At 36.2% G+C, this 119,332-nt stretch overlaps 2 protein-coding genes, 1 long non-coding RNA gene and 1 pseudogene across 13 annotated transcripts; 3 read left to right on the top strand and 1 right to left on the bottom strand.

Moving 5' to 3' along the window:
- Positions 1-848: 848 nt before the first annotated feature.
- Positions 849-54,001, bottom strand: RARS2 (arginyl-tRNA synthetase 2, mitochondrial). 7 transcript variants are annotated; one of them, XM_077903128.1, is made up of 20 exons: positions 53,884-54,001; positions 43,945-44,018; positions 39,657-39,759; positions 38,228-38,311; positions 31,740-31,837; positions 28,865-28,920; positions 26,153-26,236; positions 23,220-23,296; positions 13,408-13,566; positions 11,742-11,848; positions 10,478-10,573; positions 7,581-7,641; positions 5,895-5,971; positions 5,304-5,428; positions 4,653-4,720; positions 4,458-4,567; positions 3,993-4,088; positions 2,816-2,890; positions 1,429-1,492; positions 849-965 (listed from the first exon to the last, which is right to left on the bottom strand). In XM_077903128.1, exons 1-20 carry the CDS (start codon positions 53,917-53,919, stop codon positions 879-881), a joined length of 1,737 nt encoding a protein of 578 aa, XP_077759254.1. In that variant the 5' UTR covers positions 53,920-54,001; the 3' UTR covers positions 849-878. The 7 variants fall into 7 exon arrangements, with proteins under 7 accessions (XP_077759254.1, XP_077759251.1, XP_077759249.1 ...); XM_077903125.1 differs by lacking the exon at positions 13,408-13,566 and having other exon boundaries at positions 53,884-53,980; XM_077903123.1 differs by lacking the exon at positions 26,153-26,236 and having other exon boundaries at positions 53,884-53,980.
- LOC144317155 (uncharacterized) lies at positions 8,885-31,095 on the top strand. Its single transcript, XR_013383048.1, has 4 exons — positions 8,885-11,869; positions 20,402-20,570; positions 21,511-21,576; positions 30,548-31,095. It is a non-coding gene; the product is annotated as an uncharacterized LOC144317155 (long non-coding RNA).
- A 25-nt stretch (positions 54,002-54,026) lies between the features above and the next one.
- On the top strand, positions 54,027-115,060 carry ORC3 (origin recognition complex subunit 3). Of its 5 annotated transcripts, none has more exons than XM_077903119.1 (20): positions 54,027-54,155; positions 58,141-58,195; positions 63,817-63,914; positions 65,629-65,773; positions 68,371-68,475; positions 69,708-69,859; positions 71,133-71,263; positions 72,937-73,096; positions 75,212-75,325; positions 79,034-79,167; positions 79,641-79,704; positions 88,779-88,895; positions 89,749-89,828; positions 102,711-102,844; positions 105,423-105,499; positions 106,763-106,863; positions 111,261-111,402; positions 113,147-113,263; positions 114,016-114,095; positions 114,633-115,060. In XM_077903119.1, exons 1-20 carry the CDS (start codon positions 54,132-54,134, stop codon positions 114,736-114,738), a joined length of 2,136 nt encoding a protein of 711 aa, XP_077759245.1. In that variant the 5' UTR covers positions 54,027-54,131; the 3' UTR covers positions 114,739-115,060. The 5 variants fall into 5 exon arrangements, with proteins under 5 accessions (XP_077759245.1, XP_077759244.1, XP_077759246.1 ...); XM_077903118.1 differs by having other exon boundaries at positions 71,130-71,263; XM_077903120.1 differs by having other exon boundaries at positions 71,130-71,263; positions 114,626-115,060.
- LOC144316793 (high mobility group protein B1 pseudogene) lies at positions 59,761-61,515 on the top strand (annotated as a pseudogene).
- Positions 115,061-119,332: the final 4,272 nt, after the last annotated feature.

The following is a 119,332-nucleotide window of genomic DNA, read 5'->3' as shown; positions in this document are numbered from 1 at the left end:
AACATGGATGAATCTTTTCCAGGACTAAGAAGGTATACCATACTTGCCAATATAAAAGTATGTTCATTCAACTGGAGAAGCTTTGGTTCATGCTAATTTGTTTCTCTGTTTGTAAAAGTAAATTGTCACTAGTATTCAAAAGACTTCTAGTAGCAACATTTAGGATAAATGATAGCATCCCACTTTTGTTACCTAAACAAATTACACAAAACATCCTTGACCAATATGCAGGTATATGGAAGAAATGGTTTAAGAAACTCCATTTCAAATTATGGTTTAACTAATAGACTAATTTTTACAAAAAGATCCTAGTACAATATGCATACAAGTAATTCTTTATTACTCAACTCTATTTAGTTCCCAAGTTCATGCAGTAAGAGTTACCTGTACAGATCAATGGAGAATAAGCATGAGATCTGTTCTCTGGGAGTGGTTGTCAGCTGTATTGGCAAAAAGGCTTTAAAAGGCTTAATTCTGGTCTCCCTAAATTGATTCAGAACTATCCGTTATTGTAAGAAATCGAAATTGCTTTTATCAATTTGATCTGATGCAAACATGAGATAATCTCAGTTATAAGAACACTTTCTAGAAGAATGATGCTGTGAAAATGTAGCCCTGGAGCTTAAGGTCTAGTCTTTTATCTCCAGTAGACCACAGTGAATTTTAGATCTTAGTTTTACAAAACTCTGTGTAGTACCTATTGACCAGGAGGGAACTAAAATGATTTTTCTTAGATAATGATTTAATAAGTTGATAAATCACTTAGGCTTACTAAAATACAGATTCTGATACAGAATAACAGTTTAAATTCTAAACAAGGCATATAAGAATAGATAACTAGAATTCACTTAGTATTTAGAAGCTATTTTAATTAGAAATTACATCCTACATACAGGTGTTATTCCAAGAAGTTTCATTCCATTGGCTAGGACAGAACGCACAGCTCTGAAAAGATGAAGTCTGGCCTACAAAATAAAACAAAGAATGAATGTTCAATTTAACAACAGGCTAACTCTAAGTGAATAAAGAACATTTTTAAAAGTAATTCTTCCTTCTAATTTAAAGTAGGAACAGTATCTCAGAGTCCTAGGGTTTGCTGTCTGTAAGGGAAGACAAATTCCTTATGGTATGACTGGTATCCAAGAGCTGGGGAGTGGGAGTGAACAGTATCATTATATTATCTGAAGTACAGCTTCAGATAAGGGAAACTCCTCACTTTAACACTTGAGGTAGGAAGATGCATTTCATAATTCAATGTTGGAAAGTATATAAACACTGATTGTTATAGCCCAATTCTAATTACTACCTGAGTCTAAAGTACACTGCTGTAGCTGAACCACAAGATGCTATGTTAGAAACATTTACAAGACTGACTCAATAATATTAATCGGAGGATGCTAGAGATTACATAGAAACCACTTAACATACCCCAGCCACTTCGGGAGGACCGTCTTTCACATACAATGTCTTGTGTGCCATACCTGCAAGATGACTGAAATGGGAAGAAAGAAGTCGTGATGAAGACCAGTAGATATTTCCTTTTGTAACATAGAAGGTTGGTATCTTATAGCCTCAACTTAAATCAAAGCATAGAACCATTAAAAGTTGTGTCCAATACTAGAAGTTAAGACTTGAATTCACTGCTTTTCTGTAGCAGGGTAGGTAAAACACATTAAACTAAAACTTTAGATTTCGGTTGTTAACATGTCAAGTTCTTAAAGTTACAATCTCACTGCTTCATAGAGATAGGGGATTCCTTTCTAAAAATTAGTTTTGCTCATTTAGACACCTTTTAGCATGAAAAGTTTCACATCATCTGGACTCTCCCCCTCTGTACAGTGAAAAGGTGAGGTAAAAACTAGTAATCCACTGCATGCATACTGGCCACTCTCCGCTAAAGTATCTTTTCTGTTTAGGTATAGCAGCAAATAGAATATGCCAGAGAAATGCTTATGAAATTCATTTCAATGATTAACTTTAATAAGACTTTCTCGCTTCTTTTTCTCTAGGTAGAATTTAAAGGAAAAAAAATTATTTAAATCTGGGGAAGAGATAAAAAAGGATAATCAAGAAAACTACCAATCTGATTTCAGTAAATCTTGAGTAAAAGCAAGTAGTTCTTTTCTTAAATAGATTTTAACATACAGGAAAGATATAGGTGTTGCTCTAGAAGATACTCAACCTCTATTCAGAATTTCTGAAACAGTTACCATGTAATTCCTGTTAAAGTGTCACTGATTTGCCTTCCAATTCATTTTCTACCCTCTAGCTGACTGATTTTTTTCTGTGTGTCTGTTTAAAATCTTTTTATGGGCTCCACTGCCCTGAAAATAAGCTGAAATGCCTTAATACATGCAAAAAGGAATTTATACAATCATTTCTCACCCTGGGACTATGCTTATAGTTCCTTTAATGTATGATGTTCTTTTTCTTCCTTTTCTGCCACCTTGCTTCTCCCAATTAATATCGACTCCTCTCCAAGAAGCTCTCTATTATCCATCAAGGCTGGGCTGAGTGCCCTAACATTGTCTCTTATGTCCACTCTGTCCTAACACATATGCACTCTTACATTACTACCTGTGACGAAGCTGTTGGTTCCTGTCACTAGACTGTAGTGACTGTACCTTTTATCACTTAATGAATAAATGAACATTAACTGCTGATTTGAAAAAATGAAGCAAGAATTCCTGTAATTTAAGGCATCTCACTTTTTAGGCCAAGGGGTGTGTTTATAGGAAAATTTTAGAAAAAGGTCCTTTGTTAGATCAGGTCTCCGTTGTCTTTAATAACTGAAAACAGCAAGGTTATAAAATACCTTAGAGTTAGAAGGTAACTGACAATGTGCCTGGGTTGAAGGTCCTGAGATGATCTATAAAGTACCTCGTCGAACCTAAAAGAAACATGACAGGAGCAGTTGGCTGAGGAGGACTGTAATAATGTAAGGATGTAATAATGTACATCATTAAGACTAGAAGGTATAGGGATGCCTGGGTGGACCCTTGATTTTGGCTCAGGTCATGATCTTGGGGTTGTGAGACTGAGCCCCATGTGAGACTCTGCTTAAATTTCTCTCTCGCTCTCCTCCCTCTGCCCCTAGGTACGCTCTTGCTCTCAAAAAAGAGTAGAAGGTATATGAAAAAAGACCTTGTGTGCATTTAAATGTAAAGGCACATTTTTCTTTCTTACAAATTCCTTGATGGCAAGGAATCATTTTGATATCCCTTAGGCCTACACCAGAACAAGGACTCAAACCATGGCTGTTAATTGAATGTAAAAAGCCTACAGCCATGTTTAGGAACATAATCTAGCAAAAACTACTACCTTTAATGCCAAGAAAACCAAGTTATTTTTTCTAACAAATTAGCCAAATGTGAGAAAACTGACTCCTCTGATCCCAGGAAGGAGCCACTGACCACTGTGTGACAATCAGAGAAAACTGCCTTATTAATTACCTACATCCTCTCCAGAGACTAATATCTCTTGACAAGTCTGGCTTCACCAACAATGCTTGTGAGAGCTCAGAGGTGTGGTCTCTTGCCCAGTGTTGGGGCATCAAGTAGATATTTATTTGAGACTGTGAATTGAAACCCTGAGGCAAATGAAGGACTTATAGTTTCACAGAAGCTGCACACAGGCAGAAGTTTTTCTTCACTTATAAAGGAGGGTGAGGAGAAGACGATCTCTTCCCAAACACAAGTTTATGCTTTTACCAGGCTTTCTATTCTCATATCATGACATAGAGGGTGTCAGGCTCCTGAACTGATTCAGCGGTGGTATTTTTAAGTCCCAAGGACTGATTTTGACTGTGTCCTCTTTTGTCTGCCCTCAAGGGCAGGTAATCAATCACTTTTCAGCCATACCTTCAGGAAACTGCTGTCTGGTGGCAGGGAGGCAGTACCTAGTTACTGGATTATTTACTCCAGTGGTCAGCAAACCACCAAAAGTCATTTTACTAAGTGTGTGCAGACTTCATAATACTAGAAAAATCATACCTGAGAAGATGCTGGAGAATGGAAACAGACTGTGGCTCTTGTAAACAAGCAGTGTTGAAATCATTTAGATAACCACATCCAAAAGTCTCTTCCAAACTGTTATCAAAAGTTTAAAAACAACAAAGGATTAAACAAGTCGCCTAAGGACATAAAATTGCAAGTTTGTCAAAATGCTTCAATTTTTCCTAATCTATTTCTTCCTCTAAAAATGGGAGTATATTCTTTGGAAGCATTGTTCTGAGTTCTAAATAAGGTAATAAACATAAAAGCAACTCTTACAGATGTGCTCAAGAAATATCTTAAAAACCAAACCTAACAGGTGGTTCCCTGAACTTCTAACTAATTTTGGGTAGGAGATACTAGAGAAGCCCAGTAAACAGGACCTTTGATCTTAGGAGCATGCCAGCCAGCCCCACCCTGGGGAGGACTGGAGGGGCTCAGCGTTGCGCTACAGATGGCTTTCACCTGTGGAGGCGGGCATGTGTGTACTGCAGGAAGACTCCTGTGTCCCCACGACTCTGGAAAACACGATCCCAGCTGAACTGATAATCAGATAAGAGTAAACCTTTGAAGTCCTAGAATGACAAGAGTAAATTTTTAGTGCTGGGGTTTGTTCTAGTGCCAAACAAGAGGGTCTCACAGGAGGCAGTCTTAACAGACCTGAATAATGAGTGCAGCAAGTCCGACCCTCTCTGCAGTTTCCTGTGGGTTCTCCAGTACTTTGGTAGCTGGAACGGACAAAGGCAGCTATCTTTAACTTGCACGAAACTGTACAGAATCAGGGATTCTGATACAATCTTCCAAAAATGTCTGCTGCCAGTAAAAAGAACAAATGGGTTCACGGTGGCAATTTACTTTCCTAATTTGGACTAATTTACCTTGGATAAAGACATTACCTTCCTACATTAAAAGGAAAGAAACATGAATTCACTTTTCTCACAAATATCCCTCAGGAGATATTAGATAATGCTAGCACTTCCTTTTCTAAGGTTAAACAGAACCATATGTATTTGTGACCTGTTTCCTATTACATAACATGAGAATTCTGCGTAACCACTCCAACAGTGGGATGACAAAGCGGAGGCTGTCCTTGAAGAGGCCTAGGGTCATCAATTCAGATTACTGAACTGAATGAATGGTGTCATTCAGTTTAAGTCTAAAACCCTCACATCTCTCATTAGTGCAGGCTATTTTGACAAGGTTGGTGAAAATGAACAGAGGAATGGTCAAAATAAATCATACTGCACAAAAGTCCCACAAAACATACAAGTGACATGTTAAGTTATGACTGTAACAATAAAGTGAATTCACTCTTAAGAGAAGCCATGTTCTGCAGCATCCTTAATCGAATCTCATTTAGAACATCTTCCAGAAAAGTAACATCTCCTTTTCGAGTCTTCATTCCCTGCACCACTCCAAAGGGCACGTGCTGGCACCTGACATGGAAGAGAAAAGACCTGAGATCAGTATATAATCACAGCCTTTCAGGGACTAGTCTGAACTTGAACTCTCAGAGAGGAGCTTTTCAAATTGATAAACTGAAATGCGATGTGATTTGTTATATGTCACAAAAGATGTTAAACACACAGCTTCATTTTACAGAGCTCTGAGATGGGATTAAGTTACCAGTTGCCTTTGTGAGAAAAAGGAGGAATTGAGAATTTTGGAAAGCCACTGAGAGGCAGATGTCTAATAAAGACACTTTTATTAAATATTTATAACTTAGAAACATAACCAGGACATAAATGTAAAAAAAAAAATCTGCTTTTCTACCCTTATACCTTGAAATAAAGTGAAATCTGAACGATGACCTTTAACAACTTGGTATATTTTTGGGATTTGGCTGACCTAACAAACCCTTAATGATCTTGAGCAGACAGTTATGAACCGTGCAGACATTACCTTTCTGCCCAGTCATATCCCATGATCTGAAGCATTTGGAACACTTGCTGAAAATGCTTTTTTTGCCCTTTATCTGTCTTGGGAAAAAAAAATATTATTTATTTTAAAAAGATTTTATTTATTTGACAGAGAGAGCGAGCGAGCACAAGCAGGGGGAGCGGCAGGCAGAGGGAGAGGGAGAAGCAGGCTTCCTGCCGAGTAAGTGGCCCAATATGGGACTTGATCCCAGGACCCTGGAATCATAAGTTAACAGAAAGTAGACACTTAACCAACTGAGCCACCCAGGCGTACCCCTAAAAATATTAAAGTAACAGTGATAAGTTAACCCACAAAAATAGGTGGGGCATAAATCCAAATATTTGAGTTCTGACACACTATAGTCATTGTCAACTGATGTATTTTAAATAAGTACACAAAGAATATATCAGTAGAAGAGGGTCTAAGCTGAGTGCTCTACAAGTGAAGAACTGCAGCACTCTACCGAGTCAGGAGGAAAGATGAACTTTCATCTTCTGAGTATTCTATTTAAATTCTTTCTCCTTCAGCTATCATGACCTTTATCTCCAAGAAGGAGGATAAAGCTCAGTTCTAATAAGATATTTAATGACAACTTTTTTTCTTAGGGGAAAGGGAGATTGTGCATGGAGAGGAAGGAAAGGGAAGAAGAGACCAGAATAACTCTCAGCAATAAAAGGAACAAACTACTGATGCACATAACAGCTTGGGTGGATCTCAAGGGAGATCTCAACATGCTGGATTAAAAAAGCCAATCTCAAAACATTACCTGCTGTGATTCCATTTATATAACATTTTCAAAGTGACAACACTATAGTGATGGAGAAGAGAGCAATGGTTGGGTAGGGGATTAGGGCAGGGTGTAAGGGGTAATTATTAAGTGGTTGCCAAGAAGGAGTTTCTTTCATAATGGAATTGTTGTCTATTCTGAATGTTATGATGGTTACATGATCTAGAAATGATACAATTTCACAACCTGCCCCTCCAACGTATCTAGGCCCACACACAAAAGTTGGTGGAATTTTTGTTTTTTAAAGATTTTATTTATTTATTTTAGAGAGTTAGAGAACAGACACTGTTAAGTGGTGGGAAGGGCAAAGGGAGAGAGTGTGGGAGAGAATTGGCAGAGCCTGATGCAGGGCTCAATCTCAGGACCTTGAGATCGTGACCTGAGCCAAAATCAAGAGTCAGACACTTAACTGAGCCACCCACGTGCCCCAAATGAGTAGAATTTAACTAAGACCTTTACCAATGTCAGTTTCCTGGTATAGATAAAGTACTATGGTTATTTAAGATATTATCTTTGGTGAGGGCTGGGTGAAGGGTCCACGGAAACTCTGTACTATTTTACGACTTGTGAGTCTTAATTATTTAAAATAAAAAGTTATTTTTAAAAAAAGTACATTATGGTAACCTCTACATATTCATTTCACATAACCATTTTCCTGATTTGGGTTTATTTTTTTTTTTATAAAGCAATATAAATGTTTTCACTTTTAAGTTTTTTTTTTAACATAGTGGTTGCCACTTTAAATAAACTTAACACTGAATTCCTTTTAAATTTTGACAAAATTATTTTTCCAGTTTTTCAACATGGCATATAATTTCTATGTTTGCAGTTTTCATGAGGTAGAGATCATAAGCCTTTGTTTTTTTATCGTGACTACTTACCACATAAATCATTGTATCAAAATTATACTTGTCCATTCGATCTATAGCAGCTGCAAGGTCTCTGAAAAAAAAAAAAAAAAAAAAAAAAAGGCCATAAATTAAGAGTTACTAAGCAGATCTGGGTAAAAATTTGTTTTACCTATTTCATAGTAATGAGGCATTTCTAATTAAAAAGTCTGATTATGGGATCCCTGGGTGGCGCAGTGGTTTGGCGCCTGCCTTTGGCCCGGGGCGCGATCCTGGAGACCAGGGATCGAATCCCACGTCGGGCTCCCAGTGCATGGAGCCTGCTTCTCCCTCTGCCTATGTCTCTGCCTCTCTCTCTCACTGTGTGCCTATCATAAATAAAAAATAAAAAAAAAATTTAAAAAAAAGTCTGATTATCCCACAGTCTAGGGTATACTACCCATGATTATATAATCCTAATATCATACTTTGATATAAAGTAAAAAAAATAGCCTTGGGAAAAGCAATAATAATTAATGTACTGTGAAAGATAAAAAAAGCCAAAATAAATAAATATAAGCTCTGGAAAAAGTAGTAATAGTATTAACTAAAATAAGTCTAGGCAAAGTGTCTGTAGATATAAATGCTGTATGATTTGTTAATTAAGCCTTTCATGGAAAGAATCACCTAAGTGCCACTTTTCTGCAGTACACTTTCTTAAAGAACATATTCAAAATACAGGTGATGTGGCAACTACATTGGTATCTTTTAGCCACTTTTCTATTAGTACTATCAAGGACTTTCAAAGCCTTCAATCAGTCATAAGCAATACTTCCTAAAGCACCGTAAAAGATCATACAGTGCTTTGGCAAAAACTCAACTTTTCTTTCTCTGATTAAGTACAAAAGATTTAGTTTGCATCTAGTAAGAAAATGAAAAACCATAAACTATGAAATTTCAATCAAAATTATGAAAATATTGAAATTTAAAATTAAAGCTATTTTGGTTAACAATATAGGACACTGGGAAGATTTTTTAAAAATTCTGAGGTCTGGGGCAGCTCAGGTAGCTCAGCAGTTTAGCGCCGCCTTCAGCCCAGGGTGTGATCCTGGAGACCCAGTATCTAGTCCCACATGGGGCTCCCTGCATGGAGCCTGCTTCTCCCTCTGCCTGTGTCTCTGCCTCTCTCTCTCTGTGTCTCTCATGAATAAATAAATAAAATCTTAAATAAAATTCTTAAAATAAAATAAAATTCTGAAATCTTTTGAAATGTTGGGAGCATTAAAATGTCATTAGTTCCCATCTCATGATCCTGATATAACATAGAGCATGCACTTGCCATAGAGGCAAAAACTGGCTCTTGAAGAACAATAAAATCTTTTTTAAGATTTATTTATTTTGAGAGAGAGGAGAGGGGTGGGCAGAAAGAGAGGGAGAAAGAGTCTTAAGCAGACTCCATACTGAGCTCAGAGCCATTGTAGGGCTCGATCTCCTGACCCTTGAGATCATGACCTGAGCCAATACCAAGAGTTGCATGCTTAACTGTGCTACCCAGGCTTCTTATTTCAAAGTACGGACTACATGGACCAGAGAGGGCAGGTGGTAGTTCTGGTCTCAGAAAAAATTCTAGGTCTCCAGCCTCACCCTGTGCTCTTGTAAGTATTCTCTTGCACTTTTGTCTGTTCTAACAACTTTTAAAATTTATATCCATATATATAGATGTATTCTATAAGGAACCTACTGAAAGGGCAGAAACTCAAGTTAAAGTTAAATGAAATATCAAACATTCCAATAAGTGGCAAAAACACAACTATTTTCCCAAAGAGAAAAGACAGAGTATAGGTAGAAAAATCTAGACCTAATGAATGTTAACCCAAGAAAGCTAAACAAATCAGTACAGCTATAATCATTATGACATGGAGCCTCTGATCTGAGTGGATACATTTCTTATAGCCACTGCTCAAGGATTTCTTTATGTAATCTGTCCATCAATAATTGGGTGGCACAAACTATTTTTCTAGTATTTTTTTAAAATTCTAGGTAAAGAAATGTACTTCTTACTTTCTAACTCCAATTGTATGGAATTGATAAAGGGAAATGCCAAAAAGTAACAGAAAGTAAAGGATCAATTTTCTAAGGTACAGTAAGAGAATCTGATGGTTGTATAAAGCTGTTTAGAACAAATGACTGTAGTTAACAAGAATAATAAATATCATTTCTTTAACTATCCTATAAAGTGGGTTTATGATCCAATATAAAATTCTAGCCTGGAAGACACTAGAGCCTTTTGCCAATAGTGCCTGACTATAGCCATGCTGGCTTGTGTGCCTTTTATATGGTCTTATCTTCTCCTTCCTATTGGTTTGTCCCAGACATAAGTGTGCTTGATAAATTGAGTTCTAACTGATTAACAGAAACTGTTCCTCTCCACAGGGATCAGCCATGGAAACAGATGGGGAAAAAAAAAAAAAAAAAAAGGCAACATGGCCTACTTCTCCCTTGGCCTATTTTACCAGTCTGAATGAGGACTGATACTTATGTGTACATAACATGGTCTTTACAGAGTGAGGACACCACTGAGCCACTATGACCACCTTCTAAGTACATTTCCTGCCAATATGCAGTCAGAAAAAATTTATAGTTGATTATGAGGTACCTCGGTTTTACAGTTTGTAGACCAATGTATTCACTGTGGAAATCCTATAATGTTTAACTAACTGTAAATAGTTTTTTTCAGTCACTTTCCTGATGATATTAAACCTTTCTAGGAACTATGATTGGCAATAAATAGAAACCCAATAAATATATTTCAAAGTGATGATAACAACAGATTTAGAAGCTAGGATTTGATAACAGCTTTGAGGATAAAATGATCACTTTAGCACTGGTCCTACAATAAAGAACATGAAATCATATACATTCTGATGTTGACCTTCACATTAGATACAAACCTGGTTGCATAGAGAGAAGTCCCATCGCTTCGCATTAGGGTACAAATTGAGGAGGGGTCACCATTGCCAGAAAGATCCACTATAGCTGTTCCTTTTCTAAAAATGCAAAAAGTTAACTCTGAAGAAACAAATTAAGACCTTTAAAAGTATACTGTAACATTATCTTTGGCAAACCAGAGGCTACTTTTTATTAAAGCAGCAATAAGCAGTATAACCATCAATGACGAAAAACAAGAAGGAATCTAACCATGAATCTAAGAGTGGGTACGATGTAACTAATATTTGGTTATCCTACCTTTTTAAACTCTGTACCTCTGGATAAAGGTACTTAGATAAATTTTTAACATACCCAGTTTAAATGAGATTTCTACTGCAGTTTAACCAATATGATGTTTATCATAGTTTTCTACTTCAAATGATAGCACTCAATATTGGGCTAATTTTTAACATGCCAAAAAATACTCTTGAGTAATAAGCCATATAATTTTATCATCTTTCTTGCCTTATAAAAAATTAGAATCTATATACAGCGATCTAAAAATTTGCCTTACAGACATTACTAAGGATGTTACAAACCACATTCTCCATGTCTTTCTCATAAAGATGATGAAGGAAAGTGCTCTTTGGTACTATGAAATCTGGCACTTTTAAGTGACTGGTTTGCTTCTATATTACAGATGCGTGGGCTCCTGTGACTGGTACTATTTCTGTTTTTTTGGCTGACAGAAAGCTCAAAGCTAAATTAGAAATCTACTTGAAGTTAGGAAACAGTTTCCCAGTATATGATCTTCCATTTTTATTCCTAATTCCATATTAGTTTTTCTGCCCCTGCTTCCTGATATCCTCATTTTACTCTTTTAAAAGTTTAAATTATACCTATTTACATAAAGTGCCTTAAATCCATTCTGAACAGGATACAGTTTTTAAAAAAGGCAGGGTTGAGTAAGAAGATGCAAGTTCTATCTCCTTTTTCCAGTTATATCATTATCAGCTTGTGTGACAATAGGCTGGTCACTTTACTTTCTGTGCTTCAGTTTCTGCACATGTGAAGAGCAGATGATAACTTTTCTTCCAGCCTTACCAGGATCTTGTAATGGCAGCAAAAGATTGTATGTAGAAAAGCACTTTGAACAGCAAAAAACACTATAAAAAAATGCTGAGAAGGCTGCACGCCACATTCTATTATCCTTACTGGGAGACTAATCAATACCAATTTTTTCAAAGAAGAAGTAACTTTACTAAAAGAATAGTAATCTGACCATACATTGTTTTCTGTAGGAGTCCTTTACTGTCCAGCAACTTTAAGACTTCTTGAGATTTTTCACGATAAAATGATTCTCCGGAGTATTCATCAAAGTGTACTCCTAGACGCTAAAAGGGTTCAGAAAAAAAGTAAGTTACTTAAATATCCTGTTATCTTGCCCCCAGACAAAAGAGGATGCTCTACAGTCTGTCACACAGATGGGGAAGATAAGAACTAGATCAAGATCACGTCACTCCTCTGTTCAACCGTTTTTTTTTTTTTTAAGATTTTATTTATCTATTAGACACACACACACACACACACACACACACACACACACACACAGAGGCAGAGACACAGGCAGAGGGAGAGGGAGAGGGAGAAGCAGACTCCATGCAGGGAGCTCGACGCAGGACTCGATCCTGGGTCTCCAGAATCCTGCCCTGGACTGAAAGCGGCGCTAAACTGCAGAGCCACCCAGGCTGCCCCTGTTCAACCTTCTAACTTCTCCCACATAGGAGTCCTCACAATAGTACAGCGCTGTCCCATTCAGCAGTTGCTAGGCCCACGTGGCTATTCACATTAAATAAAATTGAAAATTTAGTTTCTCAGTAACACTACTCATGCTTCAAGTACTCGATAGCCACCTGTGGCTAGTGGCTACCATGCTGAGCAGCATATCACAGAACATCTCTGTCACAGCAAGAATCTCAGCTGGACAGCCCTGAACAACATCCTATATCTTGCTCCACTCTACATCCTCTTCAAGTTTCCTGCTTCCTTACTCCAGACACATGGGTTTAACGAAACTCTTTTCATTCCACCCACAGACAGCATACTCTGTCTCCCCTTGCTTGCTTCACTTTTCTCCATAGCATTGTCACCACCTAACATACTGCGTATGTTGTTTAATTCCCATTGTCTTTAATTTGGTTAATTTGCTGTCTGTCTCCATGCTGGAATGTAAAGTCCACAACAAAAGGACTTATTCACTGTTGTATTTCTCCTATCCTCTAAAATATCAAATGAACAGATTTATATGCCTCACATACAGGCCTGAGGAAGCGAAGGAAAAAAAAAATGATTAAGAAAAAGGAATGAACAGTAGAGAGAAAAGAGAAACCAGACTGAAACAAAGTACCAGAATGCCACCTGGTATTTGTCTGTGAAGTTCACAGGATGTTTTTGAAGCTCCACTTTCAGCCCAAAGAATAGTATTTCAAGAGTCCTAATTTTCAACTGAGTGACAAATCTAGTTTTAAAACATGAGCTTAGGGATCCCTGGGTGGCGCAGCGGTTTGGTGCCTGCCTTTGGCCCAGGGCGTGATCCTGGAGACCCGGGATCGAATCCCACGTCGGGCTCCCAGTGCAGGGAGCCTGCTTCTCCCTCTGCCTATGTCTCTGCCTCTCTCTCTCTGTGTGTGTGACTATCATAAATAAATAAAAAAATTAAAAAAAATAAAATAAAAAAATAAAACATGAGCTTATTAAGAAGCAAGTTCAAGGGGCAACTGGCTGGCTAAGTCAGTAGAGCATATGGCTCTTGATTTCAGGTTCATGAATTCAAGCCCCATGTTGGGTACAGAGCTTATTTAAAAAAAAAAAAAAAAAGAAGCAACTTCACTACTCAGTAGTACCAGTCAAGAGCTGCACCGCATCGCAGGAAAGCAGGAGAGTAGGTGGGCACCTTGTAAACCCGCACGTATTCTTCTATGCTCAGGTCCCGAAATTTCTGCCACAGTGCAAGTGCTTGTGTATCACCCAGTTCTAATCGCTGGAAGAACTCATGTGCTGATTTTGCTACATTTTTATCATCCGCTGCTTCTTTATTAACTTGTACATAAACCTAAAAGCACAACAGTACATTAAATGAAGTATGTTAGTCACTTAAGTTACCTTCAGGGGAAGAAAAAAGAACCACAATCCTGAAAATTTTTTTTCTTTTTTTTTTTAAGCTTTTACATTTGTTTTTATTTTATTTTTTATAAATTTATTTTTTATTGGTGTTCAATTTGCCAACATATGGAATAACACCCAGTGCTCATCCCATCAAATGCCCCCCTCAGTGCCCGTCACCCAGTCACCCCCACGTCCCGCCCACCTCCCTTTCTACCACCCCTAGTTCGTTTCCCAGAGTTAGGAGTTTCTCATGTTCTGTCTCCCTTTCTGATATTTCCCACTCATTTTTTCTCCTTTCCCCTTTATTCCCTTTCACTATTTTTTATTTCATTTAAAGGACAGCCAACTGCCCTCATCAGAGTGTAACCTTTTTTTTTCTCTTTTTTTTGCCATGAGCCCTTACTAAACCCTATAGACCCCTTCTTAAAACGTTTCTAAGTGCATAAAGTAAAATACATATGCTTATAAAGGGGGTAATACATTGGAATAGTTATCCAGCTATTGTTTTTTTTAAAGTGTGATGTAGTTAGTGGAAGAAAATGCCAAATTTCTGACAGCGGTTAGGGAAAATAAAATGCGTAATTTTTTTTCCTTCCTTCCCAAGTTCACAGACTCTTAGGTTAAGAATGCTTAGGTTAGATTAAGCTAGCATTTCTTTCTTTCCTTCTTTTTTTAAACAAAAAGGGAAATTATTATTGCTGCAACTTCTCTGAGAAAAGGTCAAAGAAAGTAGAATGGTTCAATCTGGCTAAGAAAAGCCAAAGATTGATCAAGCAGTTGTTTTAAAAAAGATTTTTAAAACTGTTTTCTAATCTGCAAAAGATCAATAAAATAGGTGATCCAGTAAGGCCTTTGCATAGTTAGCTTACTTACACTCTGACTTGGGCTCCTGAAAACTGTGTGGACCATTTACTTCTAGAGTGTTTTTGCATCATCTGTCTTGGCTGGTTTAGTTCTGTCCCTACTTAATGACAGTAATGGAGTTGGATGGCTTATTAAGGACTCTTCCAGTTCATAACTTCGTTAATAGTTTTTCAGTCTCCAAAATGCAAGGTTAATAAATGATGTTAAAACACTAACTTTGCACCTCAAGTAGTACTGAAGTTATTCATATAGGCTTTAAAGATTTTACTTCTAGTAGTGGACAATTAAGTGTCCAATTCTTGATTTCATGGTCTCAGGGTTGTGAAATCAAGCCCTACCTCGGGCTCTGCCCTGGGTGTAGAGCCTGCTCAAGATTCCCTCTCTCCCTCTTTTTCCTCCTGCACCCTCTGCCCCCCCTCCCCACCAAAGACTTCTAAGTTGTAACTCACTTACAGGACAAAACATGAATGATAAACTTACTCTCCCCTATTTTTTTCCAGATAGCTATGAAGGTAGGATAAAAGTAATAAAAACTGGCAAATAAATTACCAGAGAAATATGAAGTATCTAAACTATTAAAGTAATATCAAAATATCAGTGGCAGATAAAGTGATTTTATTGCTGGAGAGTACACTGGAATAACTGTAATATGGCTTATACCCAGTAGATACTACCAGCAAAAAAATAGGGCATTAAACATCTACGTCATGGTCAAAATGTCTCACCTGTCATAAATGGCTTGTGCTAATTAGTGGAATGGCAGAATTTAATGAATAAATATTCCCCCCAAAGTTAAAACTATTTTTCCCCCTCTTTTAAAGCACATTGTGCAGAAGAGTTAATATAGTAGGCCTGAGATTGCTATTCTTAAAAATGTCCTGTTTGCAAGATTAGCCCTTGGCTGGCATCTGGGAACTTGGATTTGGGAAATGTTCCCACCAACGTGATAGCAATGTGTCACTGTGCTTAAACTATGAAAACAATACAGTTTATGCTAAATACTTGCTTTCCTTTTTGGAGTTTGGCATTTTAGTACAGAGGGTGCCCACACGATCAAACTCTAATAGAAACTTTGAGCATGAGCATCTGACGAACTTCCCTGGTGGACAACGTTTCGTGCATGTTGTCCCAGTTTGTTGCAGGAGGAACTACGTGTATCCTGTATGACTCCACGAGGAAAAGACTCTTGGAAGCTTGGACCCGGTTTTGACAAACTTTACCATATGTGCCTTTCCCTTTACTAAGGTTGCTTTGCATCCTTTTGCTTTAATAAATCATAGCTCTGAGTACAACTATATGTGGAATCCTATGAGTCCTCTTAATGAGTTACCAAACCTGATGGTGGTCTCAGGAGACCCGACACACATATCACAGAAAATTAATTTCCATGTATTCCTATGAAGTAAGTCCAGAATAAGTCAGAAACAAGATGATGATTTTGGTAAGGTGTAGGAAAACAGTCACTGTAAGATAGTAGACAGACTTCTTAACTTTTGAATGACCTATCTCTCTCTATCCATTGACAAATGCTCAACAGACAGCCTATAGGAGTAAATGCATACATAGGTCTCTAAATGTTTTGTGGTTCAAAATCTCTCTCTCTCACACACCCACACCCACCCACCACACATGCACATTCACACACCATTTATAAGCCAACATACACAAAATATCCTTATTTTCAGAAAAGGCTTTAAAAAAAAAAATCTAGGACTCTAAACTCAAATAGCTAACATTTAAAAATCTAATATGCCTGTGAACTACTGATAAGAATATTTTTAGAAAAAATTTTACCAGAACTTTTTCCCTTTCTTAAAACCTACAATAAAAATAATTAAAACAAAATAAAACCAAACGCTTCCTAATATTTGAAGAATCTCAGCATTTCTGCAATTTATAGTTATAAATCAAACATTACTGAAAATCATCAACTGACACTATCAAGCAGAATACAAGAGCCTTAATTAGTACTTAACAATCTGCCTGTAAGCACTAAATATAAAAACTGTAATTATTAACATTTATGACCATTTTAGGAAGGAAATGCATTTTCTTTCACAAAATAAATGTAATACTATGTATTATAGACAATTTTAAATTTAGTTACCACAAACTTCTTATGTCTAGAAAATATGCATTTTGAAGACTTCCTTTTGAGGCTAGATCTAGACACAAAAGGAATAAAAAGGAAATTTTAAATTTAGATTTAATAATAAGAATGTGTCTTAAGCAAAATATTCTTGAGGATGGAAATAATTTTTCTTTTAGTTATCATAATGCAAAAGTGAGCTATATTTGTTACGGAATAAACTAAATGTTTAAGACTCCTTTAAGGGAGGGCAGCCCCAATGGTGCAGCGGTTTAGTGCTGCCTGCAGCCCAGGGCGTGATCCTGGAGACCCTGGATCGAGTCCCACGTCAGGCTCTTTGTATGATGCCTGCTTTTCCCTCTGCCTGTGTCTCTGCCTCTGTCTCTGTCTATCATGAATAAATAAATAAAATCTTAAAAAAAAAAAAAGACTTCTTTAAGGGAATATTAACCCTTTCGTTATTTCTAGATGCTATTCCCAAAAAGCATATGACATTGTTTCTAATTTAATCAGGATAATTACAGTTAGCTCTTGAGATGATCTGTCTATATGTAAAGAAATAAGTGCAAAAAGTAAAAGCAGTATATAATGCCCTCTTACTCTCTCTTAATCTCTAAATTTGATTCTAGAATATCATTAGCAAGATAGACACACTTTAATTCTTTGGTACAGGACTCTAACCCCAACCCTGGTTATTTTTGTCTTAAAATTGAGAATAACTGCTAAGAATGTTTAGCATAACTTAAAAGACACTATTAACTGTATATTTGTCTTCTATCTTAAAATCCATTTAATTTTGATCTCATTTTTCAGACAAAACATAATGAATTCATGATTATAACTCAAACAAACTCCTGGTTAGTTTAATGTTTCAAGTCTTGATCAGAAATTTCTTACAGAACTGGTTGAGATGGATTTCTAATGATAAATATTAAAGAAATTTAAACAAATTAACAGTTATAATTTAAAAAATCAATATATCAGTTAAGAATAAAATCAAAACTTGTTAGATAAAAAAATAACTTGAATTATCAAGTTTCTCCTCATTAGTATATAATTACCAGCATATAGTTAGTATTTTTCTGTCTACTCATCTTCTTTCAATATTGGAATCTCCTATTCTTATTCTTTATAATAATATCCATATCTCTTTATTCAAGGGTGATAATGATTAACTTCCTGAATAAATTAGTAATAGTACATAGTAATATACATTTTTCATACTGAAAAAAAGGTTTTGCACATCTTAATGGGATGTGATAATCACTGAGCTATTAACGTGTACTCTGGCCCTGATCAGTATTCCCATCCTTGTTCTAAGAATACTCAGAGGACAATGGAGTGTCCCTTTTAGTTATCATAATGCAAAAGTGAGCTATATTTAGTAACCCTCAAAAGAGTAAGAGTTAGGGAGAAAGACTAGTGGCTTTGGGGAAGATGGTCAAGAACAATGGTAAAACAGAAAAGCTGCCAGGAGAGAGGGAAGGAGAATTGCCTAATTTGAGGAGGAGATGGAAACATTCCCAGAAAAAACAAAAGCTGGGTAGTCGCTAGTATGGCAGAGGGCCCTCTGAGGGAAATGGTTTGCGGTATCTCCACATAGGGAGACTGATTCCTAGGCCTATGGAACTGGGCCACAGCAAAGATCTCCCAGGTGAAGTTGATCATACAAGCAGAGCTGGGTTGCCCCCAGGTCATTATGTAGGCTTAGATACTGGGCACATCAGTCAAGACCAACGTGGACTGATGCTAAGAAGAAGACTCCATGCCCCATCCTGAGATGCACATAAAAGTCTGGAGAACTCTGTGTGATTTAGGAGATGAGAAATCTTTAACAATGACTTAAGATGACCCTTAAAATCACCCTCAAGGGGCACCTGGGTGGCTCAGCAGGTTAAGCATGTGCCTCCGGCTTAGGTCATGATCTCAGCATTCTAGGATCGAGCACCACGTCAGGCTCAGAGGGGAACCTGGTTCTACTCCTCCCTGCTCATGCTATCTCTGTAGCTATCTCTCAAATAAATGAAATCTTAAAAAACAACCAAAAACCACTCTCGAAAGTATGCCTGAGTTCAGATTTAATTAGGCTTATAATTTAACAGCTATTTCTTGCATATATATTATGCATATATATTATAAAGAGTAAAAAAAAAATAAAGAGTAAAATAATAAACTAAGGCTCACAGTCCCTTCGTCTGAAGAAAAGTAATGTGATCTAACCAATAAAGAACTCTTGAATTCAAGTCTTTATAAAATAAAAATTTCTTTTTTTTAAAATAAAAATTTCTAACTGCAATAATAATCCCATATATGTCTAGAACTGATTTAGTCTTGAATTATTTTCCTAAGTTTGAGAAATTTTTTGAGATTTTAAAAACATTTTAAAAAACGAGAGCAGGTAAATATTATCACTCATGAATCTGGTGCTTTGATCTTGTTCTATATTCTACTTGCCTTTTTTTGTTTGTTTTTTGTTTTTTGCTACTGTTCTAAGGAAACTCAGAGTCAAATCTCTAATATACTGTTACCTAGTTGGTTAACCTAGGTAACAAGGTATTCTCTAATTTCCTATGTCTTTTTATAAATTCCTATCACTGTAATGATCTCAAATCATTTTAGAAAGGGCAAAAATAATAAATACTTTTGAGGTCATTATGAACTTAAGAGAAAATTTATATTATTTGTGTCAATATATCACATTACCTTTATAAATGCCAGTGTTAGGGTATAATGCTAATGCATACTTTATTGGCATAATATTTATCTCTGTGAGAGACTGCTCATATTTCAGAGGTATTTCTATGATTATCAAAATTCATCACTAAGCAACATGCAATGAGCCAAGTTCTAAATCTCTAAAAAAAAAAAAAAAAAAAAAGACTGGATTATACATTCTTAAAACAGTGTTAGATGTTATCAAGGTCCACTCAAGTACCTTTATTTTATTTTATTTTTCTTTAAAGAGAGAGAGGGAGAGAGAAGCAGAGGGAGAAATCTTAAGCAGGCTCCACACCCAGTGGAACCTAATGCAGGGCTCGATCTCACAACCCTGAGATCATGACCTGAGCTGAAATCAAGAGTTGTATGCTTAACCAACTGAGCTACCCAGGCCCCGAGGTCCATTTAAGTAGTTTAAACCTAGGAGAAACTCAAATTACTTTTAAAAATTATCATTAAAACAAGTAAAAAAGTAAATGATGACGACACCCATATATTCGGGATTTAGATTTATTTATTTTATTTATTTTTTTAATTTTTATTTATTTATGATAGTCACAGAGAGAGAGAGAGAGGCAGAGACATAGGCAGAGGGAGAAGCAGGCTCCATGCACCGGGAGCCCGACGTGGGATTCGATCCCGGGTCTCTAGGATCGCGCCCTGGGCCAAAGGCAGGCGCCAAACCGCTGCGCCACCCAGGGATCCCGGGATTTAGATTTAAAACTTAAGTTTTTACCATAAGAAATTTCTTTTTGATATAAGTGAAAAGGCTTTCTGATACATGTTCCAAAGGTTACTACATATGTTTTCTTTGAACCAATACTGTGAATTCTAAACAGCAAATATATTAGTTATTTAACTCATTAGCTAATTCAGGGCGATGAACCATTCATTATAAAACCATGTTCTCCGTTTTATGAAAACAAATTAAAGCAACTTAATAAAAGGTTTTAAAGGATGACCAACAAAAGCTCCAAGTCCACACACAACACACCCAAACATCATGGGAAAAGAATGACTATAGGTACATAGAAAAACCAGTAATAAAGCAAAGCACAAAAATGGAATGCAGTAGAGAAATGACTGTAGTGTCAAATATTTTTTATCACAGAAAAGAAATACTAAAACTATCCTATATCTTCCATATACAAAAACTGAGAAACTGAAATGGGGGATGCTGATTGTGGTGCCATTCAGAAGGAGGCAGGCCACAAACTGCTACTGAATGGCCAGAGCCAAATTCAAAACAGATACCCTGGAAAGTTGAAACTGCGACAAAGGTAAACTACCAATTGTGTTCCTGGTATAGCAATTTGAGGGTGAAAAAAGGGGAAAATGTTACATAAGTAATTACACAACCAATGGCAATGAATGGTCAGAAAGGCATTCTGCAATGCCAGTGGAGGGCAGGGAAGTGCAGTGAACACTTGGCAGCCAGACTACCTGTGCTGGAATCCTGGGTCTGGCCCTTGGGTTCTTCATCAGTAGACTGCATGATGAAGTTTGGCTCTAAGAAATGGTAACTTGTGTATCCTACAATAGTTAAGTTCTTCCCTGGAGCTATACGATAGGTTTTATATCACACAACTTAAACGGAAGGTATAGAAAGGGACAAAAACAACTATAAGATCAAATTCATTAAAAATTTAAGACAAGGCATGGTGTTTGGGGCTGGCAATAAAAGATTAGGAAAATATGGTCCTGCCTCTCAAAAAGCTTACAACTACAATTTGACAAGGGGAAAACCAGGGTTCCAACCAAAGTACAGGTTTTCTTTCAGGAACAGGATAAAATAATTTATTAATACATGCCTAAAGTTAAAAAAAAGGAAAAACATTTCTCATTTATGCTTTCAACACATTTTTTGTTAAAAGTAATCCACAATGTCAACTATAATTTTATCTTATTATTTTTTAAAGATTTTATTTATTCATTCATTAGAGACAGAGAGAGAGAGAGAGAGAAAGAGAGAGAGGCAGAGACAAAGGCAGAGGGAGAAGCAGGCTCCACACAGGAAGCCTGATGTGAGACTCAATCCCTGAACTCCAGGATCACGCCCTGAGACAAAAGCAGAGCTTAACTGCTGAGCCATCCAGGTGTTCCGAAAACTATAATTTTAAAATGTTGAACTAGATCTGTAAAAATTAGCAGAAAGATTAAAAAAACCTGGAGACTGCCACTTTAGATTCTGTTTTGTTTTTTTTTTTCTGTCTTGCAAAGGAAGTTCTGTGGAGGAGAGCCAGTGAGCGCCCTACTAGATTTCTAACTTTTATTACAAACAGCAAGGTGGGTATATTTGACTTGTTCTATTTTGTTTATAAATGCTACTTCCCTATGAAGCTTTTAGGCAAAAAGAACACTCAATGAAAGCAATGCCATTGTTCCTTGAGGTTTCAGTTATTCATAGAACTACCCTAGCCCTTGTTCCTTCCTTATGTGCATCCATCAATTAACAACCTCTATATAGATATGCAATCTCCCACTTTTTATGAGTCTCAAAAGCCTGAAGACTTATATTACATTGAATAGAAAGAAACATACATTTACATTTCTGTGAAGTTTGAAAACAGACCTTATTAAAATATTTAAAATATTACGAGCAACAAAAAGTATTTTCAGGATTAAATAAAATATTTGAGGAGGGGTGGGAGAAAGGGGAGAATAGGAACTTTTATATAAAGTTCTAAAAATTTAGATCTCTAAATTCTTAAAAATGGGTCTCCCAATGACACAAGGTCTCCAAGCAGGTATTTGTATTTGTATTTTTCTGTGCCATGTATTGTCTCTGTGGGCCTGGAACTGAAGAAAGGTGCACTAAACTTGTAGTAAAAAATACTTGCCATTATTCCAAGTTTTAAAAAGATAATAACATAAAAATTCCAGGCACTAAGGTGGCATGCTTTACCTATAGACAACTATAAAGAATTATTAATTCTGAAACTCTTGCCTATCAATAAAACTTGATGGAAAAGAGAAAAAAAAATCCTTTGGTTAATATTCTAAATCAAAATGTAGGCATTAAAAGTGCAGTGCAGGCCTAGACTCTGGAGGAAATTACAAACCCTTAAAGATCTTTAAGAATTACAATGTGATTTTTGTCAAACTTAACTAAGATGCTGATGCCGTAGGAGAAAAATCATTTAACAGAAAGAAAAATGATGAAGCATTCTTGGTAGTGTTGGCTGGAGAAGTAAAGCACTATTTTGCTACGTGTTCTTCCCCACACATAGATCTAATAGCTTTAGTTGATCCCAGATAAGTCACCATTAGGGCTGATGTCGTATTGGTGTTTCTTCTTGTGAAGCCCAGAAACAGCAAAGATAACAACTTAGGACAATGAAAAGGAAACACATACCTGGAGATTAGTTGGACAGGAAGACCTTTACTAATGAACTCCAGGAAAAACTGAGGACAGAGAATCAAAAACCTAAGGACTAAATGAGGGAGAATAGGAAGGAGTTCACACTAAGCAAAAGCCAGGAAAAGGAGCCAAAAGACAGAAATGGAAAAAAGCACACACAAATTCACAGAAACACATGTACCTTCCCCCACATTAGAACAAGAGCAAAAAAAAAAATGTTTTTCAAGTCTAAATGAATTACTGCCATGAAGACAGCTGCAGTAACGTAGCAAATGACAAAAAAATTTGGGAATTTGTGTTGAATCAGTTATCTTATGTGTTTATTCTAAGACAACTCTACCTAGAGAAATACTGTCCCACATCAACTAAAACAGAAATAAAAGAAACACTTGGTTATGAAAACCAAAAGAACTCCCTAGTAAACTAAAAGCAACATTTTAAATTGTTTTAGTTCCTTGTTTTAAGATCATTTTTTAAAACCTCCGGGATTAAGAATTAATCCAAGCTGCATAGTCCTATGAAAAAAATAAATTGAAGCATTTTCTACTATTGTTTCTTGCCAACTTACTTCAAAGAGATGTTGTAAAGGACTGGATTGAAGTTTTTCTTCATAGCCAAACAGTTGGAAGCCAGTTCCCAGAAGACCTACCATAATAATCAATAAATGAAAAAATTATAAAATGAAACAGCAGAGAACAGTCATGGCAAGGGAACAGGTATAGTTGTATCAAAGATCAAGCTCTCATAATTATGTGTCCTGAGAGCACTGCAAGCACATGCTATATATCATCTGCTATCCCATAAACTCAAGTAAGTTAGTTCAGTGTACTGAATCACAGGGATGCCTGGGTGGCCCAGAGGTTGAGCATCTGCCTTTGGCTCAGGGCATGACCCTGGAGTCCCAGGATGGAGTTCCACATCGGGCTCCCAGCATGGAGCCTGCTTCTCCTCCCTCTGTCTGTGTCTCTGCCCTTCTCTCGCTGTGTCTCTCATGAATAAATAAATAAATCTTTAAAAAAATGTACTGAATCACAAATTCACTATATTGAATAGACTACAATTAACTTCACAGACACCAACAGACTATGAACTCATAAAAGGCAGGGTCTAGGACCAACTTGGTCTTGGTACTAACAGTGCCCAACACTTCCCTGGCAGACATAATAAAACAAGCATAATAAAACAGCTATCCTGGGGAAGGAAATCATAATGCCGCACACTGGATGCTTAAAACTTGTGAAAACAAACTGATGGGAGGTAATTTCAAAACTTTCTTTTTAAACTTGTAGATGTTAAAATAAAACAAAGGTAGAAATCAGCTTGGTGTTATAATACTAGTTCTAAACAAATAACTGAAGGAAAACAATAAAAGATAAAACTCAAAAATACCTGATTACCTTTCCCATTCAAGGTGACCAAGTAACAAAATTCTTTTATCTGGCTCACATATTTGTTTTTTATTTGTCAATGACTTTTTTTTTTTTTTTTTGTCTTTGGTGATAAGTTCAGCATTCAGGAGATATTGTTAATTTGAACCTTAATTTAAAAAAAAATAATTGAGGTAATAGACTGTATTTATATTCTTAAGATACTCTTGCTAAAAGATGATCACAATTTCAGTTTGAAAGGATATATGCAGCCTGGGGCCAAGAGCAATAAAAGGTGGTTTAACTATTTTAAAAATCAATCTGTTTCTGTAACTGTATCAATTACTAAGCTTCAGATTTAAAGGAGCTATTGTCAGGGGGCCTTGCACAGGTATATTTTTCTATAGAGGCTCAGCAAAAAGTGGGATGCTACTGAACATGAAGATATAAAATATTTTGGAGCTTTAGATAGAACTAAGGATGACTGAAAAATGTATCAGATCTATTTACTTTAAGCAAAAGCAAATGTGATTATGATTCAGGGTCTCAGGAGCAGGATGTGGAAAGATGCCCAAAGTGTCTAAAAAATGGAAATAGGAAAAGTAAAGGCTATTTGAATGTCCATTTAAAATTCAACCTAATATATTTTCAAAAACTAATTTTGTGCTTGGAAACTATCTGCCAACTTTCAATAGGAGATAGCAGAAACAGCCAAAATTAAAACTCTTCAACAATGATGGTTGTAATGGAAATGGTGACAGTTCATTAACCATAGCAGTCCTTTAGAGAAAACACTGCAATAATAAAATCCTGTAGCTGTAATTAAAGAATACCATAATCACCATATTTGCTAATGCCTGTGAAATGCACAAATCGGTTAAACTAATGTAAAGTGGATGCCATCCATTAAATCTGACTGTTGAGCCTATGGCCTAAACCTCTGACTACCAGCAGTCATGTACTGCAGGTGGATCTTTAAAATTCAGGGCATGTTTTCTGATTCCTCCACAGTGAATGGTAATGGCACTGATAATTGGTTCAAGTTCTACCTTTTTCGGAGTCTAAAAGAGATTTTTATTAAATGAAATGAAAGAAGTCATGATAAATCTGTCTTTTGGAAACTGATTTCATTTCAGTAGATATGATAGAACATAATAGCATCAGTGAATTTTAGAACTGGCAGTGCATGCTGTACTTTATTGAAGCTTTAAAATACTAACTAGCCTTTCTTTTGGATTAGTACTGTAAAGTACTTCCCAGGACAGATTCATTTATCACTCCCGTGCTTCTTTGGTGCCAAGCACTATGGACACAAAAATAATTAAGACACAATCCATGCCTTTAAGGAACATATCACCTAGCAGGGGAGAGAAGCAAACAAATAAGAACAGATTTACAACAAGCCTATTTGAGTAGAGTTGGAAACTAGGAACATAGTAATGTGAGATGTGGGCAAGGGTCTGTCTGTGTGACACTAGGCTGGATCTTAACATACACACTGTAGTTGCCAGAGATTTTTAAAAGCTTGCATTTCACAAGCTAACAGGACTTCACTACCTTAGCAACTTTATTTTATCTTGCCCTTCCTTGATTTCTGGTGTATTGTGAAGTAGTTATGGTTCTGAGTTTATGGCACTCAACTGTTTGAATCTTACTCTTCTCTTCCTCTCTTTTCTTTCTGATCCCCTGCTACTGTACAATTTTAGAGGGAGCCAAAGTATTCCACTTTCTTTTTCCTCTATGCCACTGGCTCAGGGTATAACAAATCATCCTCCATGTATTATGGCCCAGGGAGGCTGGACTTCACCTGTTTTAAAGATAGCAGGGCTGTAGTTGAGAAGGGTATATATAGCTAGACTCATTTCTTCCCTCGTATACTCACTTCTGCATTTGACAAATATAAGCTACTTTTCTTTAATAAAACCACTAAAGCCTGTATTTATCAGGTATTGCTCTGAATTTTGTGGTGAGAATTACTCTAACAAACAGAATACAAGATTTGTGCAAAAGACCATTGGGGGAACAAAAGATAGGAGGCACTACTGTATCCACTGGATTCTGCAATATCAAATGACATATTAAAAGAAACTAAACTTAAAAGTGAAATGAAAGATCAAATCTCAAACTTACTTACCAAACTGCATGCCCCAATCTCCAAGGTAATTTATTCTGGTTACTTGATGTCCTAAAGCTTCTTTGAGATTTGCTATAAAATTTCCTAGTAATCAATAAAATAAACCGTTTCTCACTCTTGTTATCCATTTTGGCATAAAAACCATGTGCTTCTCTATTACCAAAGCATTACACAGAAATTTTTTTTTTCACAAAATTTACCAACTCAATTATTTTTTACTAAAATATTCATTATTGTGTTTTCATCTACATTATGGAAAGGGAGTAGAGGATTATTTGGGGTCAGTTATTCCAAAGAATCTCACAATTTTCACAAGAACAGAATTTTCAGCAACATCAATGGGAATTGGGAACACGTTAGAATAACTGCAATTCCAAAGATAGAAAATAACAGAATCTCAGTAATTAACAAGAAATAACTTGATTATCCCCTAAAGAACCTGAGCCATACTGGTGTTTTTTTCTTAATAGTCCACTCTCCCTTCTTTCAGTCACTGAAGTCCATCTCCTCATGCCTGCTCTCAAAGAGCACATGGTAGTCCAAGAACCTCATCTTCCTCTACTGCTGACACTGGTTTTATAGTCACCATCTACTCCACTCTCTTAAGTGTGCTCTTGCCTGTTGCAGAGGCTGGAAATCTAAAAATTACATTTCTCAGAATCTCCTGCAGTTAAGGTTTCAGAAGTATTTATGTTTTGGCATTCAGATACACTTTGCATGAGACTTAGAAGGTAGAAATGAGGTGAAAAGGGAGCTACTTCTATTTTTTTTCTGACAAGCACAGCTGTGGAGGCTTTTTTTTTTTTTTTTTGGTGGCATCAATAGCAGTGTCCTGTCATGTGACCTCCAAGGGAACTGAAAGGGTATGGGGCTGCCTCTTTTGCTAATATGAATTCTAGAAGGCATGGAAGGACTAGTGGTAGCTTCCTACAACAGTGGTAGCATGGTTGTTATTGGAAGGGACTGCAGAAACGGCAGAAATCCCTTGATGACCAACCTCTGTGGCATAAATTTGAGAGTGACTTATGTTACTTAATCTAAAACTTCTTTAGCACTTCCAACAATTTTGCAAACTCTTCAATATCCTGTAATAAATCCTTGCCTGCTTTCACAACAATGGATTTACTATTCTGCAAATAATCCTTCATCAATACCGCATGTCTTAAATTACTGTGGCTACTCCTCTTCCAGCTTCTCTACTTCTAGACTTTCCCAGTCTACATGGTTCTAACAGCAACCTTCAACTGCTATTCAGACTGTATTCCTATTTTTAATTAGCACTTTATTATCTTGCAAATCAACCAAATGACACAATTGTAGACTTTTGGAATTATTTTGGAAAAGTTACTTTTGGTATATGAATTTCCACAGACTACAGTTAACACTGTTTACCAAATACGGCTGTTGTGAAATTAATTGAGCTAATTAATACAAGAAAACGTTGAACACGGTAAATAAACTCTCAAAAAATATTATATCTTCCTGGTCCAAAATTTTCCTTAACAACTTTCAAACAATTTTATCATGCTCTGTCCATCATTTACTCACTCCTACAGTTTTGACCTACTCGTGTAGATTTTCATTTACAGAATATTTTTAATTTTCTTTTTTAAATCAAGTTCAGTCATTTCCTCTCTTAAAATGCTCCATGAGATCTTTCAACAATGACAGGTGACTCCAGTTCAAAAATGATCTATGCCACAAAGTACAGATTGTTCCAATTCTTAAAAGTATTAAAATGACAGATTAAATGACTCTCCTTTAAGCATGCAATAGACATGTGCATACCAGAAGACAGATTAGATGAGATAAACTTCAGAGTCTCTTCCAATTCTAACTGCAGTTTTTTTTTTTTTTTTAATTTTTTTTTATTTATTTATGATAGTCACTAACTGCAGTTTTTAAATTGGGCTACATCATATCATGTTTTAAATAAATGAAAGTATTAGCATATACATACACACTGAAGCATTACACCTATGAAGTACAATAGCAATCTTTCTTAGAATAGTATGATTTCAATTTCCAGTTGTGAATTAGTACTCAAATGATTGAGATTGAGCTTTTTTTAAAAATTGAGACATAGGGACACCTGGGTGACTCAGTGGTTGAGCATCTGCCTTTGGCTCAGGGCATGATCGCAGAGTCGCAGGACTGAGTCCCACATCAGGCTGCCTGCATGGAGCCTGCTTCTCCCTCTGCCTGTGTTTCTGTCTCTCTCTCTCTCTCTCTCTGTGTGTGTGTCTCTCATGAATAAATAAATAAAATCTTAAGAAAAAACTTATTAAAGTGTAAAGATTGTTAACAAAAATAATAAAAATAAAAATTGAGATATAATTAATACATAACACCATTTAAAAAAAATAGAGTATATGAACAAAAAACCTGGGGAGATTATCATTCTCACATAACTATTTTCATTTTTGCATCTTTTAGATCTTCTCTATACATATATATATTTTTAAAAAGTTAAAATTATTAACAAACCTAACAGTTAAAATTGGTTTCTGAGTTAATCCTTTGCTTTTGAAACAAATTTTTTTACTTCTAAACTAATTTTTCCCATTTTATATAGTATTTAATTAGCATCAAGCTCATATAAATTTGAACTTTTCATCTTATTGTTATTTAAGCATTAAACCATTTGAATGCATTATCAAATACTGCCCCAAAGTCATGTTTAGTATTTTCTATAAAACTAATGACACTTACCAATGATGGTAGAACGCAAATGTCCAACGTGAAATTTTTTGGCAATGTTAGGTGAACTGCAAATAATTGCAAAAGTTATACTTCTGTTCTAGGAACAAGAGTTCTAAAATGAACTAGGTCATGCCTCCATAGTTTAACACAATTGGGGATTAAGGCCTTTGGTAATTTAGGGCAAAGATAAGTGAAAAATTAGAAATTTAGAGCAAAGATAAATTGGAACTCAGAAAGAATCATCCTTAGTGAAACTGATCCTGTGACTCTTGAGGTAGTACCATACACAGAAATGGCACAGTTAGGAAGCAGATACATTTAAGGATTGATAAAAAGGATGAAGAAATTCAGAGATATTGTTTAAATACAAAAACAATGCAGGTTGTTGGGAATTAAGTTTCATGTACTAATTGTAAACCTTTATCCTCTTAAAAATTACTGACCCCAAAGAAATTCTATTTATATGTGGATATTATCTATCAAAAGTTGTAATCAAGAATTTAATGATAGCAAATGCTTCTAGAGCACTCACTACCTGACAGGCACAGTTTCATGCACGTTACATGCATGAATCCACTTAATACTCATTAGAGTTGTGTGGTAGGGTATTCTCATCTCTTACTTTACAGATGAGGGAACTGAGGCAACAAGGAAAAAGGATAATGAAGCAAATTTGGCAATATCTTCATGACTCTTGAATCTGAGTGAGAAGGATATGGGACTTAATTATACTGTTGTGTTTTGTGTATATCTGAAAATTTCACAAGTTTCTCAATATTAGAAAAATATAATAAATTAACTTGAACAGTTGGATAAATGGTAAAACGAGAACTTAATTTTGACCCATCTCTAAAGACTTATATAAAGGGTATTACAACTTAAGTGCTTGATTCTACATTAATATGCATATAATTGTGAAATTATGACACTAGAAGAATGTTTGTTTAATTATTTAGAAAGAAAGTACAGGTCCTTCCATAGGTTAAAAAATAAGGAATCTTCCACTTCCCACCAAAATAGAGTAACAAGGACTGGATTTATCTTTTGCCTTAAACAACCAGAAAACCAGAAAAATATATGAAACACTGGTTTTACAAACCAGACAGTGAAGGACTGTGATCCCTGAGATAATGAGAGCAAATAAGTTGACCCCTAGCAAATTTGTGAGCTAAAGCAGAGAAACGTACAGCATGGAATGTTTGTATTAGAAAAGAAGAAAGGTTTCAAACCAGTATGTAATCTAAGGTTCTCCCTTAAGAAACTAGAAAAGGAGGACCAAAGTAAGCAGAATAAAGTCAATTTTAAAAAATTACAATAGAAAAATAAATAAATAAATAAATAAATAAATAAATAAATAATTACAATAGAATACAATGAAACAATAAAATAATAAGCCAGCCTTGGATGTACTCCAAATGTCAAAGGGATACAAGTTATATTGTTTAGTGAAAAAAGGAGGAGCAGAACAATGTGTAGAGCATGTTATGAACACAGAGTATCTCTAGGTGGGTAAATTAGGAACCTGTATTGGTGAATGCCTTACATAAGGAGAGAGCTAAGAAACTGTAATGGGGAAGAAAATTCCTTTCAATGAATATTCTTTTATGACCTTTGAATTTTTTCAAGCTAGTTATTTATATTACTATTATTTTTTAAAAAAGTTTTCACAGCGCTTTTGCATTTTTTCTCTAGGACTAGAAGAATTGAATCTACCTAGGTTTTCAGCATGGACAAAATGGCTCTTCAAATATCAATTTGACATTTTGTTAAGATTCATATCTGTCTACTCCATGGGAGTGTTTACTCACCAATCATTCCTTATAAAATTTTACTGAATCTTAGAGTCTGTTGACTCTAAGAGTAGCAGACAGTACAAATGTGGAATCCATAAAACCCACTCTCGCCTCTGGTTATCCAGGTGCTAATCATAACTAAGTTTGTTACCATAAAAAATTATAATAAAGAATCAGGAAACCTGAAATAATTTCCTCATCATCCATTAAAAAAAAATCTCCACAGAAATATATAGTTAAGAAAACAAAAGGCTAGGGATGCCTGGGTGGCTCAGCGTTGAGCGTCTGCATTCGGTTCAGGGCGTGAACCTGGAGTTCCAGGATTGAGACCCACACTGGGCTCCCTGCATACAGCCTGCTTCTCCCTCTGCCTATGTCTCTGCCTCTCTCTGTGTCTCTCATGAATAAATAAAATCTTAAAAAAAAAAGAAAAGAAAAGAAAAGGAAAACAAATGGCTATAGCAAGTTCTAACTTTCCAAGTGGGAAAAGAGTTCATCAAGACTCTTCTGCGTTTAGGAAGGCAAATACAATAAAATACAACATCTCTGATCATTTTCATGAGGTGCCAACTGATCAACTGTATTCTGAAAGTGTTCCCTTCCTGTTTTGGTTATTTAAAAACAGTTCAAATATTATAAGGATGTACTGACAGCACATCAGAAAGTTATGAGGATTATTTAGAGGTGTATTAAGACTTCAAACTATTTTTTTCTGGCAATTAAAAAAATCCATTACAAATACTAATAAGGCTTTGTTCTCTGGTAACCACATTACTTTAAAGTTCTTAATATGGTAGTAACCATTACCTTGGCTTTAAGAGTCTACTAAAATAGAAGAACTAGTTCTTCCAAAAAAGTTAATTATTAAATATTTAATTAAAGAGAATATATAATCACCAGATTTTTGTTTATTGGAGTCCAAAAATTTTATTCATGGTGCAGTGATAAAGTCACCATATTATTAAGAAAATAATAGAAGTTCACTGGTTTTCTATATTCCCATGTGTAATTTCCTGAGGCCTAGATGATAATGGTAAAACACCTGCCCAGACACCTTGATTAACCAACACATAAGATGAGCAGGCACTCACCTGAATTCAACCACGATCTTCTTCTGGGGAAGACCAGAGAAAAGCTCACTTTTTAATCCGTATTTTGAGCCATCTTTGATTACTTGTTGCAGCACTGTCTGAAAAGTAAAAGGCATGGGATTTAATGACACAGAAAACATGCAATTTTCTTAATTACTTCATTTACTCATTCTAATTTACAGAACTGAGAATTTTACAGCATTGTCAGCACCACCACCTTCTCCTGTTGCTAATGCTAGTCAGAACAGTAATAATAAGAACTAACATCTATGGGGGCTCTGTGCCTTTTTTATATATCACATGTATGCATTCTTATGAATGATATAGATATTTTCCAGATAAAGAAACAGAAGTTTAGAGGTTAAGTAACCACCGCAAGTTCCATGGCAAATAGTAACACCAAAACCAGAAGGAGGATCTAGTACTTACTGAATGCACTCTATGCCGGGCACTGTTCTGAGCATTTCTACGTATTAACTCATTTAATCCTCACAACAAACCTTAGGAGACAAGTATTATTTTTACAAATGAGGAAAGAGAAGCACAGAGAAGTTAAATTGTCTGGTCATACTGCTAGTAAGTCATGTGGCAAAACCTTTTTCACTCCATAGCTAATGTGTTAATGATTGCATGCTGCCGCTACTTTTGTAATACTAAGGATCACAAGAAATGGTAGAAAACAAATACAAAACTGCAATTCAAATGCGAACTGGCTATGTAAATAAAAAACAAGGAAACCTAACAGAAGCAACCAGAACAAATCCAGGTTCACTTTTAGAAATGCACACAGTACTACTACATAGTTGACAAAATTCATCCTTCATTTTTTGCTAATGATGTGATGTGTTTATTTATAAATATATTTATTTTTTGGTGGAGGGGTTTGAATTTACTGTCCTAGGCTATTTACTCTTATATTGGTTTTGCTTCACAAACTGGATTCTGAGTCCTAAGAATGTAGTTTATGATGTGAAGAATTTTACTATCTTAAGAGTTGGTTAAGAGGGTCACTTAATGGAGAAGGCAGAGAACGTAGCAGAAGGCAGCAAAACAATACTTTTAACAAGCATCTACAAAGTGCTAGGTTAAAGTCCAGATGCTTTAATGTTATCTTTAAGCCTCACAACGTTAAAAAATGTGCAACATTTCCCATTTAATAGATGTAAAAAACTAAGGTTCAGAAACAGTATGTACTTGCACAAGGACACTGAGGAAGTAATACTCCTTTCACTCACACTATATATAGTAGGACACAGAGAGAAAGGATTAATATATAGAGCCATTAAAGAAAATAGTGCCTGTCATACACTAGGAACCCATTAAATGTTAATTATGTTAATTATTTACTCCAAGACAATGGCTGACAAGACTCCTTTGGGTAGGGAGGTAAATATTACTGAGGAGGAATTCAGAGTCAGATTATTCTAAAGTTAACATCTACCCATCTATTTCACCTTCTATCCCTTTTTATGTAATGGATAGTAGACTCCACAAAAGGCAATCACAGGAAGTTAAACTCTCCTTTAACAAATAACCCTCAGATCATTGAAATCTCTGGCACAAATAAAAAAATAACTTTAATAAAGGACTATCTCACATGCCTCACTTCCAAACCTTCCATTGACAATCTGATCCATCTGCTACCTAGAGCTTCTTTCTCTATTTCACTCTAAGTGTTCTCAAAATCAAAATTTTAAATGCCACACGACACTGAATGCTTAAATTGTTTAATACATTATTTTGTGAGTTTTTTTTGTAAAATAAAAAAATTAAACAAGATAAAGTAAAAGTCTAAAGTCCCTTTTGATCATCTGTCCTAACCCGTCTTCCCCAGGGGTGACTACTTTTAAAACATCATCTTATCTAATGACTACTCTTCTTGCAATCACCCTCCCTCCTTGGTTGTAATGATAGCATTCTACTGATTTTTGCCTCTTCGTTTCTTTTGCAGGCTCCTCTTCCACTGCCTGCCACCTGACTCCCCATACTGTGCTCCTTTCTTGCTTCTAGCTCCTTACTTTATACTTCTTCTAGGCATAAAGTCCTAAGACTTCAACTACTACTTACCTAATAAAATTTCTCCTGTGCTATAGCCTGGTATGTCAACTCAAGACTGGACATCTCAGTTCAAATGGAATATACTTCTCTTCCTTTTGCATTCTCCATTTACATAGACTTTACCCCCTCACCACTGGACTAACCAGGTCAAAGACCTAAGAGTTCCTAAAATTTACCCTTTTCCTTCAACCTATATAATCAATCACCTATTAATCACCAAATGCTGCACATGCCATCTCCTAAGTGTCATTCACGTTATTCCTTCTGCTTCAGAAGGGATAGACCCTCATCATCTGCTAGCCATACCACTATAAAAACCACAAAACATTAATACATAACCATCTCCTTATATAATGTACAGATTTTTTCAAAAAGATTTATTTATTTATTTATTTATTCATTCATTCATTCATTCATTCATTCATTCATGAGAGACAGAGTCAGAAACATAGGCAGAAGGAGAAGCAGGCTCCCAGAAGGTGGCCTGATGTGGAATTTGATCCTAGGATTCCAGGATCACAACCTGAGCCAGAGGCAAACGCTCAACCACTAAGCCACCATAACGTACATGAAGTCTATGTTCTATTTAAATCCTTCAATGAGGGCAGCCCCAGTGGCTCAGTGGTTTAGCGCTGCCTTCAGCCAGGGCTGGATCCTGGAAGACCTGGGATCGAGTCCCACGTCGGGCACCCTACATGTAGCCTGCTTCTCCCTCTGCCTGTGTCTCTGCCTCTCTCTCTCTCCCTGTGTATCTCTCTTGAATAAATAAATAAAATCTTTAAAAAAGAGAGAGAGAGAGAAAGGCAGAAACACAGGCAGATGGAGAAGCAGGCTCCATGCAGGGAGCCCGATGTGGGACTCGATCCTGGGTCTCCAGGATTAGGTCCTGGGCCGAAGGCGGCGCTAAACCACTGAGCCACCCAGGCTGCCCTGTGTACCTCTTTACACTGGATTGCAACTTATACATTCTTCCATTATATCATTCATCTCATTATCACATTGAATACACATTACACTGATACTGTTTTTTTTTTATGCTTTTCTTTTAGATCATAAGCTCCTTGAGGGCAGAATCCATGCCACTTTATCCTTAAATTTCAGTAATATATTCTTTGGCAGATACTCAACAGAAAGTTTATCACATTAGTAAGAACACAAAACTATAGAATGCCAGTAAACTAGTAAAGTTCCTTGATATTCCAATAGATGAATAAGCTAGAGGCTCATCTATTCATCAACAAGTATGTTAAAATGTAAGATGTTTTTATAAGGACTTCTAAGGAAGCTACTACTACCTATTTGTTCTTTGGTCAATAGTTGAAAAGTGTTTAATCATTCCTTCCTTCCATATGTTCAACCAATTAGCATTACATGTGACTTGAATGCATCTAGTGCCTTCTGGCCTAAGCTCAGTTAGTAAAATAATTAGCATTTGGCAGTTTCTACGGTTTTTAATTTCACATTCTAGTCTCCTACCATTGAGGATGATTTACATTAAGACATTATACTGCCACAGTTAGTGATCCTAATTAAGCTTATATTTATTTTGTATATATATATAAAAAAAGCTTACATTTAATCATTCCTGGTGCTGCCAATGTTAATAATTCAATTGCAATGAATGAACAGATAACGTTTCATGCAAGGCTAAGTTTGTACATGTGTAAGCAATGACAAATTCATAATTCTCTGCTTGAAAAGTAAGTTTTGGACACAGGTCATTGGCTACGTGTCAATCTTGATGACTTTACTATGTAAAAATACGATTAATAATGGTCCCAAAGGGTTGAACTTTTTTGTTGATATAATCTGAAAAATTCAATAGACATGTAAATAACTGTTGTTCAAGGCCGGAAAATAATGGAGCCAGACCTAGAAGTTATCATTAAAAAACCATAACTTATAACATAGGCATATTCAATACCCCTTTTTCTGACTATGGGTGTTCACTAGTTTAGGATGTATCTTTACTGTGACATTGAGCAGGGATACTGTCAGCAATCTGCTTGTTACCTTAAAATCAACTAACATCCTGACCCTCAAGGCTACAATGAAGGGAAGATTTCTAGGTGACAAAGAGAAGCTGGACCTCAAAGCCCTAAATCTTGTCCCTCTATCGCCAATTGAGAAGGATTTGGGAATATTTTTAATAAGCAAGCTAGTGTGCATTCTTAAATCAGAGAAAATCTCATAGTTTGTTCACTGTAATAAAGCATGCAAATTCATGGCCATTGAAATTTTAAATTATTAAGTAAACACATACTTTACTTGATACATAAACCACATTTCTTTCAGTTAAGTTGGCTGTAAAGGCAAACTCCATCTAACAACGCATTTTCCGATCTCAGGGAAAATAAAAGAAGTAAAATACTGTTGCCTATGAAGCAGTTTCCAACTCTGGCGAGTTGCATTTCTGCTTATAAATATTGAGACCATTGGGGCACCTGGGTGACTCCATTGGGTAAGTGCCTGATTTCAGCTCAGGTCATGTACTCAGGATCCTGAGATCAAGCCCAGAGTCAAGCCCCCTGCTCAGTGAGGAGTCTGCTTCTCTGTCTCCCTTGGCCCCTCTCCCTCACTTGTATACATGCATGCAATCTCTGTCTAATAAAAATTTTTTTAAGGATTGTATTTATTTGAGAGAGAGACAGAGAGGACAAGCAGGGGGAGCAGGAGAGGGAGAAGCAGACTTCCTGCTAAGTCAGGGAGCCCCCATGTAGGGGTCAATCTCAGGACCCTGGGATTATGACCTGAGCTGAAGCAGACACTTAACCAACTGAGCCACCCAGGTGCCCTATATAAATAAAGCCATTTTATTTTATTTTAAAAATATATTTTTTTTATTCATGAGAGACACAGACAGAGAGGCAGACACATAGGCAGAGGGAGAAGCAGTTTCCATACAACGAGCCTGATGGGGGACTTAAACCCGGGAATCAGGGATCAAGCCTGAGCCAAAGGCAGATGCTCAACCACTGAGCTACCCAGGCATCCCAAAAAAAGTCTTTTTTAAAAAATTGAGACTGTAAAAAAAAAAAAAAAAATTGAGACTGTAATTGGAAGAAGAGTACTGATTTAGAAATAGTAAATTAGAGTCACTGGTTTACTAAATTGGCATGAAATGTTATCAAGAACCCAACAGGTTATAGACACCCTTTAACAAGCTCAAAAGATTCTTCTTGTTCTGTGGCTGATTCTGGTTAACTAATTTACCTTGAAGTAAGAGTGGAAAAAAGATAAAAGAAAAAGTTCAAGGATCTAGAGAGACAAACATGTAACACTAACTCTCCTTTGGAAGAATTATAGAGCTGATGGGTAAATGCCTATAAACTACATAACCTTGGCAAGAAATTATATTATTAAAAATTTTGGTTTTATAGTTATTTTCAATTTAAGACTGCAGCATTACTAAGCCTGAGCAACTCAATACCGGTATATATTTCTTAAAAACAAAACAAAACAAAAAAAACAAAACAAAACAAAACAAAACCACAGGCACACCTGGGTGGCTCAGAGGTTTAGCGCCTGCCTTCAGCCCAGGGCATGATCCTGGAGTCCTGGGATTGAGTCCCACATTGGGTTCCCTGCATGGAGCTTGCTTCTGCCTGTGTCTCTGCCTCTCTCTCTGGGTCTCTCATGAATAAATAAACAAACTCTTTAAAAAAAAACAAAATATACTGACTAAAGCATAAATCTTAAAGTCCGATTGAGATGAAACTCTCAACAAAAGATCTCATACCATTGCCTACCCAGGATTACCTTTCCTCTGCAATCTTCAATGAGACCCAATTCAATTATGTCATTTCCCCAACTCCTTCAGGCCATCCTGAGTCTTCTGATCTTTCTTATGCTTATTGTATCAATCTACTTTTTTTAAAAAAAATATTTATTGTTTTATTAAGAGAATATGCTATCTTATGATGGTTTCTTCTGTATAAATCTCATGCTTTCAACAGATTACAGCCTCCCAGAGAGCTGAAACCTGCAGTACTTTCTAATATTCAATACAGAGTCCATTAACTCACTCAACAAATTATCTTACACCTACTGCATGCCAGGCACAGTGCTAGGAACTGGGGATCCAAGAGTGAGAAAAAGAGATGCTATAAGCCATAAAGGAAGTTAGAGTTTAAAGGGCAAAAGGCATTAATCAAATAAGAATGTAAAATAGTAACTATGGTGAGTTCTCTGAAGGAGAGATACCCACTGCTAGTAAAGCACATAAATGAAGGGGACAGAAAGGCACAGCCCAGAAAATATCAAGAACTGATGGTAAGGAGGAGTTAACTTGGGGTGGTACTCCAGGAAGGGCGGTCAGAGTATGCAAGGTTTTGAGGAAAGAGGAGGTGAAGTTTAAGAACTAGAGGAAAATCACTGTCACTAAATCAGAGTGAGTAAAGGAACTGAGCTGGAACATAACCCATTCTTACCTTTGTTAATAGTTCTCTGTTAATTTTGAAATTTACAGTCCCTTGACCAGTGCTGATTTCACTTACCACTGAATCACATTTCAGCTGAAAAGATATAAATCAAGTAAAATAGTAGGTTATAAAATAAGCATAATGAAATTTGTAATTTTAATACTATCAAATTGGAGTTCAAAGGTAGCAGGTGCATCATGTCTCTTAGTCATCATATCTGGACGTGGGCCTTAGCCAATCTGTTCAATTCTATCATTCTATTTGGGTAAACGGCAGATTTCCTTCTTTTCTGGACTAGAACACTAATCTATATTCAGAATCTTTTCCTTTTTCCCATTCCCTCACTTCAAATTCTCCATCTAACATGGAAGGAAGCCAACATCACTTCACCCCCACCTTATGTGCCCTGACATGCAGTGAATTGTTTTTTTCTCATCCACCTTGCACAAGAGCCACAGAACATGTCATTTTGTCAGGCCCTATGCAGAAGCACTTGTACCAACACATAAAATGGAAATCATTTAAATACTTTCACTTCAGTGAATATACCTCAAAATTTTAACCAACTAGATTTCTAAGCACCTGATATACCCATGAAACTTGAAAAGATAGCTGTTGTCACCGAAGAGCCTCTAGTCTGTATTTTTGAGAACTCATAGGAGATGGAAGAAAGAGACTAAATACTGTAATTAGAAAAATTCTACTCCTGGTATACTTCCTGATAAAAATCTGGGTTGATTTTCTGATCAAATATTTACTAAGCTACCAAAGCTCTTTGATACTTTTCACCCATCTTTTTCTATAACAATGACTTTCATTGTTTCAATCCTTCAGTGTGCCCAGAAGCCTCCATGCCACATGTAATAACCCTGTTTAAAAAACTAGTTTTTAATGGTATTATGCTAATAATTTAGATTTTGTCATTCTCTACAATCCTTTCAACTCTTCTTTTAGATACCAAACCCATCAGAGAAATTAAAAATGAAAGAGGTTTATTAAATCATCTAGCCACTTCTCTGCAATCATGATTCTATTTACATCTAATCATTTTTTCCTCATATTTTAATGCTCATCTTCTCAGAAACTCATTTTAAAAATTGCAACCCAGTGCTCTAATTTATCAAGCTTGTGCTCTTAAATTCAGAAGTCCATCCAGCTTCAATCTGTAAATTTAATTAACACTTCAGTCCTCCTGTGAGTAGTTAATCAAAAAATTGAACAATGTCAGCTCAAGAGGAATGCTTTATACTAATTTGAAAAATCATCTTGACCTTATAGTACATGGCTAAAATGAATTTAAATTGTATTTTCCAAGGTGCCTTGAACAAAAAAACACTATTAAATTCATTATTATGTCTAAGATAATCTGTGGAGTTTTTTCTTCTTTAAAATAGTAAATTTGTTATAATGTCTAAAAAACATAATAGTGCTGAAGTACCTTCTCTGCCAGTTTCCTGGCTTGAACTTGAGTATCTGGTCTTGAATGGTCATTGTTGTTTTCCAATAGAGAATCCACAGAAAGCTGAAAATCAGCAACTTCTCTATAGATAGAAATTGAAATAGGAAAAAGCTATTGTACCTTGAAATATTACTAGTGTAACAACAACAACATAGGCTCACCACTATGCATTCTCCACATCGATACAATTTTATCAGCAAAATATAAAGCAAAGAAACTAGAAATATCACCTTGTATTTATTTAGAACTGTCTTCTAAAGTTCTTCCTCTTCTATTACCTAATTGTAGATTTATAATCTCTCTGTGAGATAGGTAGTTCAAAGTATACTACAAATTTTATTTTATGTATTTATTTTTTTAAATTTTTATTTATTTATGATAGTCACACAGAGAGAGAGAGAGGCAGAGACACAGGCAGAGGGAGAAGCAGGCTCCATGCACTGGGAGCCGGACGTGGGATTCGATCCGGGGTCTCCAGGATCGCGCCCTGGGCCAAAGACAGGCGCTAAACCGCTGCGCCACCCAGGGATGGTCAAACATCTATATAATTACCCATACTGGGACATCTTCTAACATTTTATAAGGACTAGAGAATGACATTCTATAGGCACAATAAGTGGACTAAACCACTGTCTTTTCATACCAGTGTCACTGGCACATAAGGATATATTTTAGAATGATCTCATACTTATCACTCTTGAAATTCAGGGACATGCCTAAAATACCCTGTGATACCTGTTTCATATCACATTAATCCACCTAGTCAACAAAGACCACTAGGAATTTTCTTGAGCCTTGGGGCACCTAGGTGAGTCAGTTGGCAGGGTATTGGACTCTTGATTTTGGCTCAGGTCATGATCTCAGGGTCCTGGGATTGAGCGCCAAGTTGGTCTCTGAGCTGAGCATGAAGCCTGCTTGAGATTCTCTTCTGCTCCTTCTGTGCCCTCCCTTACCGCTGCCACCCTGCTCTTGTGCTCGCTCTCAGAAAAAAATATTAAAGAAAAATTATTTTCTTGAGCCTTAATATATTATCTATTAGCCTACTGTGGATTATATTTACCAATTCAAAGTCATCTACTGACCCAAGTACATCTATTAATCAGTGTCTGTGTGATCTTGGATATTTTGCTTAACCTCTCTTGTACCTTAGTAAAATGGTGATGGTAATGGCACTCACTTCATAGTATTGCTGGGAAATTAAGTCCTGGTTAAATAATACTAATCCTAGTTCCGATGTTAAATAAAAATGTTAAATAGGCCCGAGTCCCAGGGGCATGACAATTCAATTTTTACATGACAATTCAATTTCTTAAAGATTAACTTTAATTATGGAAATTTACATAAGGTTTTAATGTATTTATTATATTACTCTTAACAAAGGACTTTGGTAGTATATCCAAGTACTTGTGCCAATAATGTTGGAAGCTGAAGAAATTAGTTTAACAAAGTGGGAATAAGATATGAACACACAAAGATTTTTTTAAATTAAATTAAAAATAAGAGCAATAACAATATTAATTGAAATAATACAGATTTGAATATACCAAAGATTAAATTTTTGACAGCTCGAATACCTTACACAAAGTATAATATGGTCATAACCCTACAGGATGGCTCTCAAACATCCAGGAAACACAAGGAAGTCACATGATTTTCTATAGATAAATAAAAAATATATATCATAGGAGGCATCTGTGATTTTATTATAGACATGAATAATAAACGAATGCATTTCAATTAAAAAATTTTATCTCTATAGAATCACAAATATTTCTAATTTGTTCAGTGGAAGAAGGACAAATCTAAAAAAAAAATCACCCTTTTAGTCTATTAACAATTAACACCAATTTATTAAATTAGGAATATTTCAAAAATGAATTCTGAAATTATAATGCAGAGTTATCTGTCAGCAAGAAAGGACCAAAAGAAATAAATGCTTCAGGAAGGTGGATCAATCAGACTTGACCTACTTTCCATTTTTTCCTTTTAAGAAGCTTTAGTTATATATCTACAAAGAACTTTTGCTTTGTCTATTTAAAGAAGTAATTGCTGAACGTAAATTATATAAAAAGTCAAACAAATCAATCTAAATGTCTATTAAGAGAGGACCATGATAGTATTATTTAGCCATTGTTAAAAGTGATATTTACCAAAAAAGAATGATGTCAAGGGGTAAAGGGTTCAAAAATCATGCATATGGTAGTTTTATAGGTATGTTTATTCGTTTATTTTTTTAGAAAGGCGGGGGGGAGGGGAAAGGGAGAGAGCAAGAATCACAAGTAGGCTTCACACTCAGCCTGGAGCCCGACATGGGGCCTGACCTTAGCATTCCAAGATCACAACCTGAGCTGAAATCGAGTGGGACGCTCAATCGACTGAGACACTCAGGTGCCCCTAGTGTTAGTTACATGTTTTTAAAAGCTGTAAGACACATTCAAAAAGAAATATGGAAAGTACACCAACTTGCTAACATATTGGAGATTTTTTCCTTATTCTTCTATATTTTCCTGAATTTCCTTAAGATTATGTTTTGCTTTTGTGATAGAAAAATTAATATAGCTGTCAAAATAATCCACTGTGAAGAAAGACAGTAGGTAGGGGTACAGATGAAAAACTGGCTATGTGCCAATGACAGTGAGTGATGGCACATAGGGGTTCCATAAACTATTCCCTCTACTATTGTTCAGAAAAAAAAAAAAAGTTGAAAAAACAATAGCTACTTTTCCACTACTTTTGAGGAATTGTTGTGATGTTAGAGTGAAATCCATAGACTTGAGTATTACTGGCTAATAAAGTCATTGATCCTGTCTACTATGACCAGTATTAAATAGGAATTCCACCATAGTTGAAAATATTATTGAGAATTAGGAAACCTAAACTGATTCATAGGACATTAAGTAAACCATATTGACAACAACAAAAAAATTCTCCTGGCACTTAATAGCACTTTAGAATAAAGTGAGAAATACAGAACAGTTAGGTGTCATTTTTATACTGTAAAGGATGTCTGAGTTTATTATGCCAAGGCACTAGAGATTCTTTTTATTTTAAATCAATTTAATAAGCAGAATTTTAGACTTGTAGCCTAGAAAAGTTTTGAGATCCTCCTCAATATTTATATTCTATAAACCAAAGATATAGTGAAGTATAGTATCATTAAAGTAGAATTGCCCAAAGGAGCTCCTGGCAGGTAAAGAACATTTTTTTCAAAATAGGGTCCTAGATTGTTCAGCTTATTAAAGGCCTCTGAAACATAAAATAAACAATCAGTTTCATCATTATTCAAAATGCCATTTACAGATTTCATGAAATAGGTAACTGGCTTGGAATATTACATTAAGAGTGTGTAATGATAAGATCCCCTTGGTCTGTGGTTGCCTTTATTCTTAGAACTCAACATAAAGTAAGTAGTAGGTCACTTTAAAGATACTTTCTTTCAACAAGGCCACACATGTAGCCTTTCTCTTCCACTTACCTCTTTGTCCTATTCTGAGAACAGTAATATTCATCCTACCCTATCTTAAAATCTTGACAAGAATTAAGGAGACAAAATATTAGGACATAATGGTACTGATAATTATATCTTTCCAAAGCTTAGGGCTTAAATGCATACTATGCAGCTAATTTCTTGTCATTATTAATTGACCAAGAGGGCATTTTACCCAAGTACTGAAGTTTTTCTAGCCAAATGGTAAAGAAGTATCAATTAGAAGGACCAAACTCATGGAGAGATAGGTATCTTCCTGTAGCCAGGAAAGCAACTATGGGGTGTATGTAACCAACAGTTTTCTATTACTGGGAGTCCTCAAATAGAAACAAACAAACAAACAAAAACCCCAAACCACAAAAAACCTAGCAGGTAAATATAATACTAAGTATTCAAACATCAGATAGGTGTGTAATCTTTAAAATCCTCTCAAAACCCCTGAAATTCTAACTGCACTCTTAGTCCTTTTATTTGCTGTTACAGAATTAAATTTTGATCTCGTTCCTAATTTTTCTTAAAAACTTTCCCATAATTATCATTAACAGCATAAACGTCAAACAACATCAGAGTACTAATTTAATATGCCGTGTCAGAGTAGGTAAAACACAGATTCTAATTTTATTATTTGAGTCAATGGGAATAATATGTTACATCATATTTTACGGCTTTCAAGGTCTATTCTGTAAATTGAAGGTTTTTTTTGTTTGTTTTTGTTGTTTTTTTTTTTTTTTTGCATATTAACAAAGTCAGCAACATTTTAAGTTGTTTCAAATACTTAACTCTTTTCTGGAAATTGGAACTGCAGATATTGACTTGATTAAGTTTTCTGGTGGAAGATCCAACACTCTGGAAAGCTAAACATTAAATAAATAAGAACCAAAACAGAGCAAGATTGTTAATAATTTTACCAGATTCAATACTACTCATCAATAAAAAGAGCATTCAGATACTTAACAACTTAAATGAACCTTGAATGCACTCGAAATCACAAAAACCTGATCCAAAAGGCTATATAGTACATGATTTTATTTACCTGAGATTCTGGAAAACCCAAAACTATAAGGGAGAGAGAATCTTAAGGAGGCTCCAAGCCTGGCACAAAGCTTCGCTGGAGGCTCCATCACCAGGACCCTGAGATCATGACCTAAGCAGAAATCCAGAGTCAGATGCCCAAACAACTAAGCCACCCAGGCACCCCATAATATATTTGATTTTTAAATTTAAATCTCAGATTACAGTCTTTATTTTTAAATTCTAGTCTTAGGGCAGCCCCGGTGGCGCAGCAGTTTAGCGCCACCTGCAGCCCAGGGCGTGATCCTGGAGGCTCTGTCAGGCTCTGCATGGAGGCTGCTTCTCCCTCTGCCTGTGTCTCTGCTTCTCTCTCTCTCTGCATCTCTATGAATAAATAAATAAAATCTTTAAAACAAAAATCTTGGGGATCTCTGGGTGGCTCAGCGGTTTACCGCCTGCCTTTGGCCTAGGGCGCGAGTTCTGGGATCAAGTCCCACGTCGGGCTCCCGGCATGGAGCCTGCTTCTCCCTCCTCCTGTGTCTCTGCCTCTCTCTCTCTCTCTCTCTATGTCTATCATAAATAAATAAATCTTAAAAAAAAAAAATTATAGTCTTAGGAACTACATTACTACAGCCCCTACAAAAAGGTTATTTCCTTAGGCCATTTGCATAGGAGTGGATAAACATTTCCAAACCATTTAAAGAATAAAGGCTGTAATAGTTCATGTTTTTATACCATGAAGTATTCTTGTCAATACAAGTGCAACAATAATAAAGGTTCTATTGTAATTTAGGGGGAAAAAAAAAGATTCAAATTCCAGTTCCATTTTTACTAGCTAGGAGTCCACAGGAAAATCATTTTATATAAATGAGCTTAAGTTTTCACATATGAAAAATGGAGGTATCTATTAAACAAGAAACTAGGGCTCTTGTGAGGATCAAGAAAAATGTGTTACATAATAAGCATGTAATAAATATTATTTCCTTCCTTTAAAATTAAGGTTTTATTTTGAACATAATGTCTCAAAAACTTACCATAACCACTAAGATTTTCTACCTAACTTAAATATAACTACAGTCTGCTGGAAAAAAACAAAAACAAACAAAAACTTAGTTCTATAGGTCAATTTTAAAGCTTTCCAGCTGACAAAGAAGTTTTGAACTTCAGTTATGATTACATTAAACTGAACAACACACAAAAAAAATCTGTTTCTAATATAAAAAGCCACTTAAAAACTGCTTATTTCTGGGGTGCCTAGGTGGTTCAGTTAAGTGTCTGCCTTCAGTTCAGGTCATGATCCTGAGATCAGAGAACTGAGCCCCATGCAAAGATTCCCCGCTTAGCAGGGGAGTCCACTTCTTCCTCTCCCTCTGCACCCTCTGCCCCCACCCCTGCAACTCCTGTGTGTGCTCTCTCTCTCTCATCCTCGTTCTTTCCCTTTCTCAAATAAGTAAAATCTTTTAAAAATTGTTTCTTTTATTATATCTCATTTGCTCCAAAAAAAAAAAAAAAAGGCTCTGAAAAGATTTAACACATAAAAATAAAATGGAAGTATAAAATCATACCAGAGAACCCAAGGTAAAGATAGTTACTGTGTTTTTTGGCAACCAAGTACAAAAGGAAGCTAACTACATAGCACAGCACTGCCTGGCAACAAATTTTTTCCGAAAGTAGATTCTAAGACTAAGTTATATTCACAAAGATTTAAAGACCAAATTAGAAAATATCCTCAATAGCAGTTTTCCAAAGGCACAGAAACATTTTTATATGATGTAAATTAAAAAACCAAAATAGACTGAGGGAAAAGGAGAAATGGAATCACTGTTTATAATGGGCACAGAGTTACAGTTTTACAAATGAAGAGTTATGGATAGGGTTGGTGGTGAATAGTTGCATAACAATGTTAATGGACTTAATGCCATTGAACTGCACATTTAAAAATAGTTAAAATTGTAAATTTCATGTTGTATAATTTTCCCATAATTAAAAACAAATAAAAACCTAGAAAGACTCTGGGATGAAGTAGTGGAATGAAATCTTCTTTACAAAAAAAAAAAAAAAAAATCTTCTTTACATAATCTCCCACCTCCAACCCATTATCAAACTAAAATGAAAAAGGTGGAAGAACAGAGAGGAGAAAGAAAGGAAGATAGGTAATAAACACACAGATTGGTTAATTCTCCAGCAACAAATATACAGGATAGGCATAGTTCAAAGTCAGAAACTTCAAAAGTGATAGCCAAGGACACAAACAGCAGTTTCTAATGAGGAAGGGAGCAGCCCTGTTTGGTAAGGCTCCTAACTTCCTAACTTAACAATTTTTTTTTTTTTAACAATTCTTACCAATACCCCAATCTGGAGAGAAAAAAATGAATCCCATCATTTTTTTATATATGACTGGAGGGAGATGCCTCCGAGCTGTGGGAGAGAAAGAATAAAACAGAGAAGTCCGGATTCCTGGGTGGCTCAGTGGTTGAGTAAAATTAAAAAAAAAAAAAAAAAAAAAGGCAGCGAATTCCAGTATTTTTCAGAAGTGAAGATTCTATGGCAGCACAGTAAAGTTCTCTCCAATGGAAACACAACACATTCCCCAATTTTTTTTTTTAAGATTTTATTTATTTATTCATGAGAGATGCAGAGAGAGAAGCAGAGACATAGGCAGAGGGAGAAGCAGGCTCCCCGCAGGGACCTTGATGTGGGACTCGATCCCAGGACCCGGGGATCACGTCCTGGGCTGAAGGCAGATGCTCAACCACTGAGCCACCCAGGCACCCGACAAATTTTTAAAAACATAAATTGGAAGTAATCAGAGAAAGATAAATAAAATTGGGTACAAGATAATCCAACCTTATGATAATTGGTGTTCCTAAAACATAAAAGGAAAGCAGGAAAGAAGCAAGCAGACAGGAAGATAAGTACAATGGTTCTCTAGTAGCATATACCATAAAGATAAAGAGACAAAACCCAAAGCTATACTCTTCAAAAAGTGATAGCCCAAGGAAAGATGCAAAAGATTCTGAAGCAGAGTGGAACAGTCTTGTGTAGCAGGGCTTCTTGGTCTCTTTTCATCAGAAGCTATAGAGATGAAGCAACAAAACGCAAGAAAAATAAAAAGTATTCATAGAAACAGATCTTGGCTCCCCCAAAAGCAAGGCCTGAGAAACAACTTTGTGCAGGTAGTTTATTTGGGAGGTGGTGATTCCTGAGGGCATAAGTGATAGACTGAGAAGCTTGAGAAGGAAGGAGCAAAAGTTAAGATTGTGCTGTCAAGGTTACCGCTATAAACAATGGGGGCTTAATTTCCATGGTGCCTCCTAAGAAGCACAAATAAGGTCTACCAAAATTGTCTATCCAAATATAGGAGGCAGGAACCCCCATTACCCATTGATTGAGACCTGTCCTTGACAGTGTTAACTGCCACATTTGAGCTGAGTATAGGCTGGAACCAGCAGGCTTTTAGATTAGATGAGGTGTTATTAGCAATAAGTGATTGGAAGCACCTGTGAAACTGGTCATACAAGTGGCAGCTGGAACCAGAGGTGTGACCAATGGGATGGGAGGACATAATAGTCAATAAAAGGGAAAATTTCCCTGAGATAAGGAACCAAATGTAAATTGTGGTATATTGCTGCAATGACACACAACAGTAAAACGAAAGAACTGGATTTCCGTGCATCATTATGGGCATATCTTTTTTAAAAACTTGAAGCTAAGAAATAAAAAACCCAAGTTGCAGAAGGATGATTACAGTTTGACTACCTCTTTTTTTTTTAATACCTCTTACATTAAATAACTTTTTTTTTACATTAAATAACTTGAAAAATAATACTATTTAGGAATATATTCATAGGTAGTTAAGTGACATACACAGATATAATAAACACAAAACCTCACAAGCGAGGAAAGAGTTTGCAGACAGAGATGGGTACCCAAGAGATTTAAATAGTAACAATTTATTTCTTGGGGCACCTGGGTGGCTCAGTTGGTTAAGCATCTGCCTTCCACTGGGGCCGTGATCCCAGGGTCTTGGGATCGGGTCCCATGTCCGGCTCCCTGATCAGCGGGGAGCCTGCTTCTCCCTCTGCCTGCTGCTCCCCCTGTTTGTGCTCTCCCTGTCAAATAAATAAATAAAATCTAAAAAAAATAAATAGTAACAGTTTATTTAAGCTGAGTGATGGCTACATATTAACTATATTTTTCTCCATGGTTAAATATTTTATTAATAAAAGAAAAACCAAGGATGCCTGGGTGGCTCAGCAGTTAAGCGTCTACCTTCAGCTCAGGGCGTGATCCTGGAGACCCGGGATCGAGTCCCACATCGGGTTCCCTGCATGGAGCCTGCTTCTCCCTCTGTCTGTCTCTGCCTCTCTCTCTGTGTCTCTCATGAATAAATAAATAAAATCTTAAAAAAATAAATAAAAAAGAAAAAAATGAGTGGTGCCTGGGTGGCTCAGTCAGTTAAGCATCTGCCTTTGGCCCAGGTCAAGATCCCAGCATCCTGGGAAGGAGCCCTGCATTAGGAGCCCTGCTGAGCAGAGAGCCTGCTTCTTGCTCTCCCCTTGCTTGTGTGCGCACTCACGTGCTCTCTCTCTCAAATAAAATCTTAAAAAACTATATCTACAAGTCAAAATAAATTACTATGTCAGGAAAATATAATTTGGAAAATTCAACACTAAGATATATCCTGCTTAAGTTATAAAATTTCAAAAATAAAGCACTCAATCAAGAAAACTCCAGGGATGAAATAAATGCAGTTTACTTTGTAACCATATTACCTAATTACAAATCATGATCTGGTTAAAGCAAATAATGGAGCAATGACATTACATAGGACTAGATTAATCCACAGGAGAAGTTGTAAACTGGTATGTTTGTTTCACCTGCTCAGCTGTTTTTTTTTTTTTTTTTTTTTTAATTTATTTATGATAGTCACAGAGAGAGAGAGAGAGGCAGAGACTCAGGCAGAGGGAGAAGCAGGCTCCATGCACCGGGAGCCCGATGTGGGATTCGATCCCGGGTCTCCAGGATCGCGCCCTGGGCCAAAGGCAGGCGCCAAACCACTGCGCCACCCAGGGATCCCTCAGCTGTTTTTTAATGTGAACTGTCACATATGAAAATTGATGTATGCACTTGCATCCGTAGTATCCATGTTTGGAAAATTCAAATTCAGAACTCAATAATCTGGTGTTACTGCCTTATTTCTCAAATGAAGACTTTTGATATTACTTCTAAACAGATTTGAGAGAGCGAATCTCAAGCAGCTGAGTGGGGCTCAATCCCAGGACCCATGAGACCATGACCTGGGTGGAAACCAAGAGTCTCACAGTTAATGGACTGAGCTACTCCAGTGCCCCCATAAACATGCTAATTTTCTTTTTTTTTTAACATGCTAATTTTCTAATGATTCAAACCTCCTTTTGATACTACTAGGGTATTTTATCTGAAAAGTCAAAATTTCTTTAAAAAAAAAAAGCACCTTGAGCCCTTCTGAAAAATCTGCTTATAAAGAAACCCAGTCAATTAAGTCATAGCTCAGGTGGTAATGCATAGGTGGTGCTTCTAAGTGGTAAGCGTCTGACTAGTGGGTTTCAGCTCAGGCCACGATCCCAGAGTCCTGGGCTCCACCATGCTCAGTGGGGAGTCTGCTTGAGATGCTTTTCCTCTCCCTCTGTCCTCCCTGCACCCCCGCTCCCCCCTTTCTCTCTCTCTCTAAAAATAAATCTTAGAAAATTAAAATTCATAGGAAACAAGTTGTACAGCTATGCTTAATAAACAGACAATATGTGTTACGCGCTTTTAGTGAGAAAGTTACCCAAATTAGGAAAGGTAGAGGAGGGACGCCTGGGTGGCTCAGCAGTTGAGCATCTGCCTTTGGCTCAGGCGTGATCTGGGAAGAAGTCCCACATCAGGCTCCCTGCATGAAGCCTGCTTCTCCTTCTGCCTGTGTCTGTGTCTCTGCCCCCCCCCCCCCATGAATAAATAAATAAAATATTAAAAAAAAAAAAAGAGGAGCTTGGGGAACTGATACAAGAATATATTGATACTCTGGCTACTATTATTGCTGTGAATAAAAAAAATCCTTTTTTCTCACCCAGGGACCTCATGGTTTCTGCCACCATCCATGGAACTGTGGTAGACTAGTAGGATAAAGTCATAAACCCCTCACAGTTATTGACATTATGCACTTTCTGTTAACATTATGTCATTAGATCTTATCAATGGCCCCATAGAGTTCAGCAAAACTGCATGGTACACGTGAAATATTCCACAAATGGTAATTATTATTGTCTTCATCATCATTAATCCTTGCAACAATCCTGTAAACTTGGAATCAATACCATCATTTTATAGCTGACAGGTTAATTAACCTGCCAAGAGTAAGTTAGTCACACAAATGGAGGGACTACAATTTTAATCCTTTCCATTTTTACTATTTTATCTCACAGTTTAAAAAAATTTTTTTTTAAGGTATTTATTTATTTATTTATGATAGTCACAGAGAGAGAGAGACAGAGACACAGGCAGAGGGAGAAGCAGGCTCCATGCACCGGGAGCCCGATGTGGGATTCGATCCCGGGTCTCCAGGATCGCGCCCTGGGCCAAAGGCAGGCGCCAAACCGCTGCGCCATCCAGGGATCCCTATCTCACAGTTTTAAAACTATAAACTCATTTGGCAAAGCTGCAAACTTTATATTACATTGCAACAACTTACTTATTCTTTAAATATGTATCCAATACCTTCTATGTTTCAGACACTTTGCTAGTGCTAGGGAAATAGTAAATAAAATACGCTGTCTTCATGAAGCTTATAGAGAAAACATGGCAAAACAAGGAAATAAAACAAAATAACAAATTCCCTAATAATTAGCTAATGAAAGAATTATTAACTCTTATAAATGCTATGATAGAAGCAAACAAGGGTGTGAGAAATGGAGCAACTGGAGGACACACTTTTCAAACTACAGGTTGTCAGTTGGGAATAAATTCAGTGAGTCACAACCAGGATCTTTCGAAAAATGTAGTATGGAAAAGAATGGACACACATTATAAGGAAACTATTGTTTTGTGAAACTTCCATCTTGCACAAAGGGTCATGATACAAAATCCTTTCCTTTAGGCACTGGGAATAATCTATGCAATGGGAACGGAAAGACCTTGCTTTGTTAGAAAAACAAAATTTAAATTACAGTGTGGCTAGGATCCTGCAGAAAGGAAGAATGGGATGGTATTAATGGAGGTTGGAAAGAAAGATGTTAAGGTTCTGGTAGAAAGTTTGTGCAATGTAGTTTTAAATAGATAAGTGATAAGATTTGATTTACATGTGAGAAGTCACTTTACTTGCTTTAAAGAGAATGGATTTGAGGGATGGCAAGGATGGCAACCCATTAGAATGCTGTTGTAAGCCAGTGATGTAGGTTGCGTGGTTTGGGATAAGGGGCCAGGAAGGGCAACAGGGATGGAAAAGAATGGATAGATTCAAGATATTATTTTGAAGATAGAATCCAAAGAACTTGCTGAAGTGAGGCCCAAGAGGCATACTCTAAATTTCAGTCATATTCAAATATTGTGGTTCCATGAACATACATATACTATGATCTCCCATGGGTCTGTTGTCCACACATATGATGTTCTTGGAATACCCTACCACTCCCCAAGCTCTCACCCTTTTACCTTGGTACACTCCTATCCATCCTCTCTTCAGGACTGAGGTCCCACGTTACCTTTTCCACAAAACATTCCCTGACATCTGGAAGCTGTCTCCTCCATAATCCCTTAGCACTTCACACATTTCTAATACGCTGGTTACAGACTGTACTTCAATTAGCCGTTTATACATGCGTTTCCCCAAGTTAGTCCAGAGCCCTGTTAGGGCAGAAGCTATATTGTAGCTTCTAGAATTGAATTCTATTCACTTACAACCCTAGGACTGATGATAGTATTCTTAAAAAAATGTAGATTCGTTATCAAAATTTGCTGAATGAATGTGCCATTTCATGTAATACATTCCTTCATTCCTAAACTAGCAAAAGATCCTCATTCATAAATATGTATCGCACATATTTTTATTTAACCTCATCTCCGATCATCCCTCAATGACTCCATGTTTGGAGAAATATGCATTTGCTTAGTTTATGTTGCTATACAAATCTGTTAGATCGTTTAATGATCAGATTGTGCTTCTTGCCTTCATAAACTAGACAGCACAGCATACATGAAAAAGACTGATTTTGAAGTTAGATCCCTGTTCATAATCCAACTCTTCAATTTATTAACCATGTGTAGACCCCGGCCTTGGGTAGGTTTTTAATCTCTCTGAATCTCAGTTTGCTCAACTGGACAAGGTTAATAATTCTCTGTCATAAGGTCATCACGAGGCTTACATGTGAATGTAATTAGCAGAAATACACTACACATTAGTTCCTGTTTCTCCAACTTACCTTCTTTACAAGGAAGAATACAGCCTTTGCAAAACTAAACAGAAAATGTTTCTGGTTGGCCTTATCTTGACCTACCGGTTGAGGATGGAAACCATCTTGAACTTCTCCCTATCCAAACACAGCTTGAACACTGAGGTCCAAAACTACCCACCCTGGATACAGCCTACTGTCTACATCAGTATGACTGTACTGTTGTTTCCTTGTCTTCGTTAGCATCACTTTACTATTCTAGGAGACTCCTGCCCAAATAGCTTGATTATTGATTACAGGAACTTCTTTCTCCCAATCTTATAACTATTAAGATCAGTATCCAATCCTAATCCAGCCATCTCCTCCACTCCTCTGCCCTCTCACCCTCTGACACTGAAAGACTAGCTTTAAACTAATACATCAAATTCTCAAGAAAAATCTGACCTTGCCTTCCCAGACGATACCACCAAAAATTCTGCTTAAGTGTTCTTTCTTACTCCAGTAAACCATAAACTCAGCCTTGTCCTATCAGAAGGTCCCATGGTGGTACCTGAGAAGCCGCCATTGGACAGGGCAGTACATCTTTAAGCATAAAGGCAGAAGAATCTTCTCATAAAAGTCCAGAAATACTATAAAAATGAACTGAGGAAAATTATATGCCAGGCAAAATACGTCCACTGATAAAAAAGGAAATGGGTTTGTCAAGACAATTGAAAGTTTTGCTCCAAGATTTCAAAAGGGGCCGATGAATTCCAAAAATTCTTTTTGCTGAAATCTAATCTGTTAAGGTCTTTTATTCCTTTCCTTATTACAGAGCTGTTCACATAAAGGGCTCTGAATCAAGTAAAACAGCATCTCGCGTTATCTTTGGAGTTACCAAAAGTAATGCCAGGACAGGAGGCCAAAACGACTTTGCAAGACAAACGACCAGTTTTTAAATTAAATCCTTTCAGATGAAAATTTAGATCCATTCTCGAGTTCACTAAGTGTAAGGAGCACTAATTTCATGGCCCAATGACTTTCCACTAGGGTAAAGCATACAAAGCTGTGTGGGGTGCGAAGGAGGGAGGGAAGCAACATACGTTTGCTTTTCAAGGTTTACTTTTCACCCTGGGAAACCGATTTGGGTCGCACGGCCGAGCCACCCCCGAATCTGCTGCAACAACTCGAGCAGCTCCAGAAAGGAGGGAGGAGGCGGCGGAAACGGGGTCTCCGTGGAATCCGCCCTCTCGCTAACCGAGCGCTGGCCCAGGGTGGGGTTCCGCCAAGGCCCTGCTTCTGCGAGTTCCCCGGTCCGTACCTGACAGGCGATGGACCTGCGGAACCCACAAGCCATGTCCGCCTCCACCAAGCGCGCTCCAACCGCCCGGCCCGGATCTTTGCCCCGCCCTCCGCTGTACGCCCCGCCTTGCGCGCCGGAAGCCCGCCCCGAAGGGTCCTGCCAGCCAATCAAGAAGCCGCGTGGCCTTCCTCTAACCTCTGCCCTGCTGCCGCGAGGGAGCGCGGGAAATCCCGAGCGCAGTGGCGATCCCGCGAGCGGCTGGGGCCATGGCCACCTCTTCGGTGTCCAAGGTATGTGAGGGTCGGACGCCCGCTAGACTCAGACGTCGTCTCCTTCTCTTTTGAAGAAGGCATGTCACACAGGTTACGTAGGCTTCAGCGAACCGGCTGGTGGGGAGGGAGTGGCGGGCTGAGCCGGAGCGTCTTACTCCAGGGGCAGTTGAGGTCAATTTTGTTTGGGGGAGCAAAGACACCGACCTGCCTTAGTTGTTTTGGCTGGGAGACTTTACAGTTCTGGTTTGTGGAGGTCGAATTCTCCGAGGATGAGCCCCAGTCTCCCTTTCTCTTTCTTTCTTACAAATATTTATTGTGCGCCAAGCGCTCCCGTTAGGTACCGAGATAAGAGTGGTAAACAAAATAGACTGCGCCGAAGAAAGACCAACACAGATGAACGAAGTTACCAAATTGTCATAAATGTTAGACAGCCCGGGGTCTGCGAAGGCCTCTGAAGAAACTGACATTTTAGCTGAGGCCTGAAAAATAAGTAGAAGTTAGGATTGGGGAGTGTAGGGAGACTGTTCTAGCTTAGAGAGTGACATGTTCTTTGGTCTAGAAGATAGAAATAAAATGACCTATATTAAAGAAATTGAAAAATCAGTATAATCAGAGAGGAAGTATTATGAAAAATGAGAAGAATAACGTAAGTGTGCATGTGTCAGAGGAGATCCGGTAGTCCTCATATGGGCTGTCTAGATGGCCAAGGGATTGTAGGGAGACATGATAGTGTGGTTGGTAAGAAGATAAATCCTTGAGCTCTATTATCCAATTAAGTAGCCAATGGCCACATGTGGCTATTTCAGTTTTAATTAAAATAAAGTAAAATTTGGGGATCCCTGGGTGGCTCAGCGGTTTAGCGCCGCCTTCAGCCCAGGGCGTGACCCTGGGGACCTGGGATCAGTTCCACGTGAGGCTCCCTGCATGGGGCCAGCTTTTCCCTCTGCCTGTGTCTCTCTCTCTCTCTCTCCCCCTGGGTCTCTCATGAATAAATAAATAAAATCTTTAATAAAAATAAAAAAATAAAATTAAATAAAATTAGAAATTCATTTTCTCAGTCCTAACTAGCCACATTTCAACTGCTCAAAAACCACATATGGTGGTGACTGTTGTATTAGTGCAGACATGATAGTTCTCCTTCATTCCCAAAGGTTCAATTGGACAGCACTGCTACAGACCAAGTAAAAGTAAGACCATTAGTAATATGGGTGCAGCCAGATGCCCCTGAAATTAAACTGTGATAAAGTTGAGAATGTAAATGAAAAAACTGCAGTCATTTCTCCCCATGTTAAAACAGTACACTAGAAGGCTCTTTCATGGATCTGATCATTAATTTTGACTAAAATTAAGCTAAAATTATAGGAAAGTGCCTTCTGAGACTATATCAAAGGGAAACTTTAAGCTACAGAGCTTAAGGTTTACAGAAGATTGGCTGTGCTCCTAGGTGCAAATGCTGGAAGAGGTTTAACTGTGCTGGTGTAGCCCGGGCAGTGGGGGCGCAAGAGTATCTGGCTCCAGATATCTGAAACCAACCAGCTTCAGCCAATCACTGCTGTCAAAATCCAAAGTCGGAGAAATGAGTGGTAGTGAAACAAAAAAGGAATTTAATTCAGTGAGGCCAACACTGATAAGACAGCAGCCTAGAGTCTCAAAGACTCTCCGAAGTGCTGCAAATACTTCCAGGTTTAAATGAGGAAAATTTGGGACAAAGGAGGACCGGAAAGGTCCTGTTGATCATTATCTTGGAGTCAATCCTGGGCTAGGTCTTCCTGGCTCTGGGCAATCCTTATTGCTTAAGGGATTAGTTTTGGTTCCCCTCAGGGGATGCTGTGCCCACAGAATGTTTTTCTGGAAAAAAAAAAAAAGAACTTAATCAATTAGAAAGTTTGAGATCAAAATGGAGATAGTTCAAGTTCTCTTACACTAGTATTTTTTATTAGGGTTGGTACTGTTTGGGTTTTGCCCTCGGTTTAAAGATCCATAGATTTTGAGTGGTCTGCCCCCTAATCCTTTTCATTGTTTCAGGCTCTTATTTTTGTGTCTTGCAGAATTGTGATTTTTTTTCAGGAGAGCATTTCTGGCATTATAATAGAAATGCTTGTATTGAAATGATTATGAAGGGGACCTTGCATGAATAAGAGTCTTTAAGGACTATATTAGGTATTCATGGGACTGCTAGCTTTTTTTTTCTTTATCTAAACTTCCTTCTCTTTGTCATATTTTCTACCTGTTAGCTCTCCTGCTAGACTGCTGCTTCTGTCTCAAACATCATTTAATCAGCAGTTCGAAGTGGTTAACCATATTACTTACTACCTGCCATTTATTAGGACCTATTCCGAGCACTGGTCATATCTCACTCCTTCGTAGCTCCTTTTCCCTTACTGAATTGCAGGTAGTTACAGAAAGGAGACCATGGGGGATCCCTGGGTGGCTCAGCGGTTTAGCGCCTGCCTTTGGCCCATGGCACGATCCTGGAGTCCTGGGATCGAGTCCCACGTCGGGCTCCCGGCATGGAGCCTGCTTCTCTCTCCTCCTGTGTCTCTGCCTCTCCCTCTCCCTCTCTCTCTCTCTCTCTCTCTGTCTATCATGAATAAATAAATAAATAAATCTTAAAAAAAAAAGAAGAAAGGAGACAATGACAAGCTTGTCATACGTACAGTACTACAAGATTTTTCTAAATATAAATGCGTATTTCAATAGTTAAGTAGTTGCAGATACAAGAGTATAAGGCACAGTTCTTATTTTGGGTCTTGTAACGCAAACGGCCACTTTATATTTGCACAGCTGTCTTTGGCACTGTCCTGAGATGACTTCTTCTAGGTATAGTTTTTTCATTTTTTCTTTCATTTTCCATATTAATGGCAGTCTTTAAGAAGCTGTACATGGTGCATGGATTGGTAGAATAAACGTAGGACCAGTAGCTTGGGGGCTATATATCACTAGTCAAATAATAACATGAAACTAAAGGTAGCTAGGAAATTACCAGAAAAAGTACTCGGTAAGCATTCATTCATATACTCATTGTCTAATGTATATATTAACACTGTCCTAAACACTGAGGAAACAATTATGAATTATATGCAGTATGTGCTCCAAAGGTACTCACAAACTACTTGTGAGAGAGACCTGTAAATAACCATGATACACAGTGAAAGTGATTTAAAACCAAGCAAAATAAAGGCATTCAAGTATTATGAGATCTTAGGGAAAAGGAATAATTCTAACTAGAGAACTGAGGAAGGTTTCCCAGAACAGATGAATAAGACTCTTATCAGATGAAGAAAAGTGTATAAGGATAAAACAATAGACAAATTATCTATTTCCTGCCCAGGTTATGGATATTTAAAGTTTAATTAAATAATATTTCCTTTAAAATGAGAGAGTGTCACTATTTTTGATCTTCATTTTGATGAATAGAACTAATGTTCTTTCTTTAAATTTTATAAAAATAGAACCTTTCTGGATTTACATTTCATCAGCTTTTTTTTTTTTTTTTTTTTTTTGTCTCTTAGATTAGGTTCCTAGGAGCAAAATCAAAGACGAGCATCCCAAGGGAAGGAGGAGAAAGAAATGGATAGTCTCCTTGTTTAAGAATTTTTCTTCTTAAAAAAAAAAAAAAAAGAAAAAAAAAAGAATTTTTCTTCTAGGGGTGCCTGGGTAGCTCAGTTGTTTAAGCCTTTGACTTGATTAAACTCAAGTCATGATCTCAGGGGTCCTGGATTGAGCCCCCCTGTCGAGTTCTGGGCTCAGCAGGGAGTCTACTTGGGATTCTCTCTCGCTCTCCCACTCTCCCTCGCTCACTCGTGCTCATGCTCTCTCTCTAAAAAATAAATATTTAAAAAAAAGAATTTTCCTGTTACAATTGATTGAAGAAAGGTGATTTCTTAGCACTTTAAAGAAATACCTTTTTAGAAAATCTCATTCATAAGATACTTGGTTAATCAGATTTATCTGTTTCTTGGCTACTTTGACTTTATGCTTTTTTCTTTCTTACTTTTTTTAGGGCTGCTTTGTGTTTAAGCCAAACTTCAAGAAGAGAAAGATCTCTGTACCAGTAGGTAAGAGATACCAAATTGGTTAGTTTTCTTCCCCTAAGTCTTGAACTTACCTAACTAAACCTAGTTGAATTCAATAATTCTTTTGTCTAAGTTTGACTTAATTATCTTCTTGTAGCAATTATGTTCCAATGTATAGTGAAAGGGATAAGTTATATCCCAGAGTTTCAGTCTAAAAGGGAATCCAAATATACCTTCAAAAGGCAAATTGGAAAGTAAATTTCCTTCAAAAGATATGTCCCCATTCTTCAAAAGAGATTGTCTTAGAGTGCTTGCCTGGTCAGATGGTGAAGCATGCAACCTTTGATCTTGGGGTTGTGAGTTCAAGCCCCACATTGGGCGTAGAGCTTACTTAAATATATAAATAATAAGGCTAACTTAGATGGAAGTTTAAAAAAAGAGAGAGCTGGTTTTAAAAATCTCAGTGATTTCCTGGGGTGTGGTAGAGGAAGTTGACTGCAAAAGAGCAAAAGATACTTTTTGGACTAATGGAAATGTTTTCTAGATTGAGGGAACAGATACTTTTTGGACTAATGGAAATGTTTTCTAGATTGAGGGACCAGTTATGAGTGTTTATTTTTATTAGGACATAATAAACTATTAAAATGGGCATATTAAGAAAGAACCTTTTTTTTTTTTTTTTAAATCTCCAGCTATCTGCTTAGTGATCATGTTAGGAAGAATTGACTTTTTCAAGCAAATCATGATAATACTATCAATATCAGTATTTTGTTCCGTAGCTGCAGATTAGAATCACTTGGGGAACTGTTTTAAAAAAAATTGGTTTTTTTTTTTTTAGGACATAGTCGTCAATTCACGTACAGTTGCAAGAAAGTGTAGAGAGTTCCCTTGTGCCCTTTACCTAGTAATCTCAGTGGTAATATTTTGGGTATCTGGTATAGTATCACAATCAGAAAACTCAATATTGGTACCATCTATTGACCTTATTTAGATTTCAACTTGGGGAACTTTTTTTTTTTTTTTAAGATTTAATTTATTTATTCCTGAGAGACAGAGAAGCAGAGACACAGGCAGAGCGAGAAGCAGGCTCCATGCTGGGAGCCCAGTGTGGGACTTGATCCTGGGACTCCAGGATCACACCCTGAGCTGAAGGCAGGTGTTAAACCATTGGGCCACCCAGGGATCCCCAACTTGGGGAACTTTTTAAAGATACTAATGCCCAGATCTCAAAATCAGAATCTCTGGGAATGGTACCTTGCTTCTCACAGGCTTATTATTTATACTTCTTATTCAGTACTGTAAAGATTAATTCTGATGGAAAGATTGTGATATGGAATTAAGCATATTTATGCACTAGTTTTGAGTTAAAAAAGAAAAACTGAACTATACCACTGTTTGACGAAGGAAATAAATAACTTGCATTTATTGACAGGGAGTTTTCTAAATCATTGCATGATTCAGACCTTAGAGTGTTACTACTTCAGTTTGAGACCAACTAGATAATAAACCTGTGGTCAAGGAGCAAATAATAAAATGATGGTCATACTGAGGGGACCAGAGGGTAGAATATATGATTTATAAGAATCTGGTTTCTCATTAACAGAATAAACAGTGATCTCAAGTTCTACACTCTTAGACTTAAAGAAACATGAAACTTTCTGTATTCCCTGCCCCCACCCCCAATAAAAAGTGAGTGATAGACTTGGAAATAGTGAACAAAAAATAGTTACATTATATTGCAGTACATTGAGCTCCATAGAGACAGTGCTGGGGCAAGTGAGAGCCAGACGGGCACTGGGCAACTCTGTGCCTCACTGAGGAAAATAATTAAACATGGGCAAAGGAGATCCTAAGAAGCCAACTGGCAAAATGTCGTCATATGCATTCTTTGTGCAAACTTGCTGAGAGGAGCACAGGAAGAAGCACCCAGATGCCTCAGTCAACTTCTCAGTTTTCTGAGAAGTGCTCAGAAAGGTGGAAGACCATGTCTGCCAGAGAGAAAGGAAAATTTGAAGACATGGCTAAGGCGGACGAGGCCTGTTATGAAAGAGAAATGAAAACTTATATCCCCCCTAAAGGGGAAACAAAAAGGCAGTTCAAGGATCCCAATGCACCTAGGAGACCTCCCTCGGCCTTTTTCTCATTTTATTCTGAGTATTGCCCAAAAATCAAAGGAGAGCATCCCAGCCTATCCTTTGGTGATGTTGGGAAGAAACTGGGAGAGATGTGGAATAACACTGCAGATGAGAAGCAGCCTTATGAAAAAAATACTGCTAAGCTGAAGGAAAAATATGAAAAAGATATTGCTGCATACCGAGCTAAAGGAAAGCCTGATGTGGCAAAAAAGGGAGTTGTCAAGGCTGAAAAGAGCAAGAAAAAGAAGGAAGAGGAGGAAGACGAGGAAGATGAAGAGGATGAGGAGGAAGAAGATGATGAATAAGTTGGTTCTAGCGCAGTTTTTTCTTGTCTATAAAGCATTTAACCCCCCTGTACACAACTCCTTTTAAAGAAAAAAATTGAAATGTAAGGCTGTGTAAGATTTGTTTTTAAACTGCACAGTGTCTTTTTTTGTATAGTTAACACACTACCGAATGTGTCTTTAGATAGCCCTGTCCTGGTGGTATTTTCAATAGCCATTAACCTTGCCTGGCACAGTATGGAGGTTGTAAATTGGCATGGAAATTTAAAGCAGGTTCTTGTTGGTGCACAGCACAAATTAGTTATGTATGGGGATGGTAGATTTTCATCTTCAGTTGTCTCTGATGCAGCTTCTATGAAATAATTGTTCTGTTAACTGAATACCACTCTGTAATTGCAAAAAAAAAAAATGTTGCAGCTGTTTTGTTGACATTCTGAATGCTTCTAAGTAAATACAATTTTTTATTAAAAAAAAAGAATAGTTACATTTTAAATTATTTTTGTGATTGACTTATGAACATATTGCTTTAATGTTGGAGATTGCTAAACTTGAAGTAGTTCTTTTTCAGAGAAAATTCAAGTTTTGTTTCCCATTATGTATGAAAGATACAGAGCATGAAATGACATCTGGTATCGGCAATGTCATTATAACTAATTAAATTGTTAGTGTTTATTGAGGTTTGATTTTATGTTAGATTATTCTAAGCCCTGTATATGTGTTACATAGTTTAATCCTCTCAGCAGACTGTGAGGAATGTATTATAATTATGTCCATTAAAATGTATGAGGAGGATACTTAGAACTTTCTCAATGATAGTGCTAGTAAGTGGCAGAGCTGGGATTTGAACCTAGGCTGTTTGATTCCAGAGCCTTTGGTCTAACCAGTACTTGGTACTGTCTCCATAATATGAGGCAAGTTTTTGCTTAGAACTTTTTCTGTTGAATTTCAGCTATCATTTATTAAGATTTGTTTAAAGTTTTAGTATTACTAAGCCTAATTTGTATAATTTGAAGTTTGCTTTGAAGTATATTAATTTTTTTTTACTGTGCTGACCTAAGACCAATAGATAAGGTTTCAATATGAGAATCTTAGAGGAATTGACAATTGACCCTGATTATAAGACAGATGGTGTAGGAAAAAGGAAAACATATCCAGATTTTACCACTTGCCTTCACTGGCTTCAATTCTTGAAACAGATTGCCTGAAGAAGTAGGAAGATGCCCTGCATTTTGCCCACCATCTGTCCCCTGACTTGAAGACACTTGGATGTGTACTTAAAGAGAAGACTGGTAACTCTCCCTCTTCTCTGTGTTCTCTGAATGACTGTACATCCACAAAAACGACTGGGCAGGAACTGGAGAGAATGAGACAGACAGACAGAGTCCTGTGTAGGAGAGGTTCACATTGAAGTAAAACACTGTGTGTAGGAGCAGGAGGGAACCTGTCTACAGCAAGAGCTTCTATTTCTTAGGTCTTCTCAATGTGTTTTTTACCTTTCTGATCTATAAATGACTGAGAGAAGTCATGGTAACAAGTTAAATTGTCCTACTGCTGTTTTCCAATTTCTGACAGTTTTTTTGTTAATATTTTGATGCCACATTACTCGGCACATAAAAAATTGATGCCTTGATTTGACACTTTAACATTTTATATGGTTTTATTCATTATCAAAGTAAAATGAACTTTTTCATTCTATTTAAGGCTACCTTGTTACTCTGCTTTGTCTATTAATAATGGTGTATTTCCCATTTTTGTTAGCATTTTTATACTATAACCTTGTCTATATCATTTTACCTTATGATGACTTCAGTATATTCTAAGGCTTTTGATAAACTTAAAAAACACTTGCTAAAAACTCTGAGTCAACTATGAACAGAAGCAAAGTTCCTTAACATAAAAGACAATCTGTATTTCAAACTACCAGTTAACATTAAAACTTGGTATTGGCTTCTGAATAAAATCAGGAACAAAATATGTATTTTCACTATTATTGAATCCTTTAAAAGTTCTAGTTGTTATAATAAAATACCTAACAGTAACAATAAGAAATGTGAAGGAAAGTAGAAAACTACAAGGAATGTAGAATATTTGACTAAAGGAAGAGACTTGTAGTGTTTTGGATGTAGATTTTCTAACGTATTACAAATATCATTTCTTCCTAAATCAATCTACATATTTGATTTTACCCAGTCAGAATACCACTTTAATTATTTTTGAGTAATGGCAAAATTTATTTGAAAGAATGGCTTAAAATATTTTGAAGAAGAATGATAATGTTTGGTGGTGGTAGGAGGGAAACCTGGAATTATTCCAATATGGAAATGCACTGCTGAGCTACAGCCATTTAATGATCTTAAATAGTTCAGGACAGCTGTGGGAATAGACTTGGATTTAGTAGAAGTTAAAAATTAGTTCCAAGTGCATTTGTAAGTATCTCGATAGCAAGGGTACTTCAAATCAGTGGGAGAAAGGATGGATTATTTAATAAGTGAATGTTTTCAAACTGAAAGTTAAAATCCAAGTGTGAGTCATGAAATCAACTTAGTCATAATAGTTTTAAAAAACAGAGTAGAAAAGAAAACATTTGCTGTCATATGATAAGTATTGTTTTTGTGGACCTTTGTAGTTTCTGTTAAATATCTGTGTGTTGGATTATATTGTAAAATGTATTCCATAATGTGGATCATGGTTTACAAAGTTTGAAAAGCACTGTATTTTGATAAATGGTGTTTTGATGAATGGCTAACCATTTGGAGGAAAAGATTGAAAAAGCATATAAAATAATACAGACTAAATGAAAGGCTGAACTAACCTATATCAGTTGAATAAAAGAATAAGAATCATGGTAAGAATCAATTCATAAAGGAGAATTCAGAGCAAATATATGAAGCAAAGTATACAAGGCTTTTGAGTAAGAGCAAAGGAAAATATATTAATATTAAATGTTTATGTCTCAAACTGAATCCATTAAATACTGTTAGCAAATCCAAAGTACATGATAGAAATATAATCTAAAAGTTAAAGATTTTTAATCTTTTAGATACTGTTACTATAGTAAAAATATGATATATAAATAAAATTAAAGGCTATTGAATGTTACCTATCTCCAAATATATATATATATATATATATTTTTTTTTAGTACATATGTCAGCCCCATCCCTTACTGTGTGACTTTGCACAGAGATTTTCTAACTTTTATTATATAAAAAAGAAACTGACCTATTTCTTTCTGTGTTTTTAGAGGACTATTTTAATAAAGGGAAAAATGAGTCTGAGGACAGTAAGCTCCGATTTGAAACTTATCAGTTGATATGGCAACAAATGAAATCTGAAACTGAGGTGAATACTTTTTTTAATAATTTAATATTTCTCTAATTCCATAAATCTCATATTTGTTGCTTCCCATCTTCCTTACCATCAATTTTCGAGACTATTAATGAAACTTAGGTAATATTAGGTCAATAAATCTGCATATCCTAAAAAATACACTCATGTTCCAAGTATTAAGCATAGCTTCAGGTACTGGAACATACATTTATAATGATAGCTGCCAAGGCAAGGGGCTTTTTATATATCCTCACAACTTTTAAATGGTGGCACTCTTTAAACTTTTTTTTTTTTTTTTTTTTTTTATTTATGACAGTCACACAGAGAGAGAGAGAGAGGCAGAGACACAGGCAGAGGGAGAAGCAGGCTCCATGCACCGGGAGCCCGATGTGGGATTCGATCCCGGGTCTCCAGGATCGCGCCCTGGGCCAAAGGCAGGCGCCAAACCGCTGCGCCACCCAGGGATCCCTGGTGGCACTCTTTAAATATCCATTTAATTACACAAGAAATTAAGTTACTTTAAAGAGCTTGTCATCCTCATGTCCAATTTCTATGTTCTTCATATTCCAGCTCTGAAATAACTTCTCTGCTGTAGCAGATTCATAGCTCTAGGGCCAACATCTTGAGTGGTCTTCTTTTGTTTGACCAACACAGTGTTGTATTTTTTTGGTTTTTTTTTTTTTTTTTTTTTTTTTTTTTTTTTTTTGGTTTTTAATACCTGTGGGAGAGTTACACACTTTGTTACTGCTTCCTACTACTCTTACTGCTTTCCACCTACGGCTTTGTTCATTTATGTATTCCATGTGACCCTTGAAAGTATTTGAATTTATGGTTTCTAGTTTAGACCTTCATTTTTTAACTTAGATTGTGATGATCCTCCTAACTGATGTCTCTGCCTTTGATGTCAAACCCCTCAGGTCTGTCAGTAGTCCCTACAGCACCATTGGCCAAGTTAAAGTTTTCCCTTCAGGCAGGTATAACCCTGTGCCAGGCTGCAAGGGTTTTCCTGTCCTGTTAGTACAGCTTCTCCCCTCCCCTTCACAGTGCTGCCAGATTAACCCTTCTTAACCCTGATTTAATCATGTTGGTCCTTAACATCCCTGCAGTGGTTCTCCCCACAAGATAAAATCTAAACCTTTTTAACTTCGAGTATCATTTTTTCAGGCCTAGCCTCTTATTTGTCCAGGCTCATTCCCTACCACTTCTCCTGTTCTTGATGCTTGTTCTGTTTGTGGTTCCCTAGCTGGTTGGTGCTTCCTTCCTTGCTTCCTCTACTCACCATTCCTTCTAACTTTCTTCTCCCTATAATTACCTCCCCTCCATCAGCTGCTCTAATGCTTTGGCTCAACTACGTCACCTCAGCATAAGCTGGATAGTCCTATCTTTATATTATCATAGGACTCTACATATGTATTTTAACTGTAAGTGTTCTTCCTCAGTTTTTTTTTCACTTTTTTAGGATAAAGACTACTTTCTATCTTTCATTTTTAAGATGGTTAGTAAATGTTTGTTGTATAAATAAATGAGATTCTTTGATGAGGGAATCCAAAGCACTAATGACTGGAAATTTAAGGAAAAAAAAATTTTTTTATTTCTTCCATCTAATAATCATTTTACATGTAATCTTGGAATCATGGAATTCATGACAGTTTTCTTTCCCAAACTTGGAAAGATTCATTAGATTACTACTGATAATAATTCATGAAGTTTTGTGTTTTCTTTGTAGCGACTACAGGAGGAATTAAATAAAAACTTGTTCGATAGTCTAATTGAATTTCTGCGGAAGTCTTATTCTGGATTCCAGAAGAGCTCAAGAGACTGGGGCTGCCAAATAAAACTCCGAGAAATTCCAACTGCTGCTCTTATTCTAGGTATGTATGGGTGTATGTTTGTTTCTTTAATTAGTGGTTTTGTTGATGAGAAGAGTGGAGAATAACTTGTTTTGATAAACCTGTTTTGTCTCTCATATAGAATGAAGCTAATTATAGTTTGCTTTACATACTTTCAAAACCAATAAATGTTCCTTATACTGATCATACATCTGTAACTTAAATAGAGATTAGCTAGTACCCTCTTCAACTTTTTGTTAGGCAAGTGAAAGAGAAATATATTTGTGTCACTCCTTAGTTCTTTTATGAGAATATATGATATTTGAATTCGGTAATAAAGAAACAACCAGTGGGTTGATAGATTAGATTTATATGCTTTTTTAAAAAATTGTCTTTTCTGTGGCATTATCTATCACTTTAATTTTATATTCCTGTGCTTAGTTTCTCAATCTTAGATTGTTTCATAATACTATATTATTATTGTTTAGAAGGGGGTTTGGATGAATTATATATAAACTTTCAAACTGCAGATTGCAAATTTCTTAGGTACTTAAATACCCATTATTAATGTCCCATTTTAACCAAACTTTTGGTTGTAGGGTAATAAAAAAAATTTATGTGGATTACTGGCAAATTTTCTTATTTCTTTTGGAAAGAAAGTTGCATCTATTTGGATTTCAAATGTACTCTTCATTGCACTTAACTATTTATTCAAGGTTTGTTATACTAGTGTGTACTAAGATAACTTAATTTTGTTGTTTAATACTGCCTTTAATACTGTTCATTACCCAAATCTCATTCCTGATGTTCAAGGCATTACTTATCAAAATTTAATGTATCTACAAATAACCTCCAAGGGATATTAGTAAATGCAGTTTTTGTCAATAGGTCTGAGGTGGGGCCTGAAATTCTACATTTTTAACAGGCCTCCTGCTGGTGTCCATACTGCTGATGTTAGGACCACTCTGAGTAACAAGACACAGGGAGTGATTTTTATAACACTTTTTGTAATAATTTTATGTAATTTTTATAATATGAACAGCTTTTCAGTACAGCCTGCACTTAATTTCAAAACCCTTTCCATTTATGGGTGAGAAACTGAGGCCCAGTGATGACCAGATTATACTGTTTGGTGCTTTGTTTCTATACTGCCAGGTTATAATAATTGGAGGTGGAGTGATGGCTAATCAAGAGTGATGGCTTGATAGATTGCTGAGAGCACTGTTTAAATCCCTTCCCTGCCTACTGCCAAAAGGAGAAAAGAAGCTAATGGAAATGTTATATTCCAAAGTCAGTAGTCTGAGGAGAACATTTTCCCAGTTAAAGATATTGCTAATTTTGTTTCTGATAGACCAGTCCATTGTTTTAAGCAACAGAATGTTAAATAGCTTATAAAGTCAGTGAAAGACAAACCAGTATTTTGCCACCTCCCAAATTTGTTTAAAGATGCAGTATCAGAATCATAGGCCATAATGCATGCTAGGAATATCATTTTGATTCTGTAAAAAAACAACAACAACAAAAAAAAACACAAACTGTAGTCCAAGAATGCTTAAGCACAGTTACACATTTTCTGTTTTCAAAAAAGTGTATGTCCATTTAAAAATAGCCTGCCAACCTTTTTATTTGTTGGCTCTCCTAGAAGAAAATTTTTACTTCTTGTGGCTTGGATTCTGAACCTTTTGTTGTTGTTGTTGTTGTTGTTTTCTAACCAATTGAAGTTTTATAGTAGCAGTTATTAACTAGTTTCAAGATGTTTACTGTTGGCACCTAAGTGCCAAAGCACTTTTTAGAAATCACAGATTGTGACGTCAGGGAAAGTATCAGTAGAATTTTTTTCCAATATAGTGAGGAAGTTACGCTTAACTCTGATAGCCATAGGCACAGCACTACACTCTGATTTGTGGATATGACAACAGGGGGCTTAGTAAATACTTAAAGGACCTAAAGTTTTATTCATTTTTAAGGCTCTTCCCTCAGAAATTAGCTTAATGTATACTTTACCTATTGTATTTACTACAACAGTCATTGATAGTATTAGTGATTGGATTCTCCTCACTTGATGTCAGAGTCACAGTAAGCCTGGAATCCATAGCCTTTATTTTTTGAATGATTATTTTAAAGAGTTCTTTATGAATTTAACAAAGCAATGAAATTACTTGTAAGTTTTCAAGGGTTAACTATACATCCTCAGTAACTTTTTTTAAAGGGAAATAGTAGGGATGCTTAGGTGGCTCTCAGCTGTTGGGCATCTGCCTTCGGCTCAGGTTGTGATCCTGGGATCCAGGATCGAGTCCCACATCGGGCACCCTAGGAGAAGCCTGCTTCTCCTTCTGCCTAGGTCTCTGCCTTTCTCTGTTGTCTCTTATGAGTAAATAAATAAATCTTTAATTAAAAAAAGAAAAGAAAAATAAAGAGACATTGTATAAAATACGCTTTCTGGCAACTAAATATTGTATGCGCCTCCAGATAGCTATTGTTAAAGGAGGTCTCTTCATTTATGCAGTATATTTTCTTGGTATCTGTTATTAATCGTGTTTAAAAATATTTTTATTTAGTAATTCACTAGATATGTTCACCTTGTTGTTATATTGTTAATAATACAAATAATGGTGCAATACTGATGTATTATTCCGTAGGTGTGAATGTGACAGATCATGATTTAACATTCAGAAGTCTAACAGAAGCTCTTCAGAATAATGTCTCTCCATATGTAGTCTCATTACAAGCTAAAGATTGTCCAGGTACAGAATAAATGCCATAATAATCTTGGTGAGAATGTTACAAATCTCTTCTGACAACCCCTCCCCCCCTCAGCTATCTCTATCCCTTTTTATTTGTGGGAAGAGCATGGCACTACATTTTTGGCAGGGTGAGGTTTATTGCCTATCACAGTAGTCTTGACTGTTGCACGACTCTTTGCTACCCTTTGCTTCATTTATTCCTGTTCCACCCCTGCCATATTAGCTTTACAGCCAGTAATAGTCTAGGCATTTTTATGAGATGTGTTCCTTAACCCAGTAGAAGTTTAATAAGTTGGAAAGTTTGGGACAGGGAGCTAAGAATTAAGGATTGGGGATTGGGCAGCTCTTATTTAGCCCAACAGAGAATAGACTATATAGGTTCATATTTACAGCCTCAAATCATCTTGTTGTTCTAGTCTGAAAGACTAGAATGGCAAAAAGTAGTCTATCACCTGAGGTAATCTTCAGTATATGAAGCCATTAAATCACAAAGAATGTGGACACTAAGAGTAAAATGGGCTTAGATTTGAACTGACATAAGGACTTTATGTGCTTATATTACTTTCATATTTATAGACTGATTAAATAAAAGCTCTTAGTACATCTTTTAAAATGACTCTAAGGAAGGTTTGTAATCAGTAAAATAATTTACATAACACTTTTGATCTTTTTTGAGAGGACTTAAAAACCTTTTGCTGACTAGTGTGATTTAAATATATATTGTTTCTTGGGCAGCCCCGGTGGTGCAGCGGTTTAGCGCCGCCTGCAGCCCAGGGCGTGATCTGGAGACCCTGGATCGAGTCCCATGTCAGGCTCTCTGCATGGAGCCTGCTTCTCCCTCTGCCTGTGTCTCTGCCTGTCTCTCTCTCTCTCTCTCTGCATCTCTATGAATAAATAAATAAAATCTTTAAAAAAAATTAAAAAAATAAATAAATATATATATATATTGTTTCTCATATAATTTTTAATTTTCATGTTTACACATTAGCTTAGGTAACACATTTGTAATGGACAATATACATAAGCTTTGACTTAGTCTGAATTCGTGAAATTTAAATATTAAGGAGAAGATACTAACAAACATTAACAGTTAATATGTTAAATATTGTGTAAATGTTAAGTATAGAAAAATACTTTCTACCAAATGTAATCTACTGATCAAGAACTCTCAGATGTTTCATATTTGTTTTACAGGGAGATGAGCTTTCTTATATTTTTTATCTATTTTGCAGATATGAAACATTTTTTGCAAAAGCTGGTCTCACAGTTGATGATGGACTGCTGTGTAGATGAGGAAACCAAAGAGGGAAGTATTCAGGTTGCCCAGAAAAAGACACACTGTTCAATGGATTCTCTTTCCAGTTGGTATACGAATGTCACACGGGTAAGTGTAAACTGACAATTTTCTCTCAGGAAATTGGCATATGATTGAAGAGGCTTAGAATTATATTAAATGTAGTACTGTTTTGTTTTAAAGAATGTTCTTATGTGCTTTAGCTATTAATAGTAGCTACTTCTATTTTGTAAGGCTACTAGAATTTAAAAGTATTTTTTTTCCAGTATGCAGTCTAATTTCTGATAAGTGTTTAATTTCTTAAAAGGCCATTGTATTTGTAGGACAGTATCATCTAGTGACAAAAACAACGCCAGGAATTGGTTCTGTTCTAGATACTATCTTTGTGACGATGGCTATAACTTTAATGTGTTATCTCTTAGGTAGATCCCTCATATTTATTTGCTTTTGTACAGTAGAACCATGCTGCCAGTTCCCACTGTCAACTTAGTCCAATGAGAAGTAGTCATTTTGAAAAAAAATCTAATTTGTTCCGCATTTAGAATTCTTGGGGAATAAATGATCTGTAAGTAAAGTATTTCCAACAAACAGAAAGCTAAAAAGAGGTTCCATTCTACCATGACAGTCTCTAGTGAAAATGAATAACCTTAGTGATTCATGAAGAACTGCAACATAAAACCACAGTTTTAGTTTATGATGCTGTGTAGCCAGATAGTATGGGGAAAAATACTGTGGTGACATTTTCTGATAAAGGTGTTTGCTGAAGTCAGTCATAAGTGAAGTTTCATTTTGCTTTATATAGGGATTAAATTGGGTCTAATGCTTATCATAATATCTTAATTTGATCCACAATTTTAAATCTTCTGGAAATCAAATGCTACATGTAGTTTATGTCAGCTGTCTTTAAAAGATTCAGATTGGATCAGATGATATGAAAGATGCTTTTCAACTTAAAGTTTAACAGTAGCATAGCAGCAAGTAGTGTTGTTTATTGTATTTTATTTAAAAATACTAGTTTTCACCTTAAAGCAAAGCAAAATATATAACATTCTATTTATGGAAAAAAATAATTTATAGAAAATCTTCTCCCCTTTTCTGTTGTTTTCTCAGTAGAAAATATAAGTATTTCATATGAATTATAGATTTTACTGAATCTTTTTCTTCTTGATTATTGTTCCCATGTCAGACACAGAAGGATTCTGCTAATAACTGTTGGAATGAGTTTCTCTTTATTATATGGGAGAAATAAAAGAAAGTGTTACTGTAAAATAATAAAGGGAGATATATAAACATGTGATTGGAGCATTGTTTGGGTGGTAAGGCTTACTTTTAATTCCTTCTTTTCACAATGGCTTAAAAGAAGACAGACCCAAAAATGCCCAGGAAAAAGAGGACTTCTTCTAGCCAATGGCAATCTCCTCCTGTTGTACTTATCTTAAAGGATATGGAAAGCTTCACCACAAAAGTACTCCAGGACTTCATAATTATCAGCAGGTAGATGATATATCACCTGGCTTTTACATAAAATTCTTTTTATTAAGGAAATATACAACTTTTAGCTTGAAGAGCAACCTTTTCCAGAGAAAATGAATGGTAATTTAATCTTCATTTTAATACCAACTGGATAAAAACCAAAGTGATTTCAAATTCCTTATAATTGAATGTTCAAAGACCTCCTATCAGATTTTCATTTGCTTTTTGACCCAAGAATGAGATCAAAAGACTAAAGTTAGCCAATTTTTAATTAGTATGACAGGGCAGTATAAGATGTAGTTTCTTTCATCAAGGTCATCTGTCTCTTACTTTCCCATTAAATGCATAAACTACTCCAGATTGAGATATGTTTGCCAGGTCTTATTTTCTGATACCTATCCACCCTTAGAAGCTCTGACTTGTATTTAGCTCTTCTGAGCAAGTATGTTTGCTAAATAACATTATCTTATACTTGAAGTGAGAAACTACTTTAATGATCTCATTAGATTTTCAAGGCAGTCCTGTGAGATTCAGAATTGAAGTAACTCCCCCTATTTAAAATCCAGTGATAGGTGTGTCCCATCGTACATTTTTTAGGATGTAATTTATCTTGTTTTTTTTTTTTCTATATGTTAACTTGCTTGATAGTTATGGCTACACTTGTCTAAAGCTATATTGTTTTATAATTTACTAATATAATTCCTATTGTGATGGTGTCTTTTTTTTTTCTGTATTGAAACAAAGATTTCTAGATCCTAAGACTTTTCTTAATGGTAAAACTGAACTGCTTTACGTGCTTTAAACATGCAGAATAAAAAGAGTGACAGAAGAGCTGTGCTTTTTTGGAGCTTAAGCTTGTGACTACTTTTGCCATCTAAAGTGAGAAAGATCTCACAACAGTAACAGAATCTAAGCACAGTACGTTTACGAAGGTAGAATTGTGTATTGATAGAGTACTGAACAGCAATAGCCAATAGGAGGGAACAGGCAAAATCCTCAGCCTTGGTACAAAGGGCTCAAACCCACAATAGCTCTCAAAGATAGTGCTGTTTTACTCTGTGGAACTCATTTGTGTTTATATTGGGAATGCTAAGAATAAATTATGGCTAATAAATTTGAATTAAGAATACAAGGAAAGGATGTAACATTTTTAAATGGTATCCATTAAAAATTGGTCTTACGTGTGTGTAAGGAAAGTTTCCTAATTCTTAGCTATTATGTACGGCTGGGTGACGTCGTGTCTGTTAGAAATGTGCATAAATAGAACAAGTTACCTTGAAAGTTTTTGTGTTTCATGTCACTTAACTCTTAAAGCATAGGCTGGATGTCTATTAGGAAGACCGTAGGTAGGGCTCAAACTTTGAGTGAGAAGTTAAATTGAATGATACCTAATTCTTGTAACATTTGAGATTATATAACCTAGAGGGAGGCATTTGATCTCTTTGGACGTTTTTATTCTTATAAAATGAGAGGATCTGTTAATAGAGCAATTTCAGGGCTAGAATGTCTGAGAAATAACTGTATTACTTTAATAGGGGAAACTGTAACCTAGAAAATTTGAGTATTTGAAATGATACTCCTCAGCAGAGTCCTACAGTATGCATTCAAATAAAGGTTACCTTAATTTGAAATTTGATATGTTAAAATATATTCCCGAAAGAAATCCCACTTTTTTATTTTCCTTTGAAAACTAGTCAACATCTACATGAATTTCCACTAATACTCATTTTTGGAATTGCCACATCTCCTATTATCATCCATCGGTTGCTTCCTCATGCAGTATCATCTCTGTTGTGCATAGAACTATTCCAGTCTCTGTCCTGCAAGGAGCACCTGACTACGGTACTTGATAAGGTAAAAAGAAAAAACTATACCAGTGAAATAGTTTGAAAAGACTGCCAAGAATAGATTAGAAATATAAATGTTAGTGATAAATTTCTGCATCTCTCAGAGTATGAAATTGAACGTATTTCCTCACATTTCTTATATTTAGTGATTTTTATAAGGTACAGTATTGCCTCCTCAGAATATAAGCTTTTTTTTTTTTTTTAAAGATTTATTTATTTGAGAGGGTCTGAGAGAGAGCTCGCATACACACACAGAGGCAGAGGGAGTGAGAGAAGCAAACACTACTGAGCAGAGAGCCCAATGTGGGGCTTGATCCCAGGACCCTAAGATCATGACTTGAGCCAAAGACAGACATTCAATTGACTGAGCCACCCAGGCGCCCCAAAATACAAGCTTTATAAAAAGAATGATTGTAACTTCCTGTTTTGTTTTTTTTTAAGATTTTATTTAAAAAAAAACATTTATTTGAGAGAGTGAGAGAGAAAGCAGAAGCAGGGGCAGCGACAGAAGGAGAGGGAGCCCGATATCGGGCTCGATCCCAGGACTCTGGGGTCATGACCTGAGCTGAAGGCAGATACTTAACAGAATGAGCTACCCAGGTGCCCCTGATAATATCTTTCTATATCTGCCCATTGATCAGTCATAATTCAATGGAAAATTTTGGGTTTTTAATCATTTTTAATAGAATTTAATGACTTCTAATAACAGGAATAATATTTTGACTCATATTTTATGTAAAATAATTTGTAATTTTTGGTAGACTCTTTTCTGCCATTGCTGCTCTTGACAGAAAATACATACTAACATTTCCTTAAACCTTTGCTCTATTTTTCTACCTAAATTAGTATTAGTTCTGTGTTTCTACCTAAATTGGTAATGACCTTCTACAAATTGTTGCCTGACTCAACTTTTTTAAGATGTGCCTTATGCTGCTTGTGAAGGTGAACAATGACAACCTTCCATTTATTTACTAACCTCTTCTTCATTTTTTTTCCCATGAAGGTGGTATCCATTGATATACTGATACTTTGGGAAAATTTTCCAGCTACAGTATTTAAAATTGCTTGGTTGGGCCATCTGGGTGGTACAGTTGGGTAAGCATCCAGCTCTTGTTTTTGCTCAGGTGGTGGTCTCAGGGTGATGGGATCTGTCTGCAGCATCAGGCTCTGCGCTCCTCATGGTGTTTGCTTAGGATCTCTCTCCCTCCCCTCTGTCCCTCCTTCCCATGCTCTCACTTGCTCTCTCAAATAAATAAATACATAAAAATAAAATGAAATGAAATTGCTTGTTGTGGCCAAATGCATTTGGTCTTCTATAACTATGTTTCTGCTTTAAAAGCCTAGTATGACTTTTCATTTTCAGATATAAATTCTTCCTATAGGCCATTGAAAATTAGCTGAATAATTCAAATTCAGCTATTTTATATATATATATTTATTTTTAAAGATTTTATTCATGAGAGAGAGAGAGAGGGAGGGAGAGGCAGAGACTTAGGCATAGGCAGAGGGAGAAGCAGGCTCCCTTTGGGGAGCCCGATGTGGGACTCTATCCCAGGATCTCGAGATCATGACCTGAGCTAAAGGCAGATGCTCAACCATTGAGCCATCCAGGCATCCCTACTTTGTTTTTTTTTTAAGTCCTACTTTATGTTTTTTAATAGGCATCTGTTATTACAAGGTTTTTCATTCAACAGCACATAATGTGTTACTCTTCAGTAATGTGTATCAGTAGGGATAAAAAAAAATCTTATAATAAGAACTGCCAAAGCCTATAGCTTCATTGGCTTCTGATGGGAGAAAAGGGATTGTAGTTAATAGATTGTATTTTTTTTAATTGGCAATTGAATGGTAGATGATAGATATCTTTGATTCTGGAGGGGTAGTATGAATGGCTTCTGTTTTGGGTTGTGACTGTTGTATAAATTAAAGTCTTGGTTAAAAAAAGTCTTGGTTGATATCAGACCCCCCCCACACACACAAAAAAAAAAACCCCTTAGCTACTGTTATAGCTTTCATAATTATGTGTCATAGTATCATTCTTTGTTTCGTTATATATACTTGATATTTATGAAGAGTAAAGACCAATAAGGAGTGTATCCTACCCTTCTTTTATCTTTTTCAGCTACTTCTTACAACTCAGTTTCCATTTAAACTAAGTGAAAAAGTGTTACAGATTCTGACCAACATATTTTTGTATCATGATTTCTCAATTCAAAACTTTATAAAAGGACTTCAGGTAAGAAGACAGTAATGGGTATGAAAATTTATAAGCTAATTCTAAATAATTTTAATTTTATTTAATTTTAAATAATAAGCATATTTAAACTATTTAATGTGGTAAGGCATTTTAAATGGCAAAATCTAAAATAAGTAAATTCAAGTTCTATTATTCTAGGTTCTATCAATCCTTTGTTACCTTGCAGCAAAATGTAGAGAGTGTGTTAATTAGGATGTCAAAAATGAAAAAATACACCCCATTGCCCCCTGCATTCCAGTGATTCTTAACTATTTGTGGGTAGGGAGGAAGGGACTTTTTTTTCTGTGAAATTCTGATGAAAGCTTACAGACTTTCTACCTAAGAAATGCTATATAAAAGGGATCATTAAACTTTCTGTAAAGGATCAGATATTAAATGGTTTTGGCTTTGCATGCTACAACTCTGTTGCATAATCTTTTTCTTCTTTTTAAATAACCAGTTAATATGAAAAACATTTGTAGTTCCTGGGCCATATAAAAATAGTCATATATGTATGTTTATTCATTTATATTCATATATATTGGGAATACATTTTTACTAAGGTTTCATGAATTGCCGGAAGAAAATTCATGAACTCAGCTTCATAACATCTGTTCTAATCTAAAAAAAAAAAAATACCCCATTCTCCAGTTATTTAAGTTAACATTATTTCCTCCTCTTGGCAGCTACCTAAAATACTTGAGCAAAGTGTAATCATTGTAAATATACACCAATTGTCAAGTTCCCTAAAACCAATATATTAGTAACCTTTCGTACAAAAGTGTAATATGATAATACCTCACATTTGTGTAGTGACTCAAAGTATATAAATTATTTCTCATATGTATTTTTTCTCAATATAAAACGGGAGTGCTCTCTTATGGCTAATATGTATCTTTTTTTTTCAATTTGGGTTTTTTTGTTTTTTTTAAGGTTTATCTATGAAAGAGAGTGTGTGTGTGCAAGCAGGGGGAGGGGCAAAGGGAGAGAGAGACAAGTAGACTCCTTGCTGAGAAGGGAGCCCGATGACATGGGGCTTAATCCCAGGACCCTGAGATAATGACTTGAGCCAAAATCAAAGGTTGGACACTTAACTCCAGGTGCCCCTCAACCTGACTTTTTAAAAAGAGTATTTTAAAGCAGCAAGATATTTACCTTAACATGTGAAATTAAATGATAATTGATACACATGTCTAATTTGCCTCTCTCCTACATTTTATTTCATTCATTTATTTACTCAAAAGTATTTATCAAGAGCCTACTATAAGCCAAGAACTATGTTGAGTCCTGGAGATAGAGAGACAAGGAAATCTCTGCCTTCAGATTGCTCATTTGTTAAGTGAAGGAGGCAGAATTACTCATAGAGTTCTCAATAGTCAATGCTGTGAAAGAAACATGCCTGGGGATTCCATAGAAGAACAGAAGTGTAGCCTACGGAATAGGGGCTCACCAGGTTAGAATGAAAAGTACATTCTAGGTAAAGGCAACAGTAGAAGGAGAGAGATCTGTTTGAGGACTACTGCAGTTTTCTAGACAAGATATAACAGGAGCTAACCTAAGGTAGTGATAGTGGAACCAGAGAGAAAACAGATTTGAGAATGAGATAGAATCAACAGAACCTGGTGGACTAAGTAAGTGGATGATAGGACGTGTAAGAGAAGAGCATAGGTGACACACTCACAGGTTCTAGCTTGGCAAATGGATTGGAGGCGGTACCGTTTATTAAGTATATGTGTTAATATAAAGGAACCAGTTAGGAAAAGATGAGTTTCTCTTTGTAAATGGTTAATTGCAAGTATGTTGGATATAAAGATTTGGCACTAAGAAAGATCTGGAAAAAAATAGAAATATTTAGGATTTATAATTAAAAGGTGGTAGGTGAAGTCACGTAATGAGGTTGGCATTACCCAGAGGAATGAAGAAAGGACTAGGATTAGAACCTGATGGCAAGCTGTTGACAGCAATACAAAAAGAGACTAAATAAAGAAAACCAATAGAGTAACACTGAAGTCAAGAGAAGAAAGAGTTTGGAAAATACAAACTGTAGTTTGCAAAGAAAAGGACATTAACCAAATTATGTACTCCCTCTGGGTCTCAGTTTTCTCATTTGTAAAATAGGAGATCACATTAGATGATTTTATAGGTTCCTCATAATTTATTTACGGAGCACCTCCTCTATGCTAGGCATGTTACTAAGTATTTACATTGTTTCATTAATAGGTACTATTATCCTCAGTTCCTCAGGTGAAGAAACAGGCTTTGGTACAGTAGGTTGGCCAAGGTCGCACAGCTAATAAACGGTAGAGCCATTAATACCCCCTTTGGCCAGTTTTCTTAATCACGGGTGGGAAATATGTGTAAGTCCTGATTCCTATAGGAGTTAAGTAGGGCATATAATCATTCTGTATATGTTTAAGTGTTTCCTTCATCAGATGAATATGTTAACCAACTTTTAGTTGACCCAGATTTTGAGAACACATTTGGACAAATAAAGTAATACTGGATACTTATTACTTAACAGCTCTACTAATAACTCCTGTGACTTCTTCCCATTCCTCTTTCCAAGCAAGTCTCTTATCCTATTTGTTTTTTTACTTTTCTCATGTATAAAAAGTGATGTTAACACTGGAGTAAATATTGTCACAATATAATTGGAAAATATAAGAAATGAGATTTTTGTTAATACGTGCAAAAATTAGCACTTGGTCTGAACAGTTACTTTCTATTTTGTATTTGTTTCTAAGGCTGGCCCTTTGCCTTACAGCCTTAAACTTCCTCCAGAATGAACTATTTTGGAGGATTTCCTCTAACCTTGGGTATCTGGTCCTCAGTTCTATAGGCTCAGAAATTTATTATAGGTTTACCCAGGAAGCTCAAATCAAGCTCAAATACCTTAATACTGATATATAAGTCAGCATGTTTATTTATTAATTTGTGATGGGAAATTCTATTTTCCATTCCAAGAATGAATTTGTCCAATATTTAGGAAGCCGTCTCTCCAGTATTAGCTTATCTGGAGAAACCAAATTGGTCTTGAGAAAGTTGATTTGAGTTAGTTTTTAACATTTGGATAGTCTTATGAGATACATCTTATGAGTTTTGGTAGAATATGGAAAATCATTCCACTTTATACTGTGGAGACCACAGCATTCTAGTTACGATAACACTTAAAATTTACCAGATACTGTACCATTTTTTTCTCATGAAATAAAACTCAGTTAAAATATATATATTTTCTTTAGCAATCCCTCATTTTTCATTATTATTTTTTATCAGTAGGCAAAGCTTCTACCATTGTAACATTTTTATTTAATCAGCAGACATATTTTTTCACTGATTTTAGATGGGTGCTTTCTTGTTAGTATTTGGGAATCTATTAGACTCTGAGGTCACGTCCCAGTCCCACAATATTTACTGTTATTGTGAGTTGCTTCTGCAGAGACCTAGTCTATCCATTTATATGCTTCGTCTGGTTTATACTTTACAGATTATAATTTTCTGACCTTGTCCACAAAATCAGTCTTAAAATATTAAAGATATAGAACCATTTATGCATTGTTTGCAGTGTTATTGTGATTATTACATACTTTTACTGTTTAAAGAAAAACAAAACCTTAAAATTAGACATAGGGCAGAAAATTTACTGCCAAACTAAAACAAATAAATTTAATCTTCACATTTTTTTTCCTATCTTCCCATTTGTCTCAGCTTTCTCTGTTAGAACATTTCTACTCCCAGCCCCTCAGTGTTCTGTGCTGTAACCTCCCAGAAGCCAAGAGAAGAATAAATTTTTTATCAGATAATCAATGTGAAAACATCCGACGTCTTCCATCTTTTAGAAGGTAAAAAGAGAGGTGCATGTTTAACACATCTTATAATAGAGGTTGTAGTAAAATAAAGGATCTCAGACCTAGCTATTTTTGAAGTGGAGAAAGGAAAAATAACCTATTTATTTAGAGCATAGTAAAATCCTGTTTTCAATCATGAGATTTTGTTGGACTTGAAAATTTAACATAAAAATATTTTTATAAAGGGACATAATTTGCAGATTCTCCAGAATTACTTTTATAAATAACATTTCCTGATTCTGGAGCTTATGGCTTTTGTTTATGATTAGATCCTTAGATTATGAAGTATAGCTGATTTAATGAGTTAAAAATTAGCATTAAACCATAACTATTATCTTGAATTTATTTTTGAGAAGAAGTAAAAGAATGTGAGCACCAATCTAAGTAGTTCTTTTCCTCATATGATATTTAAATCTTTAGAATGTTTAATTTTTTTCTCTTTGTGTATGGGATGGTGAAAATTTTAGGTACGTGGAAAAGCAAGCTTCAGAAAAGCAAGTTGCATTATTGACCAATGAGAGATTTTTGAAGGTAGGAATGTGGATGTATTTGTTTCAGTTTTATTCTTTTTTCTTCATGAGAAACAATATGCACATCGTCTTTATGTTTATTTATATATAAAACATATCTGTCCATCCTAATATGCTTTTCACAGTCCATTAGTGGGTCTTAATAATCATATGGGAATGTGACTTGAAGGTGACACAAAACTTTAGTTCCAAAAGATGACCTTTTTTATTGAGAAAGTGTTAACTATGATTTATCCTGTGGTGTATTTTGAAAATACTTTGGATCTCAACTTCATTTCCACACAGCATTTTTTGAATCTGCAGGCAGTCTCATTTTAATGTTCTTTTAAAGGCTGTCATAAATAAGGGCACAAAGAAGCCATGCAGCTTAAGGACCGACTGCTAAGTGGGTATTGATTTCATTTGAAAAAATATCAGTACATATTGATTATGCAATGCCAGGAAAGAAGTAATGAGCTTAGAAAATTAAGAGTTAGCAATACAACATAGGGAATATCAAAGGAAGGTTGTTTTTTTTTTCTTAAATAAATGATACTTGGACTTGGTATGTAATTCAAAAGGCAAAAATAATATACAGTGAAAACACTCTCACACCTTTACCTTCCACCCACTTCCCCTTTCTAGATACAGTTAGTGTTACTGGTTTCTTATGCATCATTCTAGAAATATTCTTCATGTACACAAGGCATTTCACATAATGTAGGAATTCCCTATCTTAACAGAAGATAGGTATATACGCTGGTCTGCATATTGTTTTGTTTTGCACTTAATCTTGGAAACCATTCCATATCAGTATTGAGAGTGATACTGTGATTTATGGAAAGAATGGACCTTCATTTTACTTAATAAGTCCCTTAATAAGGACCGACAACTAGAAATGCATCGTGTTACACTTGTTTTCAGGCTCTTCATGCCTTTTTTAAGGAAAGAGTTGTTAGAAAATTATAATAAAATTAAGATGAGATTGAAATAGCCTTAGTACTATGTGTAGGTTTTGCTGATACATGCTGTTTTCAAATTTTGAATGAAAGAGTGTTAGTCCCTAGAGGGCATGTGTGCTATATAGCTCTGAATACTAATTTACCTCCTTTTTGTAAACTCAAAAATATTTAGAATGGCTTTTTTATTTTAAAAAAAAGGTATAATTGACAGACAATATGATAGTGAACAATGGCTTTTGTTAAATGGTATTTCTAATGCAGGATCTACACTGGGCCATAATATAAAATCACTTCTAAACTAGGTTTAATAATTACTTTAGTAATCTCTATGACCTTTTTAGAGCAGTATAAAAAGTGTTCAGATCCTAACGCAGGTTGTTTTGGTAGAATGGAACTTTAAGGACCAGTGGAAAGGGATGTGTGCATGTTTACTGAGTTAAGATTAGATGGATTAGCTCTCTGCTGAGCAGCTAGTTGCCAAGTGTATTTCCTGTTAGAGTATTTTTTTTAGAAGCTAGGAATAGCTTTTTAAAAGTACCCTTAACCAGTGAGATGACAAAGAGAATCTCTAGGCTGGTCTGTTATAGAAAGAGCTTGACATTGATCTTTGCTTCTCAGTAACTTTTCATGTATTTTTTGAGCATTTATTTATACTATACTTGTTCCTGTTGCATTTATCAGCCCCATTTATTATTATCTTTGCTGTATTCATTTGAGGAATGCATTCTTTGTTATTTAAAGGCATATTTTCTTGAGACTTTACATAGTGAGAAATGTGAAGGTGCACAAGGATCTATACCCTTACCCTAAAAAAGTTATGTACAGGTTACCTGCTAAATTCAAAGGACAGAAGACGTCTATGAAAAATTAGTCAATATGTGTGTTAATTTTTATTATTTAGAGTGAAAATATCTTGGTATAAATTATTCTTATTATAGTGCTTTTTCTTTTTATAGTTTTTTTAAAACACATAATCAATTTTTATATGTATTTTACCACAGTAAAAGAAATTAGAAAAAACTCACATGATAATATACTACACAATACAAGGGAGATCTTAATTTTGATGTCAAGAATCTTGGATTTCAATTCCAGCTACTCATTAACCAGGTGTACCTTAGACAAATCACTCATCCTATTTAAACCTCAATTTCCTTATCTATAAAATGGGACAGTAATTCCTAGCATGATTTCCTTATAGGGTTAATAATAAAGTCTGTTCAGCAAATGAGTCTACAATAAAACTTTTATATATACAATAAAACTTTTATGAATCTAAATCATAAGTATTCTTATTTTTCACTATGATGAAAGTTAAGATCAATATGAATACATAATTTTATGTATTATATATTCTATGTATAATACTCATGTTGCATAGTTATATGGATTATGTAGTTATATTTATATATACATGCCAACTGGTAGAATTTGTCACTTTGTATCCATTTTCTATACTCAGAGTTTGAAGACCTAGACCTCCAAGTATACTCTAGAGAAATTTATACTGTTTATATCCAGATTCTTTCTGCTCTGAAAATCTACTTTGCTTTCTACCCTGTTGAACTAAACCAGTGGTTCTCAAACTTTAACATATATCAGAATCACCTGGAGGGCTTGTTAAAACATTGATTTCTGACCTCCATTCCCAGAGCTTTTGTATCTCATAGGTGGGGCCTAAGAATTTGTGTTTCCTTCAAGGTCCCAGGTCATGCTGATGCTCCTGGGCTGAAGATCTTTTTTTTTTTTTTAATTCATGAAAGACACAGAATGAAAGACAGAGGCAGAGACACAGGCAGAGGGAGAAGCAGGCTTCATGCAGGGAGCACGATGTGGGACTGAATTCCAGATCCTGGAATCACGACCTGAACCAAAGACAGGTGCCCAACCGCTGAGCCACCCAGGCATCCCTGAAGATCATCTTTGAGAACCACTTCAACTGGATTGATTCCTTGGAGGAAATGTTTATTGTTTCCCCTACCTTCTTTTCTTAAATTTAGAACTAACCTAAATTCTCACTTAAATGACTCATCTCAGTTATTCTGACTGGACTCAAAATGTTAAAAAACAAAACAAAACAAAAACCTGTGACTCCTTTAGAATTATAGATGCTCAGTTTCATAGTTAATAGCTTTTAAACGATAATGGCAGCTTCATATTTCATAAAATTCATGAGTTTTTTGAGAGTGTCTTTAAAATTTAAAAATTCAGCTGACTAACCCATAATACCTTTGTAGAAGATTCTTCAGGAAGTTCAACTAAGGCACAACATTAGAAGGCCATATATAGCTGACAAAAGACTAAAGATTCTGTGCATCCTTTCATTTCTGAGTAGTCTGTCTCATGAATGATTGATTGTGCAGTGCAGCTGGGTACAGTGGCCAAAAAGTATATTCTGACAGTTAACAAGTTTTCCTACATGTAAGCTGAATAGAATAGGCTTGCACAAGCTCCTATTAATGCAAAACTTCTGATGACTCATTAGCTTTTGAATCCTGTGGTAGAAGTTTAACAAGATAGTCTTTAAGTTTCTTTTGGCTCTAAAATATTATGATTTTATTTACTTGTTCATTAAAGAGATTAGTAGTAATTTTTTTCTGCCTAGTTAAATTATTTAGATTCCTCATTAAAATTTTATTTTAGTGCATTTGTTTAATTGAAGATAGGTAAATTATTAACTGGGTTTTAGGTGAAACAGAAGGAGAGGTTACTATATTTTTACCATGTTTGTGCCTCATAGTGTTGCTTTAGTAATCAAGCTGTTTTTTTAACTTAAACCTTTAACTTAAGAAACAACAGTTCATGAGAAATTAAGCTGTCAGAATGCCTTAAACAGAACCTTCAAATTCTTCATAATTACAAAGATATGATATTTATTATTGCTTGTGCCTGAAGTTTTGTTTCAAGTCCAGTATTTAAGGAAAGCTTTGAGGAAGATTGTGGCTTCATATCATATTTGCATAATTATTATCTGATAATAAAAAACACTAGGCCTTGAAATACTGGAACCATTTTTTGAATAGTGAGAAATTCTTTTTCTTTCGATGAACAAATGTTTTGGGGGAATGGAATATTAACAGCTTTTCCCAATTAGTAGATAGTTTTAATGCATTGTTTCATTTTGAATCACAGCCACTGCATATGACAGATGTTTTTATCCCTTTGTATAGATGAGGAGAGTCACAAAAATGAGTAAGTAACTTGCCCATCTAAAGTGTCAAAATTAGCAAATGGAAGATGTGGCTTTAATACCCAGACCTGACATGAAAGCCCACACATTTTCTGTGACGCTTCTTGAAGAATCAGTATAAGTTGGTGAGTTGGTGAGAAGGTGCCTAAGATTCTATATTAGTGTTTGAGAAATTGCAAATGTGCTTTTCAAATACTGTAGCAAATTAACAGTAAGGATAATTTATAGGAGGGTTAGAAAACCACTTGGTGTGAGGCAGCTTTGCCCATTATAGTTTGATAGGTGTCATGCAGCAGTACATTCTGCTGCTCAAATAAAGGGAAACATTCCCCTTCTCCCTACCAAATATGTATAGTTGTATATTTTATACAAGTGTGTATATATATATACCAATATCATTTACATCGACACACACACACACACACACATATATACTCTTTATTTTCAAAAGACTTTTTTTAAAAAGCAAGTCTTCACACCATATCTAGGAATAGATCCATTTTAATCCTGTGCTGTGAACACCAACCACACCCTCTATATTACTAGTAATGATTTGCTATTGATGTTAATCCTGTTTTGTCAAAAAGTTACATTATGCTCAGTATATTTAATAAATGACTAATTCCATGTATTTCACATAAAATCAAGTATATTTTTATTCAGATTTTCCTTAAAGCTATTTGGCTTGACTTCAACCCTTAAAGAGTTCAACTTTATGCTATGTAGAAAACTTAGGTTCAATCCCTTGTCAGTGACAGTTGAAGCTTTATTATTCTGACTCATTAATATTTTATGTCTCTATTCCCTATGTACCCAGCTAGATTTTAAATCAGTTGAGGTAGGAAGCAAGTCTTGGACTTAGAATTGTAATATATACCTATTAGAATGATAACCTTATTCAGTATACTTATTTGACAAGTGAAGAACTGCAGCCAAGAGAGGAAGTAAACTATCTCTAAGGTCACAGAGCAAGTTAGAGGTAGAGCAAGGAGTTCTTTTCACCATTTAGTAAGTTTTTCATGGTGATTCATGATCAAAAGGCACAATTAGATCACGAGTTTGGTAGAAACCTGCTTTTCACTTTTGCCTCCACCTCTTCATTCTGCTTCTTTTGATCTAAAAGCAGGAGGAGGGAAAAATCCATTAGAAAAAAATGATAAAAGGAAAAGAGAAGGAAGAAAATGACTGCAAAACAAATTGCTTCATATAATCAGTTGAGTGAGACATTAGCCCAGTAGTGTGGTGGGAAGTGGCAGCTCAAATCCAAACCCTTCATCAAGTGCTACTGAACAGGGGGAGCAAAGGGCTGAGACAGATGAGAGAACAAGCACTCGTGCCGCACCAAAGCTGGGAGACAGTTGTGGTTTGGCACTCTATTGGGTAGCTGTCACATGATGAGACTGAGAATCAAACACTGTCAGCCAAAATTTCTCTAATGAGAAAAATGCTTAGTTCTAGCAAGATGATAACTGAGAAAATGCTGTGTTCTTGGCCAGCTGATACCTCTTATTCCTAAAATCCAGTATCTATTTTGCCAGCAGTGAATTGATTGAAAGGAACAAATGAAAATTTACAGCCATTTTTACATACTTTCTTTAAGTCTTCTTGGGGTCATTCTTCACCCTATAACTAAAATCTGGACGCAGAAGTGATAAAGACTATGGAAATTAGAAGAGGATTGCAAAAACTAAGCATCATGGCAAATATAATTCTATCTGATCATATTTTCTTAACCTATTTATATTTAAGTTTACATAACCATTGATTTCCTCTCCAAAAAACATAACCAGCTCAGTAACAACAGAGGCTTTGTCATATTAGTAAACAATAATACATGAATGATTTTGATTGAATGGCAGACAGGATTGATGTGTTTGGAGAGGTCTGATTTAAAAGGTTGTTTAGTAATGCATTGTTTTATATATAGATGTAAAACGTATAGAAATACATTGAGTGGCAACCCACAGCCTGATATTAATGTGGGGTTTTTTTAGGTCCATGGTGTTTTTTTAAAAACCCAAGCCAGTGTTTACTAATTGAGACATTTTACATTACAAATTCAAACGTTCATCTTTTGTTGAAAAATTAGTAAATCTGACCCACATCCAGCAAGATGACAAGTGATTGCTCTTATTTAGAAGGGAGACTGAGGGTTGTCCTCCATTCATTAATGCACTTCCTCACTCATCAAAGTTTTTGAGTGTTTTCTGTGTGCCAGGTGTTAATCTAGGTGCTGAGAATACAGGAATGAACAAAAGTGACAAAAACCTCTACCTTCATGGAGCTTACGTGCTATCGAGATAGATGGATAAAATATGTGTTAGTGATCATTGCTAAGGAGCAAACAATGAAGGAGATGGAAGGAATATGAAGTTTAGTGTACATGGGGAGTTGGATTGACATTTTAAAGAAGGACCTTACTAAGCAGGTGGATTTTGAATAAAGAGTAAAGGAAGTTACAGAGCTTGCCATGCAGAAATCTGGAGGAAGGGAATTCCAAAGAGAGAGATGGCAAGTGGAAAGGACCTAAGGATGGAGTGTGTGTGGATGTTTGAGGAGGAGCAATGGGTATTTGAGTATTTGATAGAGAAATCTCTTTCTGTTTGTGTCTCTATATCAAAGATTAGGAAAGATCACGAGGTCTTCATGTTTCAAGAATATAAGAAAGTGTATCTCTTTGGGAAATAATGAATATTACTAGGCAAAATATAGCTCTGTTGAGAAGAATCATCTTAAACACAATTATGAAATGAAACAGTGGCAGCTATGACCAGTGTATAGCAATGATGCCAGAAGAAAAATTTAACAAATGGAAAATAGAATTACTATTTCAAAAGGTTTTGTTTTTACATATGCAGACTGTGATCTGCAGTAATGTATCAAGTAGAGAATTTTCTCTGCGTCAAAACCTATAAATGTATTCATAAAGTGTATCAAGAATTACTGATCTGGATAGGTGGTAGAGAGGCATTTGCAGATACGTATCTCAGTAAGAAAGAATTTAGAGAATAGGTTACATGAAGAAAGTTAATCATTTGTGATGTTTTCTGCTGCAGCTGAGAAGAACACAGATATAAACAACAGTGAAATCTCTTTCCAAAGTCAGCGCATAAGACAAAAGTGTGGGATGTTGAAAAGAACTCTTGAAAATCCCTTAGAAGGATATAACACATCGCCTCTCATGAAGTCCAGTATAGTCGGTTTTATTTCCAATGTTGAAACCAGAACTCCCATTTCCTCAGTTGAGCATCAGATGAAATAGTTTCCTATGCTGTGTGAACAAAGCAAAACATGTTTTAAGCGATACAATTCCACTAGGCACAGGGATATAATCACACAGAAGTATAAAGGGACTGAGACCATCTGGGAGAAGATTATGTGCATAATCCTCATCTCACCCTTACCCAAGGCATAGTTCCTGGAATGTAACATTGCCCACGAAGTGTTATTTCGTTTTTCTCCTTATCTGAGTAAATTCAGTTCTGTTTCACCCATTATTTGTACATGCAGTTACTCTACAAAGCAAAAGTAATAGGTGGTGCAAGAAGTGTGAGGTATGATTATTATTCAATGTTGGATTCCTTTCTCTCCAGAATATTTTCTTTATTTAAAAGCTCTTTAGGCATACATTAAGGCAAACAATTAGTGGCTTTATGCACTTTCTGTGTTATATATAACCTATTGTAAAATTAGAATTAATATTACTTTCCCAGTGGTGGTTAAAGTACCCTTTGTTGTGATAGGAGACCTAGATTTTTGAAATTGCCAACTAAAATACTGGGAGGAAAAACATTTTGATACTAAAAGGTTTTCCTTCATTTGCCCTGTACTTTCAGGTAATAACATATAGATCACTAATGAAGGAACTGATTTCTAAGTGTTTAGGAAAATATATCAGATTTGTTGTTTTGTATAGGTTAGGTTTGCTTGAATTTATTGATATCTAGGTGTTACTTTCTGTATGCTTGACTGCTAAAAATAATGGGTGTCTGCAAGATATTACTGGGGTAAAAAGTCAAGCCCAGCAGTTAAAGTCCTTCATTTGACTTCTTAGAGAAGAAAAAAATATGAAGACCATGCCACAGATCATAATCCTCTTTAGAAAATGTTACAGGATGAAGCAGTTATAAAAGTATTTGAGGTCTGAAAAATACTTGGATGTTGATAGGATGTAGTGTTTTAAAGTCATTTCTAAACTATTTCAGAAGGTTCTAGAAAACAACACCTCTATTCACTACCCCTCCCCCAATTCTTTTGAAACTGATTTATGAGATTAATCATCCCATCAGTTTCTTAAGACACTGTCTCCCATATTTATACTTGTTGGGAGTCTAAATTATAAAGCTTGATGGCTTCAGATTTTTTTCTTAATGGTGAGCTAAATAAAACCAGTATTGGGATTCTCAACAAAAGGCAAGGATTTATCAGTCACCTGTGGTGATTCTTCTATAGTCTTTCTTCCCTTTGAAAAACAGTTCTACTAGTACTTTAAGAGAAGCATAGGCCATAAGTGGAACCTCAGTCACTGTGAATTATGTTTGTAGTGCGCTCCCTGGTGACCTCCTCACCTTTCTTTCTGATGCCAGCGAGGTAGATGGTAGTGGGCCTGCCTTGCTGTGGCATACATCAGGTGACTGGCACAGGGAGGTATCCAGTAAGGTGCGTTTTGGGGAGCCCAGTTATCATGGCAATGGTACAGGTAGAAGGAAACTACAGTATTAACTTTGGTGTGTGTAAGGTATCACCAGACTTGCTACTAAATCAAAGATGCCCAGCTTTTATCCTAGATTTTGTGTGTGGATTACTAATTCTCAAAATTTGAGGAGGTTAATTTATAATTCTGAATCTTATCAGTTTTCCAGGAATTAATAACATGTTAATGAAGTAGACTCTATTCTTTTAATTACTAACTTATGTATTTTTAATGTATTCTCTGATTTTTAGGAGGAAATACAATCATTACTAGAAAACTTACATGTTTACCATTCAAATTACTTCCTGGTTTTGAGATGTCTTCATCAGTTCACTTCTTCTCTTCCCAAGTACCCATTGGGTCGACAGGTAACCAAAACTTCCTCATTTGGAATCTCTGCAGTAGGAAGATTAGTAGTTTCTTGCTTTGATTTCAGCAGCATTCAGGCATCAAAATTTGAAATGGATCCAAATCGTGCACTGAGTGCACAGTCTAAATCCATTCCAGCTGTACACATTACTGGTAATTGAAACCGTATTTTTTGTTCTGATGGCCACAACTAGAAGCAGCCACATGAATCCTGGTGGTATTGCTTCCCCTGCAATGTATTTGTCCTAAGGCATTTTAACTTTTTTTCTTTCACACTTCCTTGTCATGTATGCCGAGAGAGCTGATCCCTCACCTTATCAAAATGGAAAAAAGAATCTATTTGAGAATGCTTAATGGTTAACCTTGCATTACACAAAAAAACTAAAAGGGAGGCAGCATTTCTGTGCTTGCAAAATTATGCCCCACTGGCCTTTGTGTCATACTGGAAACCTGTGAACCATCTGGAGAGTGGATGTTAGTAGAGTAATTCTGTATTCCTAAATCTTTGGGTTCTTAACTCAGAGGTTTAGAGACAAATGTAAATACATGTGAATGATTTGTTTAAAGATGATTTCTACCATTAAGCATTCTTTTTAATAATCACATATCATTTTTATTTTATTACTTATTGCAATGTGATCAGTGGTATCAGCCAATCCCAATATGGTCTCATTTTGCTTTTATGTAAATGGTATTCTGATGCATGCCCAGTCTGTAGTCCTCTAAAGATAATGGTTGCTTTTAATAAGGTTTATTTTTTTGTCTTGACCATTGATGATACTTTGACAAACAAGTAGTGTATAACTTAATACATCACTTTTGGTTTCTCACAAATACACTTTTTACTTACAGATCAGAGAGCTGTACTGCACTTGTTTAGAAAAGAACATATGGGATTCAGAGGAGTATGTGTCAGCCTTGCAGCTGCTGAGGTAGTTTGGTTTGTTTTCTTTTTTGTCCGCTGTAAGCCTGCCAATAAGTAACACCCTCCTCCAGAAGTCTGCCTGCAAGAGTTTTCAGAAGTAGCCATGTTGTGTCTAATATCTGTATATATATTGAATTTATGTTTGTGTTTTTAATATAGCAACCATCCATTTCTTTGCTAGCTTTACCTTGTTTATGAACTTGTGATTTTTTTTTAAGTAAAATAAATGTTTTTAGTCAAATATTGACACTACCTGAGGAGAACTTAGGTTAGGTATGGGTTATTATTATTATTTTTTCATTATTTATTTTAGAGAGTGTGCGGGGGGTGGAGGTGGGTGATATATGAAGGTGAAGAAGGGGTAGAGAGAGAATCTTAAGCAAAGACTCCACACTGAGCATGGAGCCTGACATGGGTCTTGTCTCACAACCTGGAGATTGTTACCTGAGCCGAAACCAAGAGTAGGACGCTTAACCAACTGCACTACCCAGGTGTCCTATGTATGGATGATTTTAATCTTGTCAGCTTGATGTCATGGCAGGGAAAGTAGTCATGGAAAGTGAGCTTGCCATGGCCCCAACCAGGATAGGTGGAGGAGCAGTATCACTTGATAAAATGCATCCTATGAAGGAGGCCACTGCTGAACTTGATGAGGAGCAATGATGAGCAAGCAGTGGCCAGCCCTGTCTGCATGAACACTGGATATCATAAGTTTATTTACTTAATGTTATATGAATAAATAAGTTATCTTGGTGTTATTATCAGATTTCAGAGATTGCTTACCACCCTGACAAATTTGCCTTTAAAGTTATAATCCTTTGTTTTTCTTGGCTTTACCTCTCATATATATGGTGACTTTTTAGTCTAACAAAAATAATGACCACTTGGATAATGGGAAAAGGGAAATCAAATGTGAGTTAAGTTTCTGCACACAGACTTATTTTCCTCCGTGAATATAAATGCGTATATGAAAATATCATTAAAAAAAAGTCTGAGAACTGAATATTTATTAAGTCTTGGCTTCCTCTGGGCCCACAAGAAAAGAACAGATGGGCACAGTAGGAGGAAAATTCACATTGAAAGCACTTTAAGTCCAGAGACTTAATAATTCAAATGTTAGTGATCTAGCAGGTGCAGCTTAAGATAGGAAACTAATTTTATGCTATCTGGAAAAATAACTCCCCATGGAAACTAGATTGCCACTGAAAAGCTATGTTTTATTTCATTTTTTTTTAATGCCAGTAAGAGATTTCTGTGTACTTCTGTATGTCAACTGAGACTTCATTTACTTTCTATTCAAGTCAACCTGACTTGCTTGAACACCCAGTTGATTCTTGCTGAGTGTCCTCTTTAATCTTTGTGATTAGTGATTGTCTTCCTTTTCTGGTTGAGTATTCTCAAATTCATAGATTCCTTTGTCAGAGAGGGCTTATTCTTTTCTTTCTGTATCTTTCTGGCATTGGTAATCTTGGGGTACAGGTCAAGGATCAAGAATGCCAAATGCCAGTTCCAAACTAGGGTAAGAAAACACGAGCAATAATAGTAATGGTTATAGTCATAACCACTGTTTATCAAGGCTAGCAGTGTGTTAGGCCCTTTCAGTATCTTTTCCTGTTTAATACACAAGCACACCTTTGTGGCCAATACTGTTATCCAAACTTTACAACTCAGGATACTGAAGCACACACAAGGCTTAGATGATTTGCCTGAGATCTCTTAGTTGATGGAACCAGAATTTTAATCCAGATCTGACTTCATAGCTGTTGTACCTTCCTTTATTCTTTGCTGAAATCTAAAATATGGGTTTTCAGCTCTGAGTAAAAGCAGAAGGAACAAATAGAAAATGAAATTTTAGCCATCGTGCTAAACTGTCAGAAACAGGAATATAAAAAGCTCTAAGGATAAAAGGAGATGCAGCAAGGAGAGGTAAGAGCCTGGGCATTACAAGAATCTGGGAATCTCTATATTGGATTTCTTTTCCCTTTTGTGCAGATTAGATGTGGACAAAAAGTCAGGGTTTAGCATTCTAAGTAGGAATCATCTGAATTTAGGAAACCAGACATCACCTGTCTTCAAACAGTTCAAGTCATGAGAGAAAATAAGATTAAAATGATCACTGAATGTCACTTGGGAAGAAAAACTAAGGTGCTATGGAAACATAGTCTAATAAACATTTCTAGCTTGATTTTTTTAAGTTCCTTAAAAGCAGTATTTCTTGTGAAAAAATTCTTTTATCTGGAAACTGACATGTTTTAAACCACAGATCAACCTGATGAAATATACTGTGACCATTAAAAAGTATTTAATTCCTAGTATTTGTGTGGAACCACCAAAGAATAGTCAAAACGATCTTGAGAAAGAACACAGGGAGACATCATGCTTCTTGATTTCAAACTATATTACAAAGCTGTAGTAATCAAAAGAGTATAGTATTGACATTAAAAAAGCACACATAGATGAATGGAACAGAGAGCTCAAAAAAATTCACAGGTGGACAATTTATAACAGAGGAGGCAAGAATATATAATGGGGAAAGGACAATCTCTTCAGTAAATGATAGTGGGAAAAGTGGATTACTTTCTTACACCGTTCATAAAAATCAACTCAAAGTGGATTAAAGACTTGAACATAGACTTGAAACCACAAAACTAGAAGAAAACATAAACAAAGCTCCTTGACGTTGATCTTGACAATGATATTTGGGCTTTGACACCAAAAGCAAAAATAAATAAGTGGGACTATATCAAACTAAAAAGCTTCTATGCAGTAAAGGAGAAACCAATAATAAAACAAAAAAGCAGCCTATCAAAAGGGAGAAAATATTAGCAAATCATATATCTGATAAGGGATTAATATCCCAAAACCTATAAAGAACTTATACAACTAAATAGATTAGATCCTCGGCCCATTTTTTTAAACAGACATTTTTCCAAAGAAGACATACAGATGGCCAGCAGGTACACGAAAAGATGGTTACCATCACTAATCATCAGAAATGCAAATCAAAATCACAATGATATCACTTCACACCTGTTAGGATGGCTAATAACAAAAAGACAAAAAATGACAAGTGGTGAGAAATAACTTGTACCCAGTGGGTGGAGATGTGAGTTGGTATAGTTATTATGGAAAACAGTGTGGAGATTCCTCAAAAAATTAAAAATAGAACTACCCTTTGACTAGCAGTTCCACTTCTAGGTATTTATCTGAAAGAAATGAAAATGCTAACTCAAAGAGATACCAACACTCCCATGTGTATTTTGCAGCATTATTCATAATAGCCAAGACTTGGAAATAAGCTAAGTGTCCATCAGTGGATAAATGGATAAAGAAACACATATACACACAGTATTTAGCCATAAAAAAGGAAGTCCTGCCATAACATGAACTCAGAGATACTGAGAACAGATTGGTGGTTGTCAGAGGTGGAAGGGTGGGCAAAATGGGTGAAGGTGGTCAAAGAGTACAAACTCCCAGTTATAAAGGAGTACTGGAGATGTACCGTGTGCTATGATGATTGTAATTAATAACACATACTGCATATTTGAAAGTTGCTAAGAGAATAGATCTTAAAAGTTCTCATCATAAAAAAGAAAATTTATAACTGTGGTGATGGATGTTAACTAGATTTCTTATGGTAATGATTCCACAATAAATACAAATAATCAAATCATGTTGTACACATGAAACTAATATGTTAATTATTTCAATTTTATTTTTTAAAAGATTTTATTTATTTGAGAGAGTGAAAGCGTGCACAAGCAGGGGAAGGGCAGACCGAGAGGGAGAAATATATTCCCCACTGAGCAAGGAGCCCAATGCCATGCCGGGTTCCATTCCAGGACCCTGAGATCATGATCTGAGCCAAAGGCAGATGCTTAACTGACTGAACCATCCAGATGCCCCTAATTACCTCAATTTTAAAATGTATTTACAAGATGTTTATAATGAGGGAAAATACCATATCTTGTGAGTAGAAAAAAACTTACAGGATTTTATATCACAGTTATTTTTTAAATGTGTGCAACAGACAACTGATGTGCGTGCAGGGAGCATGCAGGTATGTGTTTATAATAAGATCGTAATTTGGCATGAGTCCATTAGTTCTGCATGTCTTCCGTAAACTTTCTTCTTTCAGTAAACTCTTGAAGCAAGAAAACCAAATCCCTATACAGGATATGAGTTGGTTAATTTTTCACTCAAGCATGTATCATTATATATGAATATATTTCATTTAAAATACCATTTGGGAACAGTAAGTGGTAAAAATGATGCTAACCCAGCACTACGCTAGGTGAGTACACTGGGCTTTTTGTGGTCATCTATGAAAGACCTTAAGAGGAAAAATTTATCTTTCTATTGAAGAAAATTTCTAAATAGCCATCTAGAAATCAAACACGTGACCAAAAGTTTTTTAAAACCTTGCTTCCATAATAAGGTTTTAAGGGTTGCTACAAGTCAGAGTCTTAAACTTACAGGAATTATGCATCAGCTGGACCTGAAGAATATTCTGATCTCATATCAGTTGCCATGGATTACTATGGCAGTGATTCTTGAGTTGAGGGTAATGAGAAGTGTGTCTGTCGTCTGAGGGAATTTATTCTGCCCTTGTCCAATAATTGAGAATTACTCAAGGATTATCTCATTTTCTTCCAAATAAGCCAGAGGCAGAAACATTGAGTTGAGTGACTTTTCTGCAGCTGACAGAGCTGGAATTTAAATCAATCTTCAAAGTCAAGTCTGTTTTTCAGCCTTATTTCAATTATTTGGGAGATAGTATAAAAAGTAATTTCTGTAGGTTTGTGGCCAATTGTCCATGTTCAGAGCACACCACAGATATTAAAGTGAACCAACCAAGCAAGTGCCTATGGACTCAAAACCCCCATCCCACCGTGGCACAAGGCATCTTGGCCCAGGGTATAGATCTATAAATGAACCACAGTGTCTAGTCTGCTTATCCCAAGTGTAACCTTATGAGTTTGCTCTAGAAACAGATTTGTAAATCGAAGTTGATTGATTGCTTCAGGAATTTAGGTTAAAAGAAATTGCCCTAATTTTTGAGTAAAGCTTTTGAGTTAAACAGTAATATATTAGCAGGTCAGTTCAGCTTTCATTGAGTTAAAAAAACATGACCCAAGTAATAATACTAACATTTGATCAGTTTAGCTTAGTTCAAAGAGACTAGAAATTTGAAATCTAAATAATGCATTGTTTCCTGAATTTGCAACTTTAGATGAGATTTCTTACTGTTAAGAAAAACAGTAAACAGTACGGCTCCACAATCTATGTGATGCTTCCTAAATAGCCTAATTTAACTTTTGGTGATCTAGATTTGTCCATGCAGAAGGAATATGAGACTGTACAGTTAAAATACAATTTCTTTCTTAGACCAGGGATTGCCAGTCTGAATTTGCATCACACCAGGTCCTCCACAGTCATCTGTACACTTGTGGTAAAACCAAACAGCTGAATTGTTGAAGTTCATTTTATAGGAAAAAGATGTTGAGAATCATAGTTTTTACAGTACTGATTTTCAAGCCTTAGTGTGCATAAGAATCACCTGAGGTGTATTGAACATGTATGCTTTTACCCTCCCCCTAAAGATTTTTTTTTTAAGATTTTATTTATTTATCCATGAGAGACACAGAGAGAGCAGAGACACAGGCAGAGGGAGAAGCAGGCTCCATGCAGGGAGCCTGACGTGGAACTCGATCCCAGATCTCCAGGATCATGCCCTGGCCTGAGGGCGGTGCTAAACCGCTGAGCTACCCAGGCTGCCCTCCCTAAAGATTCTGAATCTGTTGGGAACCTGGGTATTAAATGCAGAAGGAATCTGCATTTAATAAGCACTCCACCACATTTGGACAGATGATCGGCCCAAAGGACCACACTTTGAGAAACACTGTTGTAGAAAATAAGAGGAATAAGAAGAGACTACAAAAAGGACAAAATGAAGCCATCAAAGGAAAAGAAATGGCTTTATTGCTGGAGAAGCTGGCTGGCTTGAGGGAGGTGATCTCAGATTGGTTCCAAAACTGAAACAAGACATTCCACTGCTAAAAGTGAGCAGTGGGTTTTTATCTCAACAGACACAAAAGATATGAACTTTTTAAGTTTTTCTTTGTGAAATATTTAGTGCCTACTAATTTCTGCTCGAAAATGAGCAGGTAGCTAAGAAATGTTCCTTTAAAAACTCAGAAATTGGGATCCCTGGGTGGCGCAGCGGTTTGGCGCCTGCTTTTGGCCCAGGGCGCGATGCTGGAGACCCGGGATCGAATCCCACGTCGGGCTCCTGGTGCATGGAGCCTGCTTCTCCCTCTGCCTATGTCTCTGCCTCTCTCTCTCTCTCTGTGACTATCATAAATAAATAAAAATTAAAAAAAAAACTCAGAAATTGCTAATCAAACTTAATTTGACAACTTTTTTCTTTTGGAAAAGAAATATAGGAGATATATAAAAATGTAAAAGTATATAGATCAATAATATGAATATATTTTAGTTTACTAAAGTCATTTCTAGCCATATGATGTAATTTAATTTACTTGTTATGACAAACAGGAAAGAGCATGGTTTCCTCAAAGGGCACTATTACTTGGGAGTAGTGCTCTCTTACGTGAACCAGCTTGTCAGTAGAGAAACTATTGTTCACTAAGGCCTGAGGTCATCAAACGACGGGGGGGGGGGGGGGGGGGGGGGGGGCGGGCAAGGCCATTTATTGCCTTGTTCAAAAAAGGTTTTTTAAATGCTTGATAGGTAGAGCCACTGATGTGACTACAGAGATGACCCTGGGTCTTACGTACACTGAATTTTGGTCAAGTGAGAGATTAAGGTGGACAAGTAGGCAGTTGCAATGCAGAGTAGTAAGTGCTGTGACAGGTGAGGTCTCAGGGGCTAAGGAGCTAAAAGGCTGGATGGTGAACCTTCATTAAGGAGGTTGAGCAGTTTCTCAGAGGAAGTGGCATCTAACATGAAATATCAAGGCTTAGAGGCATCAGGCATATTTTTGGTTTCCATTTCACCTGTTACCATATATAAATGCTTTGTTGTATTGTCTTTGAAGATTTCTGTGTATATGGTTTTTTGTAAGCTTTTCCTGTTTCCTTTTTAGTCTTCATTGGTACATTTGCCGGTTTGAGTTTTTGATATTTTTAAAAGGTTGATTAATGAAAATGTCCGTTTAAAGCCTGAGAACTCATTATTTAGAGGACTTTTGCATTAGCCATGGATTGACCATTTTCTCCTTATTGCCTGTTCTCAATCAGGCATTTATATAATCAGTACTTAACCAGGAATTATTGGCTTTCTGCATCATGAAGCAGAACACTCAATTGCCCTTGAGTGATTGTTTTTAATGATTGCTAAATGATTCCCTTTCTGTCTTAGTTAAGGAAACTTTTTTTTTTTAATGACAATCTATAAATCTTTTAACATATTAAGTATCACAAACCTTTTTTTGAATCATTTACCTGATGGTAATAAAAACCACTTAATCAGGGTGGTTAAAGATAAATACCTCCTTTTCGGCATTAAGGTGACCTATCTTAATGTGTTTTTTCCTTTCTCTTTAGTGTGGTGACTTTCACACTTTTAAATTCTGATATTTTCAATTCTATTTCTTTTAAATCTAAATGCTAAATGGGATCCGCCTGAATTCAAAAGCATTGTCACAATGCCTCCAATTCCTCTCTTCTCATTCCCTTTTTAACTGATTTGGTTTTTCCACTCTATTAATAAACTACTTTGATTAAGATTACTGGTGACCTTCATGTTCCTAAATTTGATAGTCAGTTCTCTGTCTTCATTTGTGTTAGCCTGTTATCAGCATTAACACAGTTTGCCACTCCTTCCTTTAATGACTTTCAGGACCTGGACTCGGTTTTTCTCCTACCTCAGTGCATTTGCCTTCTCCGTCTTTAGTGGTTTCTCTTCTCCCTGACACCTCAACATTGCAGTGCTGGGGGAGGTGAAAAGCCTACTTTTCTTCTAACTGCCATATAGTTATTCCATGCACCTATTTTAACATCTCCACTTGCATATCCAAAACACAAAGTTCATGTGTTCGAAACTGAATGCCTGAACTTCCCTTTAAACTTAGAATCTAACAGTGGTCTTTTTATCCTTCCCATTGTTGAAAGCCAAAAACTTGGGTTCTGCCTTCAAAATCCATCAAGAATCAAACCTTTTTGCCACCTTCCTTTCGCTGGTATTACCACTGTCCCAAGTCACTGTCATCTGTCACCTGGAAAATTGCAGAATCAGTTTACCTGGCTTCCATACATGTTCTCCTACAGATTTTTCTCAAAACAGCAGTCAGCACAATCCTTTTAAAATATGTCATATAATGTCACTCCTTTGCTCAAAACTCTCCATTAACTCCCCCAATTCACTAAGTATAAAAGCCAGTCTCTATAATGACTCTACATGTTCTAGCCCTGCATTGCTGTCTCATTTCATTTTTACTAGATTTCTCTTTCCACTTCAGCCACCTTAGCCGCCTTGTTCTTTACCATGCCCTACATACATGCAGTGTAGGACCTTTGCATGTATTGTTCTCTCCACCAGGAAAAGCTCTTCTAGGTATTTATATGGCCGACTCTCTTACCTCCTTCATGTGTTTGGTCAAATGTCATCTTCTCAATGAGGTCTAAAAATGGTTTTAAGATTGAAACCCATCTGCTCCTCCCCAACTCTCCCCACCCTTAATCCTACTCAGTATTTTTCTATAATACCAATTTTTAGGATATATAGCAATATGAAGCAGATAGTGTTTGTTGCTGTGCTCTACCTACCCCCTCACCTCCCAGCCTCTGTTAGAATGTAAGTTTCATAAAGACAAGGGTTTTTGTTTCACTGAGATACATCCCAGATGCCCAGAACAGTGCCTGGTATATAGTAGGCATTTAATAAGTGTTCACTGAATGAGTGAATGAATGGTTTTATGACTTAGTAATGGTTGAAACCCACTTTGAAAACTCAGTTTGAAAAATGCTGGTCTAGTGTGACTCAATCCTTAATTTTCTGCTTGGGGTGCTAGTGTGTATCAACAAACTTTCTGGAATAATTTAAAATTTTCACTTTTTAGTTTTTAGTTAGTTTTGTTCAGTTAGGTTTGGTTTGTCCAAGTACTTGTTGGGAGTCACTCTAATAATAATCTAAATGAAAACATAACAATGCTTTTCTGATATTACCATTTGTGTTCCATAACTTTGAAAGCCTTTCATTTACTGTTAGCAATTTGTACTTCCAGACATTTTTCCAGGCACAAACAGGTATTAAATCATACTATATACGATGTTCCACAACTTGGATTTTTGGTTTTGGAATTTGGCTGGTTTTTGTTGTGTTAGTTATTTGTTTTGCATCTACTATTCTACCATGGACACTGTGTCTTGAGATGCAGTACACGGATGCCAAGCCAGACTGGGTTCACATCACTTTGGTAATTTGTCAATTACGGGACTCTAGTCAAGTTACTTAAGTTTTCTGTGTCTCTGTTTCCTCATTTCTTAACATGGGAGTAATTTTAACTACATCATACAGTATAGTAAAGATCCAGTGTCACCAAAGTACACATGTGTGCATATAAATGGTAGCCATCATGACTAGTATTGCTTCATATTTATCACAGCTATATAAGATCCTCCGTTTTGAAAACACTCTTGTTGATGCCTAAATATCTTCATTTTCTTCTAGCATTTTATGATTGATGGACTAGTTCTTTCCCAAACCCCTATGCCATACTTACGTTTTTATTCTATCTGAAATATATTGAGGTAGTGATCTATTTTTTTCAAACTTGCTATTTCCAGTACATACCATCTCTTCCCCAGTGATCAAATTCCCATATATTCTTCAAGCTCTTTATAGACTCTTGTTCTCACTGTTTCCTGTCTCTTCCTATAAAGTACTGATTTTTAGTTGCTATAGCTTATATCTTTTGATACATTAATAGCCCCACTACACACACTCAAGCATGTACACATTGTTCTTCTTTTAGGAACAATTATTTTTCCAGATAAATTTTGGAATAATTATATTGGGTTTTAAACAAATACCTACTGGAATTTTGTTTCAAAAAGTGTTATAAGTATATATTAATTTGGAATAAATTTGTATCTGTACAGTACTGGGGGTTAGAACTAAAAAATGTCATTTATTCAAGGCTTTCATTTTTTGATATGTGTCACATACTTGTTTATAAAGTATATGGCTGGGGTAGCTGGGTGGCTCAGCGGTTTGGCATTGCCTTCAGCCCAGGGCCTGATCCTGGAGACCCAGGATCAAGTCCCATGTCAGGCTCCCTGCATGGAGCCTGCTTCTCCCTCTGCCTGTGCCTCTGCCTCTCTCTCTCTCTCTCTCTCTCTCTCTGTTTCTCATGAATAAATAAATTCTAAATAAATAAAGTATATGGCTGTGTTTTCCATAGTTTTTGTTGCCATTTTGAACATGCTCTTTTTTCCCGTGATGCAATTTAATAAAAGATGGATTAGGGGCAGCCCAGGTGGCTCAGTGGTTTAGCACCACCTTTGGCCCAGGGTATGATCCTGAAGACCAGGGATTGAGTCCCGCATCAGGCTCCCTGCATGGAGCCTGCCTCTCCCTCTGCCTGTGTGTCTGCCTCTCTCTCTCTCTGTGTCTCTCATGGATAAATAAATAATAAAAAAATCTTAAAAAAAATAAAAGATGGATTACATGTACATGTAAGGTATTAACACAGATATATGTGTATGCATGTCTTACATCCTTCACACTCTTTAATACGCAGTTCTTTTAGATTTCGTAACCTTACAGTCACATCATATGCATATTATAAATTTCATCTTCCTTTAATGTTTGTATCACTTTTTCTTAATTTGTTGTAGCAGCTGGACTCTAGAATGATGTTATTAGATAATAGTGATTATAGCAGGTATATGTTGATTCTATGTATGTATAATTTAATTTAAAAAATTTTTCTGACTTTATTGGGTTGATCACATTATTATCTCTACTTAGCCTTACTTGATGCCCTGTTTTGTATTAAACCAGAGAGCACTTGGGATAGTATAAGATCTTTTGCTACTCTGGAAACTACAAAAACATTATCTTTGGCTAATAATAAAAAGAGTAGTAATTCTCTGAATTACTTAAAGGTTTACATCTGAAGTGAAGGATCTACCCCATCCAAGCAAATATGTTAAAAGTTATGGCTATAAAGTTTGATTTTAAAATTATGTGACATAATGCCATTTTTTTCTTGCACCCTCAAAGTGAATTATAGGCTGGCCTCGCCTTCCTCGATAACTCAGTTTTGTAAGCTGCAAATAGATGCCAGGTGTGGCTGCCTGCAGCCTGGGATACTAGTTCTCAGGGTGCTTCTGATGTGAATTCCACCTCAGCTTCTACCCCTCCCAGCAAGCCAGTGTCAGTAATTCCTTGGACCCTGGAAATGCTGATCTTGGCTATTTAAGCAGGGCTGAAGGTTAGGTATAACAGATTGTTCAAGTCTATCTGACTTCAACTCTCTTAACAGTTTAACTCCATCTGGGCAATAGAAAGCCAGACATTTTAAATCATGTCAAATATAATAAAAAATTAAATGTGTTAGCTTAGTTTTTTTTGACCTGCTAGTTGCCTTTTATTCACAGATAAAATTACTAATACTTTGGATAATTATTTTATTGCTGTAGAAGGAGGAAGAGAAAATTTTATACTTTTTCTTAAAACTAGGTAAAAGTTTACTTTATCCACCCCTACTTACTGACTGGTTTCTATATTTATTGGCTATAGGACATTTAAAAATTTTTTTAGGTCTCAGTTTAAAATTTAGTTGAAGTAACTACTTAATTTCTCAGTAGTCTTAGTCTACTTTATATCTTTTAGTTAGCTTAGTAATATTAGTATTTTTTTCGGGTTTTTTATTATGAAAAATGTCAAACTTACGATGGTTATCTTGTAGAATGGTCCACATTCTGGATTTGTCTCCATGTTCCTTCATGATTAATGTAAGAATTTACAGTCATCGTAGTTTTTCATTATTAGGTCCGTTTGCTGAGAATAATTTTTATACTTGTGTCATGGCACTTAGTAATTACTAATACTAATATTGACCTGATTCCATTTCGTTCTGTTACTGAATATGATCTGAGTGGAGAGATCCTTTAAGTAATGGTTCTGAGAACAGGATCCTAATTTTAGAAGATCTGTGTTCCCTCCATTTCTAACAAAGATTTCCTCTGTGGCCTTGAAGGAGTTATACAACCATTCCACCTGTGCTATATAAAACACAGAGAATTGCTTACCTCTTTTAAAGTTTAGTGGATGTTTATAAAGCCCATAGAAGATAAAAAGCATAGCTAAAATGGTAATAATTAGAGAAATGATTGTGATTTCTTTTTGGAGTCCTTTAAGCCTTCATTTAGCCTAAGTGTTATATCAGCAGATACTGCTGTCTCCTACTTAGATCTGAAGGATAGGAACACTAACCTTAAATGCCTCCTGTGTGGTAAGCACTGTGCCAGAGTCTTCAAATACATCTTCTTGTTTAATTTTTAGGCCTCCATTTAACCTGTGAGATATGTGAATTCTTATTTCCATCTCATTGACAAGGAAACCCAAGGGTCAAAGAGGTGTAGGTTGCTCTGTATTCCAAATGTAGTAGAAGTGCCACTATCGGGCTGTGAGCCCAAGTTTTCTACATTTTCTGAGTTAAGCTTTATTATGAGAAATTTCCTAATACTTCTGAAATGTCACATACACTGAAGAAGATCTCTTTCCTCAAATTTGGTAGCTACTGGTGATGAATCTGTACCATCTTCATCTGACCAGAAGCATTTAATATGCAGCAGTGTTTTTTAAGTATATTGATTTTCCAGTTACAGTATATCTCCTGTCACTGATTCTTTTCTAGGATGTTGGCAAAAGATGAACTGATGACCATTCTTCAGAAATGTTTCAAGATTTTTAAGTCCACTTCTGAAAAGCAGCTTGGGAGCACAGCAAAGAGAATAGAGGAGTTTCTGGCCCAGTTTCAGAATCTTGATGGTGAGAATATAGTATCTTGCCAATTCTACTGGCTATGACAGTCATTTAAATAAAATAACACAGAAAATCCCACTTTCTAATGTTTCAGAGATGAGAGATAAAGTATTTCATGGTCAGCATACCAACCCTCAGAATATCATATCTTGACAATCATAAATAAGACAAGTGGTACTCTTCCAGATTTGGTTTAAACAGTGAAAATCATCAAATGGGCAGGAAAAAGAATTCTTTTCCCAGATGGACAGTTTAGAAGACTTAACTTAAAGGGGGAGAGGGGTAACAAAAAAATAAAAAAGATTGGAGTATCAGGGCATCATAATTAATGACTTGTCAGATTCTTTATGGATTTCAAAAACACTGCATAAATCATTTGTAAGCCTGAAAAATTAATAGCTGTGAACCACTTGCACAGCGATGAGGCTCATTGGTATGCTGATTACCAAAATATGCATGAGGTTGGCTTTAATTGGATTTATAAAAGCTGGAATCTTTCACCCCTAAATGAACTGAGGCAGCCTGGCATACCCTAGTGTTGGAGTGTTAGAATTACTTTGATTTTGCCTGACCGCCACAAGATCATTTCTATTTGCTGAATGCAGGGGTAGCCTGAGTGTGTATGGGTAGCCATGTTGTTTTCTGATGCAGCAGGACTTTTGTGTTCTTAGGGGCACCATGGATTGATATTGATTATTAACTTTTCATGGGCTCTTCTCTTTTGTTATAGGACTAAAGTATGGCATTATTTTGATAAAGCAAAACAAGTGTGCACCCTTTATTTCTCCCTATTTAGGGAAATTTTAATTTGAGAGGTTAGGGGGTTGAGGCAGCTTGTTATGTAGTAAGCACATAGATTGGACATGGCATGGTGAATTTAGTTTATTTGGAATGTCTATATCAATCCTTTCTGTGTTTGACAAGTGTTCCTTTGTCTTAAAAATCCTTTGAATTAAAGGAAACTGCTTTTGCCGAAATCTCTCCATATCTCTCCATAGCTGGAATGCTAGGGAACTGATGAGTGCCTAGTCAATGGAAGATGAAGAGAACGTTCGCTTGCCTGGAGTGACATGAGCAGCCAGAAATGAGAAAATAAAGTAGTAAGAGGGTCTGCTTCAGTTATTTGTAGGCATTGCTCTTTTGTACTACAGAAGAGGTTGAACCATTTTCAAGCCATAAAATATTAAAAGACTAGAAATTAGTATCACAGAAATCATTGAGTTCAGTTATAAACAGAAACTAAAGCCCAGAAAGTGTAACTTGCTCTAGATCCCACAGCTAGCTAGTCCTAGCACCCACCTCTCTTAAACCAGCTCATTGTGTTACTTCCTGTCATTCACAATTTAAATACCCCTTAACTGTGATAACTGGGACAGTGAGGGGACACCCTTAAGGACATAAATAAGGTAAAAGACTTCATATAAAGTAAATTTCAGTCTTTTACAAAATTGGACTTGGATTTTTGTAAAAGAAAACTTTAGATATTGTAATTTTAATTAACAAGCTGGTGAAACAAATTCTGTGGTATGTTAAATAATAGAGGAATGCAGCTTTTAGAAATGGAAAGGTTGGAGATTAAGATGATTAATGTTCGAAAGGTAAAGAATTTTACTTGGGACAAAACTAGTGTCTTGAAGAAATATCTGTATTTCTCTATGCTCAAAATGACATAGTTAACAATAAAAGTAAAATTAAATCTCCCACAATGGACAAGTAGAAATATTTGACTATATGCTATCACTGGTTCCTTTTAACACTTATATTTTACAGTCTGGGTTTAAAATTACAGAAGTAGATCAGAGTGTCATATCAGATCTATTTTTAAGGCTCTGCTATGTGTTAATGATATGGGACAAAGAATTTATTGGATATTTTAACCTTAAATTATGTTTTTCTTGGAACAAGAATTATCCATAGCTATGAAGAAGTTTATTCTTTGAGAAAGTGCAGATTCTATAGCTGCATCCTCTTGTCTTAGATTTAGTCCAAATAAGCCATGTGAATGTGAGGTTCCTAAAACCTGCCTTTACTGGGGAAGGGTTTTTTAGAGCCTCGTGTTCTCTACAGGCACAACTACACCTTTTACCAGATATGGTTTTCTGTTCCCTTTGCTAAGGAACTAAGGTGTACTTTGGGTTTATTTCAAACTCTTTACACACTACCTTTTTCATACTCACATAGCCTTGCATCAAAAATAGTGGATTGGAAGGTTGAGGCCAAGTTTGGCAGGATGTAAGTTTAAATTTGTTTTTTAAAAGCTATTTAAAAGCACAAAAGATTTGGAGCTTTTTGCTCTTGGGTTGTGGGGTTTTGTATGTTTGTACTTTGTTTTGCTTTTATTGTGGTTATGTTTTTAAAATCCAGTAGTTAGTTTTTGGAAGCCATCTTTGCAGCATAATTTATGTAATGTTTATTGACCTTCAGCTTCTGGGAGAAACCATTTATTTAATGGAAACTTGATCCTTTGCCACGTTGAAAAAAAAAATAGATGAAACTTTCTTTTGGAATAGTAGAAATATTTGTTCTCTTTGACTTGAATGGATTTACCCTAGTTGCTGTGTATTGGTTTTGTATTAAAAATCAGAAGCCAAAGAAGAAGAAGATACTTCTGGGTCGCTGTCAAAGGGGCTTCAGAAGACAGACCTCTATCATCTTCAGAAGGTAACTTTTCCTTCCAACTGCATCCTGGCACTTGTTTTTTTCAGCATGTGCTCTAGATTAGTTCTGCCTAAATGTTTTTGTTTTTATTTGAGAGAGAGAGACACAGAGATAGCAAGAGAGAGCACAAGCTGAGAGGAGAGGGAGAAGCAGGCTCCCCATTGAGTAGGGAGCCTGAACCAGGGCTTGATCCCAGGACCCTGGGATCATGACCTGAGCCGAAGGCAGACGCTTAACTGACTGAACCACCCAGGCGCCCCTGTTTTTATTTTTAAGCCACAACCAGAAACAAAGGAGATTTTGTAACTCACTTATAAATTGAACATCCTTTTTATCTGATCCATTGCCATTCTCATTCTGTATTTACAAAGTCTAGAATTTACTAGCCAACGTAGGTGGAAACTGTTCCTTTAGCCTCAGAGAAAAAGAGAATCAACTACTAATAAGGAAAAACTGAACATTGTTGCAACAAGCAATCTGATTACTTATCTGATCTTTGTTTTTTTGTTTGATCAGAGAAATCCAAAAGAGAGAGCCTAACTTTTTTAATGCATATTCAGTAGAGAGCAGAAACTGAGCCACAAGATGTGCAACATAATCTTTTTCAGATCATTCTAACTTTAGGATCTTGGTTGTTCTTAAAAGTAAAGAACCTTCTTTGTATCCTGATACCAAGCTATGATAAATATGGAATAAACATTCAATCAAAGCAAGACAGAGCTACATTGAATTTATTCTATTTTGATGGCCAAAGGCTAAGGGTTTTTTGTTTTTTGTTTTTTTCTTATATTTTTAAGTCCTTTTCTTAATGCAGTAATGGGTTGTGGATTGTGGGCACTCTGCCATATGATGGCAATAAAGTGACTGTCCTTTTTCTTTCCCTGATAATCCATTTTATATATATATATATATATTTTTTTAATATTTATTTATTTATTCATGAGAGACACAGATAGAGACAGAAGCAGAGGGACAAGTGGGCTCCATGCAGGGAGCCCGATGAGGGATTCGATCCCGGCATGCCAGGATCACGCCCTGAGCCAAAGGCAGACACTCAACCTCCGAGCCACCCAGGCATCCCTCATTTGATACATATTTGAAGCAAAATACTTGGAAGGAGAGATTCTTTCTAGACCTTAAAAATAAAATAATAACCCATTTTGATCTGGTTCTTTCTGTGCACATTCTGTATATGGACCCAGCGCTCCCCTGTTAGGAATTTTCTATTGCAGAATCACCAGGAAAAATATGTTCTTTCATCCATAGTCCTTATTGGAAATGAAGGAACTAAGAAGAACAAATAAGAAGCAGACCAGATTTGAAGTACTCAGAGAAAAAGTTGTCAACTTCATTGACAGTCTGGTAAGGTGAGTCTATGGCTCTGAAAAGCTAAAAATCAGGCTGTATTACTAACACTGGGGTAATAGTTGTCCACAGCCAGCCCTGGGCACTTTCTCCTAGATTAGGCTCCCAGTTTAGAATTGTAATTTTGATTCATTTTCCATTCTTATTAGATGTCTGATCAAATGACGGGTTCAGTCTTTACTGAGAGTTCAAGAACACAAATTTAAATTTGATCTAGTTCATTAAGCTGGGGTGGGGGGATGAAAACAGAAAGTGAATGTTTTTCTCCTTTATAATAACAGTGTTTGCATTGCACTTTATCTTTGCTCTATCTTTGCTGGGAGTCTGCTGGATCTGGGCCAAGCCCAGAAGACAGAGCAGGCCAGACGTAATGCCCTCTTATCCAAAGTAAAGGACTTCTAATACCAGTGCAACTTATTGTCAGTTGAGAAATGTACTCATAGTAATTTAGAAGTCCATTAGTCCTGCCTATATTTTAAGATGACTCCTTTTTGGGAAACCCAGATTGTTCTGATTCAAGGATTTCCCAAAAGCCAGTTTTATGTAGGTGTGTGAAATTACCCACCTAAAAGCTGCCTTTCAGCAGTTGGGACATGCCATAGAAAAAAAATGTGAAAAATAAAATGATTTAAGAGCTAAAAAATAGGAAAAAACTTATCATTGCTTATTCTGTTTTTTTAATAGCAGTTCAAACGGCAGGCTAGGCACTGAATATAATCAAGTACTAAAAGGAACAGCTCAGTCCCTGAAGACAGAGAGTAGTTTTCTGATAAATTACTTGTCCTTAAACATGAAAAGTTCTGTTTTCCAGGACAGTGTGGGAACAGAGTCATTGTTCCTAATCCCTGGGGAGAAATCATTAATGTCATAAAAAAAGGTCCAGATGAGCAACCAAGTGTGACAAAAGGAAGATTAAAGTGAGAAATGTGTCATGTACAAGTGATGCAATATAATACTGAACTGACCTACTGACCAGAATTGACCTTTTAGAATGCATACAGTTAACCTTGCCCTACTGGGCTTCGCTGTTTTGGTATTTTCTTGCCCCAAGTTTCTGACTCCTTTCTTTTACCAACTTGTGACTGTTACAGTTAAAAAAAAAAAATGGTTAAAATGTATCTTACCATAATTTAGTACACATTTAGTAGGCCAAATGTCAGGTTCATCTGAATTCCCACAAATTCCACGCTGTAGGCTCTGAAATCAGACAATCATTCCTCTTTGATCTTTGACCTAATTGTGATTTTTTTCCTTTCTGAGAAGTTACTGAAGTAAAGGTGAGTATGACTGAATTGTGCTGCATTGTGAAATCACAAAATTTTCCATACCAGGATTTACAGTCTTTATCAAGATTGACTATCCCAGGCAGGGAGAGATTAGGATTGTAGCATGTCAGAGCTAAAAAAGACTTAAGGAGTCATGTGGAAGCTAAAACCCAGAGAGAAGCTAGAACTTATGCAAAGTCACACAGTCCTGGTCTGCTAATGTCCATCAGAAGTCCCTCTCCATTCTCCATACGGTCTCCAAGAAGGCCTCAATCACAGATGTTTGAACAAGCTTGGAGTCCTTGGAGAAAAGATGTTTGTTAAAGATAAATATAAGCAAGAGACAGGGTTCCTGGTTTACCATGAGGAGCTCCTGAGAAAACTGAAAAAGGCAAATAAAAGTACATGCTCTTTCCTACGTTATACATCAAAATACAAGCTTCAACTTTGTAGCCCTTGTTGATATTAAGTAGTCCCTCCAGATTCCCTCAAAACCTCCTTTCCTGTTTGTTTTTTTTAGATTTTATTTTATTTATGTATTCAGAGAGAGAGAGAGGCAGAGTCACAGGTAAAGGGAGAAGCAGGCCCCACGCAGGGAGCCCAATGTGGGACTCGATCCCTGGTCTCCAGGATCACACCCCCTGCGCCACCGGGGCTGCCCCCTCTCCTGTTAATGAACTCTAATCTGAATCCAAAAGGAGCACCATGCAGAGCTCTAGTCTAGTGCTAGGCGCACTGCTTATTTCTTATAGCAAGTAAGCTTCAAAGTAGATTCCTTTGCTACTCTCCACATTTGCAGTTGGACAAAAAGTCTAATGTATGATATTTTGTCACTGGTGGGGGTGATGGCAAAGAGAAGAGTTTTAAATAGTCCTCCGATTTTTTGGATGTCTTGTTCATCATTTAGGCTTCAACTAATGTAGCAGGCCAGTGTAAACCAAATACAGGCAAAAATTTTATTTTGCCTCTGATGGAGGTTCTTTGAGGATATCCAAAATGGCCTTTTGCCTTGGAAATTAACTGAATTTCTAAACGTTAGATGTTAAAAGGGAGGAGTACAAATGTGAGATAATTTTTCTGACATTGACTCTGCTTGTCTTGGTTTCCAGTCCTTATTACATAGCAGGACTTCAACAGGGTCTTTTTTTTTTTTTTTTTAAGATTTTATTTATTTATCCATGAGAGACACAGAGAGAAAGGCAGAAATATAAGCAGAGGGAGAAGCAGGCTCCCTGCAGGGCGCCCGATGCTGGAATCAATCCTAGGACCCCAGGATCCTAGGACCCCAGGATCACGACCTGAGCCAAAGGCAGATACTCAACCACTGAGCCACCCAGGCGCCCCCTCAACAGGGTCTTTTAATGACAGTCATTGTAACAATTGGGGAAACAGCCTGAGGTTGGTGTAGGAAGAGTTCATGGCCAGAAATTACAAATGGGTAGCTAGCCAGCTAGGGAGGCAGTTGATGTTACAAAACCCATGCCAGAGGCTACAGCTAAATTTATCTTGAGTAAGAGTACTTAAGGTATAGAATGCTGAGCCTTAGGCCCAAGTCAGAATCGTACGCTTTGCAAAACGGGTTTTATTGTGAGTAACTCTAGGGAAGGAGCAGGAGGCAGGAGTTCCTGAGATGGGGAGGAGTGATGTACATGGTTAATACCCTCTTCACTTCCTCTCTTCCTCAAAGCCGCTGACCACAATGGGTGGAGCAAGTGTAGTGGGATTTTCTCCCAGGACAAGAGAAGGGACAACAGGAAGAAAAGGGTAATTTCCCTGGTGGCTGGGCCTGAGGCCGCTGCTTTGTTCTGCCTGCGCTTGGTGGGAAACGGTGGGAAACTGCACGGACACATATCTGGCCTGTGGCCAAAATATTTAAAGCCCAGGACTACACTAAGCCCCCCAATTTTTTTTTAAAAGATTTTATTCACTTATTCATGATAGAGAGAGAGAAAGAGAGAGACAACCAGACTCCACCGGGAGCCCAACACGGGACTTGATCCCAGGATCGCACCCTAGGCCAAAGGCAGGCGCTAAACCACTGAGCCACCCAGGGATCCCCAAGCCCCCCAATTTTTATGAAGGCCTGTGAGCTAACAACTTTAATCAAGTTAGTGACTTATTACTCTTACCTTTGGGTTGTGTTTGCCAGAATTTCTCTCTTCCAATTTGCTAACCTCCACACCAAAAGTGATGTCACTGTCATGGCACAGGCAAGCTGATAGGCTCATTAGACACTGAAAGTGAACTGTTCTTTGTATTTATTTACTTTTTTTTTAAGATTTTAATTATTTATTTGAGACAGAGCACAAGCAGGGGGAGAAGCAGAGAGAGGGAGAAGCAAGCTCTCTGCTGAGCGGGGAGCCCGATACGGAGCTCCATCCCAGGACCCTGGGATCATGACCTGAGCCACCCAGGTTCTCCTGAAAGTGAACTTTATAATGCTTTATTTCCCTCATTCAGATTTCATTAAAATCAGGTTGTCCTCTAACCCGTAAAAGAAAAAACCCAAGTTATAGTGGTTTTTCTAATTGAAATTTTGAAGATGAACAATTTGCTTGTTTTCCAATATTTTGAAGCTAAAATTTAGTCTTTTCTGCCTTCTAATGTAAAATTTAATTCTAACATATAAAGAACCTTTCAGGTATCATTTCTATGAAACATATCAATTAAAACATTTTCTGTGATCCAAAAAGAATTTCCTAAACTCAATCCTAGGCCTGAGGCCTGTGTTTAAACACTGTCAAGAGTTAAATGTCAACTATGGTAAGGAATGTGGCTATCTCAGCTTTCCAAATAATTATTTTAAGAAAGTATTCATTAATGCTGTAAGAAGTTCAACCTTTGTGGTTTTGAACAGAAATATAACTTATGTACATTTGTACCTAAAGGCTTAAATCAGAACTGAAATACAGTTTCTTAAATTCTGGTGAATATGAAAGCTTTAAAAAATACTTTATGTAAGAGGTACAATTCTGAGTGAACCTGTACGAACTCTGCTATTTGGCTTTTGTTTCATTTGTTTTTGGTTGTTGATTTTGCCTTTTAATAGCTCAGTCTTCCACAGAAGATTGACCAAAATGTTATAATGAACATTATCTTATCTAAAAGCTGATACCTCACTTTGGCTGTTTCAGAGAATATCTTCTGCCTCCAGAGACACAGCCTCTGCATGAGGTGGTGTACTTTACTGCTGGTCACACCCTGCGTGAACACCTGAATGCTGCTCCAAGAATCGCTCTCCACACTGCACTCAACAATCCTTATTATTATCTCAAGGTAAAAAGCAAATTCATTACTGACAGTTTAGTTCAGACAGTCTTTACCACAAAAATTTGCAGTCCTAACTAGTGGGGAGTTGGTAGCACAGGATTATCTCTTTCAGGTTTAAAAAAAAATCTTTAGACTTTAGAGGGCATTTTCTAAGCCAGTGAAGATTCCAATCAGTAGGCCACTAATGCTGCCAACTTTTGATGGTCTGTACATGTCTTCCATGTGATCAAACCAGGTCACAGCGGGCACTAAGATTCCAGAGTATCCTATTCTTGTGAAAATAAATGTTTTCCTACAGACATAACAGATCATGGGTCAAAAAATATGGTCTAATGAAATTACAAGGATCCAAATGGTTGTTTCTGATGAAAGATATAAGTACTTTGGGGTTTTGTCATGGATTTTAAACCCAAAGATCACTCTGAGTATCTCAAGAGCTGAGTATAGAGGATAGCCAGCAACCTGCCAGGGACAAAACTCCTAAAATCCAGAATTTGCTAGTTCTAAGAAGCTATTCTTTAAACAGAGTTCAAGAGAGTTCAGAATTTTAAAAACTCTCTTACGGGACCAGGTCAAGTCATCATTTAAACATTTCTGTAAGCTACATTTCAAGCTTATGTATACATGGAATTAGACAATTTGCTAATAAGTTAACTTGTTACAAACTCAGCTAAGCACCTAGAAATCTTGCCACAAAAAATACTTAAGAAATGACTCCATAAAATCTATGAAGAATGTTCCAAATGTATTGGTTTCTTACTTCAAAATTGCACTAAAAAAAAAACCCAAAAAACCAAAAACAAAATTGCACTCAAGCTAGCATGCTAATAAGCATTACAAGAGAATATGGAGTAGAAAGATACAAGTCAATGGTTTTCAATAATGGTGGTAGTGAAGAGCTTGAATAATTTCATATATAAAACACAAAATATTTTTATTATATAAACCACAAATTAAAATTCTTCTTTAGTGGTAGGTCACTTAAGAGATCTGGTATGATTTTAGGAGTCATTGGGAGGATATATCACAATCTCTGTGTATGTTTGTGTGAGACAGTTTCTCAGTAAGAACCATGGATTTCAAATAAGTTAAAAAAAACACTGATTTTTGGGGTGCCTGGGTAGCTCAGTTGGTGAAGTGCCAACTCTTAAGTTTCCTCTCAGGCTGTGATTTCAGGGTTGTAAGATCAAGCCCCTCTCCTCTGCCTGCCTCCCAATGAATTAATAAATCTTTAATTTAAAAAAACCCAATTGTTTACCTAAGGGTTAGTTAGGATCTGCAGCATTTAACAACAGTCTTTGAGAGACAACTTACAGCTCTGGTAGTGATGTGTTGGTATTAATAAGGATAACTATTCCTATAATTACAAGTGTTGGAAGTGGCTGAAAATCCCCAGGGAAATCCATAAACTTTTTATGGAAACCAGAAATGCATTAGGATCTCAGAAATTAATAATGTATGATTAAAATGAAAAAAAGAAATAATTTGATTAAAAGGAAACATGCTTTTCTTCTGATCCTGAGTATTCTTCTAGTGACTAGGAGCTAAGGGGATTATGACTGACAACTTAATCCTAAACAAGAAACTAGGTAACTAATTGGAGAGTAAAATGCAACTCAATAAATAAAGGAACTCAAAGACTCCACTTACTGGCTTACTAAATTTAGTTTAGGGGTTCATTAATGTCTGCATTTCTAAGACATAGTCATCTTAGTTTACTGTTTTTTGTTTTTTTTTTTTTTTTTTTTAGAATGAAGCACTGAAAAGTGAAGAAGGCTGCATTCCAAATGTCGCCCCAGACATCTGCATAGCATATAAACTGCACCTAGAGTGTAGCAGGCTAATCAACCTTGTAGACTGGTCAGAGGTAGGTCAGGGGGAACAGAGTAAGCTATTTGTCTAACCATCCATGACAGTTCTCCTGGGGTTTTTTAACTTTTAGGGCTTTGAAACTCCTCTTTCTTTTCTTTTCTTTCTTTAACGCCCTGTTCTTTTGTTTGGAAAGCATAAATCACTTCATACTGCAAAATCTCCTCCAGAAGAGCAGTTAACTGCTTAACAGTCTCACCCCAAGTCCCCTGCACTCTGATTCCACATACCTCAACCAAGCCAATTCTACATTCATGCTAGGTCAAAATAAGTATGTGATTTAAAGCCACAATTAACAGTAAGCAAAAGCTAAACAGTTTAGGTTGGTTCTGTTTTTCACAAAATAAAGGTGCATTATTAACTAGCATTTCCTTTATCACAAAAAAGAAAAAATATTAGAATAACTATACTATACAACAGATTTAGCAATCAGGAAGTACAAGGAATACTTGGCAAGGCAGTGGAAGACAACAATTAAGATAAACAATTTCTTTCCATCCTCAGAAGAGCATTACAAAGTTAACTCTTTTGAAGGTCTTATTTAACAGATGTCACCATTTAAAAATATGATAATTGGCACCTTCTAAGATGAGAAGTTTTGAGAATCTGGAATTTGGTGTAATATTTTTAAAAATGTACCAGCTATCATCAGCAGCAGTGCTTGACCTGCTTCATACAGTCATCAAGTGCAATAAAAGATATTTGGCAGTGGTAGAGATTTTTATTTTCTTCTGTCTTGTCTCTCAAAAGGCTTTTGCAACAGTTGTGACAGCTGCTGAAAAAATGGATGCAGATTCTGCAACCTCAGAAGAAAGGAATGAAATTATCCAGTATCCTTTTAACAAATCAGTTTTGTAACATTCAAGTATACATGGAGTATAGAAGTTTACAGTTTCCCTAGACCTACAATATTTATAAAGATGTGCTCCAAACCACTTTATTATTTAATATTAACCACACCATCCCAGAATAACTTGTTTCTACGTATCTATTCTGATTTTAACCTAAAATGAGACCTAACGTAAAATATTTGGTCTAAAACTTCTATCAAGGTTATACTCCACAATTCAGCAACAATGTCAAAAAACTATTATTCTGTCTTTCTATGGTGAGTAGATACTTTTAAGTAGTTAAAGGGGGAGCAATTTTCATACTGTATGAAAAATTAGAATTATGTAAGCATTAAGTACTTTACCATTCATGTCTTATTGAAGTGGATTCTAATTACATTTGTTCCTTTCCAGTAAGGATTAAAATTTAATTTAGCATATGTATTTGAACTGTACTTAACAGGTGATGTTTTAACATTGAGATTTTAAAATTTGTCAAAAAATTTAACAGTGAATTTCCTTAGCCACAGCCTTCAGTGCTCGGTTTATTAGAGCTGTTTCTGAACTAGAACTTTTAGGATTTATAAAACCTACCAAACAGAAGACTGACCATGTGGCAAGGCTAACATGGGGAGGCTGCTAGAAAGCCATGGAATGAAGCCAGAAGTATCACATTAAGCTTAAGAGAAAAATGAGACCAGGCATATTTACATACCACCGGAAGACTCTTGGTGAGAAATGTGTAATCCTTGTGTGTGTTTGATCAGAAAGTACTGTTAACCCAAACAGGAATATATCAGAAACACCTCTGGAGTACTTTAGAACCCAACAAATGACATGCTTATTACATTGTAACTACAACCTCCTCCACATTATCACTGTAATTTTCATAGTCATTACTAAATTATAAATTGTTCTTGAGCAGTTTACAGAGGTAATAAATGCCTTTATCCACGAATATTAAATTTGTTACAGTTGATTTCATATCACTCATTTCTGCTCCCCTAGTTTTTTGGACTGGCATTCCTCACTTTAGTAAATTGTATAGTAAGAAAGACAACTATCCTACAGGATTTCTCCTAATGACTATATAGGTTCTAAAACTGCCTCTGCTGCCCCATTTCTTTTAGTCTGAAAACTTAAAAAAAAATCCCAAGCTCTTTGGCTTTATGTTTAAAGGGAGTAAATATTCTACTTTAGGATGACCCATCATGGATCCTTTAAGACCTTTACCAATCACATTTCAATCTTGTAAAATCTAAATGAGGAAAAAGTAAATCCCAAATGGAATGACATCTGGATTTCTTCCATGACAAGAACTCATCAAGACAATGAAACAAAGATACACCAAATTCATTATTTAATGTTTTAAATCCCATGAGAATTCCGGGACATAGCTTTAAGAGTATTCACTAATTTATCAAAATTACCAATGCAAATATGACAAGGAAAAAAAATCCAAATTCAGTAAAATCTTGGTTCACAAATATAATATTAGTAAGCTATGTAATTGTAGGCCTTTCTTGTGTATGCTTTGAGGACAAATTTAATGCAGGTTTTAAAATTTATTATAAATAAATTTGATAGTTTAAATAATTCTAGAGTGTAAAGGATATGTCATACAGGGTGGAGTATTTTTATCCTCTGACAACATGAGGGCTGAGATGACATTAATGGGTAACTGCCCCCTTCTCCCTCTTCCTGTCCCAAAAACACACAAAAAAGTGTTAGATGTACTGTATCCCTCCCAAATTATAAAATGTTGCTAGGCTCAAAAAGGGAAATAACTACATGCCAGAACAAAAGGCATCTAGCCCTGTAGAACTTTGAGACAATTACCAGAATTACATTACTGAGATAAATGTCTTCTCATCTAAAAGATGCCAGGATTTCTTACTGAGCCATAGACATAAATACATATGTGCACAAAGAGCTGTCAACTTGGAAATTAAGGAACTTATGATATGCAAACACAAACATCACTACCATATGGAAGAAACTGGACAAATAAATAGAGGCTTTTGACACTTGGGAATCCATATGTGAAAGGCAGAGAGCCTCTGCCAAATGGGTAGGTATGATTGGAGCAGAGAATCCATTTTTATTCTGTGAAGTCTCCATGACTTGACAGCAACTAGCTTTTTTTTTTTTTTTTTAAATATTCTAAAATTTTAAATAGTCATTCCCCCCTCCAGTCACATGTGCTCTCACCATGTTTCATTTTTAATAACATTTGGTAAAATCTAAGGAAAGAATGTATGGATGATTTTGAGCATTTTCTACTTACTACCTATTTAAGTAAGGCTGTCAGAAATGGGAGAGCTTTTCCAGTATTCTGTGCTAATTAATGTGAAGACACCATCAATATCTACAATGTGATTTCTTCCAGCTTTCAAATGGTGCCAATGAGCACCAGAGAAAATTATGACTAGAAACTATGAATTTCAACAAAACTCATATAGTAATATGCTTACACGGTAAGGTACAGAGGAACTGGTCTCATACAGACCAGATTTATCTCTGAGTAGGAGTAGCCCTGCTTTTTCTTTTGCTGGGCATTTAATTGAATTCATGCTACTACCTAAATGCATATTATAGAGTGAACTACTTTTTCTTACTACCTACGATTAGGATGGAAATTAGTGTTTTTAGAGTGAATACCCGAAAAAACCATAAAATTAAACTCACGAAGCTCATTTATTGCGATCATTATGGAGCACAAACCCCTCAAAGCCAGCCCTATTTTAAGCATCACCTCAATTCTGTGTCCATTACTTAATACAGTAAAACTTCATCCAAAACACCTTACAAATGGGATATTCTGATTGACTAAATCTTTGTTCAGTAAAATACTAGTCTGCAAACCCTAGAGCAGTTTGAAATTTGTTCAAAAACTTTATGGAGTGCATTCCATACTCTAGCCACTGTGATACTCATGTGAACAAAGATTTTTGCCCTCCTTGCAGAGGGAGCAGAACAGAGAATTATATTGTAGGTTACGGGAAAAAAAACAAAACCAGTATATCATCCTCCAGTTTTAAAACAGTGGTCACAGCAGGTCTCATTGAGAGGAGTTTGTGAACTCAAAATTGGTAAAAGATTTACTTGTGAAGTTCTATGGAAGTGCACTGTGAGTAAGAGAATAGCAGTAACAAAAGGTCTTTAGGCAGGAGTATGCAAACTACTTGGGAGGACCAGCGGGGCTGGCCAATATGGGATAGGCAGGGTGAGCAGATGGGAGACAAGAATTAAATAAGGGAGGGGGGGATAGAGTACATGTAATTTAAGGCCCTGTAGACCACGGTAAAGTCTTGATTTTTAATCAGGTAGGAAGCCATCTAATCTAAGTAAAAGACTTAGAGCTTTAAGTGATCACTCTGCTAGAAGAGTAGACTGGAATGGTTGGTGAGGAGACAAAGATGAATGAAGCAAAAATAATGACCAATTAGGCAATCACTGAATGGTCTAAGCAAGACAAAATATAGTAGAAATGGTGAGACTTTAGAATGGAACCAAGATTTGATGGACTTTTTGTCTGCAGAACTAGAATAGAGATGCCATTAACTGGGGATGATGATCAGGATGGTAAAGTCAAGAGGCAAAGGTAAGTTTGGTTTTAGACCTAAGTTTTGAGACTTCTATTAGATATCCAAGTGGAAATGTCTCCATAGAGAGGTGAATATATAATCTTATGTCTCTCTAGGATGAGATGTGATCACCAAAAGGAGTATGAACAGAGGCGGCAAGGAGGCCAAGGTCAAACTCTGGGACAGATGTTGGTTTTTAACATTTGGAAAAATGGGCAGCAGGGAAAATGAAAAGACAAGTTATATAAAAGAACCAGACAGACCAAGAAGGGGAGCCAATAAAGTAGGAGGAAAATCAGGCAAGTGTGGTATCTTATAAGCCAACTTAAGAGTGTTTCAAGATCAAATATTGATTAGATTTAGCAACGTGGAAATCAGAGTAGTAGAGAAAGGTCTGATAGGCAACACATATCAGATGACCTAGCAAATGTCCGAACTTACCACTAGTCTTGGGAAGGCCATACATTGTGTGATGTGAAATTAAGACCACAGGATCAAAAGTTGTTTTAAGGCTTATTTTAATGAGTGACTAAGCATGGAGGGGCAGAGGAAGAAACAAACTTCAGCAGACTCCTCACTGAGCTCAGAGCCCAACGTGGGGCTTGATCTCAAGATCCCAAGATTGTGACCTAAGCTGAAACCAGAGTCAGACACTTAAACAACTGCACCACCCAGGAGCCCCTCAAGACATTTTTTTAACGGCATTATTTACTTACTGTGCTTCTGGGAATGATCCAATAGAAAATGGATGCAGTGTAGAGAAGACTCTTTGAATGAGACAGGGACTTAGATCTAATGCTCCTTACCTAGGGCAAGTATAGGAACAGAATTCCTAGAGCCATTCTAGGAATAGACAAGGGTGGCAGTGCTTTACCAGAATATTTGCTTATTAAACACCAGTTACCGTAGAACTTTAACTAAAGGAATAAAGAGAACCCAAATAAGACAAAGACAATTATTTCCAACCCTGGCTGCTTGGATTACCTAAATAGATTCCAACAGTGCTTCTCTCCCCATAACCTTCCAGAGCAGTCTAAGGAGTTGAACCTGGGACTCTTTCCTAAAAGCTCTCCAGTTAATACTGCTGATACAAAAAAAAAAATTGTCTCATTTGTTAATGTTTCATTTATTTACTAGTTTCTTTATTTAGAGAGAGAAGTTCTTGCTGTAAGCCAAAGTTATCAAAGATAACTTTGATATTCTAAATCTCTAATATCTATTTTTCTAAGATTGCCTATGCCTATTTTTCCTCAAAAATAGAATTATACCTGGTGATATGGCCTTGTTAATCCAGGATTTACTGAACACGTTATAGCAACCTAAGTATAATACCATACCAGTATTGCCTTTTACTAAAAGAATGACAGCACATGTTAATTCTGTAGCTATTTATCTTTGAAAAGTAATTTCAGGGATCTCTGGAAATTCAGAATCCCTAGGTAGTTAATATCTTTCTGAGATTAACTATGGTTGGTATTTGGACTAGAGTACTGGGGTCAACTAGTACTACTACTGGGGTCCATCTAATTACAATTAAATCCAAGAGGTTGCCTACATTTCTTATTTTCTGGCATTACCTCACACAATTACTGGAAATCATTAAGGTAGCCCATATTTACCTTTTGGTAAGGTAATAGGCAGAAATCTGAC

Source organism: Canis aureus, chromosome 7 (genome assembly GCF_053574225.1).
Source record: "Canis aureus isolate CA01 chromosome 7, VMU_Caureus_v.1.0, whole genome shotgun sequence".
Taxonomy (NCBI): Eukaryota; Metazoa; Chordata; class Mammalia; order Carnivora; family Canidae; genus Canis; species Canis aureus.
This window is presented reverse-complemented; position numbering and strand designations above follow the sequence as displayed.

Excerpts from the sequence above, each read along its gene's own strand:
- ORC3 (XM_077903118.1), top strand. The coding sequence starts at position 54,132 with ATGGCCACCTCTTCGGTGTCCAAG. Across the intron at positions 63,915-65,628 it reads AAATGAAATCTGAAACTGAG|CGACTACAGGAGGAATTAAA; the intron begins GTGAATACTTTT and ends TTTTCTTTGTAG. Across the intron at positions 71,264-72,936 it reads GACTTCATAATTATCAGCAG|TCAACATCTACATGAATTTC; the intron begins GTAGATGATATA and ends TTTGAAAACTAG.
- RARS2 (XM_077903128.1), bottom strand. The coding sequence starts at position 53,919 with ATGGCTTGTGGGTTCCGCAGGTCCATCGCCTGTCAG. Across the intron at positions 38,312-39,656 it reads CCAGGAAACTGGCAGAGAAG|CTGAAATGTGATTCAGTGGT; the intron begins GTACTTCAGCAC and ends ATATCTTTTCAG. Across the intron at positions 26,237-28,864 it reads TTTGCGTTCTACCATCATTG|GAAATTTTATAGCAAATCTC; the intron begins GTAAGTGTCATT and ends ATTGATTACTAG.